This window comes from Ananas comosus, linkage group 6, assembly GCF_001540865.1.
Source record: "Ananas comosus cultivar F153 linkage group 6, ASM154086v1, whole genome shotgun sequence".
In the NCBI taxonomy this organism is placed as follows: Eukaryota; Viridiplantae; Streptophyta; class Magnoliopsida; order Poales; family Bromeliaceae; genus Ananas; species Ananas comosus.
This window is the reverse complement of record NC_033626.1, coordinates 1,089,844-1,230,969: the sequence shown is the minus strand read 5'-3', so window position 1 is coordinate 1,230,969 and position 141,126 is coordinate 1,089,844. Positions and strand designations below refer to the sequence as shown.

Below are 141,126 nucleotides of genomic sequence, written 5' to 3'. Positions count from 1 at the left end.
CGATGTGGTGTGTATTACAAGACCTTTGAGAGCTATATTTATTAAGGATCGAAGACCTAGTTGATTTAAGTAAGCTTTCATAAGCCAGTTGTAACAAAAGCTTGACAAGAGGGACAGTTAATGAGAAACGTTTAGTAGTTTTAGAAATTTACAGTGTTTTACGTATAGTCCATTTACATTAACATTACTGAAATGCCCTCCTATGTAAAGTAAATTCAACTTAACTATTTAAGAGGTGTATCGGAGGCCGCCTCTATGGGTTGCTTGTAGAGCTTTATTTACTTGGAGTAATTAAAGTTACAATGAGCTACTAGGGAGCTGTAAGTGACGAGGGGACAGTACTGGAAACATATACATGAACTTATCTATGAATTGCCGAAATTATGAACTCGTATAAAGTTGTAATTATACTGTTAACATAGCGTAATCATTTATACCTAACATGCCATTCTGGGTAGACAATAGTTCTTACCGTGGAGAATGAAAATGAGATGCTGGTAAAAAAGAGGAAGCCATATATCCTATACTTAGGAAAGGAACTTATCATAAGAGTCACTTAACAAATCCCATGACTTTAGACGTAAAAGGAAGAGAGTACGTACGCAATACACCGAAGTTACGAGGTGTTCCAGGTACCTAGTACACGAACTGTTGATTAACCACCTCGTTTCCTATAAACTAAACTAGCCCATAAAGTCGACTGTGTTAAAATAGTATGACTAGACCACAACAATAAAACAATACTCTCCGATTATATTAGTTTTTTACACGTACCCCGTTAGGTGCGAAAACTTTAAGATAATGTACGTGTACACGTCGTTGGACTGGCTTACATAAAGAAAACTTATTAACCAGAAAATTCAGAAGTTCAAATCGAGATTTTTAAGAACTTCAGTCAGTTTAGACCTGCTAGAACACGATCGAGAGGTCCGGAGTCAAGACGAAATTAAAGTAGGGTTAGGCCTAACGTACAGTAACATTCTTTATATAGTCCAAACGGTATTGCAACTTGATTACGGTATCGTAGATCTATCGCGGCTGCCTATAGGGCTCCTGGTGGATATTTTCTACTCCCTTCATGTTAAGCAAACGGTCGGTATGATGGTGCGTGAAGTGGTCTACGATGTCATAGTTGTTACGGAACTATGTTTAGCCGAGCTTAAGAATAAACCAGGAATTATTACTTTAGGTCAGAGCAACTGAGTTAGAATTATATGTATAGTTGATGTTTGACAACATTATTAGAAGGTCTATTATTGTTATATCTAAAGTGTCGTCCTGCTTAAACTTCGGATTTTGTTATCATGAGAGATTATCTTTAGACAAAGGACATTGCAAATGGTTGAGGACATTTTTAATCATTTAAATCAATATACAAATCAAAAAGTAAATACTTTCAAGAAATCAGATATGTTTAATAGTTCTTTTTTTTTCATGTTTCATTAATTAGTGGAAGTAATAGTAGATATTACTATACAAGTGAAACGACACTACAATCTCATCATTATGAGGACGTCAGATGTACCAAACATCTACTATAGGGAAGAGGACGTTATCCATATAGACCAACGGTAGGACCTAGAGGTAAACCTTTATTATCTCCCATGCTATTACCTAGTATTGTAGGTATTATACCAACTTACTTTACTCATATCAACCTAGATAGCATCTATTGTTACGAGGCGAACATTTTAACTCCTGTAGGTAACGGAAGGTGGGTTTATCGACGTTGAACGCTACGTCATCCACGTAATATATGAGAAACTAGATCAAGTTGTGAACACGAATTTCATTAGGATATTAATAGTTCACAAGGTTACAGAGGTTCTGAGGATTTTGAACGTTGTATACCTAAACATCTATCTTACGCGTGTTCGAACGATTGGTAAAACAGTAGTTCTATTCTACAAGAAACGTTAGATACTAACTACAGTATTAGTCATAGTATTTTCATATTAACGTACATGAAACCGGGTAGAAGGAAACCTTGATTGACTAGGTTTTTCACTATATAAACAGGAACACGTGCTTTTCACATATATGGTGGAGCGTATCTACGTGTCAGAAATAGTTCAGCTTGGGGGTAACTGCACTTCCTTTTTACTAATAATATAGAAGCCTATAACGAAGATTTAACTCAACTAAGTGACGACACTCAACACTTTTCAACCATATCAAGTAGGCCTTGACAACCTACGTGATTTAATTGGAAAGGCAAGTACGTTGTCTTACAACCTTTGAGTATAACTTTAAAAAAACGGGGTGTTATATGCGTTAAAGCAACACAGAAGTTTTATACTACGAAACACCCATTCAATACTATATGTATTATCAGTTATGGTAATAGGAGCGTCGGTGGTCTCTCTAAAACAAGTGAAAGTTGTGACAACCTTAACTGTAGTTACTGCCGATACAGCCCTATAAGTTTTGGGTTAGGATAGTTTTAGTAAATTTTATTAATCAACAATATGCGTTTATATCAACCTAAAAAATAAATATAATATAATGGAAGTCAACGTGACAGTAAACATAGTTGATTTATCAATTAAGGAAGCAGTGTTAGTAGAAGTTTAAGTACTCGTGATAGACACCTTATATTTTTTAATTAAGATTTAATAATTATTTTAATTTATTAATATACAATATTTAAATATATAACGTACTTTTTTCAATGTTATGGAAGTTCCCGTTCCGAACCAAAAAGATTTACTGACGATAAACTATGAAGTTCACTGTGCGGTCTAAGGGGTTAAACTAAGAGGTTTCCGTGTGAATATTTTCATACTGTCGAAAATATTCAAAGCGCGGAAAACAATGCGGAGTAAAGAGAAAGAAGTAAACAGTATGAACATATAGAGAGCGCTAATATATATGCAAAGAAGAGTCGTTTTGACTGACGTAGTTTAATTATAATATTATTTAGTAACTTACGATCACTATATAAACCTTACATTATAAGTATTAAAGAGAAGAGATAATGGAAGACAGGACCAAAGTAAACATGATAAAAGACTAAGTGGATACTATTGACTAAGTCGTAATAAGGAAAGTCGTGCATCTAATGCAGAGGAAGAATCAGATAGAAGAAAAAGAAGTTGACAGTACGCTCGTATAGAAACTGCTAATATATCTGCAAAAGAAAGTCGTCCGCGATGATGTTATTTATATTAAAACATATTAATTATTTATATATATGGTATGATTTCTAGTAATATAATATTTCTCGAGATTAGTAATTTATAGGTTATTATCCATGGAACAAAGGGAAATAACAATAGAACGGATGAGGGAAGGTAAACAAACTACTAGGATATTTATTAAGTAGTCAACCCTAACTTAATATTCTATTACTATTGAAAATAAATACAATTATTAAATCTTAAATACGCAAACAGTATATACAACGGGATCCTACCTAATTACTAGCCACTTTTGGATTATACTTGTTTAACACCCCAGACCCCTGATTCTACGATTTCGAATTTTCTACCCTAGTCTTATCTTTGCTGTCAGTTTTCGGCTAAAAAGCGACTGTACCATACAAGGATATGTGCAATACTAGTAGCCTATCGCTACTAGTACTTATATTTTATACAATATTCATAATCCCCTCTTCCTGAAGGGCAACGAAACAATAAACCTATTTAGGTACGTACTAACTACAACGTAGCACTTCTTGGTAAGTAGTACTAGTTCCTTAATTTTTTTTAGTTCTTTTTTTTTGTATCTGGTAGGTATTACGAGTTGCCCATTTTTTTCTTATTGAAGTTTTAATTTTTTTATTGAATGAACCTAGCATAAAGGTTAATGAACTTCTTATTAAGTTAGCAACTAGGATACGGGTCAGTGAACTTCTACTTTTCTAGAACTAATATTAAGGGAAAGGACGTTAATGAACTTCTGTTTATTTTATACGAAGGACAAGGGTTAATGAACTTTTTACTAAGTTAGCAACTAGGGTACAGGTCAAAGAATTTTTGCTTATTTAGAACTAATATAAGAGTAAAGGACATTATTGAACTTCTGTTTATCTTATACGAGGTTCAACGAACTTCTACTTATTTAGAACTAATAGGTATAAATAAACACTACTCTCTCTCCTCTCCTTGTTTTTTACCTTTTTTACTCGCCTTTATTTTCACGCCCTTCCTTTACACTACTCTCTCGCCTCTAGTGTCTTTTACTTTTTATACTCACCCTTATTTACCTTTTTTTGAATATAAAACCTTTATTTATCTTTTTAAATTATACAATATAATTTTTCTTTTCTATATAACTTTAAGCCTTTAATTGTATATTTTCTTTTTAATAAATGTTTAATATCTTTTTATTTTATGGAAAAAGTTTTATTAAAAATTTAATTTGTCTTTTTATTTTAGGCATTATAAATTTTAAATAAAAACTTCAATTTATCTATTATATATTTTTTCTATAATAATTTAATTTATCTTTTTATTGAAAATCTCCTTAAAGTGTGGGCATTAGACAATATCTTTTAATTGAAAATTTATCCTTTCAAATAAATACTTTTAAATGTGTGGTATAAAACTTTAATTTCTTTTTTATTTTTAGCAATCTTTTAAAAAAAAAACTTTTATTTATATTTTATTTTAGTTGGAAAAAATTTTCTTTTATATAAAACTTTAATTTATCTATTATAGGCTTTATTCTATAAAATTTTTAATTGTCTTTTTACATAGAAAATAAAAAAAGTGTGTGCATTACACCATATCTTTTAAATGTAAACATTAAATTATCTTTTAAAATTAAAAATGCTAAAATTGTGGTATAAAAATTTAATTTCTTTTTCTTTTAGCCAATCTTTTATTATAAAACTTTAATTTATAATTTTATTTTACACAAAAGAATTTTTCTATTATATTAAACTTTAATTTATCTATTATAGACTTTCTAAAAATTTTCAATTTATCCTTTTAAATAAAAAATGCAAAAATTGTGGTATAAAACTTTAATTTCTTTTTATTTTAGGCAATCTTTAATTATAAAAATTTAATTTATCATTTTATTTTAGATAAAATTATCTTTCTTTTATATTAAATTTTGATTTATCTATTATAGACCTTTTTAGTAAAAATTTTAATTTAATTTTTTACATAAAATATCTTAAAAGTGTGTGCATTAGATAATATCTTTTGAATTAAAACTTTTATTTGTCCTTTTAAATTAAAAATGCTAAAATTGTGGTATAAATCTTTTATATCTTTATATTTTATGCAATCTTTTTTTATAAAACTTTTATTTATCTTTTTATTTTAGACTATATAATTTTTAATCTATATAAAACTTGAATTTATCTATTAAAAACAATTTAAAAAAAAAATTTATATTATCTTTATAAAAAAAAATATCTAAAAGTGTATACATTAGACAATATCTTTTGAATGAAAACTTTTATTTATCCTTTTAAATAAAAAATGCTAAAATTGTCGTATAAAACTTTAATTTCTTTTAACTTTATGAAATCTTTTATTTAAAAAACTTTAATTTATCTTTTTAATTTAGATAAAACAATTTTTCTTTTATATAAAACTTTAATTTATCTATTATATATTTGTTAAAATTGTGGTATAAAACTTTAATTTCTTTTAACTTTAGGAAATCTTTTATTATAAAAGTTTAATTTATCTTTTTAATTTAGATAAAACAATTTTTCTTTTATATAAAACCTTAATTTATCTATTATATATTTTTTCTATAAAATTTAATTCATCCTTTTATATAAAATATCCTAAAAGTGTATGCATTAGACTATACTTTTAGAATTAAAACTTTAACTTATCTTTTTAAATTAACAATCCTAAAAGTGTTATTATAAGACAATGTCTCTTGAACGCATAAGTTACGCCAAAAATAAATATAAAAATAAGCCAATTTCTCCTCTTATCCGCGATCAAAAGTAAAGCTTTTAATCCAGAAACCTGTTTGGGTTTAAACAATATCTTTTGAATAAAATCTATAAATTATCTTTTTATTTTATTAAAAAAATTTTTTCTTTCATATAAAACTTATTTTTTTTTCATCTAAAACTTTAATTTATCTATTATAGATTTTTAGATACATACTAACTACAACGTCACACTTCTTCGTAAGTAGTACGAGTAGCCTTTTTTTCTTAGTCGCGGTTTTTTTTTCTCTTCTTTTTTCGTATCTGGTAGATAGTACGAGAGGCCTTTTTTTTTCTTGTTGAAGTTTTAAGCTTTTTATTGAATGAACCGAGCATAAGGGTTAATGAACTTCTTACTAAGTTAGCAACTAGAATACGGACCAATGAACTTCTACTTATCTAGAACTAATATTAAGGGAAAGGACATTAATGAACTTCTGTTTATCTTATACGAAGGAGAAAGCTTAATGAACTTCTTACTTAGCTAGCAACTAGGGTACAGGTCAATGAATTTTTGCTTATTTAGAACTAATTTGAGAGGAAAAGACGTTATTGAACTTCTGTTTATCTTATATGAGGTTCTACTAACTTCTACTTATTTAGAACTAATAAGTATAAATAAACACTACTCTCTCGCCCCTCCTTTCCTTTTTTTTTTTTTTTTTTTCTCGTCCTTGTTTTTTCGCCCTTCCTTTACACTACTCTCTCACCTCTCCGACTTTTTACTTTTTATACTCGCCCTTATTTCACTACTCTCTCACCCCTCCTTGCTTTTTACTTTTTATACTCGCCCTTAAGTACATATTTTCATTTTTTATAAAACTTTAATTTTCTTTACTTTAAAACTTTAAGCCATTAATTCTACTTTTTATATGTTATACAACAAACATAATTAAGTGTAAGCTTAGTCTAGGCCTATATTATTTATTTATATAAATAAATATTACCAGCACGCTTTCTAAGGTTGCACAATTGATATTTACGATTATTTTATATAAAAAATTATACTAATAATAAATCTATCATGACCTAATTTATTTTAGGGATAAAGCCTTTGCCAACTTACAAAAAGAATTACTCTTGAAATAAAAAATTATTATAGATTTTTTTTATAGAAAATATCTTAAAAGTGTAGGCATTAGACAATATTTATTGTATTAAAATTTTAATTAATATTTTAAAATAAAATATCTTAAAAGTGTAGGCATTAGACAATATTTATTGTATTAAAACTTTTATTTGTCTTTTTGAATAAAACATCCTTTCTCCTTTTACCCGCTATCAAAAGGGCGGCTTTTATTTCTCCTTTTACCCACTATCAAAAGGGCGGCTTTTCACCCAGACAGCTGTCTGGGTATAAACTTATATGTACGAAAATATATATCATATCTATATATATATATATATATAAGATGGGTATATTGAAACATAGTCCAAGCCCAGACCTATGAATTCAATCATTATACGGGTAGCCCAACTCGCCCACACCTATCACTGATGGACATATGATGGGTAAGTCCTGGTCCATGCCCAGTCCCGATCTAACCCATGCCCATGGGCTAGCCCAGCCCAGCCCAGCCCAGATAACCTCTTCCCTAAACTTTTTTTTGAGTGAACATGGTGCGAACATCTCCTAACAGTAACTACTACTACTACTACTACTACTACTTTTATAATAAAGTATTTTTTGAGATTCCGCCTTTACTTTACTTTTATATTCCTCATTTTTTGTTTCTCATTTTTCTAATCTTTTTCTGTTCTCACTTTCTCACCGATCCCAAAGTGATCCTATTTTTATGCATCTCTGGGGAGTAGATATTCAGAATAATTTAACTAGGGAGTTGAAGTTTTCAAGTTTAGTAAAAATAAATGATAGCTTATAAAGTGACCAGGTCCAGGCTCAGGCCCATGCTTAAACTTTTGATAAGGCTTGGGATGGATAATTTTCAACCTAACTCCAGCTCAGGTTTAGCCCATACTCATATTTTATAGGCCTGGGTATGGATTTTGAAATTACCTATTAAAAAAAATGGGCATACGATAGATAAAAAATAGCCCTGGCCCATCCCAAGACCATCCCAAGCCCATACCAGATCCAGCCCATACTTTATAGCTTATAAAACCTGTCCAAATTACGCTAGACTGACGTGACTCCTAAGTATACAAGATATCAACATTAACTACAAAAAGACTATTATTTACAACCGAATTTACCCGGTCGTAAGACGAGACACCACCCTCCGGTACAACCCGGCTCAGTATAAGCTTTAACGCACTCCGGTCCACCCGGCTCAGTACAAGCTTCATCGCACTCCGATCCACCTGGCTCAGTGTTAACTCTGGGTAACCGCGTCATAGACATGCAAAATTCACTTAACTAACACATAAAGATTATCGAACTCGAAAACCCTAATAACCAATCGCGGTAGTTAGACTGTTCATCATAGTCTCTGTCTCCAGTGTCCAAGCTAAGGGCGTACGGGGTTTACACCCTAACAACTGAATTTACCCGGTCGTAGGACGAGACATTGCCCTCCGGTACAACCCAGCTCAGTACAAGCTATACCGCACTCCGATCTATCCTGGGCATCCGCGACATAGACATGCGAAATTCACTTAACCAACGCATAAAGATTATCGAGTTTGAAAACCTTAATTATCAATCGTGGTTGCTAGGTTGTTATTTACTATTAACGAGTCAATAACACTGTACGAGTTGGGTTTTAATTCCTCCACAAACCTATTGATTTCGTGTACTTATTCATGATATAAGGTTTTATTTTATTAGAACGAGTACGAGTCAAATACGTTATTACTTTTAAATACTTTACTGTCTTCAATAATAAATAGGTGATTAAAGTAATAGGATTGGTATACAATGAGCTGAGGACAGCACCCAGTTAAGTATCGTCTTAACAGTGAAAAGTAGAACCGTAACCCATCGCCTTAACGGTGAAAGCACACTCTGGGGCAAAGACAGTCACCCCTGAACAGCTGTCAAGACCTCTCACAGTTCTGTTCGGGCTCAACGCAACCGCAGTTTATCTGCGCTTTGCCTGAGGCAAACTGCGCTCCAGTAGAAAGACACACTTTTAGACGCTTTAACGTCTTAAAAATGAGACGACATGGCCATGTTCCCAACCAGACATGGCCATGTTGGTGGCACCCTTCAGCGAACGACATGGCCATGTTCCCAGGCAGACATGGCCATGTCCTACGCGCTGTCCTCCAACCACGGGTGCCCAAACCGGAACATGGCCATGTCGTTCGGCACATGGCCATGTTCCCTCAACCACCTCCCTATTTTGTCATTAAAAAAAAAAGGAGCAAGAACAGTGGTAGAGAGAGAGATAAATCGAGATGGCAATCGTCCAAAAAGAGAGATTATAATTATGAATAAATCGTATGTTATTCTTTAACTTTTTAGAAGATATTTGAGAAAAAAAAAGTATTATATTTCAAAATATTATTTACTAAAAAATATTTTATTTTTATTTAATTATGCAGCCGTTGGTTCGTTAGATTAACATTGTGGGATAGTCTTGTCACAACCCGAATAGGCATGTGGAAAGATGCAATACAAAAAAAACTTATAATAGTTGCAACTGCACTGCACGTAGATTTTCGTAAAGGTACATTTCTATATATATTTAAATAATACATTATAATATATTTATTATTTGATTATAACTCAATATTTTTTTTATTCAGGGGTTTGTTTGTCAACAAGTTTCGCAACGAAGATACTTATCAATCCACAAATTGCTGAAGTTGAGGAGATCAAAAGGAGGTACGTAAAAATTATTTAGCAATAACAATTTTCATACCAATTTTTATAAGTCCAAATAATTTATGATTTTCTTGGCATTTACTGCAGCCTTCTTTAACATCAAGATACATAATGCAGCGAGAATATTGACATCAATTATGCACAGAAGATGGCTATTGGATCAATGATGCAGAGAAGATGTCATTTCTAATTTTCTGCTTGATGTTATTTAAAAGAATATTAATTATACTTTTTAGCTATTCAAACTTTATATTTCATTTATTATGTCAATATATTTTTTGTAATTTTCGCATTATATATTATTTTTCATAAATAATCATTCAAAGCATATCTTTCTTAATAGCGTGAATTATTATTTTAAATTTTTAAGATATATATTTAGCAATCATATAAAATATGGCCAAAAATTAAATATTTATTAAAAAAAATTTTACCCTCGCGTAATAATTATTACGTGCATTTGCACGTACATTTTACTAGTATATATATATATATGTAGGCTAATGCTACTATCCTATTAATAGGATAGGAGCACTTGTCCTATCAAGTTGTTCTTGATGATCGAGATTCCGAATCGATGATTGGAGCTGTTGAAGTTGATCTAGAGTATTTGAAATATCTAGAAACTAAATTTCATAAATTTTGATAATGGTTTACATGGTGATCAAAGTGTCGTAAAATCGACAATTTTTGACGGTCTATATGAGTCGTTTGCTTGTTTAACGGTGTAAAACAATCCAAATTGCTTGAATTTTTGATAGAAAATTCTTTATACTATTTAGATAATGTTTGATAACTCTGATTACGAGCTGAGAAAGTCTATCCTCTATTTTAAGAAAGTTATTCATTTATGATCGTTCATTTTTCAACTCTTAAGATGAACTTGATAATGATTTTTAAATAATACAAAATTTGGTTTCTAAACATTTCTAATTGTGTAGATCAACTTCAACGGTGCCGATTATAAATTTGAAGTTCCGATCATTCAAATCGACTTGATAGGACAAGGGTCCCAATCCTATTAATAGGATAGTAGCCGGACCCTATATATATATATAGAGTAGGGCTAGAATACTTGTAAAAGTATCATGGGGGTGATACTTGTGTGTTTTTAGCCCTTGGATGGAGGGATGTGAGGTTGAGATGATTGTGGTAGGTGGTGGTAGGTGGTGGTAGGTGGAATAGTGTTTAATCCAATGGCTATTAATAATCAAAAAGTAGATCCAATGGCTTAAAACCTAATAGCACCATGATGGTGATACTTGTAAAAGTATCATAGCTCAACTCTATATATATATATATATATATAGTAGGGCTGCTGTGCTCTTAGAAATACGGAGGTCTCTGTACTCCTGAGCCATTTTCGATGATGAAGTTTCCGAATCAACGATCGGCTCCGTTAAACTTGATCTAGCGTATTTGAAGTTTCTAGAAAATAATTTTTGCGATTTTTCAATATCATTTACCTAGCAATCGAAATGATTCAAAATAAATAATTTTTAACGGCTGAAAATAAAATTTCTATAAAAAGTGGTGATATAGCATTAAAATTTTCGATCAGAAATATTGATCTTGTTGTAGATAGTATAAAGAATTTTGTATCAAAATTTCATCTGATTTGAATACTTCTACACTGTTAAATTTGAAAACAGCAGATATCAACCATTAAAAATTATGGATTTTGAATCCTTTCGATCACTAGGTAAATGATATCAAAAAATCACAAAAATTATTTTCTAGAAACTTCAAATGTGCTAGATCAAATTTAACGGAGCCAATCGTCGATTCGGAAACTCCATCATCGAAAACAGCTCAGGAGCACGAAGGCCTCCGTGCTCCTAAAAGCACAGCAGCCCTGCTCTATATATATATATATATAGAGTTGAGCTAGAATACTCTCGGTAGTAAACGAACCGTTTTACTATCGAGTTGTTTTCGATGATAGAGCTTCCAAATTGACGATCGGTTCCGTTGAACATGATCTATACCACTTGAAGTATTTAGAAATTAAATTTCAAATCTTTTCGACATCATTTGCCTAATGATCAAAGGGTTTCAAAATTTGTAATTTTAATGGTGGATAAAAGACGTTTTCTTGTTTAACGGTGTAAAGATATCCAAATCAATTGAATTTTTGTTAGAAAATTCTTTAAACTATTAAAAACAAGATCTATACTCTTGATCTTGATTACAAAACTCCTTATCATCATTTTTTAAAGAATATTTATTTTCAGCCATTATTTTTCTGTTCACTAGATGGATAAAAAATAATATCGAAAGTGCGGTAAATTTGATTTCTAGATAGTTTAAATGGTTTAGATCATATTTAACGGAGCCGATCGTCAATTTGGAAGCTCTATTATCGAAAACAACTCGATAGTAAAACGGCTAGTTTACTATCAGAGTATTCTAGCTCAACTCTATATATATATATATATTATATATATATTATATATATATATATATATTATATATTATATATAGTGGGCTAGTGTGCTTCTGGAAGTACGGAGCCTTCCGTGCTTCTAAATTATTTTTGATGTTGGGGCTTTCGAATCGACGATCAGCTCCGTTAGACTTGATCTAGAGTATTTGAAGTACCTAGAAAATAAATTTTGTGATTTTTCGATATCATTTGCCTAGTGATCAAAAGGCTCAAAATCAATAATTTAAATGGCCGTAGTGAGCCGTTTGTAAGTTTAACAGTGTAGAAATATCCAAATCACATAAAATTTTTATAGAAAATTCTTTATACCATATAAAACAAGATCAATAACTTTGATCTAAAATTTTAATATCATATCATCATATTTGTAAGATTTTTATTTTCAGCCTTGTTATTTTGAGCCACTTCGATCACTAGGCAAATGATATCGAAAAATCGCAAAATTTATTTTCTAGATATTTCAAATACTCTAGATCAAGTCTAACGGAGCCGATCGTCGATCGAAAGCCCCAACATCGAAAATGACTTGGAAGCACGAAGCGCTTCGTGCTTTCAGAAGCATACCAGACACACACACACACACACTCTCTCTCTCTCTCTCTCTCTCTCTCTCTCTCTCTCTATATAATATTATATTATTATATATAGAGAGAGAGAGAGAGAATTCAGCTATTATATTCTTATGAGTATGATCGCCTTCGTACTCATAAGTCGTTTTCGATGATAGAACTTTCTAATCGACGATCCATACCGTTAAACGTTATCTAGAGCATTTAAAAGTTTTAGAAATCAAATTTTATAACTTTTTGACATTATTTACCTTACGATCAAAAGATCTCAAAATTAATAATTTTTAACTGCCGGTATGTAATACTTGCTAGTTTAACGGTGTAAAATTAAGAATTGAAATATGTTGAATTTTTGATAGGAAATTCTATTCACTCTAAATAAAAATTAATAACTCCGATCTTAAATTGAAAAATTCTATTATTCATTTTTAGAACGTCATTCAATTTTGACCATTCATTTTATACCCGCTTGATGGACTTTATTATGATTTCGAAAAATTACTAAATTTATTTTTTAGAAGTTTCAAATACTCTAGATTATATTTAACATAATAGATTATCAATTCAGAAGCTCCATTATCGAAACAACTTATGAGTACGAAGGGCTCTATACTCATAAGAATATAGTAGCCCTACCATATATATATATATATATATATAGAGAGAGAGAGAGAGAGAGAGAGAGAGAGTTGAGCTAGAATACTATTAGTAGCAAACAGGCTCCATTACTGCCCATTTATTTTCGATGATGGAGCCCCCAAATCGACGATCGGCTCCGTTGTGTATAGGGCTACTATACTCTTACGAGTATAGATCCCTTTGTACTCATAAGTTTTTAGTGGGCTTTGTAATAAAATGACCCTCCAGAAATTCGATTTTGGCAAAATAACTCTACCAAAATTTTATTTGTAAAACTAACCCTCCTTTCGCCACGTAGGCGCTACGTCAGGGATTTCTCAAAAAGACGGTGAATCGTTCACCGTTTTTGTTATATTTATTGTGAAGGCGGTGAATGGTTCACCGCCTTCATAAGGCGGTGAATCATTCACCGTTTTTAATGCAAATTCCTACTCTGATGCGCAAATCTTTCTAAGTCCAGAATATGGTGTCCTTAATAAAACGGTGAATATATCGTTCTCCGTCTTCTTGAGGGCACAGAAACGGCGGACTTGAAAGGGCGGAAAGGAGGAAAGGGCGGAAAGAAAATTTTGCACTAAAGGCGGTGAATGGTTCACCGTCTTCTGAAGGCGGTGAACCATTCACCGTTTTTACAACAAATATTATAAAGACAGTAAACGATTCACCTTCTTTGTGAGAAATTCTGACGTGGCGCCCACGTGGCGAAAGGATGGTTAGTTTTACAAATAAAATTTTGGCAGGGTCATTTTACCAATTTTGAGTTTCTGGAGGGTCATATTATAAAAAAGCCCTTTTTAGTCGTTGGATAAAAAAATGTGCCATTATAATGATAGTAGTCCCAGTTAGGATAATAATGGTCCCTAAGGTTAAATGGATAGTTAACTAAATAGTATGATCTAACAGATAGAAATAATTAATGGGTGGATCTAACGACGAAAAATTTATGAATATAAACGAGACTTATTCTTATAAAAACATAGTAACCGAACTCTAATATATATTTGTTAGAACTAAAACCGAGAAGATCTAGTTCGTCGGATACAAAAATACCAAAAGAGATCAGAGAAAGAGAGAAGAAAAATAAAGCACACAATATTTACGTGGTTCGGCCAACGGCCTACGTCCACGAGTGAAGACGAAGCGAAAATCTTCATTAGAATCAAAGTGGTGTACAAAATATGCCTCTCTCACAAAATCCTAATCCCAAAAAATACACCCATATTCCCTCTCTCATCTTCCGCACTAAATCAATAGCAGAAAGGGTATATTTATAATAGTGACTAAATTCTAATACGATTAGGAATACAAACCTACTAAGATTAGAAATATCTCGATAAATTAGGCATAATCTAAATTTAACTTAATGAAATAATTAAAACAGAATAAGATTAGAAGACCTTGCGGTACTAGAATTCGAGACATATCTAACAATATTATTGTAATTACTCTCGGCGAAACGTCCAAACCCCATTATTGCTCTCGATCCTTTCTGTCCTGTGAAAAGTCCACATGCCGGCGCAGCATACACCGAAAAATTCGTGCGAATCCAAGCACCATCCCCTCTCTCTTTGTAGTATTTTTTTATATTTTATATTTTTATTTTTTATAGCCTTATATTCCTCGTCACTAACCCCTTTACTAAATTCCATTAAGATAAGATAATAACGCTACTACTCATCATCACTAGCATCAAAACAACCCCCTTAATTTATTATTTTTTATTATTATTATTTAACAATGGTACACATATGTAGAGGACCCCTTCAATTGTATTTCTCTCGGAACCAAGCCCCTTTTTAAATATAAAAACTCTTTGTCGTATGCCATTTATAAAGTTAAAAAATATGTAATAAGATAGTATATTTCGAAAACCACAGAATAATAACTAGTAAATTACACTTAATCATGTGATTTGTATAATGTGTTATCTTATTACATTATCTTATGCCAGGTTCTTGAGTGAAACGGAAATTAAATCACTGCAGCGTACAGAACGAACGTTTTCAGATCAAAATTGTGCTAATTAAAATATACTCATATCAAAAATATCAAAACACCGTTCTAATTAAATTACTTTAATCATCTAAAATTAATAATTGATTGCACAAGTTTCAAAGTTCAGATTCTACAGGACTTCTAATTTTATTTGATATCATCGCATTTAATTCAAGTTCACATGTTTAAAGCTATATATCAGAAAATTGAGAACACGAATGTCAGAAGTGCTGAATATAAAATCATAAATTCTCTGTTAATTTGTTGTACCTACTTTTTCATATTATTATAGATGTTAATTTTTTTCCCAAAAAAAGGAATGAAAAAGTTTGATTGAGGGGTGTGTTTGAAAATAGACAATAGTTGAGGGGTCTCCGTGCAATTTTCGCCTTAAAGATAAGACACGAGTAGCTTTTGATGTCATTCTCTCCGCCCACTTCCGGGACACGTCACCGCCCGCACTGTCCCCTCTTCCCACCACCGACTTCCATCATCCATCACATCTCACCCCCACCCCTCCTCAAAATCAATCCTGGCCGTCCGTTTGGCCCCACAATTAAAAACATTATTTTGTGCTCCTCTAATTGTGTGGATATGGTCCCTGTGCTATCCATATATCCCACCCTAGTACTTTGACACTTTTAACTTTATATATTTTTGAGGACAGGAATGTCAACCGGTCGCATGCGGAGCAAATTTTTAAAACTTTGAATCCGTATCTGGCAACCAAAATCAAAATCTGAATTCATATCTGGAATCGAATCCGATGAGTTTTAGAACCTTTTATTGAAAACCAAATTCGAACCTGAATTTTTGAACCCATAACAATCATTTCTCTTTATCATATTTCAAATATACTGTGGCATCATAAAATTTAGTTTTATATATGAGATATAATAGGGCTAAGTCTCTTAATTAATCAGACTATAATATATTTAACAATAGTTAGGCATAAGCGGTTAAAAGGGTTAAGTGTATTAAGGCCTAGAATAATTCTAGGATGAGTAATCCCCTGAGAAGCACGGTGCCATAGTTGGTATCAGAGTCAATCGCCACTCGAAGGTGTGAGATGAATCTCAGCTGAGTCAGAGTCATACATCGGGCAGAGTGCGGCTGCACGGGTGAGAATAGTTGTGGGTGGAGCGCAGCTCTCCACAAAATCGACTAAGACTCACCTTAGGATTTAGAATATTCATAGATATGAAATATAATAAGACTAAACCTCTTAAGCTGGCTATAGTATTTTAGATGATGGTTAGGCCAAAGAGATTAAGTGTGCTAAGGTTAGATTAATCAGTGACCCCTTGGAAAGCAAAGCGGCATACATATTTTGCTAAAATTTAAAATTTTAAATTAATATAAAATCTATTTGGGTTCATATTAGATGTAGACAAAATTCATACTTGAATTCGAATCGATCTAGGTTTTACTGAAACTACATTTGTTTAGCATCAAATAAATTCATCATGTTCAAATTTGAATTTAGATAAAATTTTGAGTATTCGTATGTGTTGACATTCCTAGCTAAAGATCGCATATATATTATACATTAGTCTCTAATTGTTAAAAAAAAATAAACTTAATAATAAAAAATTTATTATTGTAATATATTGCTGATGTGTTGATGTGTATAATATAAAAAGTTTTTAATTTATTTATCAACGTACCAAAATTTTATAGAGAAAAAAAAAAAGTACTTTTCGTAATAAAGGTGTTGTTTTTCTCGTCTAAACTGTATTTAAGTGAGTTATTTGTGTACAGCATATGTAAATAGGAGAACTGCTATAAATTTTTTAAAATGCATTTGTTTTATATTATTAACATACTCAACAAGTTCCGGTGTGTATTTTATCTTAAACACAGTAAATCATTCACCCGTGTTCAATTTATGCCACCCAGCCACTGACGTGGCGCTTACGCGATAGAAATATGACCAGTTTTGCAATTATAAATTTCGTGAGATTATTTATGAAAAAAAATTTGTGCGAAGACTAAATGCAAAAAAACTCTAATAATAATAAGAAAAAACTTCAAATACCACTCCTATCGTTTTATAATTTCTCACTTAGTACCATGTCATTTTATTTTTCTCTTTTTGTTATCACTTTCACTAATTTTTTTATTAAATTAATAACAAAGTTAAAACTAAGGAATAATAAAGTAAATATTCGATAAACTATAGGTTGAGTATCTGAAATTTTTTATATATAATTTAATAAAAAATTAAAGAGTTGACAAAAAAAAAAAAGAAAAATAAAATTATATACTACTAAATTGATGCACTTTAGGAAATAATAATAATAATAATAATAATAATAATAATAATAATATAAAATATAATAAAGGATAATTAGTGGGCGTCGCGATCCGCGGACCCGCCTTGTCCGGATCCGACGGTCGGGCGCTTCGTAGGCGAAGCGGAAACCTCCACGTCGGCAGCCGTCGCGTCCCGCAGCCCGCCACGTGGCCGCCGCTTCTCGCTTATGTCGTGCGAGCGGTTTTGTTTTTGCCGCCTGCCCGCCCACCCCCCGCTACGTGGCCGTCTCTCCGACCGACATCCGCTAAAATAAAATAACCCCCCACAACTCCCATATTTCTCACACATAACAACCCCCCACCCTTTCCAATTTTACAATTACAACCCCGCTGCTGCTGCTGCTACTGGTACACTCCAAAATAGGAATGTCACCAACCTGGATCGATATTCTTTTCGAATTCGGATCCGAACAGAATGGATTTACTTTGATTCTAAATGGATATAAAAAAAAAAAAATCTGAAAATTTGGATTCGAGTATAAATTTTATCTATATTTGGTCCGAATCCAAATTAATTTTGTATTATATAATATATGTAGAACTAGATTTGAATATTATCAATAGTACCAAATTATTAGTGCTATTGGTTTTTTAGCTTTTGGATTGAAAAATATGTGGTTAGGATGATGTGGGCCCTCTACAGTTGAGTGGATGGTTGGTTAAATAGTATAATCTAACGGATAAAAATAATCAAAGGATTAAATCTAACGGTGGAAAACTCGATAGCACCATATTCTTGGTGCTATCGATAATATCCCTGCCGGACTCATATATGTATATAAATATTTGATGTTATATTTAAATCTGTATTTTAAAAATTTAGATTTAATGTAATATATTTTGAAATATGATAAAGAGAAATAACCGTTACCCGTTCGGATTTTCGGTTCGGGTTTGGATTTCAATTTCGGATTTTTGGTTGTATTTGGATTTGGATATAGATTTTTAAAATCTGTCGGATTTTAATTAGTTCAGGTTCGGATTTCAGGTTTCAGGTTCGGATTCGAATTTTTAAGAGCCCGTCCCGAATCCGATCTATCGACATCCCTACTCCAAAATTATATATAAATCTTAGGGAAAACTTCAAAAACTACCCCTATCGTTTCATAGTTTCTCACTTTGCCCCCCTGTGGTTCAAAATGTATCAATTTGCCTCCCTGTGGTTTCTTTTTTCTCTTTTTCTTATTCATTTTTTTTTCTTAAACTAGTGATAAAGTTAAAATTAAAGAATACTAAAGTGAATATTTGATAAATCTATATGGGTATTTAAAGTTTTTTGTATATAATTTAATAAAATATTAACGAAAAAGTTACGGAAAAGATAAAAACGAAACCACAGAGGAGCAAATTGATATATTTTAAACTACAGGGGGTCAAAGTAAGAAACTACGAAACCACATGAAGAGTTTTTGAAGTTTTCCCTAAATTCTTATTATACATCTTTGGTACGAATATCTTGTTAAGCTTCTTTTCCTTTTCAGAAGCAATTATTTATGTACTCTTCGAAATTTTCTAACTTTCTTGTTTACTTCTTTTATAAGATTAATATTAAAAATATCTTTTTAATATACTGTTAAATTCTTTTAGTAAATTATTAGAATTAGCTATTATCTTTGTAAAATTATTATTTTATCCTTTCAGATATATTCTAGTTCAAATATATCATTCTATCGTCATCAAATTTTTCTATTTACCATTAAGTTAGGGGCAAAAGAGGTATTTTAATTTTTTTTTAAATCGGGTAGAAATTTAATTCGGATTTAATCCAAGATTACTTAATGGGTATTAATAGAAAGATTATTATTATGAATAACGGAGAAATATATGAGAGGTATAACTGCAACGAAAAAATAGAAGTATATAAGATATTTCAAAAATTTTGTATGGTATATTAGATATTATCCCTTCTTTTTAATACTAAGAAATCTCAAAATAGGTGTACAAGTGGTATTTCTCTTTAGAATTTTTTATAGGTGTATAATGTTATAATATTTTAAAAGTAGACCATTGTACGAACATATTTTGAGTCAGATATCCAACCATTAAAATTTTGATTTTACTATCTGACCTTTCAATTGATTTGATTTAAATTCATCAATAATATTTTAACTTTAATAGTTAAATTAATTATTTATTTTAATGAATTTATAGTTGCGAGAGCTGAATGAAGTATGCGCATTAAATATGTAAAGATAAACGACGCATTTAAATTTTAAAGTCAAGATGTCATTGATTGATTTGAATCAAACATATTGAACAGTAAAATCAATATTTTGAAAGATTTGATAGCCGACTGAAAATGATTCATAGTTCATCATTTTTATTGTATTCTTGTTTATCAGTTAATTTTGTACGTGCTCTTCCTTTAATCCGTAATTATACAAATATTACTATCGAAGATAACCCTCTAGCTAATTAGGACAAGTCATCTCTCTCTCTCTCTCTCTCTCTCTCTCTCTCTCTCTCTCTCTCTCTCTCTCTCTCTATATATATATATATATATATAGGCTAATGCTACTATTCTATTATAGGATAGGAGCACTTGTCCTATCAAGTTGTTCTTGATGATCGAGATTCCGAATCGATGATCGGAGCCGTTAAAGTTGATCTAGAGTATTTGAAATATCTAGAAACTAAATTTCCTAAATTTTGATAATAGTTTACATGGTGATCAAAGTGTCGTAAAATCGACAATTTTGACGGCCTATATGAGCCATTTACTTGTTTAACGGTGTAGAGCAATCCAAATTGTTTTGATTTTGATAGAAAATTCTTATATACTATTTAGATAATGTTTGATATTCTGATTATGAACTGAGAAATCTAACCTCTATTTTAAGAAGGTTATTCATTTATACCGTTCATTTTTCATCTTAAAATGAATTGATAATGATTTTAAATATTATAAAATTTGGTTTCTAAACATTTCTAATTGTGTGAGATCAACTTCAACGGTGCCGATTATCAATTTGAAGTTTCGATCATTCAAATCGACTTGATAGAGATAAGGTCCCAATCTATTAATAGGATAGTAGCCGGACCCAATATCATATATATATATATATATAATGTATATATAATATATATATATAATATATATATATATATTTATATATATATATATATATATGTCGGCAATAACTCGCCTAAAATTTACACATAATTCTTATTTTTCCGGATATTATTTTTGCTTGAAAAACAAAGTAAATAAAATTCTGAGGGAGTAATCTCAGAATAGTGGATACGAAAGGGACCATCCTGCATTTCCCTCTCTCTATTCTCGGCGCAGCGAGCGAGCGCAGCCTATGTGTCAACAAATCCTGGGGAGGAGGGTTAGATTTTGGGTTTCATATATTAGTCCTCCCAAACTCTCTCCCTCTCTCTCTCTCTCCCTCTAGGCTCTAGCTAAACAACAACACTAAATCCCTTCACCCAAAAAAAAAAAAAAAAAATTCCATGTATAAATAGAAACATAGAGGAAGGGAAAGGGGAAACAGAGAGTGAGAGAGAGGAGAGAGGGGGGGAGGGGGTTATCGGTTATGGAGAGGGAGTGCTCGTCGACGAGCGAGGCGCGGAGACGGCGACGAGACGGCGCGGGCGGAGGAGGGAGGCGGGGCGGCGGCGGCGGCGGCGGCGGGGAGGGGGAGGGGGAAGGGAGGCGTACAGAGGGGTGCGGATGCGGAAGTGGGGGGAAGTGGGTGGCGGAGATTCGGGAGCCGAACAAGCGGTCGCGCGATATGGCTGGGGTGCTACTCGACCCGATCGCGCGCCGCCGCGCCTACGACACCGCCGTTACTACCGCGGCCGTCCGCCCGCCTCAACTTCCCGACGAGCTGGCGGTCGAGCAGCCGCCGAGCAGGACAGCAGCAACAACAACAAACAACAACAACAACAACAAACCTCAGACAGCAGTCTTCTCCTCCGCCGACGGCCTCCCTTGTCGGCCGCCTCCATCCGCAAGAAGGCACCGAAGTCGGCGCCCGCGTCGACACGCCCCAGACTGCCGCCACCACCACCACCACCACCAGAAAGACAGCGGCAGACTGCCATCACCACACACCAGCACGACGACCAGCAGAACGGCGCGGATTCCGAAGAATCCGGATCTCAATCAGGAGCCGAGCCCGGAAAACTCCGACGACGATTGAGAAGTCGACGGCCGTTTTTATGTAATTTCTTCTTTCTCCTCCTCTTTTTTTTTCTTTTAATTTTAATTTTAATTTTTTTTTTTTTGGGTTGTTGTTGTTGTTGTTGTTGTTGTTGTTGTTGTTGTTGTTAATTTTGGGTCTGTAAATTAGGAGGAGAGGAAAGGTAAAGGAGGTGGGTGGCCAAATTTGATGCGCGTGTCGTGCGCGAGTGTGGGGATGAGGATGTCGCACGTGCGGCGGAAGAGATAAGGCAGGGGAAAAAAAATTCCTGTTCGAGGAGTCGCCATCGCCATCGAAGAAGAAGAAGAGAAGAGAAATCTAAGAAGGAAAAAAAAAAAAAAAAAGGAAAGGAAATTTTAGTGAGGAGCTCTCCAACGACGTCTCGATGTTGTAATTATTAGATAAAATAAAATAATACGTGACAGTAGATCGGAAGCTTTCTAAATTTTCGAAATCGGAGAAGAGGAGGAAGAAGGGGGAAAGGGGAGCTAAGCCAAAAGTGGCGGCCACCCTAACCATGATGAGTTTGATGTAAAAGTGAGATTAAAAAAAAAAAAAAAAAAAAGAGGAAAGGAATCCTTTTTCTATAGATTTGAAATTATTATTGTTGTTGTTTTTTTATCTCTTTTTATTTTTGGATAAGAATCTATTTGGATGCTTTGATGTTAAATTGTTGGATTAATTATTAGTAGTGGTAGAGTCTATTAGTTTTTGTTAGTAACAAAATGAGAATTTTAGACAATACATTTTGAGTCCTAACTCCTAAGAAGAAAAATGTTTAATTAGTTTGGTAGTGTTCTTATTTATAGCTGGGAAAAGGGGTAGTGGTGCTCTAAAATGGTATTTAATTTCTCAATTATATAATCCAAATAATATTTATGTAAATAATACAATATTATATAGTAAGTTTGGTTGTCCAAGGCTCATAATCAAATCCAATCAAACTCAGCTGATTTGATGGAGTTTCTTGGAATTCAGAACTGGCTCATACTTACCCTACTTTGACTTAAGAGTTCGTTTGGGATTGAGGTCAATCTAACGCTAATTATATGTAAATAGGGCTGGCAAATGAGCGGGCCGGCTCGTGTTTGACTCGCATTCGGCTCGATATTTGGCTCGCTCGAGCTCGACTCGAAATTAAATGAGACAAGCTTGAACAAAAGAAAAAGCTTGAAATATATTTCAAGTCAAACTTAAGTATTACTCGGCTCGCTCGAATTAGACCGGAAAATCTCAAATATATATANCAATGGCCCCCCATGAAATAGTGCCCTCTTATATAGCTCACAGACTACAGTGTGTGTGTGTATATATATATATATATATATATATATATATATATATATATATATATTAAAAAATATATAAATATAATATATTATGATTATATATAGACTGAGTGAGTAATCCGACTTTAGTTAAAATTGGATCAATATTGTTGGTCAATAAAAACAAACTCAATAGACAAACAAAAAGGCAAAATTTTACTAAACTTATACTTTCTTCTTTTCTTTCTTTATTTCTTTCTTTCATAGAGTTTTAAATTTCTAATCTCTTTCTCTCTCTTTCTTTTTCTCTGTCTCTCACCCCAAGTGGCTAAGCCTGAAGCCCTCCAAGTTACCGAATAACAGCACGCGCCCACTGTTGCCTATCTTGTCATTAATTGTGTGCCTATCTTGTCATTAATTGTGTGCTTGAGAAAATTTGCAGAATATCTTTAAAGTAAAAAATTATTGTTTATATAAAATTTTGATTTTAGTTATACATGATTGGATAGTTTAATCCAATATTTACCTATATAATTTATTTTTTTTTTGGCCGTATAAATAAAAAGGAATAATATTGAGATTGAAGGCGGAGGAGAAGACATGTGAGGCCGAAAAGATAAGATATTCAACTCATATGTTATTTTTCTTCATATTATAAAACCATATTTCATATAATTATTTTGTATTTTAAACTATTAGACATATTTTTGTATCAAATTGTAGATAATATTCTATACAAATTAAACTATTGATCGTATGATGTTGAGAATTTTAAGCTGCTCGTTTAGGGCTCGAGCTCGCTCGACTCGAAATTAGGCTCGCTCGAGCTCGGCTCAAATTAATTTCAAACCAAGCTTGATCTTAAATTTAGGCTCGAAATTAATTTCAAGCCAAATTTGAGCCGAGGTAGGCTCGCTCGAGCTCGGCTCGTTTCCACCCCTAATGTAAAATGAAGTTAGAACAAAGTTATACGGAAATATACTTCGGTGAATCGATTTAGTGTAGTAGAAAGAATCCAATATTTCTTACCGAAACAAAAACATGATATATTTTTCTTCGTGTGCTTTCTTACTGCATGTTATGTAATCTTTCTGTAATCCTAAACTGAGTTTTACTATCGAGTTTAATCGAATTTTCGAGTTTTTGAGTATTGAACTTCATAAAATTGTGGCGATAAGCAGCTCGATGTGGAGAAGCACTAGCCAAATAACTGTTGGTTATTTATTAATAACTAAAATAGGTAAAAAATTTTACCTTGTAATAATAAGAACATGAGACTTATTCTAAATAATAAGAACATGAGACTAATAAGTTGAGTAGAATTGCGGTCCAAAATAAACCTAGAATAAACTTTAAATACTATCTCTATAATTTCGCATGTTCTTACTTTAGTATCCTATGGTTTAAAATGTATCAATTTAGTAATTTTATAGTTTTTTTTTTTTTCTTTTCGTTACCCTATCCGTTTAACTTTTTAATAAATCATATACAAAAAAGTTTTAGATACCCCATCTATAGTTTATCAAATATCTATTTTAATACATTTTAATTTTAACTTTGCCACTGATTTAACGAAAAAAATAGCGAAAGAGATAATAAAAATAAATGAAATCACAGAATACGAAAATAATATATTTTAAACCATATAATACTAAAATGATAAAGTACAAAACTATAAAAATAATATTCAAAATTTTCTCATAAACTTAACAGTAAAAAAAAAAATCTAACAATAGACCTGACGTACAGATGAGTTGAGGTAATGTGGGTGATTGTAGTGAATGTGCATGGCCAAGTTGGGGGTAAGGGACACCGACATGGTACTATGGTAGTAGATGAGGAGAGAGAGAGAGAGAGAGAGAGAGAGAGAGAGAGAGAGAGAGAGAGAGAGAGAGGTTGGGTCCTGACATAGTTGTTGTGAAAAGATAATAAGAATAAATTAAAATAAAAAGAAAATTAAATGTTGAGAACACTCCGTATATGGAAGGTACGATATATAAGAGTACTGTTTGTTCTCTCAGTTGTGGGGAAACTGACGAGTCCATTTCTCCTTACACATTTTAGGTGCACAGATATTATTGTTGGATTTTTTTTTTTTTGGGGGTTAAAATATAAAAAATCTCACTGTAAAAATCTATTGTTTTAGAAAAAACTTTCAATACTCTCTTTGTGGTTTCATTCTTTCTCAGTTTAGTACCCTGTGATTTAAAGTGTATCAAGTTAGTATTCTGTGTTTTCACACTTTCTCACTTTAGTATCCTGTTGTTTAAACTGTATCAAGTTAGTACCCTGTGGTTTCACACTTTCTCACTTTAATACCATGTGATTTAATATTTCATTAAGAGAAAAATAAAATGACAGAGTACCAACTTGATATAAAAATAAAATCACAGAGTACTAACTTGATACAAAAATAAAACACCATGGTACTAACTTGATACACTTTAAACCACAGGATACTAAAATAAGAAAGTGCGAAACCACAGGGTATTTAACTTGATACACTTTAAACCACAGGGTACTAAAATAAAAAAGTGCGAAACCACAGGGGAGTTTGAAGTTTTTTTCCTTTTTTTTTACTTGTCATTACTGACTTTTAAAAATTTATATTTTACCTTTTTAAAATTTTTAGTTGATACATTTAAGGGCTGTTCGGTTTGGTGTAGATGGAGGAGTGGAACTCAAATTCAATCACTTTTTACGCTTGTTTTGTTATAAATAAAAAAGATAATATAATGCAAGTTATCTTAGATTTTTATTTGACCTACTCTTTACTTTTTCGTGTAGAGTACCGAACTCGAATTCCACCACACATAACTTTTTCTAAAAAATTTATTAAATATTAAAATCTAAACTCTACTATTTTTAGAATGGGTTAGAGTTATTTTTTTTTTTTAATAATGGGGGATAAGATTACTTCTAAATAATAATGGAAATTTTAATTATTTAATAGGTTAGGTTTTATAGGGGTAAGTTTACTATTATATTTCAGAGATAACAGATTTATTTATTTATATGAAAACAAACCATGAAACTTAAAAAATTAATTTTGCTAGTATCAAATTATAACAAAATAAAGAGAAATAGTGATTGAATTCAACTTTCAGATAGTACGAGTTACATCAAAACAAACAACAAAAAAACAACTACATTTCAGAAAAACTTAAATACCACTGCACTTGAGTTTTGTTGGATCAAGAGATTCGTCAATCCAAATGCCTCCTTAGCTCTCTCCGTTAGGGTTCCGTCGTTATTCCATTTATTTCTTATAATTTATACTGAAAATATTATTAAAAATAACAAAAATATACTAAAAAATTAATTTTTTTATTTCAAAGTAAGTAAGGACAATTTAGTTATTCTGTGCTCTCTATTAATGATGTAACATTCTGAAAATATTTCTGAAACTTCAAGGAGGCAAAATATAAATTTTTGAAATTACGGAGGAAAAGTGATAAAGCAGATATTTATTATGTAATTTTTTCTATTTTAGCTTCTTCTTTTTTCTTTTTTCTTTTTTTTTTTGCTAACATGCACTTTAGGTATTGTACTTAACCTCTTGGACACAAAAAATATGTCTTCAACCTTCCTAGAAGCTTACATCTTTAGCACTTAAATCAGATTAAATTAAAAAATGCACTTCAACCTTTTGAGGATAAAAAAAAAAAAAAGGTAAAAAATAAAGCCATATTCAACCATTTCATTATTTTTTAACACTATAATATGTTAGATATTTTATATTTTTTTTAAAAAATTAAGTACATATTTCTTATATCTAGAGAGTAAAGTGCAATGTGCCATATATTGAGAGAGGTTACCTGTATTTTAGCCCCTCTTTTTTTTTTAAAGGGATACTATCTGTATATCTTAGTCTTTAAAATGTTAAGATATAGATTTCGTTTAGGATTGCGAGGAAATTGCGTTATGTACGATGAAAAAGTATAATGACCAAATTTCATATCTGTTCTCCTACGTAATATCACATTTCGCATATCACAATAATTAAATGGCTCAAAATTAAATAGAATGAGCATAAACATACAAAATTTACTAAAAGCTAAACCTAAATATTATTTCGCTCAATCGAGCTTGGTTTGAATACGCTTAAGATTACAATATAGAATTACTCGATAACAAAGCATAAAAAGTAAGTCCGTCGATATACCCAAATTAAAATACGTGTTTTTATATACAGTACGAATATATATTTGAGCTACATTGAAGTGAATACAAGCGATTTGATCTCAACTCAAAAAACCCATTTTGAGTCGAACATCTTGTCTAATAAATGAGCTAATTCGCGAATAATGATTGTTAGCTCTATTTTAATTTTATTTAGAAATAAATTTAGCCGGAAATGTGAATCAATTAGAATTCGAACTTAAAACTTCGAATATCAATCGCCAAATTTTTTACCACTTATGCTAATGACGGTCGGTTGTTTTTTTTTTTTTTATTTTTAAATAACCGAAGTTGCGGGCACGCAAGGAGGAGAAGCGCGTGAATCATATCCCAAATAATTTTTTTTTTGGTTTTTGTTTTTGACTTTTTCTGAGACGACAAAACGAACCGTTACAGCTGCTGCTGCAGCAGCAGCTTTTTTTTTTTTTTTATAACTTTCCAAATTCCCCTCTCTTTTCTGAGAAAAGCACTTTTCCCAGAAGCCCCTCTCTTTTTCTCCTTCCATTTCAATTTCAAATCTACATTAACAAGAACAAACACTTAAAAAAAAAACAAATAAATAAAACAAATAAAAAAAAGAAAAAAAAAAAAGTGGCATTTGGATTTTGCTGTTATGCATCTGAGGCTCTGCCAGATGAAGTTCTGCTCCTTCTTCTTCTGCTGCGGAAGGCCCTCTGATTGGTATCTTCTTCAACTCCGTGTTTTTTTCTTCTTTCATTTCTGTATTACTTAATTCAAAATCTTTTCTTCTTCGAGTAAAATATTTTATGTAGGAGCGAGAAAGGAAGCGGTTCGTCGAGGTGGGTTTTCTCGTTACGAGAGCTTCTCTCCGCGACGAACAATTTTAATTATGATAATAAGCTCGGCGAAGGAGAATCTGGAAGTGTGTATTGGGGCCAATTGTGGGATGGGTCTCAGGTATTTCATTACTTATATTTTTAGGGGGGGGGGAAATTGTTATTTAGTTTTCGTCTCAATTACTGTCCTGCATTACAAATTACGTCAATTTGTCATTGTCTCAAAAAAGTCAAAAAAATTAAGGATGATTGTTGAATTCGACCGTAAAACTTATTTGTCATTTGTAAAATGTTCGATAAACTATCAATTCTGATAGTGCGAGCAAAATAGGAGATCTTTTTTATCTGTTTCTTAAATCTATTTTTTGAGTTGTAAATTTAACAGATGTTAAGATATGAAAGAATGTGATATACTAACTTGTTTTCGTAAAGTTTTACAACCGAACTCTTTGAAATATTATAAAGTATAGGTCGATAATTGACACAATTTTTAATGCAGGAGGAGGGTGATTGAAAACAGGGAGTAAAGTGCAAGGTTGTTTTTTATAACTTAGCCTAAAATTTAACAAAACTACTTTGTGGCATCATGCATTTTCATATTGGTGCTGTGTCATTTCGTTCATACAATTGAGGTGTTTTTAGTTTTTAACACTACAAATAGTTAAGATGCAGTTGATCAAAAGGTGGTCAAATGTGATCTGAAAAGAGAAGACAAAAAGATCAAAATAAGCCGCGCGGAGACACAATCAAAACCTGATTCAGTAAACAAATTCTTGTAGATTCTTACGGAACACTTAAACAGTCACCTCAGAATAGTTCAGTGATATAACTGAAACAATCACTTCAGGAAGAAACAAAACTATGCCGAATTTGAATCTAATTTACACTGACACAAACATTGTCAGAATCCGACCCAGAAACCAAAATTTTTGCGGGACTGACGAAATGATTCTTACAGTAACAAAAAACTGAGAATCTGCATTACCAAAACTTTGCGTCTTACATCTCTCTTTGGCGTAGATCGCCGTCAAAAGGCTGAGAATGCTGAGCGAAAAGGCCGAACAGGACTTCGCCGCCGAAGTCGAGACTATGGGAAGAGTGAGGCACAATAACCTCCTAAGCTTGCGTGGATATTGCTCCGAGGGACCGGAACACCTCCTCGTGTACGACTACATGCCCAACTTCAGCTTGTACTCGTACCTCCACGGGCCGCACTCCGCAGATCGCCTTCTTCACTGGGGGAGGCGAATGTCCGTCGCCATCGGATCAGCCGAGGGGATTGCGTAGGTTACGAAACCTTAGATGCGGTTCTTCGGGTTCTACGAATAGTAGTACCTGAATTTTCATTAGCTGTTCAATACATGTGAGAATTCATTCAGATCATGTTTTGCGGAATCTTGCTGACTTATTTCATTTCACGTCAGTTATCTTCACCACCACGCGACGCCTCGGATAATCCACAAAAAGATCAAGGCGAGCAATGTTCTGCTCGATTCGGAGTTTCGAGCTCGAGTTGCTGACTTCGGGCTCGCGGATCTCGCTCCGGAATCTGCTGCTCAAGTGGCTACAACTGTGAAAGGAACTCAAGGCTATCTTGCTCCAGAATTGGCCATTTCAGCGAAAGCCACGGAGAGCTGCGACGTATACAGCTTCGGTGTACTACTCCTCGAGCTCGTAAGCGGTAAAAGATCGATTGAAAAGTCGAGCACTAATCAGAGGCTAGCGATCGCAGATTGGGCTTTTCCGTTGGCTCGAGAGAAGAGGTTCGATGAAATTGCGGACCCGAAACTGGATGGCAGTTATGTGAAGGAAGAACTAAAGAGACTGGTGCTTGTCGGGCTGTTTTGCGCGCAGAGCCAGCCTCAGAGGAGACCCACAATGCTCGAGGTGGCGGAACTGCTTAAAGGAGGGGCTAAGGAGAACCTACTATTCATACAAAATGATGAGATGTTTAGGATACAAACGACGGCAAGTTCGCTGTAAATGGTCAGAAATAGATGGAACATGTATAACAATGCAGAATTTTGTAGTTTGGGTTGTGAAGTGTGTTTGCGGGATGATGTTGTGATTGGAGGTCACTGATTACATGATGTTTGATGTTGCCATGTAATAATTACACAAACATTTCGAAGATTGTTTGATTTGTACAAAATTTGTTGCTTATGGATTGTAATTGTTGCTGTTTAATACTTTTGGTGGAAAACTTACTTCCATGTTCTTTTTCGTTGTATTCCTGAATCAAAAATCAATTCAATTCCATCCTGAGCAGTGTCGGAAAAAAAAATCGAGAAATTTAAATGGTTCACTTGGGATTATCTTTTTTTCTTTCGTTTTTTTAAGAAGCACAAAATACGGCAGCTGGGGCACAGTCACACAGCTCAGTTTAAGCGAGTTCTACCATGATGTTGCAATTTATTCCCCAACCCTTTTCAAATAAATATTCTAGTACCTGTTTCTTCCTATTATTGCAATGCAAACACCCTGACGCCGCCACAAAAATTTTTAAAAAAAAGTAAAAAAATAATCATGTTTTTGTGTAAAATAATTTTTTTTTCTTCTTTTTAGAAAATGGGCTTAGAACATTGGCCTGTATATAACGTCTCACTCCCATCAGATATAAACCATGAACATAATAACATTACTGCAGACGAAAAAACAGAGGCGCCAAAGGAGAAAGAGATCAAAAAAAGAATTGAATATTACCAGCTAATTTTGTTCATTTTCTAGACCAAACAAAAATAGATAAATTTTACCTAACATATTAGGTAGTCCAGTAGATCCTCACTAAAATGGAGTTTGATCAGCTAAATTATTATGACAAAACAAACTAAATTTGCAAACAAACTGCAGATCATAGGTTAGTTGATAAACATACTGTGTTCTATATTAAGATTCAGTACAAACATGCTACTTGACATAAATCAACATGGCAACGCGATCATCGAATACAAAACGTTGCACAGCCGATACTAAATATACAACTCTGTTTTCAACTACCGAAGCGGAAACAATTTACAGGATCCCTTCAATCTCTACTAGTAACAAAGCATCCATTAGGTCGAGCCGTTTACCCATGGATGAGACATGGATGAGGAATTGTGTCGTCATATAATTCCTAACACAGTAAATATGTTTCTACGTAAAGGTGTCCTCCCGGTCTCCCTCGGCCGTCTCTCCCTCCTCGAGATTGCTGAACTCGAGGTAATGCGTCGGCCTGTGGTCCTCGTGGTAGTAGTCGCGCGGCGCGCCGAGCTTCATGCCATACTTCATACTTGCAGTATGCTTTACTCCCATGAAGTTGTAATTCCATGGGCCATTATCCGGAACCTGAGACAGTAAGTTTTGACATCATCGGTAACAGAAAAGGAAATTAAACCAAATGTACGCAGAACCACTCAACTATGCACCATTTTGAAATAGGCTCCCAAACTTTATCTTTTGGGCCTCAAAACTTTTCCTTTGGTTAACTTAGTTACTCTCAAATTTGACAATTCCGTTAACTATCATCTGCTAACTGGTAAAGAAACCCACAGTTTTGTCAACTGAAACTGTGAAATATATTTGGCCGAAATAAAAGTCAAAACAAGTTATATTTGAGAGGAATGTCAATCCAAAAAACCCAAAAGTTCAGGGGCTTATTCCACTGTAAACTACAGTGAGAGATCTCCATGCAATTTCACTCAATGTACAGAACTTCAAGCTAGAACGAGGTAGCAGAGAAAAGACATATTACCATGTAGAATCCCAGGAAGCGGTCGCTGAGAAGCATCTGAACCTTCTCATAATGGGTCGGGAGGTATCCGTGTGGATTGCTTCCTGTGTCCTTGTTAAGACGACCCCACTCATAGCCGCTTGGTGTCAGCTTATAAGCAGTTAGCGAACAGGATCCTGGAGTAAAACTGCACGTTAGAATGATACACTTCTCACCATCCCATTGTTTGCTGTTCTCTAGAATCCGAGCATGGCTTGTCAGATCCTGCAGTAGCACAGGAAACAGCTTAGTAGAGGTGAACCAACAAATAAAGGAAACACCCACATTTTTTTTTTATCATCAATAAAAGCACTAAACGTAAAAAATTAGAGGATTCTAAATATATTCTCTGCAAAACCAACTTATTACCTATATGCCTCTTTATAATCTGAATTTCACACCTCAAAATCTCATAAAAATACTTGTAAGTTGCTAATTCAACAAATTAATGGGAAGAAGTTAATGTATTAGAAGAAAATTTTGAAGAGATACATAATTTTGCACAAAAGTTGTGTTAAAATTTAATTTCGGGAACGCAACATATTAAAGTTCAGATAATGTTGGGACAGGCTGCGACTAGATAAATTTGCAAGCATAAATGAATAAAGATTAACCTGTGGGGATAACTGAGGAAGCTCATTAGGTTGTGTATGCATCCAACCCAGCGGTTCCAAATCATTCAGGAATTCGTGCTCAGGAAGAGCAGATGGGAGATGGACTTGCTGATGAGTTCCCCATTGTGGCGGCATAGCAATACACCGAATCTCCTTCACCTGGGGGTTATCTGGGGGACTTAACCCATACAAATACCCAGCAATCTGAGTCCGAAGATCAGCTATGCATATAAACTTCTTCAATATGTTCTTTGGCATGATGTAAGTGTATCCAGTCTCCTGTTAATTACAAATATTTTTGAGATTAGTGATACTTGACATCTATGAATAAGAAAACTTGATGATTGAAGGTTATTGCACGTACCTTTATGTCATCCGAGTTGACATAAATATGATTGACTCGAAGATACAGATTTGTAGCAGAGATGGCCCTAACACGCCAATCAGTCTTCGACCCAAATGCTTGTTGCTCATAGGGACTGGTCGTAGTCACAATAAGCTCATCTCCATGAACGTTTGTTGTCTTTGTTGTAACTGCAGTTAACTGGCTTGCTTCCTTTGCCTGAGAATTCATAAAAAAAAAAGAACACGTAAGCTATGAACACTAGACAAGTTTTAAGTCCTAAAAGAATATATGCTGTCCAAAGTCCAACCTGTTTCTCGATTTCTGCTATTTGTTGCCTCTGTTGTGAGGGCGGAGTAATCTCAGCACCAAGTATTATATCGCGGATTTCAGACTGTGTGAGTGCCGATGTGTTCACATTATTCTTCTTCGCATAATCCGACAATATAAGATCCCTAAGTGCAACTTCCACCTTCATCCACTGATCGTCAGTGAGAGAAGGCCAGATATGGTGTGGCTCAGTAATGATAGTTTTGTCGGGCTTCAGCAACATCTTTGCCTTCTCATTATTCACGTGGAGCGCCCGTAATATCAGTATGAGACGAGAGAAGGCGGTGTACGATGAAATGCTTTTCAGCCAATCATCATAGATATTGAATAAAACCATTTGAGGCTCCGTAGCTTTAAGAATCAAATCGCCGAACTTCTCGATTTTCAAACAAGCCTGGAATGGCAACTGCAGCTCACTACCCTTTATAACTATATTAGGAAAGTCGAGCAAATGAACCTCCAAAGGATCCAACATGCCCTTCCGAGTCACGATAATTTGCTTTGGCTGCTCTTCGACAGGCAGGGATCGGACTAGGGCAGCAACCTCTTCTGCTGTTTTCCACTTGGCCAACTGTCCGAGACGCTTTTGCCCTGCCCACACACTGGTGTGGATAACCTGCATAAAATAATAAATCCATGTAAGTTGTTCTTATTTAGATTTTAATGTGATTAAATCTTAAAAGGATGTACAAAAGAGCAGAACCTTTAAGAACAATTGCCCTGTTCTTGGGTTAAAGATAAAGATGGCACCGTTGATAGGTTTAGTGGTAAGATTTCCCTCGAATGTTTTGTGGATTGTAACTCGGTACACATTCGTATCATCCACAAACCATATGATTTGGTTGCTGAATATCTCTCCATAGTTCTGAGATGACAGATATGGTTCTGTAGGTTCGGATGAATACAACTGCAGACCCTTCCTTATTCTCTCCCTCAAGACGTATAAAGCTGGATTGGACTGTCAAATAGAAAAATCAAATAAACTAGCTTAGATTTACCAAAATAATAACCAATGCAAAGGTAGTGGATCGGCAAGGCAAGCTTTACTGGAAAATGATGATATCAAATAGTACCTTCATGATTTTGTTCATGGCTTGGGCCAGAAGAGGTTTTGACCCAGGAAACCAGTTGCCAAAAGCAGAGTGCAAGTTATACGCTAAATCAAGTCCAATCATCACTCCTACAATGAGAAAGTAAGAGAATAATTCAGCAGATAGTTTTACTTGAAAAACATGGATATAATGTATTAAGGTAATGATGTTTACCAGTAGGAGATGGATAAATAGACATGTTATCAGTTGTATAATCCATGAACTTAGCCCTCGTATACCGTTCTATATCATGGGAATCATAATCTCCCCATCGAAGCTGCACATCGATCCAATACTTGTTGCTTGCTTTCTGATCGAAAACATCCTTCGACTCAGCAACTAGGCTGGGCTTGGACATCGGCCATCTATGCGCAGCAAATAGAAGAACATCTGCGCAAGAACTGTTCATCTTGTAACTCTTTCTGGGATGTATCGTCTCTTTTTGCACGGTCTCAATTTCCAGAGCATCAAGTTCCTGATCTAAAACTTGGCAAAGGTCCATAACAACACTTTCGTGGATCTTTTGCCAAAGATGAGCACGGAATATCTGAATTAGAGATATCTTCAAGGTTGGAATTTTCCCATGCATGAATATTCCTGTGAGATCAAGCTGCACTTGGAAACCCACATAAACATTTGCACGGTTTATGGTTGGCGACCACCATAAGGTGAACCTACGATTTGGGATTTGATTAAGCCCAGATCGCTGAGCATTAGTCAGCTTCTTATATTTCATGGATTCCTCGAAGCCAGATGCCTTCTCCCAAAAGAGACCTTCCCAGGTCGGGAAACTGGTTAAGAGAAAAGAAAAGGGACAAATTAGTCAAAAAAATATCTAATAAAGAAAAAGAAAAATGAAGTTGCTTATGGTAGTAAGATTATCTTACTATGTTCCTTTAAATAATGTGTGCTCCAATATTCCCTCTACACCTCCAAGTGCTTGAATAACATCAGTTCGATAATTATTCAAGTTCCACAGTTTTCCATCATGCCGCTGGTGGGTCCACCAGAATGGATTCTGTTTCAGCACTTGATACTGCTTAAAGTCAGTCCGTACCCTCCAGCCTTTGTCGTATGCTAATGTGTGACGATCTTTCTGGAAAAGAGTATTGATTCGAGGTATACCTCTATCCCAGGAATCCTGAAAAAGGTTAGCAATTTATGTTAAGCATTGGGAAAAGAACACTTCATCTGTAATTAAAAGCCGACTTTGGGAGAAAACTCTGTCGAAAAACTAAATCACAGGCAATATGACAGTATTGAATGAAATATAACCAATGCATTTTCTCAATGATTTGAAACTTACCTCAAGATCCTCAAGAGTTAAGCGTCTATTCTGGGATTGTGCTTCCTGCCTCTTCAATGCATATTCAGCCCAAACACGCTGTGAGTCAATAAATTCGCTCTCCCATGGCTATAGGAATAAAAATGAAGAGTAAGTCCACCAAATTATTAATGACAAAATGAAGCAAAAAGAAAAAGGTCTGTCTAAGAACCTGAATGTAGCGATAAAGATTTGGGATGAGCTGATCCTCCTCATGGCTCATACCGCTTCGAAAGTGCGTTACCCCAACATCTGTCTGCTTGCTATACCTTAGATCACTCTGTGGTATTAATATGTGGCCCATCGATAACATTCCAAGACCTCCAATTTCCTTCGGTGTGTAAAAAATAACAGGCGGAAACCTGACAAGAATAATATCTTTATTAGAATTACCTAGTTCAAATAAGTAGTAAGCCAGGTGGAAGTTATGTTAATGTATTCCAGTGGAAATACAATACCTGCTAGGCATCTTCGAGTTCAGACCAATCTTAATACGAGTCTGGATCTTGTTTTCACATTTAACGAGTAAATCTAACAGCTCTTGGGTGTGAACAGTTGCTTCTCGGAAATATGTCATAAGACCTAAAAATAAGTCAAATTAAAAGATGAGCATGATATTAACGCAGTCACATTGCTTAACTAAACTTATATGCAAGAAAGTGATAAATATGTCCAAAACTTGCTATCGTACCGATAAGAGCTGTATTCCACTTGTTGACAATCTTCGTAAATGTTGTCGATCCTGATGACATAAGAATTTGCCTCACACGATTTTCGAAGACTTTCATGTGCTCATCATCAACACGTAGAAAGGCTATAGCCGTTCTTTCTTTTGTCTGCTCATTCTGCAGATTCCAGACTCCATCCTTTGTGTTGCTGAATGCCTCTTGGGTCATCCTTATCTTTGGCAATATCCGAACTTCAAACCCACACCTAGAAGGATAATAAAACTATTAACTTGATGAAAAGGAGCAAATGACAAGATAATTACCCAAAGGTAAAATATTATGTACCATTAAAATGCTCATCTCAGAAATTACACCTAGGTCATGATGATAAACTTTATACCAAAAACGGCATATCCATATGGAAAACCCTTGATCTATCTAGACTTTACCTCGTCATTTGGAAATATTAACGACTCAACTAGATGGGTACATGAAGAGAGCACTCACAAGAATCAAACTGTTTGAAGAAATATTAATCAAAACGTGCCAAAAAAACGTACGGAGGAAAAACATGCAACAGTAAAAACATGATAAGAGTACATTAGGCGACGAAGAAAAAGAAAACGCCTAAATAAAGATATTATCAAAACTCAAGCAGGAAGCCTTCTTAGGTGAATATACATGTTATCGAGGGTTAAAAACAAAGTGACACAGACAGACAGAGATATCCAGTAAGAAATATAACTATCTAGTCTAAGAAGATAAATTCGATCCGAACAGTTGTATTCAATCCGAACAGTTGAGAATTGAGATCAAACTTGAAGTATGAATTACCTAAAATTCAAAATGGCAAAGAGACAAAGGAAGCACCAGAAAAGGAGAAACTTCAAATGTAGCACGTAAATGATAGATGTTAAGTTTGAAAAGAATATATACGTACATGCTGAAAAGCAGGTTGGGGTTGTCCTTGCTGTACACAGAGACAAAGCTATTTTCCCACTCCAATGTTGTGATACTCCTAGGAAGGCGGTTCTTCATATCCCAAAATACACTTCTCCCAAGGTTAACTGGAAAGATAAAGAGGAGATAAGATTAAAAAAGGTTTACTATAATAAAAAACATAGTAAGACAATAGCTAATAGAATTACCATCATGTTTCATTAGCCTCATTCTGGCATCCCTTGGCCAGCACTTTTTGTTATTGTAACCCACCATATTTTCGTTGTTCGGGTCAGGATGTTCAGTCAAGTAACGCTGAATGAGATCACGTGCTTCTTCATGGGTGAAGCGGAACAAGATATGCACCTTATCGATATATCGAGAGTACAACCTAATTGGATGCCTCGTCTCAACTTTAGTGTCAGCATACGTAATAAATTCATTGGGCATCTGAGGTGGCCCCGCAATTTCACTGGCTCGAGTTAGACCGAGAAGCAAGAGATCGAGCATAAGACCATAGTACTGCACTACAAAGGAGGCAAACTGAAGACCGCGAATGAGACCGTAAGAGTTTGTGTGACTCATGTCCTTGTAAGATAAGACCACATTATTTTTTGCTGTAACGTAGTCCGCAATATTGTGATCCAAGACAAGCCTTAAAAGCCTGCAAAAGGGCAACGTCTTAGAAATGCAGCAACACGCATGTTAAATCACTTGTCATTGTAAAGGTGATAAAATTTACCTGTTTAACATAGTCAGATCTATTTTCTCAAAGAACTTCTCAAATTTTGTTTGAAGCATTACAACACATTGCCCATCACCAGTATCCCATATACCCTGTAAATTGTTTATGCCCTGACACCATTTGTAGACAAGGAGAGGAGGTGGCTCTGAATCTGCAGGTTTGACCCAATTTGGGAAAAGATGCCGCTTGTCACCTTCATACCACAAGTACTGATCAAGATACGCATCTGTGATTTTCTCAAGGGGTTCAATCTCATACACAGGAATCAGGTAACTGTACAGATCCATAAATTCAATGCCAACCTGAAGATAACATGTTAAATTCAGTTAGTAACATGATTAAGAAGAGTCAGATGATCTCTAAGGAGAAAGACTTACTTCTTTAAAGGCACGCTGAGTAAGCAAGTGACGTTTTATCCTTGATAACGCCTCATGCGGGTTGTCATAGGCTTGTTCTATCAGACCAAGTTCTTCTCGCTGCAATTGGTTTAGTCTGACTGCTACACTATATGACTCCTTTAGCCTCTCCAGTGCCAGGATAAGAAGTTTCGTATCATGTTTATAGGATAATGGAGGAAATGGAATTGGTGAGAACTTTCTTGATTCCAGCCAATGAACAGTCGTAGTGTAAATAGCAACTGCCTCTTCAGGGGTAACATATGGACCATCTTTCAAGTAATTATGTTGCCTTTCCTGTAAGTATAATAAAAAATGAGTATGTCAGACTCCTAAGTTCCAATGAAATGGAAAAGCTTCCAATGAAATGGAGAAGGTAATCTTAAAGAACAGAGACAGTAGTATGAGAAGTATAACAAAAATTATGTTCCAATTATAGGACCATATAAATAGAACATCTTCAAAGCACAGTGGAGAACCTGTTCAGCCTTCAGCCACAAGCGCGTCAACCTTCCAAGATTCTTTCGACAAACAGTCTTATCAACTGTCGCACCTCTTCTAATACGCTCACGATTGTAGTGAGCAACATTAGTCCACCAATCAGCCTTGGACTTCACATAACGAAGAATCATGTTTTCAATAGGAACTGGGAGGCCAGGGACCTGCAACAGTTTAAGATGTTAACAATAAACAAATCCATAAACAAGTTCAGCAATCAAGATAAACTGGAGAATGCAAAGAAGTTTGGGTTCAGGGAAAAAAAAAAAAGAAGAAACCAGTGGGTTCAGATAAAATGGGGAACTAGTTTGGTTAGTAAACTATATATATAACAAGAAAATGCATAAAGTAGAATATTGTGGATAAATAAGTAAAATGTTTCGCCAATCAAGTTTTGCTGAATTTTTCACGAATTTTTACAACTAAAATGTCGAATATTATGACCATGACAACAACTACATACATGGGTTCCTGAACAACATACCTTCCAGGGAATGTTGGCTTTCCAACAACGCCATGCTTCGCTAAGATGTTGCAAGATGGTTCTGGCCTTGTTTTGCTTGATGCCCTCTGCATAAATCCAAAATCAAATTCACTTCCATATTGAAAAAAATAGACAAAGATACTACCAATATTGATTATTTGACAGATTGCGTAATGCAAACTACAGAGATAAAAATTGGGACAAACCTGGCATTGCATCAAGAACATCATGCATGACAGCAGCTCGGAGTTCCAAATCAAAATGACTCTCCACCCGTTGCTTTGTAACAGTTTTAGCAACTCCTTTTGAATGCCGGCCCTCAAACTGCCGAGCAAGCAGATTACCCAGCCATCTCTCCAGCAAAGGAACAATGCCCCGAAGGAAAAATAGCCAGACCCTCCACATCGGAGCCCAAAACCCACAGCCCGGCCCTTTCCCAACAGGGCCAGTATTAAAGCGGTAATATATCAAGTGCTTCAGATCTTTACACATCCGGATCTGCCGCATTAGTCGATACTTGTAACGATACATACCAGTCAACTGGCCGACATGCGAAAATGTGTATTGCAGACCATCAGCTAACTGGAAGGCATCCACATTACCCAAGCGGAACTGAACATTTGCATCAACGACCAACTTGGTCAGTCGCAAAATCTCACGACATAGATGGAATGCATTACCGAATCGTGATTTTTTCCTCTCCTTTGTTGTTAGAGTCTTTACAGGTTTCAAATTAAAATTGTAGTCCAGGTGAAGATAGTTCAAATTTTTCCTATGGATCAGCAAATTAAGCATGTTGTAGCCCTGCTTACAAACTTGCAGACCAGCTTCAACCCAATCCAGTTCTGTAGTTTGAAAGAACTTTGTCGCTTGGAGAGACCGAAACAGATGTTTCTTTTTCTGTGCCTTTGGAGGTTTATGATGCAGCTCATTGAGGACATAACACTTCAACAGTTTCTGGTAGCTCACTCGAACTTTAACTGGATATGACGGAGGGCTGCAAAATACATTCAGAACCATCTCGATCAGAAACTTCATAAGAACTTGAGATGCTTATTTAAAAAGGAGTTAATACATGCCAGCATCTCATCTATTTACAATTTAAAACTTTCCCCACATATCTGGAATTTCATATACCCCTCTTAGGCCAAGTTAGGAAATCATCCAACTATGGTCATGCATTAAGGGGGGGGGGGGGGGGGGGGGGGGGGGGGGGGGTGGGGGGTTCAAAAAGTCAGATGAAGTACAAGAGAATATAGGTAGGAAACCAAGATTAATGAAGGGTGTATATCAAAATTCAGATTATGCAGGTATATACTGTAAACACATAAGTTTGCAAACAAATATCTCTTTAAATATGCGTAATAAGAATCTATCAGCATGTATCGAAAGAAAACTCACCAGTGTTCTTTGTACCACTCAGACACAAGAGGAATGTCTTCAGCTCGGCGCATCCTACCAGATCTCATGTTGAAAGGGCGTGGAGCAAATAGTAATGCAATACCAGCAGCTGTTGTGTCAGTATAAAGCTGCGTATCTGCCAGCAGAGGCTCCACATCATCTGGGAGGTAGAAATCTTCCTCATCTTCCTCTTCATTCACTTTCTTCTCCCGGCGGTCAACCTTGTTAACTGAAGTTATGGGATTTATCAAAGGATCATAATAGAATGCAGGCAAATCAGGATCCTCGGTTTTTATATACATTATCATTGGAGTATGATATACACCAAGCCTTACTTTCCTGGGCCTATTATTGTACAGATGAGGAAAAGCAATTCTGTACTCTGTCCTAAGTGGCTGACGAATGATGAGTTTATTGATGTCATTAAATTCATTCCAGTCCTCATCTCCTTTCTCCATGTCACGGTACAAAGGCTCAAACTTCGGACCTCCTGCAAGGAATTTAAGAAGATGTGGCCCCTAATAAGCAAAATTCTCCAAGAAAAGTTATTAATTGATAGCAGTGTTTCCTACTGCCTATGCCTAAGGAATAGAAAAAGAAAATATGATTTTCTTAATATAACTGACTAGGATATTTCCACACTGTTACAAGTGACCTGAAGGCAAAATAGATAAAATAAATTAATAACTAGGATACCATGCCCATAAAATGCTAGGGGGAAAAAAAATAAAGAACTGAATTCATACCAGGTATACACATGTTCAATGCTTTAGCAGTGAAGAATGACTCCATGTCAAACAAGTAAAAATAATTGTGGTCAATCAAATCAGACAACAGCTGTCCAGCCAATCGGTAAAGTGTTGCCATAATAGGAAGAGAGAGATGCCATTTCCTGTAGCTAGGGCCATTGATAAGCTTCGTCTTTACAAGAGGCTTATGATCGTAAAACCATGTATATACAGCTGAATCTTCTTCTTCATCCAACTCTAGTTGTATAGCTTCCAATGGCTCAACATCTAGCAGATTATCAGCATAGTCCAGTGGAGGCTCCTCGTCATCAAAGGGAGGAAAACGCATTCTTTTGAAGTGCCGCCTGTCTCTCTTCTCTCTTCGCATCATAATCCACATTGTACCCCACTGTAAAGGCAAGATTGAACGAAGATATCAGTAAGACATAGTGAAAAGAACACAAAAATCACAGCCAAATTAACAGCCTCATAGCTTTCATCATGTCTTGCACTCAGAAAAAGATTCTAAAATTGGTATCACTTTTGAAAAGGATGCAAGTGATTAAATTTCAAGGCCTTCGCAATCATCTAAAGGAAGATAACGCTTGCAAAATGTAGTCAGTATCAGCTGCCTCACACACACACACACACACATACAGTTTGTGAAAGAGAAAGCCTGAGAGAAGTTGCTTCACTCACCTGTGCTAAATAGATGGGCTCAACTACCCAAGGAATCTCATTGACAAATGTTATTGCACCAGTGATATGATATAAAATTTTCACGTTTCGAACCTGCAAGTTTATCAAAGAAAATGTATGAAAAGACAATGAAGACAGTAGAATTTTGATTAATCTACAGTGTAACTGTAAAGAAAAATGAACAAACTGGATAAAAGGTGATACCTGTTCCCACGGCATTGGCATGTTCTCAAGGAGCTTGTAAACTGCATGAGGCACAAATTTCAATGCTCCGAGATATACACGTTTATCATGACGGTACTTCTTTGATGACATGTCACCATGATCTCTGCACAAAAACAAATACGGCGAGCATTACTTTAACTGCATGGAATTGAGGGAAAAGTTCTCTAATAAAATGCTTATTTCAAAGAAGTCAAAAAATTGCAATGATTCTATCACAGGTTGCAAACCAGTAGTAGATTCTTATAAAAATAAAAATATCCAACTTTAGTATACTCCAATTACAAGCCCAGCTCCATGCGCCTACCTCTCACACCACCAGCACCCCAACCCAACCCCCAAAAGAACAAGCGAAAAAGGAAAATACAGAGTCTAATAATACCCAAAGTATGTAAGATATCAACGGAAGAATTGAATGTCAAGGGAAGAGTTGTTTGGCAATGAAAACACCAATATGGAAGCAACTTATCTTGTGTTTTTCTAAAAAAAGGTGAGTTTGTAAGCTGACCAGCAATAAAAGAACAAAGTGTTTATCTACATGCTTACACAAATAGAAGCGAGCCTTGCAGCTTACACAAATCGTGCTATTCAAACATAAAAGTTAGAAGAATCTTTACAATTTCTAATCTAACTTTTGCAACCAACTAAAAGTAGGTAAAACCAAATGGAGGAATCACGTTTTATATGTACATCAAACGCGATGTGTGGATTTCGCATGATGAAGAGCTCTGTCGTAGCCTGAATATTCAATTGTTCATTAAACAAATGCACCCCCCTACACGGGACCGGTAGACATTTTATCTTAATGGTCTCAATTTCTTTACAACACCAAAACCTACAATCAGACACCTTTACTCCAATCAATCTGAGGTCCTTTCAACATGAGCCAAATCAAGGGGTTTTCATCTCTTCATGCTTCTTAGGTTAAAAGTACATAAACCTACTAGTACCATCTACGTTTTTTATGCGCTCAATCACAGAAAGCAAAAATCTCTTCAACAACAAGCTTAAACTTACTTTACAGTTTATAATAAAAAAGCAAATGATAATACATGATATATAGAGATCCAACCAAGTGATCCTTACCATCTCCACACTTAGTACCCCAAACTCACGTATCTCACTATACAAACAACACAAAAATTATTATTATTTTTAAACATTACTTCTCCCTTTCACTTCCACCCCAATGGCGATCTAGTATCCTCGGTTATAAAACATAGTTCTACCCCAAAAAAAAAGAGAGACAAGGAAATAGGTTGAAGAAGAAGAGGAAGGATCACGCACCTGATGATCTTGCGGACGTGCTCGGGGGGCATGTCCTCCTTCTGTGCCTCCACGAACCCGAACTTGCGCTTGTCGCCGTACCTCTTGGAGTTGAGCTGGTGCCACTTCCTTGCCTTCTCCACCAGCTGCGCCTCCAGCTCCGCGGCCGATGGCGGTATGCTGTACGACGGCTGCACCGCCGGAGGCGGCGGCGGCGGCGGCGGCTGCGTCCCCGGGGCTCCGGTTGTTCCCGGCGGTGGCGGCGCCCCCGACGACGACGGCGGAGGAGGCGGCGCCATCGACGACGACGGCGGAGGCGGCGGCGGCGGTGTCGCCCCGTTCCACATAGCTTCTCTACTCTTCCGCCCCTCCCAACAAAGCCCTAGAAAGGTCCCCTCCTCCTCCTCCGCGGGATCGTTTCGTCTAGGGTTTTAGGGTGGTGGTGATGGAACCAGTTAGGGTTCCTGGGGGTGGCGAAATAGGTAGAGTGTTCGAGCGAGTGGATGGAATATAGAGGAGAAACGGGAGGCGGAAACGAGAAAACGAGAAATGGTAAGGGGTTAAGTGCATATTTGTAGGGTTCAGTCTCTTCACATGGCGGTGAAGCTCGAAGTCGGTTACGGTCTTTGGGTTTGGTTGCGACTTGAACCCGGCCGACCTAAACCCGCAGGGCGTCAAATCGGTTGATCCGGTTCGGGTTTAGTGCATTTTTAAAACCGAACCGAACCGGAAATCATTTTTTTATTATTAAATCTATTATTTTCTCTTATTTCATCAATTTTTTTAATATTAATATTTATTTTGAATTTTAATTTTTTTTTTAAACCCAGAGAGGAGTAGGGATGTCAATAGGTATGCATACCTAAAATTTTATCCGAACCCGAATGAAACAAGTATATCCGATGCTAAATGAATATGGAAATCAAAAATAGAAACCTGACGGATATGAATTCGGATATGGATTTTGACTGTACCCAACCCAAACCCGAATTTATTTTGTATTATATATATATATATATATTTGATGTTATATTTGAATGTATTTTAAAAATTTCGATTTAATATAATATATTTTGAAATATTAAAAAAAGAAATAATTATTTCGGGTTCAAATTTTCAGGTTCGGATTCGGGTTTCGGATTTTTGGTCGGGTTCGGATTTAGATATGAATTTTTAAAATACGTCGGATTCAGATTCGGGTCTCAGGTTTAGAGTCGGGTTTGGATTTTTGAAAATCCGTTCCAAATCCGACCCATATCTCTAGAAAGGAGGAATTACAATCCTTAGATGCAGGTTGTAATTCCTATAATAATCTGTCTTAGATTGTAGATGGACTATTTGGTTTCTTGAAAAAGTGCGAGAAATTTTTTTCTAAAAGTTAAGGTTTTACAAAAAAAAAAAAAAAAAAAAAATTCAGTTTTTTGTCCGTTTGGTTCAGAAAAAAGTTAGCTTTTCTTAAAAAAAAATAAAAAAAAAAATTTTATAAACAACCGATATTTTTATTTTTTGATTTTTTAAGAACATGAAAAGATATTTTTTATAAACTTTTTAAAACTTTTTTTGCACCACGGCTAGTTTTCTTTGGAATCAAAAGATGAAAAATTGAAAAGAAGTTTTTCCTAAAAAAACCTTTTTTTTTTTTTAAATTCTTCACACCTTTTTTGAGAAATTAAACATAGCATCTCTCTCAAAGGGAAATTCCAACATTCCAAATTTGAAAGGATATATTTTCAAATTTCAATTGCCTCAAATTACAATCCAAATTGTAGATTTTTTTTTCCTTAGATAAAAATGTATGGAAATCGCCTCACAACATCATTTTGAATTAATTATCTACCCTTTCAAAATTTTAATTTTGTATACATTCTTTCAAAAAAGTTTTGATTTGAATCGGTCAATAATATTTTAACTTTAAAATTTGAATACGTTGTTTATTTTTACAACTTAATAAATTTTATATAATTTTGACAACTATAAATTTATTAAAATAAATAACCAGTTTAAATTTGTATTGACTTAATTAAATAAAATAAATTGAAAAATTCAATAGTAAAATAAAACTTTTGAAAAATTAAAATAATATTAGTCAAAAAATCAAATTTAATGAGGTTATTGTTCAATTTAAAATTTTAATTATTTTTAATCAAATCGAATATAACCGAGAAAACTTACGCTTAAGAACTGATAATATATAAAGTTTTTTTATTTCTTTATTTTTTAACTAATAAAGTTATTAAATTAAATAATATTAAATAATTTAAATAATTATTTATTAAAGTAGGAAATTTAAATAAAAAAAAAATTAGAACTTAGGGCCTACTTGGGAACTTCTTTTAGTTGGGGGTCTCCTTCTCTCTCTCTATCTCTTCACACCCCTACCGTCTCCTGGAGAAATCTAGGGTTCGCGTTTCTGTGCGCGGAGTGAAAAAAAAAAAAAAAACTAGGGTTTGATCTCTTCCGCGTTCTCTCCTTCGTATTCGATTCTCCTCGACCGCGAAATCTAGGGTTTGATTCCCCCCTTTCACGCCTCAGCTTCTCGATGTCGAATCGTGCGATCGTCTCCGACGACGAAGGTGATGATCTTGCCATAGATTTGCTGTCTCCGACTTCCAGTTCATGCAAAATTTTCCTTTACTTTGCGAGCTTTTGCAGATGAGTATGAAGAGGAGGATGATTCGAGGGCCGTGGAGAAAGAAGACAATCTTCATGGGAGGGACGAGGACGAGGACGAGGAAGAGGAAGAAGAAGAAGGTTGGTTTTTGTCCTAGTAAATTAGCGCGCCCACTTGGTTTTTAGGGTTTCTAATGGTGATGTCTTTTTCCGTGGTCAGAAGAAGGCCAAGATGAGTATGAGAAAGATGGTTTCATAGTGGATGATGTCGAAGAAGAGGAAGAGGAGGAAGAGGAGGAGAAAGAAGAAAGTGATGATGAGAGGCACAAAAAGAAGAGGAAAAAGCGGAGGTATTGACCCAAAATTTATTCTTGTATAGTTAAATTTCCTTTATAGTTGTTATAAAATGTCTTACTGAGGCTCATTAATTTAAATCGACATCTCAGAGAATCGGAGAAGAATTTTGTACTTGACGAGGATGATTATGAGTTGCTCCAGGACAACAATATCACTGGCATTCATCGGCCCAAACCGGTATGTTTTTGTAGATTGTTCGGTGTAATATAAGTGGAGGTAATACTTTTGGAAAGCATGGAATAAGTTCGTAGATTGTTCGGTGTAATATAAGCCGAGGTAATTCTTTTGGAAAGCATAGAATAAGTTTCACATTCACACGCCATTGTTTTGTGGTTAGGGTAGCAAATTTAAGCGCTTGAAGAAGGCGGGGCGGGATTCTGAGGTGGAGCGATCTGGGTTTTCTGATGAGGAAGAATCGGAAAAGAACAGGGCTGGCGGCCGTACTGCTGAGGAAAAGCTGAAGCGCAGTTTATTTGGTGACGACGAAGGTAGTTGTCTCACCGTATGTCTCTATTTCTGAATATCTGATGGACTGGTTTGATATGTTGTTTGATGGGCTGTTGAAACATGCCCTACCCAGCTGCTCCTTTGGAGGATATTGCTGAAGAAGATGAGCAACAGGAGGAGGAAGAAGAAGAAGAGGGAGATATGATTGGTGAGGAGGATGAAATGGCGGACTTCATTGTTGACGAGGAAGATGTTGATGAAACTGGGGCTGTTGTTAAGTACGATATTGTGCTCCCTTTTTCTACAATCTTGCATTCTTGGTTCTCCCCTCCCGTCCCTTGAATTCTCATGCCATGTTTGTTCATGTTCATTGTCCTACTTCTGCATGACTTTTAACAGAAAGAAGAAACTGAAGAAGAAGAAAACTAGACAAGCGCCAGGCGTATCATCTTCTGCTTTGCAAGAGGCTCATGAGATATTTGGGGATGTTGATGAGCTGTTAATGCTTCGGAAGCAAGGCCTGGAGAAGGACGTTGATACTGGCGCAGTGAAGAGGCTTGAAGATGAGTTTGAACCGTTTATTGTTTCGGAGAAGTATATGACACCAAAGGATGACATGATACGGGAAGCTGATGTACCTGAAAGGATTCAGGTAACAATTGAAGGCCTGCCAGTTGTTCTCACACTTCCAAATTTTAGTGCTGAGTTTTATGACCAAGTTAAATGGATAAATTCTTGATGTCCTTTTTTTCATTGCAGCTGTCTGAGGATGTTACTGGGCCGCCGCCGATAGATGACCAGAGCATAGAGGAGGAGAGTACATGGATATATAACCAGCTTACCAGTGATAGTCTGCCACTCTTCCATGGCGGTGATCACGCAGTAAGGGAAATTAGCAAGGAAGACATTGGAAACGTCTTGACAATGCTACATGTCCAAAAACTAGATGTAAGATAGTTGTAGCAAATTACAGAAATTTTTCTGTTGAAAAATTTATGGCATCCCTTATGTAAAGATGTGATAACTAATTGTTCTGCCACTGCTGCTTCAGATACCTTTCATCGCCATGTACAGGAAGGAGTTGTGCAGTAGTCTTTTGAAAGATCCTGGTTTAGCTAGTCAAGATGGTGCAGATAGAATGAGGTGGCATAAGGTACTTAGGGAATCTTTATGAAAATTAATTTGCTAAGAGAATTCTTCATTGAGTTTATCAGTTGAAGTGGGACATCATAAAAAATCTAATTACTAATGGAGCAAATTCATATATCTATATTTTTTTTGTTCAGGTGCTTTGGACTGTTCAGTCCTTGGACAGAAAATGGTTGCTTCTTCAGAAGCGAAAGAATGCTCTCCAGTTGTACTATAACAAACGTTTTGAAGAGGAAGCTAGGAGAATTGATGATGAGACAAGACTCGCATTGAACAGGCAACTATTCAAATCTGTTACTGAAGCACTTAAGGAAGCTAAATCTGAAAAGGAGATAGATGATGTTGATGCTAAATTCAATTTGCATTTCCCTCCTGGTGAAGTTGAAATCGAGGAAGGACAATTTAAAAGGCCTAAGAGGAAATCACTTTACAGTATTTGTTACAAGGCGGGGTTATGGGAGGTCGCCAGCAAGTTTGGTTTTAGTTCGGAGCACTTTGGTTTGCTTCTAACACTAGCAAAGATATCGGTATGTTTCCTATGATGCTTCATTTTAGTGATTAATGTCCTAACAAGGATGTTGTTCCTTTTCTTTTTATTTTCTTTATAGCATTGGCACAGAGATGAACATCTATACTCTGGTTGCCAAGGGATCAACTTTAGGCCTAGTTATTTGCAGCATGCACTTTTAGCAATATGCAGCAGCTTATCTCTTTGATATCTCTTATGTTGTCAATTCTGTTAGGATGTGGATGAGCTTGAAGATCCTAAGGAGACTCCTGAAGAAGTGGCAGCAAATTTTACATGTGCAATGTTTGAAACCCCGCAAGATGTGCTTAAAGGTGCTAGGCACATGGTATGCCTATATGTCTCGTTTCTTGGAGTCAATTCTTAGTGCAACCTCAAGGCGATGTGTTCGAGTATTTTGTAGTGTGGCAATAACCTGACCCTTTACGTTTTTATTTTTGTATCCAGGCGGCAGTGGAGATTGGCTATGAGCCTATTGTGAGAAAACATGTACGAAGTATTTACATGGAAAAAGCTGTTGTTTCAACAAGCCCAACTCCGGAGGGAAATTCAACCATAGATCTTTATCATTCTCTTTCGGGCGTAAAGTGGCTGCGTGACAAGCCGTTGAATAAGTTTGATGACGCTCAGTGGCTTCTTATTCAGAAAGCAGAAGAAGAGAAACTCCTTCAAGTAACAATAAAATTGCCTGAAGATGCACAGAAGAAATTACTTTCCGATGCTAGTGAGTTCTATTTGAGCGAATGTGTTAGCAAGTGCGCTCAGCTGTGGAACGAGCAGCGCAAGATGATCTTGGAAGACTCGTTCTTCACTTTAATTCTCCCTTCGATGGAGAAGGAAGCTCGATTACTATTGACGGCAAGAGCCAAAAACTGGCTCTCGATGGAGTATGGGAGGCAGTTATGGAGTAAGGTTTCTATTGCTCCTTTCAAGCAGAAGGATGCTGAGCACGATTCTGAGGATGATTCTGAATTGAGAGTCATGGCTTGCTGTTGGGGGCCTGGGAAGCCTGCGACAACGTTTGTGATGTTGGATTCAGCAGGTGAAATGGTCGATGTTTTGTATGCTGGCTCTATCAGTGTGAGGTCACAGGGTGTTGCCGAGCAACAACGCAAGAAAAATGACCAGCAGCGAGTACTCAAGTTCATGACTGACCATCAGCCCCATGTTGTCTGTGTAGGGGGGGCCAACTTGTCCTGCAGGCAGCTGAAGGATGATATATATGAGGTTAATCTCAATTCCGAAGAGCTTTTCACAAAAACAATACATGATTTCAATTGATGTTTTGCAATGATATTTTTGAGTGCTATTGCTTCAATATTTACATGTGTTACTACTTCCTGCATCAGGTTATTTTCAAGATAGTAGAAGACCACCCAAAAGATGTTAGCCGAGATATAGAAAATATCAGTATTGTTTATGGTGATGAGTCGTTGCCTCGCCTTTATGAAAACTCACGAGTGTCATCAGATCAACTTCCTGGGCAGCCTGGTATAGTTAATCATACTGAAAAGTTTGAAATTTTGATAGTTCTAGTTTTGAGTTTAATTTGTTGATTGTTCTTTCATCTATTTCCCATTTAGGTATTGTAAAGCGTGCTGTGGCTCTTGGTCGGTATTTGCAAAACCCTTTGGCAATGGTTGCGACACTATGTGGACCAGGGAAAGAGATATTGTCTTGGAAGCTTTGTCCTCTAGAGCATTTTCTTACTCCTGACGAGAAATATGAGATGGTTGAACAGATAATGATTGATGCGACAAACCAAATAGGCGTTGATGTCAATTTAGCTGCAAGTCATGAGTGGCTTTTTGCTCCACTACAATTTGTCTCTGGTCTTGGACCAAGGAAAGCTTCGGCTTTGCAGAGAGCGTTTGTGAGGGCAGGTTCTGTCTTCAATCGCAAGGAAATTACAATGGGAAAACTGATTAGAAAGAAGGTTTTCATCAATGCTGTCGGTTTTTTGCGTGTTCGTCGAAGCGGGGCAGCTGCAGCTAGTGCTCACATCATGGACTTGTTGGATGACACGAGGATCCACCCAGAGTCCTATGATCTTGCAAAGAACTTGGCCAAGGATGTGTATGCTGAGGATGCTCCACATGAGCCTAATGAGATGGATGATGATGAACAGGAGATGGCGATTGAACATGTTAGGGAAAGACCTCACATGCTCAAAGCCCTTGATATTGATGAGTATCTCAAGAGTTTTCCTGATGGGGCCAGGAAAAGAGAAACCCTGTATGATATAAAGATGGAACTGCTTCATGGTTTTTGGGATTGGCGCAGCGCTTTCCGAGAACCGAATGCCGATGAGGAGTTTGCTATGCTAACTGGTGAAACGGAGGACACCATTTCAGATGGCAGGATTGTTCAAGTAACGGTTCGCAACATACAAGATAACAGAATCGTCTGTACCTTTGATTCTGGTCTAAAGGCCCATGTTTTTGCGGAGGATTACTCAGACGATGGATATGATCCTGAAACCCTTCAAATACGTGAAGGTGATATACTTACAGCCAGGATAAAGAGTATCAACAAACCTAGATTTGTGGTTTACTTGACCTGCAAGGCCAACGAACTGAGGAAAGGACCATACCTGCACAAAATCAAACGCGATCCTTATTATCAGGAAGAGGATGCTAGCTTACGAAATGAGCAAGAGAAGGCTCGCAAGGAAAAGGAACTTGCTAAGAAGCATTTTAAGCCAAGAATGATTGTTCATCCTCGTTTCCAGAACCTGACAGCCGATGAAGCTATGGAGGTATGCCATCTTATCTAATGCAATTCTCTCTCTCTCTCTCTCTCTCTCTCTCTCTCTCTCTCTTTCTATATATATATATATATATAATGCTTTGTACCACATGTTATGTTATGTGACAAATGCAATTGTTGGAACAGTACCTTTCTGACAAGGATGCTGGTGAGAGCATTATACGTCCAAGCTCTAAAGGGCCTCTTTACCTGACTTTAACCCTGAAAATTTCTGATGGAATTTATGCTCACAAAGAGATAGTTGAGGGTGGAAAAGATCACAAGGATATCACTAGCATGCTTCGTTTGGGGAAAACTCTGACCATTGATCAGGACACTTTTGAAGATCTTGATGAGGTTAGCGTGCATCTATTATATTTAGTGTAGACCGGTACCTTGTTCTACTGTATCAAGTTGTTGACGTTGATCATAGATCTTCTGTCTTGAAGGATACTACTTTTCTCCATTATGTTATTAGGTTCTTAAAATATCATTTTTTTTGCTTTATTTCATAATCCTGTTTTAACTTGATTGACCGGAGCATGCTATGAGATTCAATCTCAAATGCTTATTAGAAGCATAAGCTAACTACATTTATTTGTCTAATGTGGTGTGCTCAAGTACTGTGTGATGCTGGAGATATGCAAGAAAGATGCATCCTTAGTTAGTTGGTTAGTATTTAAGCGTTTAGTTTCTTAGTGAAGTGTGTCTGCTTTGCTTTTTAGAAAGAGTAATTATATAAATAGTAAAGTATCTGAATTTTAGTCTTTTGGTTAGAGAATCCTTAGTTCCATCTACGAAAGTTTCACAAGAGGGTAATGAACATTTCTAAGAGTGACCTTTTGCTGTTTATTATCACATTATCTGGAATGATAATAAATTGTATCATTGGTAAATTTGTTCCTTGTTAGTTACTGACTAGGTCCTGTTGTAAACTAAGATCATTGTAAGTTAAGATTGTCTTCTCCTAGTGATTTTACAATGTCTTTTCCTAATGTTTTCATGATTCCGTTTTTCTAATGTCTGATTGTGGCTTCCAGGTTATGGACCGATATGTTGATCCGTTGGTTGGCCACCTAAAAAGTATGCTCTCCTATCGTAAATTCAGAAGAGGAACAAAAGCAGAAAACGACGACATGTTACGGGCGGAGAAATTGGAGAACCCCATGAGAATTGTGTATTGCTTTGGCATCTCTCAAGAACACCCAGGAACTTTTATTTTATCCTACATCAGGAGTACCAATCCACATCATGAATACATTGGGCTGTATCCAAAAGGATTTAGGTTTCGGAAAAAGGATTTTGATGACATTGACCGTCTTGTGTCCTATTTCCAGAGAAATATCGATAAACCACCTCCAAGTGCCGGCCCATCACTAAGGACAGTTGCTGCAATGGTACCGATGAGAAGCCCTGCAAACTGGGGCTCCTCTGGTGGAGGGTCTGTCAGCGGTGGTTCGGCAGGCTTCAATGATAGCTGGAGGGGTTCGGATAGGGAAAGGTCTTCCACTCCAGCTTCAAGAACAGGTTAGTAATACAGAACTTGACGCGCTGTCTGATTGCTCATCATATTTTTTTCTCTACTTTTGCTTACACGATATGTGGTCTAGCTATTGCTATAAGCACTTTTTAAGTGAAAATTGGCTAGGCAAATAATTTGGTGCTGAATCTTTGAACCTTGACAAAAAATGGGAAAATATGCACTATTCTTTGGGACTGAGGAGCTCTCATCTATAATTGAGCCATGAGAATTTGCACGAGTCTTGATGAATAGTGATCTATTCTTTGAAAGGTTTTGTTAGCAACAGGTGAATGCTGTTATTCTAATCTAGGGCATCTATGTGTTTTTAGATCAGATCAAGAGAATCAATTTTGAGTTGTCCTTGACTTTTGCTGTATATCTTCATGTTTTCCTTTTTGGTTTATCCGTCTTTAGAAACAACCGATGCGGGACACTAACACTAGCAAGAAAGCGCAGCCACCTTCCAATCAAACTATTTTTGATCTGCAATTCATTTGCTGACTGTGATGTGAATACTGTAGATATGTCAGTATCTGATAGACTGATACATTATCAGATACATTATTGGTATAAAATACTTTCTAGATGCTTCGTTGTTTTGTCTCTGATGCTTCTCGAAGGATTCAACTTTCAAAAATGAAACTTGGAAAGCACATATAGCGGGGTAGGGTTACTTGGATACTTTCAAGAGTGGATATACTTTTATTAGAGAGAATACTTGAAATTTCTGGATAGTATTGAACCCTCTCTTGCATCTTATTAGATTCTATGGAATATATTTCACACTGGTTGGTTGGTGAATGGTGTATGATGCCACACGAGGCCAAATTCCTTTAGAAATAGAAGATAAGCATATATCTTATTTTTATATTCTATAGGATTATATTTTTTAAAATTAACTACTATATCAACCGCTAGTCGTATTAGCATGTTCTGCTACGTTTGTTAATGCTTCCTCTATAGACTGCTTTATTATTGGTCTCGACCCTAGATTCCATGTATGATTAATATTAGTGTTTCACCAGATTACAGTTGATGGACAAGTGTATTGCAAGATACTCAATTTTTTTTTTCCTTTTTGTTAACTTAATAAAAACAGGAGGGAGATACGAATCGCGAAGTGGTAGTGCAAGCAGAGAAGGCCATCCAAGCGGAATTCCTTCAAGCCGCGGGCGTGGAAGGGGAAGTGCAAGGGGAAGGGAAAACAGCTACAGCGGCAACGACCGCGACTCCGAGTACGGGGGATCGGCGAGATGGAGCTCGAAAGACGTCGACGACGACGGCATGAGCAGCTTCCCTGGTGCCAAAGTTCAGAACTCTCCAGGCAGGGAGAGATTCCCAGGCGGATGGGGTGGTGACGGGGGCAGGAGTGGCAGCGGCGGTCGAAATGTAGGCGGTGGCGGTGGCGGTGGCGGTGGCGGTGGCGGTGGCGGAGGCTGGGGTGGGGATATTGGTTCGAGCTCCGGATACAGTGCTGGTAATAGCAATTCGAGGTTGGTGCCACCGACACAAGCGGATTCTGGAAGCGGATGGCCGACCCGTTGGTGACAGCGGCTCGCACCCGAATCTCGCAGTTAGCATCCAGCCAGCCCCCCTCCATGCTATATTCCAGTTCAGGATATGGCTTCGGATGAATTCTTTTAGGAAATGGAGCAAATACTCCTCTTTTCTTGTTTTTGTTTTTGTTTTTGTTTTTGTTTTTGTTTTTTCCTCCCTTTTTTTTTGGCTTTTATAATTTAAGACTCTCATCAAGGTCCCAAATTTTTGGGCTGTATGGAAGTGCGGTACATGTAAAGCTGTAATATCTTTTGATGTTGTCTATGCCCTCAACTATTTTGATATATGCGGTAATCATGTTAGTGTCATTTATGTGAAGTAATATAATATTAATTAAGCATACTTCTAAGTTTTATGTGAAAATAATTTTTGGTTCAACTTTTTTTTTTTTTATGTTTGGTCAAATTTTTTTGGCTCAACTGAAGTGATGTGAAAGTTAGTGGTTTCAGATTTGCCGTTCTCTCGTCTTCTTAAGTTTTGTTTTACCGAAAATTCCTGTCCTGGCATAGAAGATGGCATCTGAAAAGTTAAATTGTTACTGAACTTGTATTTTCGGCGAATCAAACAATGGACTAGGCATTTTCTGGTTCAAAATAATTTACCATTCTTTCTGGGTGAAACAAAACCCTGAGTTTTTGTAAGGGGCTCATTAACAATGAAAATAAAATAGTTTTATTTGGATTTTTGAAATAATTTTCAAATTTTTGTTTGTTTGATATTTGGAATTGAAAGATTTAGTGCCACATTCAGAACCCTCTTTCAAATTTTATTTTATTTTTTATTTTATATTATTCCCGTCATTAAGTTATAAGCTAAACTCAATGATGCTTTTGTTAATTTACTGTTTGAATATTTTTAACTGATACTAGCTGACGACTAATTTTAGTGAATGAGTTTAATTTAGAATAAAAAATTCAAATTAAAACAAAAGGATATCAATCTAAAAGACAATATAAAGCTCAGGAGTTTGTTTCAAAGCGACCATTGTTTAAGGGGTCTCCATACAATTTTACCTAGATTTTTTTTCTTTTTCTTTTTCTTTTTTTTTTACTTTTTTGGGGGCGGTGGGTACTCGAGTCATGAACAGCACCAAGAACAACATTAATTCGAGACGCGAAAGTTTAGGTTTTTTTTTTTTTTTTTTTTTTCTCTTTGCTCAACTCTTCTCCGATCGGCGCTACAAAGCCCCTCTTTTGGTAGGTACAGTTAATGCCCTAACCCTCTTTTTCTCGATCTCCTTTTTGTATTATTATTTCCTTCTTTTTTGCCTAATCTCGCCCGAATTTAGTGCCAAATTTGTCCAAATTTTGATTTATTTTTATCATATTTTATATTCTCGAATCAATAATTGGACTCCCAGTGATTGTGATCTGTTTTACAGTAGTGATTTTGTGATGTAAATTTTTAGTATCTTTAGCTTTTTTTAAGGGGAATGATGGTGTCTATCTCTCTTGATGTAGAGCTTGAACAAGTTATTTTTACACATATTTATTTAGATTATCCATGCTAGGGGAAGTTGATTAGATACAGCTTTTTTTTCTTTTTTTTTTTGGTGTCAATTTTTGTAAACCCTAGTGATGCTGAGCATGAATGAATTACTAGAGCAAGGTGCTTGTTTCTGTTGCTCATTTCATAATCAATTTTCATTGGCTAAAATGTACAGTGATGTGCAAACTGATCCTTGAATTATTTATCTTTTTGGATTTCCAACCCTCTGATGAATTTCTGATTCGAATTTATGGATATTTCGTTAGATTTAGCCGTCTTTGTCTCTGTCGGAAACAATCAAGTAGTGCGAAAGGTGGGGGTTTATGATTGCTGAGACATTTCAACACGCAACTTAACCAGAAAAGCAATTAAATTTAGCATTCTCCACTTTCGAAAAGTTTCCATCTCGACTACAATGATAATTGTTTTTCTTTTTCTCTTTCTTTTATCTTTTATCGTTTTGGTTCCTCTTAAACTATTGAAAACAGTCTCTAAAGAAAACAAATTTTCCATGGAAAAAGAAGTTTTGTGTTTTGTTTGCAATTGGTTTGGTGTAAAATGAAAATATTTTTGCGTTTTCCGCTAATAGATATGTAGAAACCAAATATGGGTGTTTTTTTTTCCTAAATGCATAGAACTGTTTTTGACTGAAAGATGTTTTACGTAAAACCAGACATTTGGAAAACTCGTTCTCAGCTTAAACAAATGTCTTCGGGCCTCTCTTTTATGTCTAACGAAACACTGCATTGAAAGTTTTTCCATTGTTGTTTCATTTCCGCGTCTTATACAATCTCACTCATATATGACATGCTAGGATCTTTATTGTGCATGGAGAAGCAAGGCGGAATCGTCACATCCAACCTACTTGGTAGCGCATCACGCCTCCTCCGCAAATGCCTTTTCTCGATACTCTCATTTGGCCCCATGCCTACCCACATAGCATTCATCATGGATGGAAACCGCAGATACGCTAAGAAAAGGAGCATCAAACAAGGCGTGGGTCACCGTGACGGCTTTACGACTCTCACTTCCAATCTCAAGTATTGCTACGAAATGGGCGTAAAGTATGTAACAGTATACGCTTTCAGCATCGACAACTTCAAAAGAGACTCTTCTGAAGTCCGGTTCTTGATGGACTTAATGAAGGAGAAAATTGACGAGCTGTTAAAACAAGATAGCGTAATCAACAGATACGGTGCTAGGGTTAATTTTTGGGGAAATTTAGACCTCTTGAGCGAGCCAGTAAGATCAGCAGCTAAGGAATTAATGGCAAGCACCGCGAGCAACAAAGGCCCGGTGCTCTCGGTGTGCGTGGCCTACACATCCGCGGATGAGATTATGCATGCTGTTCAAGAAGTTTGTAGAGAAAGGAGGGAGAGATTACAACGAGAACACGGTCGAGTTAATGGTATGGGAAATGAAACGGACAGTGATGTTTCGGTGGCTGATTTGGAGCAGCATTTTTATACCGCGGGTTGCCCGGATCCGGATATTGTGATTAGAACTTCGGGGGAGACTCGATTGAGTAATTTTTTACTGTGGCAGAGCACGAATAGCCACTTGCAGAATCCAGTCCGACTTTGGCCTGAGTTTTCTCTTCGGCATCTTATCTGGGCCATATTGGAGTATCAGAGAGTTTACTCTTACTTAGAAGACACAAGAAATTTGAGTAAGAAGAACGAATGAAGCCCATTGTTTGATGATTTATAAATGAAATTGCACCACGATTTATTTGATCGGTGCGTTGTCGAAATTGCACTATGAGTTTACTCTTACTGCCTGTAATGTGTTGCATATTTATCCATGTAGTTCTTCCTAGCAGTATATCTGCAAATCAGAAAAAATGGAAAATTGGGGAGATTGATGTGACTTTTATACCTGAAATAAGAAATAAATGAAGTGGTTTCTAATGATTTGGATCTTGCATTGTATGTGGCATCCTTGATAGATTGAAGCAGAAATATTTGAAAGCATTTTCAGAATCTGTCGAAGAGGAGTAATATTTATTCAGAACAGGGAACTTGGTGAATTTGATTAGTTCTCTCGCTTGTCGAATGTAATTAAGCATAAATTGATCTTTTTAGAGGGTAAATTATATAAAACCCCTGTCAAAATCCGATTTTTTATTTTCTCCCTTGTCATTTAAAAATATACACTTTGTCCCCTTGTAAAATAAAAAATGTTCACAGGAAAGGTACGGTGTGTAAAATGATCATTTTGCCCCTCATCATTTTCGTCTTCTCCCTCATCTTCTTCAACCGCCGCCTCAATTGGCTCCGATTTCTCTCCATTTTCTTCTCCACCTGCTCCCCTTCTCCTCCTGCACTCTTGCACTCTCGCCGTCCCTTGATTTCAGCGATACAAGGGAGAAAATCAAGGTGGGCGTTGATGGAGAGATAGGCAAGGGCAACGAAAGCGAAGGCGAGGTAGCAGAGGGCGAAAAGGATGTGGGCGAGGGCGAGGGCGAGGGCGAGGGCGAGACAGTGGAGGAGAGCGAGGCAGCGGGGAGGCGGAGATGCGGAGGGAGGCGAAGCAACAGGGAAGAGGGTGGAGGGGTATTTTTGGCATAAAAAATATTTTATAACGGAACCCTAATGAATTACTAACAGACTAACAGTAGGGAGTGAAGTGCATATTTTTTATTTTACAAGGGGGTAAAGTGTAGGTTTTTAAATGACAGGAGGAAAAGTGAAAAATCGAATTTTAATAAGGGAGGTTTTTTTGTAATTTAGCCCTTTTTTTATGTAGTTCTTAAATTTGTGTAAGCCCATTAAAGAATTACTGCATTGAACTGTTTTTTTTCTTTCTTGGGAAACCCCATAATCTAGTGGCATGTCTTTATCTAGACCATTCTATTAACATTATTTAAGCTAAATTATGTTTTAAATTTTAGAAATGGCTCTTTCCAAAGACTAGTTCTTCCACTTATTCTATTGCTTGAGTGGTCTTGTTGTTACATTTACAAATGAAAGGAATCATTTATAGGTAAATTTCATTTTTGCTCTCATAAATTTTCAGCCCCATAATTTTTTTTTTTTAAAAAAGGCAAACTTCAAATTGACCCCCTATGTTATAGCATATTTTCACCTTGCCACTCCATGGTTTACAAAATTGCGCTTTGCTCCTCTGCGGTTTAATTTTTATTTTACCAAAAAATTCTATATCAAATGGGATGGTAAAGTAAAAATTTTTGAAAAATCATATGGTGACATTTATAGGATAATTAAGTATAACTTTTTAAACCACTGGAAAGCAAAGAAAAAATATGTTGAACTGTAGGGGGGGGGGGCATATAGTTTACAATCTTATAATTCTATTTTTGTTTCATTATAAACACCTACAGCTAAACATTGTAATAAATTAGTTTATTTTACGATTCACAAAAGAAAAAAAATATTTTGCATTTTACTATTCCATAATCTGCACCCACTTGTAAGTGGGAATTGAGTACTTTTAGTCAAACAAATTAAAAATTTTACTGATAATTTCATGAAATTTAATAGTTTAAGCTATTTTGTCGCAAATAAAATTAGATTAATTAACTACTAATAGTGAATTGAGTCAAAAAATTCAAAAAAAAGTTTTAACTTAATTAACCATAAATATTTAAATTGAAAAATAAAAAGCTTTTTCTAAGGGAATTAAAAAGGCCTATATATATAACAAGTAAATAAAAAAACCCATAAATTTTATGTATTTATTTCTTATAAATCTACAATGCCTCTTTCAAAATCATTACTTTTTGGTACTAATTTAATACTTAGCTGATAATTTTTCTTTTTTTCATTTTTTTTTTTTTTGTCTCCAAACAGAATTATATTTTAGTTTTAAGACATTTATTAATCGTAAAAATATTGGATGTGGTGTATGATATGTACGGATACACCCGGTTCACCAAAAAATTTCCCGAGTTGTGCCGGCCCCGTCAAACAATTCAAAATGCCAAGTCAACGGTTCGTTTTTAAGGGTAAATTGCACGTTTGGTCCTCAAACTATGATGTTGTGATGTTCTGATCCTTAAAATTTAATTGTTTATAATATTTAGTTTGAATTTTTAAGACTATTACAATCAAGTGCTATAATTCAGTTTAGTTAACTAAATATAAATGTATCACTAACATAAAAGTGATATAATAACGTTGTGATTAATAATACATTAATAATTAATATGCTGCTATATTAGCGATGTGTATTTAGTAAATTAAATTAGGAAACTTTAATTATAATAATTTTGAAAGTTCGAATAAATAATCTTAATAAATTAAAGTTTGAGGACCAAAATGTCGGAACTCCTATAGTTGAGGACCAAACTTGCAATTTACTTTTTATATGTATGTATAACTTTCACCTTCATCGTCACCACTACCATTCTCCTCCTCCATTTTCTCACCACCGAATCCAACAATGGCACCTCTCATCCTCCTCTTCCTCACCTCCACCCTCTCCCTCCTTCCCCTCGGCGCTTCCCAAACCAATACCACCACCACTACCGACACCATCGAAGGTCCCTTCTCCTTTCTCTATCTATCCAAATTTTTACGTTCCAAATCAAATTTTACGTTGTAGTCGAATCCTTAAACTTCATATGATGGTTCTTCCAGTATCAGCGCTAATAGCGGTGTTCGATTCGTGGAACATATTGGGGATGTTGAACCGGCCGCATGACCCGTGCGCGCCAACTGCTTGGTTGAATGCCCCAAAGGAGAATCTTGTGGTCAATTGCAATTGTTCGAGCCCAGTTGACAATACCTGCCACATTGTCGAATTGTGGGTTCAAAATCGCTTTTTGATCATTTGTTTCATTTACTTGCTCTTTGTTTTCGATGTTTTTTCGAACTCTGAATTCGGATGCCGGGGGAGTATTTTTCAGGAAGGTGAGTGGCCTCAACATTGTTGGCGAGATCCCGAATGAGCTCTTCGACTTGAAAGAATTGGTCCAGTTGTGAGTTCTCTCAACTCATCAATGTTCTTGTACATGAAAATTTAAGAAATTCTAGTGGATTTCATTTTATCTGGGTTATATAAAGGAGCTAATCATATCAAGTATGACAGTGTTATCGACGTATCACTGCAACATCCTTGTAATACATCTTATGTGTGGTTGGAAATTAGAGAGGGATGTTAACTAGCTAATTCTTCTTTGTTCCTATAAGTTAATTTGTTTTACTGGGTTTGTGGATGTAGGGATTTGAGTCAAAACTTGTTGAGCGGCCAAGTACCGCCTGCAATCGGCAGCCTCTCCAATATGAGCTTCTTGTGATTCTCATCCTATAATTCTATCTTCCTTTGTTATTTGAGGTAGTAAATATGATCAATATCCTGCATCCTATAATTTAATATCTAAGTTAATTATTTTCTTATGTAGGGACTTGAGCATGAACAAATTATCTGGGAATGTGCCATCAGAGCTTGGGAATCTTACTAAACTGTATTCACTGTAAGACAACTCACTTGTTTTTGGTCTAATTCGAATTCACATTTTTGACTTGAATAGGTAACCGGTAAATATTCTATTGGTGATTTAGCCTTTGCTCATTTATGTGTTTCCAGAAGCTTTCGTTCAAACAGATTCAATGGTGTCCTCCCAGAGGAACTTGGAAACTTGACCAGCCTTCAATATTTGTAAGTACAACTGCCTTTTTCTTTTTAGCTATAGATATTATATATTTTCTTTCTGTTAGATAATGACTATGTAGGCTTGAGTCCAACTCTATTTCCAGCTTATGAACTTGATAGTTCACGTATATTGTAACTTTTGTTCACATTTTTGAATGTGTTTGTGATGCTTACCCTTTATAATCAACTTTCTTATGCTAAGCATGTACTCTCCACATAGTTAGGTACTTTGACAGTAGTGGAGTTACTGGAGATCTTCCTCATGAGCTAGCAAAGTTAAGGAAGCTTAAAGCCTTGTAAGTGGTTTTGACCTCCTCATTATCTGTTTACTTCTATTTTCAGTAAGTTAACTGGTGTTCAATTTTATAGAGGGTTAAAATTTGAAATTACTCTTGTGAGTATGTTGAATTCTGTTGCAGATGGGTATTTGATAATGACATCACAGGGACTGTACCGTCTTTCATTGGAAGCTTAAAAGATCTGACGGATTTGTATAACTCACACTGTCACACAACTAAATACTTGTAAATAATTATGTGATGTTTTCTCTTCTTTCACTATCATCTGAAAGCAGTTTTGTGTTGTTTGCTAGACGGATCTATGGGACATCGCTTAAAGGACCTATTCCAACAATCTTCTCCGCCCTGGAAAAACTAGAAGTCTTGTAAGTATTACAAGTTGTGTATCTTTTTACGTTCATAATGGTGTCTAAATTTATACGTTAGTGATTTATGGCTTTTTATTAGTAAAAGTAGGACTTCTCAAAAAAAAAAGTAGGACTTCTGCTTTTTATCATTAAAAAGTAAAACTGTGCTGTTATAGTTCATATAACTGATCTAGAATAGCAAGAAAAAAGTCCATTCATGCTGGTTATGTGTTAGATGCATTTTGAAAGTATGTAGGGCTTCACATCAAGCTTGTCAAAGAGATTTGAGCCCTTTCTTGTAAATACAGGTAAGTAGATGATGCTGACTAATGTTTGTCTTTCTTATTTTTTCTTTTTAAGTAATTTTGACCATGGCTATTCTCTAACACCCAGTTTGGTTGGGGAACAAGGGTCGGGATAAGGGGTTTTCCCTCATTGTTCCCCAAATACTAAATGCTAAGGGTGGGAACAGCTGTTCCCACTGGAATAACCTGCTAAGGGTGGAAAGGTGGGAATAGGATGGGAACAGTTGTCCCTAATCCTATTTTAATTTTTTAAATTTAAAATTTAAAAAATTTAAATTTAAATTTTAAATTTTTAAATTTTATATCTGTAATCTCAAAATTAAAGTTATAATTTTAAATTCTAAGTTTTAAATTTAAAATTTAAAATTTGATATTTTAAAATTTTAAATTTTAAAATTTAAAATTTTATATTTTTCAAATTTAAATTTGATCTTAAATTTGAAATTTGAAATTTAAAATTTAAAAATTTAAAAATTTAAAGTTTATAATTTGAGATTTCAAATTTTAAATTTTAATTTTGGATTTTGAAATTTAAAAGTTAAAATTTTAAATTTGAAAATATAAAAATTTAAAATTTAAAAATTGAAATTCAAATATAATAAGAGGGGTAATATCATTATTTTCTATTTATAACTACCCACTATTCTTCTTATTCTATCTTATCTATCCAAACGTTATTTTTCTTATTTTCGAGAACAACTTAATTTTAATCCAAATGCAAAATTGGTCTAGTTCTTAATTATACCTGAACTTGTACCTATCCCTGAAACAAGCAGTTCTTACTTATACCCGAACCAAACAAAGCCAAGAAGACTTTGAAATATGAAAGATCCGAGTGATTAGGTGTGCAAACTCCAATGTTCAATCAGGTCATTTTTTGCCGTAGAGTTTGTTGAGAAGTTACAATATTTAAATCTCTATCCGTATCTGCCTTTGCTGCCACTATTTCCACTGGCAAAACTATACCAATTGTCTGAATTAGGTTATAACGGTGGTATATATTTATGGGGAGTTGGATTGGCGAAATAGCATTTCAAGCATAAATTCATTTACTAATGCTTAGTGAGACTATAACCGGTAGTTCTGTTTTCATGTACAAAGAAGCCAAGGAGATCCATCACCTAGCCATGAGTTATATTTTGATCTTTCCATGAACACGACTTCAAACCTTTCTGAGATGAAACTATTTTCAAGAAAATGAACCCGCAACTAAGCAGTAGATCTTCTCAGTGTCGTTTGATTGACAGTGGAAATTATGTTCTTACACCCACTAAGTATGATGTACAGATAAAATTGTAATTACATCAATCCAACTGCTCTCTTAGTGGCCAACCTCTGCAGATTGTTTTACCCTTTTATGCTTTCAAGTCTCTTTCTGAAGTTCTAAGTTTTTACAATTTTGGGATATTTGTTTCGTATGATTGATTAGTCAATAGGATAAAAATTCATAATTTTGAACATGTTATGAACTCCTTTACAAGAAATAAATGTTGCACATGTTGAGAATTTTGAGACTGTTTTCCTTCCAACATAGAATGATCTTTTCAGAATTCTCTAGAAGCCCAGTTTAGATTATATGAACATTATGTTTGTCTAATGATTTGATCTAGTATTATCTTCTAAAACTGAATATTGTTGAAGTTTTAAATTTTAAAGAGCATTTCATACAGGATACTCGGTGATCTTATACCTCCAGATTCTTCTCTTTCTTTCTTGGAGAACTTGACAAGTTTGTCAATTTTGTAAGTTAAAATAACTTTCAGGCCTAAAGATAATTTAAACATTCTCTTGAGTCTTGATTATATCAATAATTTACAATTCTCATTTTATCATGTGATAGGTCCTTGAGAAATAGCCAAATCACTGGTCAGATCCCTGATTATCTTGGAGAATTCGTCAACCTCACGTACCTGTAAGGTCCTCTGTCTGATTTCGCCCCTTCTCTTCCCAACTCTCCAACACATATTAAAGATAAAATTTCAGCCACTTGCAATAGCCCCTTAACAAAGCTAGAATTCCGTAGACCTGGCTACCAGAAACAAACAGCCATGCATTTCTAATAATGTAAACTACCACAAACTATATAATTTTTCAATATCAAATGATATCTGAATAATTTGATATCCTCCTATTTGATGCTGACAGAGATTTAAGCTTCAACAATTTAAGCGGTCAGATACCAAGGTCATTTCAAAATTTTAGCTCCTTGCAACATCTGTAAGTTCAATTCAATTCTTCTCTAAATAGGTTGTTGATTTTGTTAGTATATTCTAGTTGCCTTTTCTTTTCATAAGATTAAGAACCAAACCTGCCTGTATGATTTTAAGTCCAATGAGAAGGCAATTAATTTAAATTGCAGTAGTAGAATTATTCTTATTATGCTGTTTATGCTTTACAGCTTTCAATCGCTATAAAATGTTTAATGGTGTGAAGTTAGAAGTGTCAAAAAAAATGAAAGAAATGCTTAAACTGACCAAGTCACTAGGGAGGAAAGTAACAACATCCCTCAGATTATGCCAACTCTACTCTTTCTTTCCTTTTCCATCTCTTTCTTTGCTGACTTGCTAGTTCTCTTATATTTATATATAGAGAGATCAATTAACTTGTTAGTAAATCATATAGAGATCTGTTGACTTGTTAATTAAATCATTGGCTTATAGAAGCATGTGCAGCTTTAGTCCTCTATTGCTTGGAATTCCTTCTGCCAGTGCTTTGCTTGGACTTCAATGTACACATTTATATCAAAATAAAATCCTTTTTCCATGGTTGTTCAAAGCGGCCTGTATCATCCACTATATTAGTTGTCGTGGAGGGTCAAGGGCTTGCCATATTTCCCGCCAGTTATGTAAGTGTTATGTTAATGGGACTGGATTTCCTCCACAGGAGCCGCATTTTAAAACAATGGTGTTTAGATTTAGACTGGATGAGTCTGCAGAACAAATTATTATATGCAATCAACATTCATTATCTAGTTAAAGAAAATTTGGTAGCCAATTTCAGTGGCCACTCTTACTAGAACGTCTTTCCACATATATATGAACAAGATAAAATCAACCATTGGGCTGTTTTTGAAGAGACAAAGTGTGTGCAAAACAATGAGTTGCAAATAGTTGCAATGTATCTGTTATTTTCACGTGTTTCTTTCCTCATTGTCCCGATATCTTGGTTTTTCTAATTGGAACATGGGTTTTCATTATTTTCCCCTGTTATATTATACTTTTCTTTTCATATAAAAGTACGGCATATTGTGTCATATTGCTTTTCCATTCCGTTGCATAAAGTATTTCCTTCTGTGCAGTTATCTAGGTACAAATAACTTGACTGGCGACCTCCCTACTGGTATAATTACTCCAAACCTCACAGCTTTGTAAGTTGATTAACATACTTTTCTCGCAATATGTTCTGAATTAGTTTCCTATCTTAGTTCATTGTAACAATAGCTAGGACGAATCACTTAAAGTCAATTTTTTGCTGCCAATTCCTTCATTCTTTTAGGTTTTAAGTTCTATTCTGATTCTGCATGTTTCTGATGGTTGTAGGAAGCAGGATCTCCTCATTTTATTAAGATCTGCTAGCTCAAATAGTTTTTGGAAAACTTGTTACATAAAATGGTGAAATGTTTCAAATATACTGATTGTAAATTTAACTTGTGCATTATATACCGAAATTTGATGAAAATAGAGATTTAACTTTTGGGAATACTTGATTTTGTAGTAAATAGTAAATTAGTACCTGTCAATTTTGCTGAATACAAAAAACTAAGAACATTGATAAAGCTGGTAACGTAGTATATATAGATTATCTAGGACTACTTGGTTTTGCCAAAGTTTTATTTCTCATTTTCATTAATTCAGAAACTAACAAATATTGTTAAATAATGAAAAATAATTGGGTAATTTTGTAATCTCTACTTGTGAAGCTTTGTTCATTTGCGTGACTCTAGAATCTAGATGATCGATTGTTTAAATTTCTTTCCATCCTTGAATTCTCATTTTTGTCACAATCAGTTGCATCTTGCCTGTCTTAGCCGGTAGATCCTTTCTCAGTACTTTATTCCATGTCTTCTTTCACGCATTTGCTGATCCAACACTGTTCTTGTGCATTTTCTTACAATCATTGCAGAGATGTGTCTTTCAATCCTATCTCTGGCAGTCTTCCTTATGATCATAATAAAGAAGGTTTCTCGATGTATGTCTACTTTTCCCTTAACCCACTGTATTAAGGTACATAATTATACTAAAATATAATCACCATCTTATGAAACTAGTTATTTGGATACTTTCAGTTTACTCGATTTAATTTTCTGCAGGAACTTCATTGGAACTTTAATTGATTCAAGAAGAATATATGACAGGTAAGCCTTAGTTGACGGAAAAGGATATAAATGAAATGATCTGACAGTATGTATCGATATTAATGTACAGCAAGGTTGAATTTATGGTTTACTACATTACTTACTGTAAATTTGACCCTACGGTCCATTATGCCCACTTAGTTTTGACTTTAACAATTTAGTCCCTGAAGTTTGTCCTATGCAATGATTTAAATTTCAGGGACTAAATTGTTAGAACTAAAGCTTTGCAGACATAATGGATCATAGGGTCAAACTTAGAGAACTATGGTAATAAAGTAATGGTTCAGCTGGCAAAGTGTTTGTAACTTTTGAACCATGCAATAGATACGAAGACATGATTCAAAAGTCAAGAACACTGTATGACCCTGAGGGGTCGATCATAACTATGTTTGGCCCATGATCGTGTAAAAAATAACAGCAGCATTTTCCCTAACGAGGTAAGAACTAAGAACCTAATCACTGATGATGCAAAAATAGCAATACTATAGTATGTATTGCAAAAAAACAAAAAGCATCAAAGGCAAGCTTATTTATACCTTCCATAGCTACATGTTTTAGTTCCATGCACAAAGCAAATGAGCAAATTGTCTGTCAGTGTCCATGCACCAAGTTTAATTAGCTCATAGAATTATAAAAAATCTGTGAATTGTGATCATCTTTTCAGCAATCTCCATGAAAATTCGAGAACGTCCAAAATAAATAAATAAATTCTCGAGCATAATTTGTCAAAACTGGAGAAGTCCCACACTAGATGGTGAGAGACTGCTTGAGAGATCTAGTATGAATAATTTGGATTTAGTTGCTAGGTTTAGAGTTTAGACCCAAGAACTTGCTAATACTAGTGGGTTAGATGCAGCATATAACTTCGCTGGACATAGAATCACATGAATTTTGAAGGTGTAATTTTCCTCGATTAGGTGCAGCATATGACTTCGCTGGACATAGAATCACATGAATTTTGAAGGTGTAATTTTCCTCGATTAGCGCAAGGTACTCTTAAGGCCTAGCTGTCCTGTCAACAATTCTCATAATATCAATGCGACAAATTTTAGAAATATATTGCGCTAACTTTAGCCAAGTAAAATTGAAGATAACTTAGCAAATTAAGTTTTGTTTCTGTGGTTCAGCACAACTCATAGATGATGAAAAATTTTCATTTTTTTCTCCCTTAAACTGTAGAAACATTTCTGTGCTTTTTATTATATCTTATCTGTCGTGGTAAGGAGTGCTGCAATGGAAAAGCCAATTTACTCATTATCGAAAAGATCTTTCTCACACGAACCTTCTTTTCTTTCTTTTCTCTTTTTCTTCCCCCTCGTTTGGCTAACTTTTCTTCTTTCAATTATGCAGTAGAAGTTCAGATATACTATACTGCCTCCATGAGGACACATCATGCAGTGGACAAAATTTGACTTGTAAGTTTTGTATTCTTCACTTCTCCATGTTCAGACACAATCAGTAGAATTAATGTCCCAAGAGTTGCTCTCACGTCAGTTCATACTTATTCAAATGTGCAACCAGTTGGACAACTTCTGCGGTGCCCGACAAACTATTCAATTAATGAGTAATCTTTACAAGCAGATAACTCCGTTTACTTAATGGTTACATCTGAATATTCCTCTTCCAGTTTGGAATAAAAAAGGGCGAATTTTTAACTATTACACATAGGCTATGTTAATCAGTGTATTATTATTCTTGCATTTGTTGAATTGATTACCAGAATTAAATTTACTTTTGTATGCATGATATTTGTCATCATTGCATTCTTTTTACAGCTTCAAGTTCCTCATTTTCTGTGAAATGTGGTGGAAAGAAAATATTTGCCTCTGGTACTGAATTCTATGAGGATTCTGATGTTCTGGGAGCAGCAGATTTTCGCTTGAACACCACACATCAATGGGTTGTGAGTAATGTAGGCTCTCACCCTTCAAACCCTAATAGCTCTCACTATATTGTGACCACAAATGCTGAAATACTGGGAACATCAGAACCCGAGCTTTATAAAACAGCGAGGGTGTCACCAAGCTCATTACGATATTATGCCGTTGGTTTAGTTAATGGCAAGTATACAGTCAACCTCCACTTTGCAGAGATAGTAATATCTGATAACTCGAGCTCATGGAAAGGACTCGGAAAGCGCTTATTCGACATTTACATACAGGTACCACTTTCTTCTCCATCTTTATAATAAGTGCACGTTTGGCCTGTCTTAGGAAACAACTTCTCTACTTTAAGAAGCAACAAGCTTCTATTTTGGCTGACAAATAGTTTGAAACTTTTGCTGCGGCAGGAAACTAAATAAGTTTCTAGGCCTCAAAAGCGGAGAACCAGCGCCATTTGAGAATATAGCTCTTCAAACAGCTATTTTAAAGAAACTCTGGCCTAGCCAAATAGGCCCTAAAACATAAGATGGAAATTTCTAGAGGTATCAAAATTTCCAGCGCTTAATTTCTTTTCTTTTTTTAATTTTTCAACTGTAGGGAAATAGAGTCTTGCAAGATTTCAACATTATTGATGAAGCAAAGGGATCGAAAAGGGCTATGAACAAGACCTTTGAAGCAAATGTTACTAATTCTGTTATGGACATACATTTCTTCTGGGCTGGGAAAGGTACCTGTTGCATTCCATATGAAGGAACTTACGGGCCGTTGGTGTCGGCAATACATGTTTATCCAGGTCATTTTTTCTTTCTCATTTGTCCTTCCCCAAATTTTCCTGACTCAACATTCTGACAATGAATTCTTCGTTCGTTTAAATTTGCGTTTTCAAGACTTCAATAGGACAAATTTGCCCTCCACACACAAAGAGGGAATGGCAGGGAGGCTTGTGGGTTTTGCATCTCTTTGCATTGCTGGTGCTGCGATACTTTCGTCCATCGTTTACCTACGGTGGAAATGGACCGCAATAGGCCGAACACAAACTCATAGTGCTCCTGAAGAAAAAAGTTGATTCTATTATTATTATTTTTTCTGTTTCTTTCATTGTGCATGTTTGTGTGTATTTTTCTGTGTGGATTTGCCCTATAAATCTAGTCTTTGTTCATGTATCTTTTTACATAGTTGTGAGCTGTTGGACAGATAAAGGCTTGTATAGCAAAATAGGAATTTACAACCAAGGAAAAAAAGAAAAAGAAAACACAAGAACCAAAGTTTGATTTGTTGGAGAATTTTTTTGTGATATTACTAATTTTGTCAGTCCAGACATACTTGAAGGTCATTCTAGAAGAATTAATTTTTATTTTTGAGGTAACATGAGAATTTAGAAACATGATCAATTTACTCGACACGTAAATGAAAGAGGATCCGCATCAACACACCAAATTGCAAGATAATGGTTAGTTATCTTTTTGACAATCTAAGAGGAATGATGAGTTGATAGCTAATCACAACTCACTTCAAAATATTATTAATAAGTCAGCATTTATCATGATACCTTGTAACTGATTTGGCTTCTTAGAACTATGTGGTGTTTGGTGTGGCAGATAAGTTGTGACTCCACACATTTTAACCTAAAAATATGGGTAGTAAATATGGATCAGATCTTTAGCATTCAGCAATAAACTGTATTACTCATCAAAACCAGAGCAAATGTGTGAAAGAGACCAACAAACAAAACCAAAACTAGACTACATCAATCATCTCAGCGAATAACGGCATCCCGCATTGCGTGTCATTCTGTTAAAAGATCGAAGCTTCCGAATACGCAATAGATCAACAAACATGCAACATTGGTATGATATATACTCTGTCCATTTGATTTGATATTGTTGGAGAGCGAAAAAGGGTTAGCAACACAAATTTTATCATTAGCTCATCGAACCAAGCGGAAATGAACATCGAATTACCCTGCTCTGTAAATCGCTTAGAAGAGACTATGCTCTGTAACTTTGAAATGATCACCCTGAAGTATTAAAACTTACGCAAGTGGTATCTAAATCATACATGAAATATTGCACATCAAGAAACCCTAACTGCAGGACAGTTCATGTCCTAATATCACAATATTTTGGGGCTTAAATGCGTGAATTTGACAATCAGTTGCAGCCTACTTTACACACTTTAGTTAAAGATACAACAATCATGAGAATCTCAGCACCGCAGCATTTGCTAAAATTTAAACATCATCAATGTCGGAGTTTGCCTGTAAGAGGAGAAAAAAAGTTAGCCTCGTTAGCAACGCACAAAGAAGTGCCTATTATGAAAATTTGACATTAAATTTAGAGTAAAATGCATAGATGATCCCCGTACTATCGTTATATTGCAACATAATTCCTGAAATTAGGTAATTTAGTTCCTTAAATTTGCTAATGCAACTCTGACAACCATTCAGTAATAAAATGGTCATTCTACAAAAACAGGATCACACTGGGAGCATGTGATTGAATTGGTGTTAAATAAGGTAATTAGAGATCATGAATGAAATGGTAAAATAATAGAAAGATCATTGACTAGAATGTTTAAATAAGAGTTCATGGACTAAGTCACATTGTTGTGCAAGTACAGGGACTATCAACATTTTTTACCCTATCATTTTACCAACCTCGTTGAGATGAGCGAGAGCGAAAAGATAATGCAGCCAAGTCATTTAGATCTTGAAGTGGAGTCAGACACTTAACAATATCATCCATCGAAGGGCGAGATTTTGGGTCCCGACTTAGGCAATAATATGCGACCTGAGCGACCTTGTAAACTCCTCTTATTGAATAGTTGAGCTCCAGCCGAGGGTCTACGAGCTGGTAGAGCCTTCGCCTCTCGCTCAGATACGGTCTAGCCCATGCGACCAGATTCTGTTCGCCGCTTGGCCGCTTTTTGTCCACAGACCTTCTACCAGTTAAAATCTCAAGAATCACTACACCAAAACTGTACACATCGCTCTTAGATGTCAAGTGTCCTGGATAGCATTTTACAGACTTGATGGTCTTAGTAGCCTTGAGATAATCGAATCATAAAAGAACATTAAGACAATCAGGAAGTCATTGGCAGTAAATAACGCAAAGCAGCTTACCAAAGCATTCATGAAATTCAAAATCATTATCTATTCGTGCCAGATGAAATATTTTGCATGCTTGAGAGATCAGAAATACTCAAAACCATCGAAAATCATGCAGTTTCTGTGATGCATTCAATGCCCTCGCTTCTGGTGTAGCACTGTTTTGATTAGGACTGACGGAGTTCTTACATCGTTGGATGACACTGTATACCTAAGCAACCATCTTGGCAGTTACTATTTTTGCCAGATACGAGTGGATTAAGCATGCAAAATAGATCACCAGATTGCTAGACACGCATCTGCTCAGAACTCAATTCTTTTTGTACTTATATTTAACTCGGTACTTTACTCAACACTTCAACACCATTTTCAGCATGTTATTCGACGCATCGACACTTCAGCACCTTTTAATCAATTCAAACATCACTAATGGCATGATAGTGTGAACATAGATCCTTGAAGAACTCCTAGATATTTCCTTGTACTTCACGTCCTTAAAATTACTGTTTACTGACAAATATTTCAAATTTCAAATTTACTAATAATATTTACATAAAAACTGGTGCAAAGTTCTTACTGGCTTTTGCTTAACAAAGCCATCTACCACAGCACTATAATCACATATATCTCGTAAATCAATGCTAAGAAACATGCAGGAAATATCAAACTCGATAGTCTCGATCTTAAATCTCAGAGGAAGAGTCACATAGTAAGTTCTCTTCTAACTATAACTAATTTATACTTTTTGACTGCATACCTGTCATCACATACTCAGGAGCAGCATAACCATATGTGCCGACAACTCGAGTTGAAACATGAGTGTTATCTCCTTGTGGGCCAGCTTTTGCCAACCCAAAATCCGAAAGCTTGGCGTTATACTCCTGCAAGAACAGTTCAACTTTATGAATACAGAAGCACAGTCATAGTAGATATCGACTGCTGATATTATTTGCTAGATATCAACAAAGTTAGTACCAAATCAAGAAGAATGTTTGATGTCTTGAAGTCCCTATAGATAACCGGTTCAGGTCCTCCATGGAGGAAGGCAAGTCCTTTTGCCGCTCCAAGTGCAATTTTTATCCTGCTGGACCAGGGTAGAGGAAGAGCCCCTTCAGCCATTAACAAAAACTAGTAAGAGTGCATGGGGCAAAGTAGGAAATCCAGATAAAGAAAAAGCAGTGAAAACAATAAGACTACCAAGATTCACAAGAAAATATCAAACAGAAGGAAGACACTCGAGCTAAATTTGAACCTCCAAAGTTTCAATACTTGACAGAATCTACAAAACACTACAGATATTTCAAGACAGTTTTTAGTACTTCCAAAGTGAATCACGAATCGCTACTAAATTTCATTAGATAGAGGATCATAAAAGGATCCAAATGTACAAAAGAATAGATAGAAGTAAATAACATTAGAAGCTCACGTCGAAAAAGATGGTTTTCAAGACTTCCTCGGGCCATAAATTCGTAGACTAGCAGCCTTTGGTCATCTTCAATGCAGTATCCTATGAGCTTGACAAGGTTAGGATGATGCAGTTGTCCAAGGAAGTCGACTTCTGCCTGCAACCACACATAAACTATCATTCGCCAACCGCCCGCAAAAACAAATGAGGCTTTAACGTGCATATCCTGTTCTTACATATACACCCCCTAAAATCAGAACTTTCATACATGGTTGGTTCTTGAAAGTGGTGTTTTTTTAACAAATATGACCTACATAAGCTGGGTGCATCTAGTTCAGGCGGAAAATTGGTTTTGTATTGAAAATTTTTTCAAAGATGACATATTTGCAAGTATTCTGATTTCCACGAGAATATACATATGTGTGCGTGAAAATTTTTGTAGGGGAATATATATGTAATCATCTCAATATATAATGAAATATGGTCAGAAATACTTACAACCCACTCTCTGTGGCCTTGAAGAGCATCTGGCTTCAGGCTTTTGACTGCAACAGTGAGACCAGTGCCTGGTTTCGCAGGAGCCGTGCCATTCTCCTCAATCCATCCCTTGAAAACGTATCCAAATCCACCTTCTCCGAGAATACTGTCGGGTCTGAAGTTACCAGTGGCAGATTTTAGCTCTTGGAAAGTAAATTGAAGTAACTGGCAAGTCGCTTTCTTTTCAGTGGTTGGATCAGCAATCCTTTCGACATCCAAATTGGCCTCGCAACGAGCAGCAAGCTCGCGATTACTAGCGTTTAGGTATCTCGTCTCTGTCGCTGCGTTCAGAGAAAAATGTGTTTAACATCCAACTGAGACAGCAGTAGCAACTTATAACAAGTTCCAAGTAATAAGCCTCAGCCTGAAATGTTGGAAAAAAATTGTCCAAAAAGAAGTGTAGCAGCAATTCTAAACCAACTAGCATGTGCTAAAAATCAGAAGATCTACTATAGGCCAACTACTTATCTTAACACTCCTGTTCTTAAATTCATATCTTTTACAGGGTTTCTAAAGCAGTTATCTTTAATTTACAAAATTTCACGTCGAGAACAAAATACCTCCTTTTTTATTCAGCACACCTCTTTGAACTTCTTAAGAAGCTTCCTGTATTTGGTAGCCGAAAAGTGTGATTAAATGTCTATAATGGCACACCATATTCGGCCTTGTAAGCTAATTTTTTGCAATAAGATAAATCTAGATAAAGTATACTATTCTAAGAAGCAAAAATCGAATTCCTAGCTTTCAACTACACAAAAAAATTTTCATACTGAATAAATTATCATTAAATATTTAATTTCCAACATCCAAGACAGGGCCGTAAGCTCGATTATGACTAAGTGCATTTTGAACTTTGTGACTATTCAATCATTAATGAACAAGTTGTTCTAGGATCAGCATTACACCAGCAGCCACAAATTTATAACATGTGACCAGAAAAACCCAACCCCCAAGCCATTGACATGTTTCCTCCAATTTAGAGAGCCAGACAGACCTCTCCTTACAAAGCTGTCCCTCCACCCCCTAGCAAATATCAAAACAGTACAAATCAAATGATTACTCTCTCTCTCTCTCTCTCCTCTCTCATGCTTTCCTCTAGGAGAAGAATCTTTACTTCCCCTAAATTATGCGCGAAATATAGTATAGTGTTATTCGAAGAAAAACTATATTAAACTTCTCTTTTCTTTAACTGCAAATCTAAGCGCCGGCGATCATCAGAACTTCTACTTTCGAATCTCAGAATTATATTTTTCTTTTTTGTGTAGAGCCAAAATTCTTTTTTTTTTTTTTTTTCAATTGTCAAGCACTTTGTTGTTATATGCATAAGCAAGGCCAAATGACCACCAACCACTCTGACCTCAACTTCCCAAAAGTGGGCAAATCAATCAATCAATCAATCAGAAAACCAAAACAAAGCAACAGGGCTCAGCAGGTTTCCTCCTAATCAATCAATACTTGGAGACAACTCAACACAAACAAGCAAGAAAACAATTAATGAAAAGAATAAATAAAAAAATAATAGTAAAAAAAACAAGCCACCTGCATCATGAACAAGACTGTCCTTTGGGAGGGTGTTGGGAGAGCCGCCGGCAGCTGCGGAGGACCTGCACGCGCCTCGAAGTCCGCGCGCCACCGCCGACCAGCACCCACAACTCCCCAATTCCATCTACCACAGTCCCTTCCAAAAACCAACAACAACCACAACTAAAAAAAAAAAAAAAAGAGAACCCAAAAAAGGAAAAAAAAAAAGAAAGAACAAAAAAAGGTGCTACTTGATAACAGTGGGCAAGAAGAATAAAACCAAGAAACCCAAGTACATGGTCTCCATGGAAAGAATAAAAAGAAGAAGAAGAAGAAGAAGAAGAAAAGGAGGAGGAGGAGAGGGAGGAGGAGGAGGAAAAGGGAGAAGTAAAGGGTATAATTGGGTTGGGGGGGGGAGTGAGTTTGTGGGGAGTCACCACCACCATCATAGAAGTATATGTTGTGAAAAAGAGGCTTTGCTTTTCTTTTTTTTTTCTTTTTTCTTTTTTTCTTTGTTGGTTATTTTGTTATTGGGTGCATCAGAATGTGTGAGAGTTTGGCCAGCAATGTAATGCTGTAGGGCTCTCTGCTGCCTTTGCCTTCTTTCTATTGGATGGGTGGGATGGATGGCCACTCTCTCTCTCTCTCTCTCTCTCTCTCTCTTCTAACTTTTGCCTCCCCATTTGCTGCTGTTGCAGCATCTCTCTGTCTCTCTCTCTCTCTAAAAAGTATGCTTTCTTAGCTTTTAACCAACCATTCTATGATTCTGTCCTAAGGCCTTTTGGCAATTGAGAGAGAGAATATTTTATTACCACAATCCTCAGTGGTATTCAATTTTTGGCAACAATATATGGAATTGAGTCTGATTTGTTTCACCGAAAGTGGAGCGGGAGGAAGTGATTTTAAATTATATATATTTAGGCTATATTATATATTTTTTTTTTTGTCATTTAAAAATCTATAATTTATCTTCTTGTAAAATAAAAAATATTCACTTCACCCCTCTACCGTTAGTAATCTGTTAGAATTCCATTTATAAAATATTATAATATATTTTTTATGTCAAAAATGCTCTCAGTCTTTTCTTCTGTGAACATGGTGAGGGGCAAAATAATCATTTTGTCATCATAGTTCACACCGTACCCCTATGAACATTTTTTATTTTACAAGAAGGTAAAGTGTAGATTTTTAAATAACGGAGAGGAAAAGTGAAAAATTATATTTTGACAGGAAGGTTTTCTGTAATTTAGCTATATATTTATCTTCGGTTGCTGTAACTCCATCTTTCTAAGCGATTATTAATTTTACTTTGAACGATAAAATCAATTATAGAAAAAATAATAGAAGATGAACTGCTATAATTTTTTACCGGCTTGTATGTTGCCGTGAAATTTTTTTTGTAAAACAAATACAAAAGTGTGAGAACTTTATTTTAGAATCCATTAACTTTCCATCAAGCAAACAATAGTGAAATAATATTTTTCACCGGAACGTTAGTTCAACTAAAAATCATTTTCAATTTGAAAATCAGTTTACGGACAAACAAACAAGTTTAGTTAATTTGAACTTTTCTTTCATATTTTAAATGAATATTAGTATGTAATAAATAGTTTTACAATAATTTACAAATTATGAAATTTACCTTGGTCTTGTAAATTATGCTCTATCTAAAATAGATATTTGAAATTTTAATATTACTATATGATAGTAGTCAGAATTTTAATTATATTTTTGACTGCTCTGGAAGAATATAATTAATGTAAACATCGCAGAATATTTAGTTATGAAAATCATCCAATTCTAGCAGGATTGGACTTCATTTTCTCGTGAAATTATTTATAAATCGAGAGAAACATAAGATCAGGTTTTAAATTAAAATCTTTTTAATATCGTCCACCTATTTCAAAATATACTAAAGTTCAAATTACATCTTTATATTTTATCCTTTTTAGTATACCAAGTGTGGAAGAATCAATTACCTTTGTCCTTGGGTTGATGGATTATTAATGTGAGAAATTTGGTTTCATTATTTCTACAAAAAGAAATGTTTTGAGCAGTCCATTTTTGGATACCTTACAATATTGTTGATGTGATGACATACACATACAGAGAGATTAGGATTTATTTAGAGTTTAATTGTTATGCTTAAGGATTAATAAAAGTGTTTGGGATATAATAATAATAATATTGTTATATGAGTTCAGCTACTATACTCTGTTAAGTGCGATCGCCTTTGTATTCATAAATCGTTTTCGATGATAGAGCTTTCGAATTGACGATTTATATCGTTAAATATTATCTAGAGCATTCGAAACTTTTAAAAATTAAATTTTATAATTTTTTGACATTAATTACCTTATGATCAAAAGATTTCAGAATTGATAATTTTTAAAAGCCATTATGGAATATTTGCTCGCTTAATAGTGTAAAAGAATTAGAATCGGTTGAATTTTTTATAGAAAATTCTATTCATTATCTAAATAAAGATCAATAACTCCAATCTTAAATTGAAGTATATGATTATCAATTTTTAGAAAGTCATTCGATTTTGACCGTTTATTTTATGTCTGCTTGATAAACTTTCTTATAATTTCAATAAATTACGAAATTTATTTTCTACAAGTTTCAAATATTCTAGATTATATTTAACAGTTTGGATCATCAATTCGGAAGCTCCATTATCGAAAACAACTTATAAGTACGAAAGATTCTATACTCATATAGTTATGGAGGATACTGGGAGGTATGTTTAGCAGCTCGCTTTCTAAATAAAGAAGAGCAGTTAGCTAGTACTCCAATATTGAAACCACTAAATAAGGGGACCATGGCTAAAAATGGTCCCATAACTAGTGGATGGAGACATCATTTATTTGCATGAATCTCCCAAGTTGGAGAAGCTGCTTGTAACATTGAGCATGGCCATGTTATCATTTGCAGAGTATGTAAGAACCTTTGTTCAGAAAACCTATAACTTGCGTAAAGCTCGGCCTATTCGAGTCGATTTGGTGATTTTTTTAAGCCATCTTAGCTACTGGCTTCGCAAGACAACTCGAGGCTCAAAAAACTCAACTGCTCAATCAAGTTACTTGAAACTTGGATCAAGTGATTTTGCAAGTCGATATACAGCGATTTTCCTTAGGTCAAAACGTGTCTTATACTTTAACGATTCGACCCACTAGAAATAATAATTTTTTGGGTCGGTCCAAAATACTTAGGTTTAGTTATTATTACTAGTGTCCATGATTTTTTATATTCCTAATTAGAATTCTTTTTCTCGTCAGATTCAAATCCGATCATCGATATATAAACTAGAACTATCAGGCGATGTGAAATTCAACCTGATTACAAACATATAGACCGAAATTAGCAGGCGATGTAAGATTTTAAAGGATTCTGCAGGTTCAACTGGTGTCTCCCACCAAACGCGTGGTGTAGCACCTTGCATTACATATCACCTACCTCTCACACTTCTGGATTCTAGAGGCGGCTCTTATAAAACGCGTGGCGTAGCATTTTTTTCCACATAGCACTTAACTCTCATACTTTTGACTTGTATTCAGTTTTGATACCAATTGTAATGATTCGACCCACTAATAATAATAATAACTCGTTAGGCCTAAACCACCAGCCCTAAGTACTTAAACTCAATTATTATTACTAGTACTTATAGTCCTTTTGTCGAATTATTGGCGCTAACTATTAATGTCAAAAGTTCGAGCGGTTAGAAATATATAACCAAGTCACCTAAAGCGTACAGACACAGTGTCCATAAATCTCAATTGCGACTTGGTCCAGCCAACCTTCAGCCATTTCGAACATGACTAGGCAGAAAATTTAGTTCAGAAATTTTGGACCAATTTCTTATCAATTGACGAGAAATTTTAAGTAGTTTGTTATTATAAGAAAGGTGTACATATATTATGATTCTTGTCATTTGTATTTTAGACTTTACTATGATTGGCAAATGGCTCAATTTCTAATAAAATATTCAATTAAGAAACTGTTTAGTCAAAGAAGATATATTTTGTTTCAAATACTTACAAATTGAATATAAGATACTTTTGTTTATTCGTGCTTCAACTTTTTCTTTGAATTTTTACACTATCTATAAAACTCCAAATATAAATATTATAGAGGAATTTCCCTTTATACATATTTTCATTTATGACTAAAAGTTCTTGCAAAATTTGTGCTTCTTTGGTAGGTTTTGTCGTAATTTATAACAATTCTTATTTTCCATCGATGTTCCTCCTCTTTTGCGTCTATTGCTCTCCTGCAAAACTTGCTCCCTATGTTTCTCTTATCTTATGCATCTTAGTGTGCTTGTAAATAAATTTTACAATAGTTTATGAGATGGGTTCTCAACGTCTCGTAGAATTTTCATATATTTTTAATAGCTAATATGTTAGAATGGTGGTACAATGCCTCAGATGTGATTAATAAAATATATATAATAAAATTTGGTGATAAGATTAAAACTAGACTTACAGATAAATGCTAGGAAAAAATAGAAATAAAAGTAGGAAATAGGCTCTTAACATTTTTTTTAAGAAGAGTAGGAAGAACGTGTTCAAACTATGGAATTTTTCTCAACGGTTGAGTTTATGTACATATATGACAAGATATTATGAATAGTAAATTTACTTGTATTGTTAATATTATTGAAAAATATGTGAAACCTCTCTACATAATGTTTCTCTTGATTGGTTTTTAGGGTATACAACTAACAAAACAAAAGATTGTTCACAAAGGAATGGAGCACTAAACATTTGTAAATTATTTTGTTACTTAATTTTTGCAAGGCCTAAAAGATGAATTTGATTTAGTTTAGAGAAAAGTAATAATGTAAGACACTTATTCTTACAAAAATTGCATGTAGAGTTGGCACTATATTCATTTTTAATTTTGTGCATCGCTAATAGAAATGAATGACACCTGCTCATGCCAGAGAATTTTATTAAATACCAATTGATGTTCTGATATCAAGTTTCGAATCTTTTGATATCCTTTCATCTTGCAATTTTTTACTTTTGATGATTTTTATCATAAGATTAAAATGTGCTGGCTTGATAATTGGAGTTTGATTTTATAGACATTGTTACTCGACTCAATATGATCTTTGTCACTTGCTCTCTTGATGTCAGTGGGCCTTTGGATCTATTCATGATTGTTGACTGAGTTAACCGTGTCTATCAATTTGTCGTAGCCCCTCTATGTTTTGATGCTTGATTTGGATAGACACTAGTGAAGTCAGATTGAAGTTAATTCCAATAGATCAAATCTTTAGTCAATCTCTTGACATTTATGCAAGCTTCAACAATAAAGAATTTTGAGTAAAGCTTTTTTACTTGTTATTATTCTATGTCATTCATTCATTTCTATTTTATGACTCAGATTTAATTTAAAGAGAGATATTTTTGTTATTTAATACATAAGTAATTAAGTAATTTTATCTCCACTATATTAATTTCTTTGTTTTTATATGAAAAAACTTTCAAATTATTTGGCAACATAGTCTTGAAATTATATTTTAAAAATTTAGATTTAATATAACATATTTTGAAATATGGTAAAGAGAAATAATTATTCATGTTTGGATCTTCGAGTTTGGATTTGGTGTTGGATTTTGAATTTTTGGCCAGTTTCGAATTTAGATAAAAATTTTGAAATTTGTCTAGTTCGGAAATGGATTTTGCAATTGATAGCCGGCTTCGGATTCAAGGTTCCTAACTATTTTTTTTTCTTGACCAGTAATCTTAATCTTTTTATTTTTTACATTTAAAATTATGTTTAAAACATTTATTATCTCTAACAGTTAAAATATTATTATGTTTAAAACGTTATTATCTCTAATATTATTATGTTTAATTTTTGTTTTTTTGATTCATAGACACTTCTTAACTTTCATCTATTCTGATTTGAGTTAACAACAAAGTTGAATTTGATGTATCTAAATATTATTTAATTTAGAGATAATTGCCTATATACCCCTCAAAACTTTGAAAATATTTGATCCACCTATTATTTTTTTTCTTTCGTCATATATTCCTCCATTATTTCAAAATACCCTTGCAATTACCATCCATTAAGTTAACTTACCTTCAACAGGAGTTAAATATCTACTAGAGTTAAAAAAAATTTTAAAATATCTCTTTTGCTCTTAACTTAAGGGCCCGTTTGGTTCGAGTTATGTAATATTACAAAGTATCTCGACATATCCAGGTATCTTGGATTTCGGCGTGAGATTACTACTGATGCTACATTAGCGCGTTTGGTTTAATGCAGTAATGTAATACTAGATTACAGTATTTATAGCATTAATACGTTTGGTTCAGTCTATAAAATTTAGTAATCCTGACATAAAAGTATAGTTTTTTCCAAAATTGCCCTTGTTGTGGTTATTTGAATATTATTTTTTGCGAAAATGACGAATGGAGGGAAGGAGATTGTGATGATTACCTGGGAGGACGACGCAATAGAAGATGATACGTGTTCGTGCGAGAGAGAGAGAGAGACGTCGAGAGAGAGAGAGAGAGCAAGAGAAAGCGGTGTGCGAGAGAGAGGGCGGAAGGCGAGAGAGAGATGAAAATAATACTGTTAATTAGATTAGGGTTGTTGGAGGGTAAAATTGTCATTTTACATAATATGTAGTATTAACGGATTTCAGTAATGCAAGATACACGACCCCCCTCCCATTAATATTTTCGATGTAATCCTGCTCGATTTGTAATGCTACATTAACGACTAGATTATATAGCGGATTAACCAAACACAGTTATCCTGACAGGATTGCCTGTAATCCTGACAGGATAACTCGAACCAAACGCACCCTAAGGGTAAATAAGAAATATTTGTGATGGTAGGAGGGTATATTTGAGAAGACCAAAAATTATTATTTTTTTTTTGTGCCCCTAACTTAAGGGCAAATAAAAAAAGTCAGTTATGGTAGAAGGGCATATTTGAAAGAAAAAATTAGTAATTTTATAGCGATAACAGCTATTACTAATAGTTCATTAACAGAATTTAACTCTAGGGAATAGGTTGGAACGTAAAAAAAGTATTTTTAATATTAACCTTCTAACAGGGGTAAATCAAAAAGTCGAAAAATTTTCAGGGGTGTATAAGCAATTGTCCCTTTAATTTAATTTTGCTCATAGGGAAGAACTGAAAGATCTTGAACCGCCTCAGTTACCCGATCTTCTTGCAGTGTCCGTAGATATTGAAATTTTAGGTTTTTTTTTCTTCTGGCTATTCTGTTCTATTTATATAGTTCTTATTAGTAGTTGGTATAAGTGGTATTAACACAAGAATTCTGATCCTACTATCCCCACAACATTCTGCACCCCCACTGCTGTTACAGTACGTTCTTGATTATATTTGACTGCAATAAATAATCTTTACAGTGCTTATTTGTCTTGGCTACATGTTTCAGTAATTTTTAAACTTTTCTTTTGTTCTTGGCCTCCTTGTAATCCACTTAGAATATCACCATTTTTTAGCCTCTCTCAAATAGAATAGGAATGAATATAGGTGAGTAATACTGTTATTTTTGTAGTGTTTGTTATGTATTTTGAGAAGTGGAGAAGCTCTTTCTATATATATGCTTTTCAAGCCTATAGATTACAATATGTTTAAATACAGTAAGTATACTATATTTAAATATGTTTCTCACCAGGGCATCTTCCTCTGCTTTCTCCTCTTCTGCATTGTTCTTATTAAATATATTTCTCACCATGAGCATCCTCCCCTGCTTTCTCCTCTTCTACATTGTTCTCATCTAGCTTCAATTAGGCGCATCCTCTTTGCCAATAATGTTGAAGGATTCTCCTTCCGGTAAGCGTGAAATCCTCCACCACTATGTTGTTAGGACCATAGTCGGATAAGAGATAATAAATTTTTAACCTTATATTCTTCATTTTGAGATATTTATATAAGATTTTTATTCTTTTTTGTTATGTAGGACTAAACTTGTCACAGAAGTTTTTGTGAAATGTTTACTGATCACATATAGCTACAAAAATGCACGTTGCAACTCCTTTACTTGCAAGTTCAAAAGCCGAAAAAAAATATAGATTATAGGAACTTCACTATAATTGTAAGAATAAAGAAATTATAACTCCATAACATTTAGTAGAGTATTACAAAAAATATTTATTTTAATAATAAAATGTCATAACAGTAAGCATACTATATTTAAATATATTTCTCACCAGGGCATCCTCCTCTGCTTTCTCTTCTTTTGCATTGTCCTCATCTAGCTTCAATCAGGTGCATCCTCTTTCCCAATAATGTTGAAGGATTCTCCTCCCGGTAAGCGTAAAATCCTCCGCCACCATGTTATTAGGACGATGGTCAGATAAGAGGTAATAAATTTTTTAATCTTATATTCTTCATTTTGAGATATTTATATAAGATTTTATTCTTTTTTCTTATGCAGGACTAAACTTGTCACAGAAGTTTTTGTGGAACGTTTACTGATCACATATAGCTGCAAAAATGCACATTGCAACTTCTTTATTTGCAAGTTCAAAAGCCAAAAAAAAATATAGATTATAGGAACTTCACTATAATTGTAACAATAAAGAAATTATAACTCCATAACATTTAGTAGAGTATTACAAAAAATATTTATTTTAATAATAAAATGTCATAATAGTAAGCATACTATATTTAAATATATTTCTCATCAAGACATCCTCCTCTGCTTTCTCTTCTTCTGCATTGTCCTCATCTAGCTTCAATCAGGCGCATCCTCTTTCCCAATAATGTTAAAGGATTCTCCTCCCGCCGACTATGGTCGGATAAGAGGTAATAAATTTTTTAATCTTATATTCTTCATTTTGAGATATTTATAGAAGATTTTTTTTTTTTTTTTGGTTATGCAGGACTAAACTTGTCACAGAAGTTTTTGTGAAACGTTTACTGATCACATGTAGCTGCAAAAATGCACGTTGCAACTCCTTTACTTGCAAGTTCAAAAGCCGAAAAAAATTATAGATTATAGGAACTTCATTATAATTGTAAGAATAAAGAAATTATAACTCAATAACATTTAGTAGAGTATTACAAAAAATATTTATTTTAGTAATAAAATGTCATAACAGTAAGCATAATATATATTTAAATATGTTTCTCACCAGGGCATCCTCCTCTGCTTTCTCCTCTTCTGCATCCTCTTTCCTAATAATTAAATTTAAATTTAATTAAATTAAAAAAATTTAATTAAATTTCACTTATCAATTTTAATTTTTAAAGTTTAAATTTTAACACTTATCTTGTAGATTGTAAATATTTAAATTATAAATTTAACTTTTAAATTTTAAATCTAAATTAAAATTTAAGTTGAAATTTAAAATACAAATTTTAAAATTTTAAATTATAGCATTTTGAGTTTTAATTTAAAAGTTTTCATTTTCAAATTACAAATTTAAAGTTTTATATTAAATCTTTAATCTGAATTAAAGTTGGACTAAAAAGGAAAATTTTGAATTAAATATAAAATTAAAAATTTTAATTAAATTTCACTTATCAATTTTAGTTTTTAAAGTTTAAATTTTAACATTTATCTTGAAGATTGTAAATATTTAAATTATAAATTTAACTTTTAAATTTTAAATCTAAATTAAAATTTAAGTTTGATATTTAAAATAATAATTTTAAAATTTTAAATTATAATATTTTGAGTTTTAATTTAAAAGTTTTCATTTTCAAATTACAAATTTTAAGTTTTATATTAAAGCTTTAATCTGAATTAAATTTGGATTAAAATGGAAATTTTGAATTAAATTTAAAATTTAAAATTTTAATTTAGAATTTTAAATTTTAAAAGTTTAAATATTAACAATTTTCTTTTAGATTGTAAATATTTAAATTATACAGTAAACCTTTAAATTTTAAAAATTGAATTTAGACATTAAATTTAAATTTTAAAAATTAAAAATTTAATTTTAAATTTTAAATTCTTCATTTTACATTTTAAATTTTAAATTTTAAATTAATAAATTTGGATTTTAAATTTTAATTTGGAATTAAAATTCAATCTTTTAAAATTTGATATTTTAAATATTTATTTTAACTTAAAATATCAAATTCTAAACTTTGATTTTAAATTTGAAATTTTAATTTTAATTTATATTTATAATTCAACATTTAAATTTTGAATTTTGATATTTGAAATATTTGTTTTATATTAAAATAACGAACTCTAAATTTTTGTGCAAATTTATATTAAAATTTTAAATTTAAATTCATATTTCAACTTATTTTTTTGAAAAATAGTAAAAACATATATTTTGCCACCAACAAAATAGTTTTACAAAACTGCTTTATAAAATCAATTCAGAAAATTCATTTTTTATTTATATTTAGCCGACCAAAAATCAAAATCATTATACAAAGGTCACATTTTGAGAATTTAGATCGAACAAGCCATATTTCTCGTAATCAAAATATTAGTAGTAGGAGCTAATTGCTTAGAATTTGATATTTTAATTTATATTTAAAATTCAACATTTAAATTTTAAATTTTGATATTTTATATATTTATTTTATATTAAAAAAACAAATTCTAAAATTTTGTGCAAATTTAAATTTGAAATTGAAATTGAATTTCAACTTATTTATTAAAAAAATACTAAAAACATATATTTTACCACGAACAAAAGTTTTTACGAAACAACATTATAAAATCAATTCAGAAAAATTATTTCTTATTTATATTTAACCAAATGCTCTACAGTTGCTAACAAAAATTATTGGACAAAGATCACTTTGTCAGAATGTAAATGGAACAAGCCATATTTATCACAATCAAAATATTAGTAGTGGGAGCTAATTGCATCATTAGACCGTAATTATTACCAAATTTTTGCCTTCGATGTCCACCCTATTTATAATTTTTGTGCTAATTTTTGTTTTGCTATGAACACAATCACTTTTTCAAGCTATATTTTTCACGGATGACATTATAATATCTCAACTGAAAATTTAATCAAGTTATTGGCTATGAAATAGTTGATTAGTTAATAAACAATAGAAAAATAATCTAAAGGTGTTATTAATTGAAGAATAAAGCACAATGACAATATTTAAATTATCAAAAACAAAACTGAAATAAAAAATTTATGCCCGATTTACAATTTTGTTCCTATTGATTTTTGCAAATTAGCTCAAATTTAAAATTTCTGCAGATCAATGAATCCCCATGGCAGCAAAAAGAATTTCATAAAGAATTCAATGATACTTAAATCGTCTGAAATGGTTTTGATATCTCACAGTAATGTAATTAGTTGGGTTTCTGAGCACTTTTCCTAAGCGAAAATAATCTTCACATGAGCTTAAAGGAATATAAAGCAAAAAAAAAATGTCAGCAAAGGTAATAAATACAAGGAAAAAAGGAAAAAGTGAATAAAAGAAAGACAATTAGTTATAATACACAATTCACAAGAAAAACCCACAAATACCCATCTCTTTGTCTTGGTACTATCCATAAGAAACACTGAAAAGAGTATCAAATAGCTAAACTAAACGCACACTACAAAAGCATCCTACAATAATATAAACAGTTGCTCATAAGCTGATGCTAAATTACAAAGCACAAAAAGCTGGGAACTCTTAACCAGATTTTTCAGATTTGTATGAAATTTCATTTTAAACAAATTGCATAATTTTAAAGAGGGTAGCATCTGGGTATGCTTATGTGCGTGAACAGTACTATGGTATATTATCAACCTTGTGTCTTTTGGAATAGTTGTAATCAGATGTTAGAAAGTATAGTATGTAAAGTGTACTTCTAAAATGAGAGTTAACTTCTAAGAATGGGCTCATATTAATAAAGTGAATATGCTAAAATTTTTGTTTCAGTAACTTAAGTTTGCAGAATATGATAGTCCTATTATTATAAACACCATATCTTATAGCTGTTGCAGACTCGCACAGAATAGTAAATGAACTACGTATACCAAATATAAGTGCAGTTGAATAGATATATATTAATAAATCCACCACCTTCCAGCAATGTTAATTGATTGTTCTCCTTCACCAAATCCAATTTGTGCCTTCTGTTGGTAATAAAACTGTGATGCTATGTTGGTAATAAAACTGTGATGCTGCGTAATTTCACGCTTGTGGAAATGGATAATGCTAAATAATTAATTGCAGAAAAAATAATATTAAAATACTTTGGTGCACAGAGTCTCTAGAAGCATCAAAAAGAGCTAGAGCCAGTAAACTGAGCATGTCGAGGGTGAAAGCGATGGCTATTTGGAGATGGAATCAAAGCTTAGAGAGGACACATAGGAAGAGGGAGGAGAGAGGGGAGGTGAAGGAGAAGGGGAGAGGTCGAGCTCGGGATGGGGGAGAGGCATGGGGAAGGGAGAGAAGGTGCAGGATACTCCTATGAGAATGGTTCAAGTTAGGGTTAGGGTTAGAGTAGTAATGGATTCAAAATAGATGTATTTAGTATAACTATTAGTCGGTAAAAAAATATATATAGTTTAAAGTAATTGCCGCTAAAATATAAATTGGTAATCGATAATAACGGCTATTTAATAATTGAAGTTATTAAATTGCCGCTAAAAGATAATTTTGTTGTAGTAACTTTTCTTATCTTATAACAACTGTAATTGCAATTAAAAAATTTTTTTTTTCTGAATATTATTTAATTTAATTTTGTTCACAGGTAGCTGCAGGCACCACTACCTCAGTTACCACCCTCACGATATTCCGCACCCCGATGGTATGTTCTTAATTATTAGATGAAATTATATAGGTTATAAGATTAAAATTGAATGTACATATGTACGTTGCAACTCCTTTAGCTGCAAGTTTAAATGCAAAAAAAGAAAAAAAAAAAGGTTATACGAACTTCACCATAATTACAAGAAAAAGGTTGTAACTCTATAACTTTTAGTAGAGCACTTCAAAAAAATTATTTTAATAATAAAATGTAATAATCTTGCTATGTTTACACATGTTTCTCACCAGGACATTCTTCTCCTCCGCTCCTTCGTCTTCTGCATCGCCCCCTCATGTCGACACATCCTCCTTTTCTGACACACCCCCCATCCCTTGGCCGTCTGATTCTGATGAGAGGTAATAATTTTTTTAATTTTATATTCTTCTATTTAAGATATTTATATAGGATTTTTATTCTTTCTATATGCAGTGCCGAGAGTGCCCCAGTTCCCCGAGTTTTTTCTGTATAGGGATTGCTCGCTACCTGCATCTGCGGGGAATCCGTCAACTTGCCGTATACAGATAAATTTTTTGTCTGCAATTGCGGCTACGATACCAAGATGTAGTGGGACTGATAGATACACCAAGCGGCGGCACATTTATAGGATACTTACTTTTAGTGGATACAGTTTTTTCTTTTATTGATTGTTTAGTATACATTTTTTTCGCGTAGATAATTTCATATATTTTTTTTCTGTATAGATGATTTTGTATACTTTTTCCTTCACATTTTTTACTTTTTTTGTATACTTTTTTAAACTTTTTTGTATACTTTCTATGCTGGGATAGGATTTTTTTTTTTTCTATACTTGTATGAGTGAATGACATGTCTAGTCTTATTTTTCTGTAAAAAAATAAAAATATATTTCAATGTAGCGTTTTCAATATTATCATTTTTAATCTAATTATATTTATCCTGATTAGAATAAAATATTAAAAAATTTATTGGTGATCATGAAAAAAGCTTTGTCTCCTCCATCTCTCTCTGTTAGGGGTGAAACTGGGCCCGAGCCTAAACAATGCCCGACCCGATGACTTGTAGTGTCATGTAAGAAAGTATAAAGTGATCAGTTGTATACATACCATAATTAATGAAAAAAAGAAGTCGACCTTTAGAAAAATCCCACATAGCAAGCTTTGAGTCGAGATCACCAGTAACAACTGCCAAAATGCAGCAAATCAAAATCGACTGGTAAAGGGGAAAACATCACAATAATAAAGGACAAACGTAAAGGGTGACTGTAAACAAGGTTGCCACACTGAAAAACACCATTAACGGAATAACGAATACTGCAATTCCAAGTAAATCAGCAAATAGGACGACTAGACAATATATATTATATGTTTGTAATATATATTAATACCTATTTACAATATATATTATATGTTTGTAATATATATTGATTTATATTTGTGCTAATATATATTTGTAATATATTTGTTTTACTATTATCAACTATTAGGTAAAATTTACTATTTTATGGTAAAGTTGGTAGTAAAAAATATTCATCTAATATTGCTAGTATATTAACTAAACTTATATACTAAACTTATATGTATTTGAAGAGAAAAAATATTATAAAAGATTTTTATTATTTTTGTGTTATGCAAGACTAAGATTATTTTAAAAGTTTTTGTGGCAGACTTATTGATTACATGCAATTGTGAGATTTCTGTCACTTTAGCATACAAGGTTCGATTTTTTTTCTGCTCTTGTGGTGTCGATATCATGCTGCTCTGTGAATTATAGATACTTCCAGCGGCGACACATATATAGAATAGTTATTCGTTACTTTTTTCGTACTTTTTATTTTTGCTAATGGTTTAATATACTTTTTTCTGTGTAGATAATTTAGTAAACATTTTTTTCCATACAGGCTTCTTTTTCGTATATTTTTTTGTATATTATTTTGTATGTTTATTCGTAAACTTTTTGTATTGCTATAGTATATTTTTTCTTTATTGGTATAAGTAAACGAACATGTCTAGCCTTATTTTCAAAAAAAAAAAATCAGTCTAGCCTTTTGTTAAATATAATTTTTAATCTAGTTTTATTTATCCTGATTAGAATAAAGTTTTAGAAAAAATATTTATGGGTGATTAGGAAAGAGAATGAGCTCCGAGTTCTATCTCTTCTCTTATCATCCTTCTCTAAATCTTATATTAATATATATTAATATATATTTTATAAATATATTACAAAAATATAATATATTTAACAAATTTATATTAATATCTATTTATAATTTATATTATATGTTTTATATTACATGTTTGTAATATCTATATTAATTTGTGCTATTATATATTTGTTTTACTATTAACAACTATTAGTTATGGTTGAAACTATTATAAATCCAAAATTTAGAAAGTTATAATTAATATTATTCATCTACTATTGCTAGTATAGTAGTTAAACTTAATATATACTATTCTGGAAGTAAGGGTGACTTATAATAATAAAAGCCTCTTCTCGTATACCAAATTATAGATAATTAATAATTTAAAGAAATAAACTAAGCGGGTAGCGTGCTACCTATCCTCAAAAAAAAAAAAATTAAAGAAATAAAAATATAATAATAATATGAAATGAGGCCATTCCAAATATTTTTCGTAATATACATAAAAACAGTATTTTAGGTGGAATGAAACATTTCGAAAAGTCTCTTTCGACTTGAAATCTACTTATGTGACTTATTTCTAAACTCAAAATATTAAATACTCAATAAATTAAATTGACATAATCTTAATTACTGAATATATATACTCAAAACAAAATTAGGTTATATGAAAAAATATTAGCGTTTCATATTTTGTCATACAAATATGAACTTTTTTTAAAAATAAATAAAGACATAGTTTAAGAATTTTGGCCAAATGTGTGAAAACTAAAATTTTCGATTCTAATATAGAGCCAAACAAATGTGGTAGTTTTAAGTTATAAGAACACACTTTAGAAGGTAACTAATACTTTGGTTTAAATTTGATAGTAAAGACAAAAAAAAAATTCGGCAACAATTAATGGAATTATAGTAATAATAAGATGGTGCATTGAACTTCTTAACTCTCTGTCATACTCTGTCATACTCTCCTAACTAATACCAGAATACAACTAGTAATGATAGAGACAATAGCAAGTTTGCATTATATTTGAGCCTTATTATATTAATCGAAAATTCTCTAATTACGGCTAACTTTTCCTATAAGTCATCCTGTTTCTACCATGAAAAGATTAGTTTCCTAAATCAAATGCCAAAAGGTGCTACTGAAAAATAGAATAGAGAGAGAGTTTTTTGAAAAAGTAATAATGCACAAGAATAGGTAGGGCAAGAAGCAATATATAACAATATATAACACCAAAATATTTTTACTTGTTTATAACTTAAAAATAAATTAAAATTTTATTTATTACTATTTATAAAAATTATAATACGTAAACTATAATATTAAAAAAGCTAAATTACAGAAAACCCTCTGTAAAAACCCGCTTTTTTACTTCCCCCTGATATTTAAAAGTCTACACTTTGCCCCCTCCTAATTACAGAATTGTGCACAGGGAGCTACGCCGTTGACAGAAAGCGTGAAATGACAATAATGCCCTTGCTTTTAACATGACGAAGGAAGAGAGAGAAAGCTAATTGTCATTCCTTTCTTTGTTGGAGAAATCTAGGGTTCGGTTCGATCCAAGGAGAAAGGCGAATCGAAACCTAGGCGAAGGAAAAAGGCGAGCGCTATCATTGCGAACCAAGGAGAAAGGCGAAGAATCGGCCTTGAGAGAGTGATCGCGCTTGCCTGAGGTGATCGCGCTTGCCTGAGGGACCCCCCTCACTCTTCTGAGGTATAGTTATATTTTTGAGTTGAAGTGTTATTTTAATTCATGTGGTCCCTAATGTTACTGTGGTTCAGATTTTTTTCTTTTAGGTTTTTAGTTTTGCAATATTTTATCAGTTTTAGTTGTTCCTGTGGTTCAGACTTTTCCTTTGTGGTCCCAAATTTTGTATTAACTTGTGTCTGTAATGTAATCCATGTGGTCCCTAATGTTCCTTTGGTTCAGACTTTGTCTTTTGGGGTTTTGCAATATTTTATCAAGTTTTAGTTGTTTTGAAGGTTGGTTTGATATTTTGTAATACAAAACGCTTGTGATCCCAAATATGTATGTTATATCTCTGTGATGCATTTGTATTTTGTTATATAGGATCCCACAGCTTTTTACTTAATTAATCTTTTTTATTCTAATTTATTGTACCATACAGATGGAGTTGAGGACTCTCGAAATTCATTATGGTGGATTTTTTAAAGGAGATCCTATAACAGAATACTATGGGGGATCAATATCATATGCTGATAATGTCGATCCAGACTTGATGTCCATTATTGAATTATGAGATATTCTTCAGAGTCTTGGATTAACGAAAGAATCGATGGTATACTACACTATGCCTATTGGAGATATATCTAATGGCCTAAAGCTTGTGGATAGTGATAAAGCAGTTCTAGAGATGCTTAAGTGCCATGATGAATTTGGTGTCAGCAACAACTCAGGAATCTACTAGTAAGCCAACTTAGGCCAGGGGCAACATGAAATTGCTTTTTTTTTGTATACTCTTTGGTCTGTTTATAAAGCAAGTTATAAGATACTTACATTACTATCTATAACTCTTAGATCCGTTTGTATTTGTATTTGGATCTAACTATTAGTGTATGGATCTAACTGTTAATATACTGGGATCCTGCTGTCACAGGGATGTTTTTGATGTGAACTTGTTGATACTCTTGTTAATATATGAATTGTGCTGAATGTTTGTTGGTTCTCTTGTTAATGTATGGATTGTGCTAAATATTTGTTGGTTCTCTTGTTCATGTATGGATTGTGCTGAATATTTGTTGGTTCTCTTCTGAGCTGCTTGTATTCACTGGTATCTGCTGGTCTGGTATGGTATCTGTTGCATTGCTGGCTGCTGGTACGAGCAAATTGTTAACAATCTGCTGTACTCTGTTGCATTACTGGTATTGTTGGTACCAGGAGATTGTTAACAATCTGCTGAATTGCTAACAATCAGCAGATTGCTGAATTGCTAGTACCTGCAGATTGTTAACAATCAGCAGATTTTTAACAATCTGCTGGCATCTGCTGAATTGCCGAACATGTAGTTTTTTGTGCTTTCTGTATATATTGTGTTTATTGTGATTAGTTCATTGGAATAGTGCATTAGTTCATTAGAATGCATATTGGTAAGCACATCTCACATGTAGACAACTACAAAGCACATACAAATATCATGAAGATCCATGTAGAGACTTAATAACTTAAATAGTTGTATGATATATTACATAATATACCACTCACTTAGATTGGAACAAAATGAAGTGGCATGCATAACAACAGTCCAAAATACCAAACAAATATAATATAAGTACATTCATATCAATAGATACCACATCAAAGTAATTAGAAGTATACAGATAAGAAGCAAATAGTATTTGCGACTTTTCTGATTGTCTTCCTCTTTTATCTTTATCTGGACCAAAGTAATTTTTGCAATTAGCCTATCCATTTCCTCTCGAAGTGCCATCCTTGAATTTTCAATATTTGTCAACTTCTTTCTAAGAGTATAGTTGTCTTCAGGAGTTGTTGATATCTCATTTTCCAATGCTATTACTTTCTTCTTCAAATGTCCAATTTGTTCGAGGAGTTCGATGATGTATTCCTTTCCTCGCTCACATATCTCTGGATCACGCCAACGAAAAAAATCACAACTATTTCTCTTGTAGTTTATGCAGCCATAAAATCGTCTTCCTGGATTATCGAATGTTAGTGATGTTCTCTGAGAAGCCTTTAATCCACAGAAGCAAACAGGATTGTCTACGTTGAGTTGGCCACTGGTACAACTACTAGATGATGAAGAAGACATTTTGCTGTAGCCAAAGGTAAAAAAAAATTATAAAATGAGGATACAAAACTTAATATATTAAGAAAAACAATTTTTCATTAATCTATAAAATTTTTGAGGAAAATAAAAAAATTGGTTGATCTGGGGTTGATCTGGAGAGAAGATTTCTATATATGCATACACTTGTGCGACTAGGGAAGGAAAATCATACCTTTTTGATGTATTTGGAGACTACTGGGGAATGCTCAAGCCCTAAAGACTACAGTGATGACATTGCTCGGAGGAGGAGAAGAAAGATAAGATGGATTAGCAGTTGACAGGGTGAAAAAATAGGGAAAATGGTGGAGAAATAGTGGAGAGAAAAGTCTGGGAGGGAAATGAGTGGGTATTTAATGGATTCCCGCCATTTTGAAGGGCAGTTTTAGTATATCCACAAATAAATTTTAATTAGTAGAATACTCACGGAACTGTGACGACAGGGGGTAAGTGCACAATTCTGTAATTAGGAGGGGGCAAAGTGTATGTTTTTAAATATCAGGGGATGAAAAAGCAGGTTTTTACAGGAGAGTTTTCTGTAAATTAGCCTATTAAAAATAAATAATATTAATTTAAAAATATTACTATAATATTGTGTAATGCGCAAATTAGTTACTAGTAATAATAATATAAGTCTAAGCCCGTAAGCATTCTCCATAGTTCTTCATCTTCTCTACAATCAAACTATATCTCTCTTTTCAACCTTCGTTAGCTATTATAGAATGTCCGAGTTTGAAGTATTTTGATAGATTCAAATTGTGGACTTAAAATAAAAAAAATTAATTATAGTGAGAGAAAATTAATAGCACGGCCGGATTAGTCTACCCTGGTTGTGACTCTTCACTTTTTAAGAGGTCCTTCATTTTAAGGCTATTTTAGTTTTAGCACGCTTACTTCTTTTAATTCTTTAAATTTAGTCAGAATTTAAAATACTATAGTCAGATTAAAAATTTTAGTTTTCATTCCAACTCATTCCAAGGAGAGAGACCAAGTCTAAAAAAAAAAATATGCTCAATCCCCAAAAGTCTTTATTTATGTATATTTTTAAATTTTTTAAACATTTTTATTTTACTTTCAATTTAGGGTTAATTTTATACAAGTCCCTACAAACATAGTAAATAGCAAATATGCCCCTATAAAGTTCAATTTTCATATGTTGTTCTTACAAAAATCTTGATATTTTTAAATATATTCCTGCCGTTAAAATCTGTTAAAATAGTTTAGTTAACAATAAGTTAAATGCTTAAGACTAGTTAATTTTTAACATTTTTATTCTTCTTATATCATACTGTTATGACTTTTGGATGAACATATTTGTGATGGCAAAATTGAAAATATGAATAGTTTTTTAACGGTTCTCTAATCGTAACAAATCATAGAGATATATTTGAAAATATTAAAATTTTTGTAGAAAAAATATATAAAAGTTTAACTTTGTAAGAATATATTTGTCATTCATTATGTTTGTAGGAATCTTTATGAAATTAATCCATTAATTTATCTAATATTAATCGTATAAAATATACACAGTTATTTATTATTTAAAACTTTTTAGACAAATATTTTGGAATAATTTGAATTACATTATAAAGAAATATAATGTGAAAAAAGAAAAAAAAAAAAAGAAAAGAAAAGAAAAGTGTATCCTAGTACTACTAGATTAGCGAAGAATCCGAATAGCATTCGGAGGGGATCCGACTAGTAGTAGTCGGAGTCCAATACGAGTAGTTTACATGCAATGTGATTGCTATAAATAAGAGAATAGGGTAAGACCCTGCGCCTTCAACCCAACCTGTCTTTCTTTCACGTCCTTGGTCATCATGCTGTTATATCCGAGCGAGTCCGACTTCCCCTACGAGGAGGAGGTGCTACGCGAGCCCCTCAAGCTGCAGGCATGGCGGCGCTACCTCGCCGCCCTCGCCGGCGCCCCGCCCCAGAAGCGCTTCTCAATCTACGAGCGCGCCCTTAGAGCGCTGCCGGGATCGTACAAATTATGGCGCGGCTACCTCGCCGAGCTTCTAGACGCCGCGCGGCCCCTCCCCATCTCCGACCCCTCCTACGCCGCGCTCAACGGCGCCTTCGAGCGCGCCCTCGCCACGATGCACCGGATGCCCCGCATCTGGCAAATGTACCTCGCCTCCCTCACCGCGCAGCGCCGCGTCACCCGCGCGCGCCGCACCTTCGACCGCGCCCTCCGCTCCCTCCCCGTCTCCCAGCACGCCCGCCTCTGGCCCCTCTACCTCCGCCTCGTCTCCCTCCCCGGCGTCCCCCTCGAGACCGCCGTCCGCGTCCACTGCCGCTACCTCGTCTTCGACCCCTCCCACCTCGAGGATTTCATCAAACTGCTCCTCCGCTCCTCCCGCTGGCAGGAGGCCGTAACTCGCCTCGCCGCCGCCCTCAACGACGACGACAAGCCCTTCTGCTCCGTCAAGGGCAAGACCCGCCGCCAGCTCTGGCTCGACCTCTGCGACATTGTCGCCAGCCATGCCGCCGAAATCTCAACTACAGGCCTGAACGTCGAAGCCGTCATCCGCAACGGCATCCGCCAATTCCCCGATGAGAAAGGCCTGCTCTGGACCTCCCTCGCCGACTACTACGCCCGCAGAGGACTCTTCGCGAAGGCGCGGGACGTCTTCGAGGACGGCCTCAATGCTGTTTCGACCGCCCGAGATTTCGGCCTCATCTTTGAGGCGTATGCGCAGTTCGAGCAGCTGTTGCTCGCCGCCAAGCTCGATGCCTCTGATGGTGAGGTGGACAACGGCAACCTAAATGACGGCGAGTTCTGGTTAAAAGGTGGCGACGACACAGATTTTCTGATAGCGAGGATCGAGCTGCTGTTCGATCGGAGGCCGAAGCTGCTCAATTGTGTGCTGCTGCGGCAAAATCCGCACAATGTGGAACAGTGGCGCAGGTTGAAACTTAAAATTTCTTTAAAAGAGTTGCTTCAACACTTTCTTGAGGATTTCTTATATATTGGGAACAATCTAACCAAAGGTTTCAATTGCAGGAGGGCGAAGCTTTTTGATGGTGAACCCTCGACGCAGGTGTCGACGTACGTCCAAGCATTGAAGACCGTGGATCCGATGAAGGCGGTGGGGAAGCCCTACACTCTGTGGGTCGATTTTGCGCGGATGTATGAGAGCCGTAATCTTCTCGACAGTGCTGAAGAGGTCTTCGAAAGGGCTACGCAAGTGAACTTCAAGTCGGTCGACCACCTCGCTACCGTTTGGTGCGAATGGGCGGAAATGGAACTACGGCACAATAATTTCGAAAAGGCTCTTCAACTTATGAGGCAAGCCACTGCAGAGCCCTCTGTCGAGGTCAAGAAGAGAGGTAAAATCAGAATTTCCTTCTAATGCCGTTTCGTTTAATACCTGCGATGCCATATCATGCCTAATTCTGGTTAAAAAAGATTAACTGTAGGATCTGTGCAAAAAGATTAGCTGTTTTTTCCCTACTGGATTAAAATCTGTGTTTTCATACTTGCGTCTAATAGCAATCGATGAAAGTTAGGAAATGAGTCGTGACCAAGTACAAGTTTCAGAATGATGTAGCGACCAACTACAAATAAAGAGCAGGCGAATTCAAGTCTCAGAACAGCCCACAGGTGAATAACTTGTGGTCCTATTTAGCAGAGCTCTAGAAGATAAATGTTGACATGTTGTAATATGCCTTACGCTGCTCGCAACTTATTAGGCGACACTAGGAAGCACAATTTTTTTTTTTTCTCGCATGGCTCGTTACATGCCGTTGCTTGAGGAACAGTACTTTACACTTTTTGCTGGTAATTCTTATCCGATAATTACGAGTCATTCAAGGGTGTGAGAGTGAATTTTGATGTTTCTAAATGAATGGACACTTAAGTTCTAACCATATATAATGACTACATTAGAACTGCATTTTCTTCGCCACTTTTTATCGTTAGGGTGAGGAAATTGGTGATTTTTAACTATTACTAATGGTCATATATATGGTTTCTGCAGCTGCTGCTGATGGGAACGAACCTGTTCAGATGAAGTTGCACAAATCTTTGAGGGTATGGAGTGCGTACGTCGATTTGGAGGAGAGCCTTGGTTCGGTGGAATCTACTCGTGATGTCTATGACAGAATGCTCGATTTAAAAATTGCCACTCCACAAATAATACTTAACTATGCATCTTTCCTTGAGGTAGATAATTGCATTTCTCCCATCAAGCTATTTTCTATGCTCTGGACAATTCTTTTACTAATGCTTCTAACCTTTCTTCTTTGGTTTTTTCACAGGAGCACAAATATTTTGAAGATGCATTTAAGATCTATGAAAGAGGGGTGAAATTATTCAAGTACCCGCATGTTAGAGAAATCTGGGCCATGTACCTTACAAAGTTTGTCAAAAGATATGGAAACACTAAGTTAGATCGGGCTCGAGATTTATTTGAATGCGCGATTGAGCAGGTAAGAATTTTGCATTGAATGGTTGTTTTCTCATATGTGTATCTATTCAATGGTTTGATCGCACTCTCCTTTAGCATGCAATTGGATATGTATTTGGGACAGGAATTAGTGGAGTTTTTTCTATTGAAGATTTGAAATCTGGATCAAGATCAAAAATAGTCTCATGGAAAACAGGAAACTAGTTGAGTTTTTTGCTTTTTTAATGGATAGTATTTGAAATCATGATTAAGATCTAGAATATTTGAAATTACTTCCTCAATTTTTATTTTTTTTTCTGTGTATGTGTTTTTCTTTTACAGTAACTGCTCTATAGTTAAGTATGTCAGCTTTGCTCATCTTTGTGCTAGGTGCATGTTGTTTTTCTTTTTTCTTTTTTTTTCTTTTTTTTTTTTGCACGTTAATGCATCTGTTGTAATCGTTATTCTGTTGTTTGTCATGATCTAACGACTTCTCACATGTAATTTGTCTTCTACTTTTCATCAGACACCTTCACAAGAAGTCAAGCCACTTTACTTGCAGTATGCGAAGATGGAGGAGGATTACGGCCTCCTAAGGCGTGCCTTGCATGTTTATGAACGCGCCGTGAAGGCTGTTCCTGATTGCGAAAAATCGAGCATATATGAAAGCTATATTAATCGGGCTGAATCTCTTGGCTTCAAAGAAGTTCGAAAGATATACGAGGTTAGCATTCTTCCCCTTTCCCACCCTTTTTTTCGATTATAAGTCTTTCCTACCTATCGCAGTTCTTTGTAGGTCACTTGATTATCTTAGTATTGAAAGATAGATGTGACAACCCCTTTTCTCTAACTGAAATTTTCTAGCAAAATTTTTCATGTTACATGTAGTATGAATACTACCATGAGTTTGCAAGCTGAATTCATAAGAGATTCCATCGAAGTTAGTAGGTTTGATAACCTTTCAGCAATTGAAGCTAAAACTTTTTTGGTTCGATGTGAAAAACTAAAATAATTATTGGTTAATACCTAATGAGTGTTCGATTTAACAAAATTCTCAATTTAGTCATCAAAAGATTTATGCCTTGATCTTTTCTATATCTTCCTGCATATTTTTGTTCTTCTTGATAGTTACATATTGCCATCCATCTATGCAAACTATGTGACCATCTTTATCATATGACCTTTCTTTCATGTTAAATTACCACTTCAGTTGTAAATTCACGAATTCATCGTGTTTATTTATTCTATTCACGTCGCTTATGTGCCTTAACCGATGTCAATGATTTGGGGTGAGTGGATATCTTATATTCGCCATAAGCCATCATTTGTTGAAACATCAGGACAGTGACAATAATTGGAGAAATTGATTAAATCGACCTCCACCTTGCTTTTGAAATGGAAGCTTGTTACTTGCCTTTATTGATTTTTTTATTTTTTTTATTTGTGTTCACGATACGTAATAAGAATATATTTCTAATTCGCAATTTCTTGGTGCTTTTACAGCAAGCAATTGAAGCTGGCCTCCCGGACAGCGACTTGAAAAGCTTGTGCATGAGACTGGCCGACAGAGAAGCAAGCTTAGGAGAAATCGCTCGTGCTCGCAGGTTATACACGTACACATCAGAATATGCAGATCTGCAATCCGATTCCAACTTCTGGAAAATGTGGAGCGAATTTGAGATTATGCACGGTAACGACGATACCTTTAGGGAGATGCTTCGTATTAAACGCACCGTCTCGCTTCCTGCTCAGACCTTCGAGAGAATCAAAAGGCAAAGACTGCAGTAGAGCAATAGATACAGATTTGTTATTAGCAGGCCACATTCGGCTGGGCCGGATCTCAAATTTACAGCAGATTTTACAACTTCATTTAGTTGTCATAAGATCCTTAATGTAAGTACAAAATAAATTCATAATTTCGGCAAAAAAAGTGAGAGTGCATCGCATACTGAGATGCATTTGTGTTTTTATATTCTTCTCTCAATTTTGTATTATTAGACCTCTTGCAATGTATATATGTTTTTACAGATTGTCCAATAGATTTTGTATTATTGGACACCTCTGTTGCAATGTGAACAGTATTGCTGAGTAGTAAACAAAATCATAGCAGGAAGAGAGCAATCAGTAATTCTCAAATTGAGCTGTAAAAATTTGAAACTGGTTTTCAGTATCAAAATCAAAATTTCTTTCAAGATATGAGAAGATAAGAGTAGAGCTTGAACACTTTTAGAAGTAAATGGTGCTGTTTACATCCATGCTGTTTCGATGATGCTATATCTGAGTCGACAATCGGCCCTCTTAAATATAGATTTAGGCTATTTAAGCTTGTTAAAAACCAAATATCGCAATTTAACTATGCCTTTTGCTTGGTGATCGAGTGGTTTTAAATTCATCTTTTCACTTGAATTATAGGTAAATGATGTCAAAAAAAATAAGAAATTTGAAATCTAGAAAGTTCAAATATTCTTAGATCATATTTACTGTAACCAATCATCATCCATTTAAATATCTTATTGCCTAAAACCATATGGAAGCAACTACACCAATTTACTTCTGAAAATATTCTACTCTAATTTTTAAAAACACTATTCCAAATTGCTTGTTCCATTAATTTATCGTTCAATTTCAATGTATTCTCTACCCCGAAACACATCAAAGCATGCGTCTGGTTATTTAGAGAAGCATGAAATACTGTCCCCCTTCCCCAACCAGAAAAAAATAAAAAAAAAAATTAACCATGGACGGTCTTCTTTTCTACAGTTTTTACTCTTTAGATAAAAAAAAAATGCCCAAAAATTGAAAAAGCTACTTTTTAGGGAGCAAATTCTCTAGACCCTGATTGTAGAGAATTCCAACGGACCATACAAATGGCCTCAATTAGAAATGCGGCATTATTCGCAAGTGGGTGGGTCTCCCTGTATGTTGTGACAAGCTATTCTGGAGTAGTATGCTTGGCGTATGGAAGTGAAAAATACGGATTTGGAGATGATATCGAAGGTATTGTGTGAGGTATTGATGTAAAATCAGCTGATTTGTTTATCTGGATCATGCAGTTAGTGTTGGTGGCACCGGAGGTGACGAGGTATTACGTTGAGCATAACGTATAGCCTGAATTATTGTGAGTATATTTCTGAGCATCCTGACATACGCATTTCATTACATGCGTATTGCCGGTTGTTAACTCCTTCAAAGTATCCTATTCATCCAAAACTTTGTCCTAATGTTTTGCTGATAGGATGTAATAGTATCTTCTAACCCTTCTGTTCTCCTTCTTCTCTGCTAATCTCTTCCACTTCTTCCATGGCTTCTAGGCTGTTCAAGGATTTACTGTTGTGTTGGTGTCCAGGAGTTACTCATCAGCACACATCTGTAACACAATCCCTGTACTCTCTTTTGCTCTGCTCTAGTATAAGAGTTTTTTGGAACATTGGTTGAGGTAGTAATTGTTGGCTATGTATTATTGGACTAAATAGGTCCATCTTCCTGCCCTGTGATAATAGACACAGGAGACTAATAAGTTGAGTGAAGCTGCGGTCTACAAGAGACCTAACGACAAGAGGCCCAACAATAAACCTAATATCCAGGTAGGTTGAGTTGTGTCCCGTGAGCGCCATAGTTGAGTCCTTAGTGTGATGGCTGTGCCATTCCTATCAGCACGTGCTTTTGTAATAGTTGGCTAGTATTTACGACATACAGTAATGCCTCTGCCGTTTCCAGACTTGTTAGAGGATTCAAGGCCGGAGTAGTTCTACTGGTAATTGTTGCTATAGGTGTGTTCGTAATGGCCCCAATTGTCTGCTCTTGAAGCTTTGCCTGCTCAAAAGCCACAAATAGGGTTGTTAGTTTAACTATTTTGACGATAGGCTTAAACTCATCCTTAAGGCCACTTATATCTCCAATTACAACTCCTCCATCCGATGTGGGGTTATTCGGGCGTTACAACTGCAATTCGAGACATTCCGATATCATTTGTAACCAAGGATTTAAGTGCCGTGGCATAGGGTCGTGCCGGAAACTTGTCAGCCACGGTACGACATGGAGTATGCCGATTTGTGCCGATATGTGCCGGTCAAAAAATTCTTCTGGGCCGACAAATAATAGCTTGAAATATTTATTTTCTTTAGCAACAAAATATTCTAACTATTTATTATGTCTTTTTATTACATCTTTTGAACTTTATTGAGAAAATTATTTAAAATTTGATTAACCCTACACGAATATTTGTTTACTTATTTAATTTTGTTACTTACCAAATTAGAAACTGCTAATTTGATAAGTAATAAATCGTTATTTAAACTTTATAATTATGTACATTAAATTCAATTTTAATTTTAATTTTAATTTATTGAACGAAAAAATTTATGTTTAAATGAATAGCATATTTCAACTAATTTGATATTAAAACGACACAAAATTTCAAATATATTAACTTATTTAAATTGTAAATTATGTTGTATTTATAAACATAATTTTTATTATTTATTTAAATTAAAGGCTTCTATTTTTAAAATTAATTTTAAATTGTTCATAAGATAGTAAAAACAATATTAAATTTTAAAAGTATTGATTATAATTAAATTTCTCTCTCAACCAAAAATGGACATGAATTTCTCTCTCAACAAAAAGAAAAAGACGTGGTTTGGAGGAAGATGAGATGCTGTGGATGAGAAATTTAAAAGATGGAAGAGGAAGATGGAAAAAAAAAATGATCTATGACTTAAAAATTTTAAATGTAAATTGGACATGAATTTCTCTCTCAACAAAGAAAAAAAAAGAAAAAATAGTTTTGAGGAAAATATCTGTGGTAGAAAGTTTCTAAAAATAAAATGGGAGATCATACCAAATTAATAGATGGGCATTATGGAAATAAAAATAAAAATTTACAAAAAAGTTCTTCATGCTAATTTTATATATAAGGAAATAATTTATCTTTGGTAGGAAGGTGACTGGTACCTATAGCAATAAAAATCAGTCATCCTCTTAACTAAAAGACATCTCCATCATTCATTTAAAAAAATTTAAGGGCCGAAATTTTTTTTGGTGCATAGGAACATTGCTCTTATATTAAAAATTAAAATAAAATTGGATTATGGTTTGGTACAGATACAGGCAAAATTTATATACATTAAATTTTTATTTTTAGTATTCATATTAGAAATCATTGTCATTCATAAGGTAAAATAAATCCAGTACGTTCGGATTCGGATTTGACATCCCCCCACGCAGTATAAATCGCAACCCCAGCCGTCAATTCTGCACTTATTACTAGGGTCGGGCAGGGTAAATAAGTAGGAAATTCGCCGTCTGCCGTCGCCCTTCCTGCTCGCTCTGCACTCCCGCGGCCTCCAACCAGATTCGGGTGCTGCTGCCAGCCTCGTTCCGTGTAAGCAAACTTGTCTTCTCTGATTCTCCCCTCTTCTACCGCACACTGTCTCCTTGCATCTTTCCGAGCAATCATTACTGTCGTGCTCTATTTTTTAGGGTTAAGATTATGTATATTTTGTTAATTTTATTTTTATAATTGTATTCTGCAATGGATTTAGAAGGTGGGGCACCAATTGTTGTCCTCTAATTCACGTAACTTAAATTTTTACTGTAAACCTAATTGTCGGTTCGGTTTTTCTTTGCTAACTATTCGCGTCTGCAACTCTGTTTGTTCGCTCGCGACAAGAAAAATTTCAATATAAGAACGCTTTATAGACGGCGCTTGGGAAAGTGTGCCCCAACAATCTTATAATATAACAAATACCCCCGACGACACTTTAAAACGTTGTTATGCGAACCATCTATTTTAATATTACAAATACCAATGCTTCAAAGAGTCGTTATATATATGAACCATCTATTATGATTTTCAATATCAAAATATACGAAATAACTGTCACCATTACTATCCCTAACTAAAAAACGTGTTATCAAACTCCAAATATTCCTGATACCAAATAAACAATCAACATTACTGAAACTATAACTAACACTATCGCTCTAATTTTTCTCCATATTATTTAGAAGGGTTCATCACTTCCCCTGGTATGGCTAATAGCATCCATAGTTAGTTAATTCGCGAATTATTCGCGAATTTTCGAAAAAACGAATTTAACAGCCGTATACATATTATTCCCAAAAATTCAAAAAAAATCGCGTTTTTTTCGTCAAAAGTACTTGTTCGCGAATAATTCGCGATTCGCGAATTATTCGCTCGAAAAAATCGGCCCTGTGGGCTTGCAGGTAGCGGGCTCGCGGACGGGTCGCGGGCCTCATGGGTGGCCCAAAACAGAAAAAAAAAAAGAAAAAAAAAAAGAAGAAGAGCCGAAAAAGGGTTTTGCCCTAACCCTTCACCCCTCTTCCCTTCCCTTCCTCCTCTTCCCTCCGAGTGGCCACATCGAAGATCGGGTTCTTCATTCTTCAGAAATCAGAACCCTCCTCGTCGCCTCGTCCTCTTCCGCTTCCGCTTCCGCTTCCGCTCTCCAAACGATGGATCAGTAATCGGGTTGTTGTTCTTTACAAGAATTTTTATGCTTTAGTTTCTCTCTCTCTTTCTTTCCTTTATTTCATCTTCTCTTAATTACTAACTGTATGGTTTTGATCAGTAACAAGACCATGACTACAACATGTAGCATCATTGTAAACATGCATTTGTTAAGATTCATTACTTCCTTTTTATCTTTAATCTCTACAGTATACATGAATATGCCCAGCATACAAGAATAATCAGCAAATAAGGTTTTAAGAATTAAGTCCTCAAAAGGTTTGATATGCTCAGCAGGTTTGAAAGTCACAAGCATATGCATTGATTAAAAACCAAGGGAGATCTAGCAAACTTAACAAAGGTACATGGGTGTTAATTGGCAATACTGGGAATTTCCGATAAATTTGGAGAAATAGCAATATGGAGATACAGATTTGAGTTTGCTATTTGCTTAATTATATATTTATTTTGGAACATAATACAGTTTGCTAATTTTTTACTTAATTAACTTAATTTTGTAGCTCTTTATTCTTATATTCTTAAGAATTATGAGTATTTATACTAATTGCATAAAACTTGAGAAAAAAAAAAATTTAATTTAATAGCCGAATTTTTGATCCCGAATTTTTAATTAGTGAACGTATAATATCCGTATAAATCACGTATCCGAATAATTGGCGAATCCGTTTTTTAACCGTATTTTTCAACGAATTTAAAAATTAATAGACGAATTCTATCCGAATTATACCCGTACCGAATTTTTGCCGAATCCGAATTAACTAACTATGATAGCATCAAAACTTTTCATATCAAATCAATTTATTAAATTCATAAAGTCTACTATTATTTTTAATTTTTTGACGCTTTAAAGCATCAGAATTTCAAAAAATTCTGACAAATCCGGACACTTTAAAAAGTCAGAATATATTTTACCGATGCTTGTTATATGCGTCGGTATATACATGGCCACTTTTCATTTGTAAATGCTTTAACCGACGCTTTCAAATATAATGCCAAACTATAGTATGATACTTTTAAGCATCATTAAACATTTAAAAAGAGCGTCCTTATATGTTACTTCTTTTTTTTTTTTTTTTGTAGTGTTTCCATAATTTATAATAATAGATGGACGCTGCCGCCGACGGATCGCTTCCCTACTATCACTATGAATGCCCATGTCTTACAATGTCGGATCCGATAGTGAAGTATGAGATGGCTAGCTGCGACAGCATCGTCATCAACCTGACATTCATGAAGCAGGTTCAGTATATAACACGACAAATGGAGACATCAGTTTTTGATCGCGTGGACCCGCCAGAGATATTTAAGCAAGCGTGTTACCATAAAGATGTCACTGAATTTGCCTCCGAGGAGGCTGCCAAACGCGCTTGTCTTGACATCCTCAGGGAGGTCGATGGTTTTTCTAGTTCGCCTCATATGTTCGACGGTCTATCACGAGAAATCGGATCGTCGGTCCGCGCAGCAGCGGAGGCAAAGAAGGCCTACAAGGATCCCGTGGTTGTGAGATTCAGCGCGCGTATTACTCTCTACAACAGAATGATTCATGACGACAAGGTGGCTCGGGTTCAGCTGCTGCTGAGAGCGGCTGCTGTACCGAAACGATTGAGCGGCGAGTCGTGCCCGATTTGCTTGCACAAGTTCGACGAAGAGGTGGATTTTCTGGAGCTCCGATGCTCCCATGCCTTTCACCATTCCTGCATTTTAAGATGGTTAAGGAGGTCTACAACTTGTCCCACGTGTTACCATGATATCACCAAAGACCTACCTTGATCGTCGCAGGTTTCTTTGTCTCTCTTTTTATCCATAAGTTTTCTTTAAAACTTCTTGTTGCTAGCTTAGCTATGTTCGTAGAAAGGGGTGAGGACTAATTTCTGGTGATTTTGTAGTGGTCATGGAAGGTTAGAATGCTTGAATTTCTTCTATCTTATAATTATTAACTCTTCTTTTCGCTCAATTAGAATTTTTTACCGAATAACAACAGCAGGAGAAGCCTGTAACAAGGCTCGCAAACTCTCCTTTTGCTTTATTGTGTGTTCCCTTCCTCATCTAACCTATCTAGGCACTCTTATTATGATTTGAAGCTCAATAACAGCTCCTTCTGCAATTTGCAGTAGACTCTGCCTACGAGCGCGTCCTTCTGTTCGAAGCGAAGCTGGACAAGCAAGAAGAGACGATGACGCGCCGAAGTCGTCATCCCTTCTGTCGGGATTGTTTCGCTGCCATTTTGTTCTAATCTTTTGTTTGCTTGTTTTTCGATTTTTACGTGTTTCTGCAATGCTTACCATAAAGAATTGAACTATGACTAGTATGGCCTGTTTCATGCTTCTCTGATTGGCGGATCCAATTTATGAGTTTCTGCAATGCTCACTTCTTTTTTTCTGTATGAATGTAATTGACATTATTCCAAAATATTTATCTAAAAAGTTTTAAATAATAAATAACTGTGTATATTTTGTACGATTAATATTAGATGAATTAAAAAGAAAAATAGAAATGTTTAAAAATTTAAAAAGTATGTATAAATAAAAGCTTTTGAGCGTTGAGTTCTTTTCTTTCGGAACTGGGCCTCTCTCCTTGAAGTGAGTAGGAATGCAGGCTAAACATTTTAATCTAAATATAATATTTTAAATTCTGACTAAATTTAACAGATTAAAAAAATTAAGATGTTAAAATTAAAATAATTTTAAAATAAATGACCTCTTAAAAAATGACCTAGGTGTCTAATCTTGTCGTGCTATTAATTTTCTCCTAGCATTATTATTATTATTTTTATTTAACTTAAAGTCCATAATTTGAACCTACCAAAATACTTCAAACTCAGAGATAATACTTCCAACTCGGAATGCACAATACTTCCAACTCTAGCTAAGCATTTGGAGAATAATAATTGTTTCATACAATCTAACACCTCATCCATTTCTCTCAACTTATTTCAATCCAATTCTTGGCTACAACCACTTCTAGGGTAGCCATTCCCATAGAGAAGCAGCAAAAGCTACAAGCTATTCCGCAGGATACAAGAAATAGCCCGCTGAATACAATCAAAGCTTCACCTGAAGTTGTAATGGCATTTAAGAAGGTTATGTGGAGGAGCTACACACAAATCAATTCATCATCAACAGTTCACAAACAAAATAGATATCAGCCGACATTGTCGCAGAAACTCAGACGTTGCATACGAAAATATCCATCACACAGTTTACAAGGTCCCAATAGCAGGAATTGCCGGAAACAAATTTCGAAACAAAATATGCTTCCTTGGTACTTCCAACATTGAATCAGATGTACCCTCAGCCCAAAAAATGAGAAAAATTAATCTCGCAGTACGCAACGGCGTAAACTTCATGTCTTCATATTCTTTCTCCGTCTCAGAAGAAGTATGTATTGATGTTTCCTAACTTAACAATCAGCCTACTAGAGATGATGGCGAAACAAGCAATACAGATGAGACTAAAAGATTCTGGCTTTAACACATAGCAAACCTCTCATGATCGTGTAAAATTTCATAGGTTTACAGCCGCATTGTTAAGGGAATAACCAACACAGCTCTACTACCCTTGCGAAGTGTTCGCCCCATTTTCAGCAGCATCATATCTCCCCATTACTCTCTTCCTTGAGGTTCCACACAAATTACACAATTGGATCTGCCAGAATAAGCACGATAGACGGAAAAATGTGCATAAGTTAATCCTATGCCAAAACAGGACATCTTATTACCTTCACAGGGAAAAAAGAACTCATTGAAGCTGTCTGCACTACTGAACATAACGGTATCTGGAAACAAATAATGGTCAGATTCTCATCATGGTAAAGGAAGCCACTATCCATCTCAATAAACAGAAATTTCAGATAGAGAATTACCATTTAAACTGCTCGTAGAAAAACAAAAATTGTTCGAACTCTAGTCACTCGGTTCCCTTTCTCAACTTGAGTGATCGACTGAAATTCTGCGACCGATCACCGTTATCAAGCATCTCGGAGTCTCGGTCTCTATATCTCTTAAGACTTCTGTCAAGCATCAAATTACTTTTTAATATGAGAGCTGAGTAAAACAGTAGCATTCCCAAAATTTGTTTCACCCAAAAAATTGTTTCAGCATTGGTCAACTTATCGGAAATTTTGTTCGAGTAGGAAACATTAAAAAGTTCCTGAACATAGCATGGGTCTACATAAATTTAGCTAGGCCAACCAGGTGTATAAAGGTTTGTACAACTCTTATCAAAATAAAAGTCTGAATGTCAGTTAAAGAGATTGCCAAAAAACAGAGTTAGAGATGAACCTGTTGGTTTGTGATACAGCATCTGCACTATGTTTATGGTTTGATAACCAACGAATGCATCCAGTTTGAGGCGGAATCAAAGATCCGGAAATATGGACAATTTCTTCATCCACACTACATAGCAACATCACACAAATATAAGAAAAATTAAACAGGATTTCTTACCATAGCCGTTACATCAAATGCCACATATATATGTGTACATAATGGTGGGAGGACGGAATATCAAATGATCTAAAATGATGTGAACAATACTTAATGAATCCCTGCATGAGAATCTGAGGAAATAAAAGAACCAAGGTGAAACAAAAGGCTTTCCAAAATGAACAATCGATGATAGATGAGGTAGTTTGACTTTTCAAAATGCAAGTGCCCCTTTATATTTAAGTATCCATGACCCTATATTCAAGAACACATTATACACAAAAGTTAGTTTTGCACTGATGAACTTGCGAATATTTCTCAACTTCATAACAAGGTACTCTGGAAACCTCAAGTTGAAGACTAACACACTTCCGAGTTTCCTGCTTATATGGAAGTACAGCACGAATAAAAAGTTGCATAGAACAAGAACTTTTGAAGCTACCTTTTGACTGCGAACCGTATCATGCTTCCGACTTTGATCCGGTGGCGTTTGTGAGATGAACTCGCAAAACATTCAGCACCATGTTTCTGTATCCAAAATTGCGTGAAAAGAAAAAAAGGAAAGTAAATTGAATTAGTGTATTTTGCACCACTTCCATTTTTACCTTTGGAAGAAACATATTCACGGTTACACATCCACAAAAATTCCGAGAAACAGAAACATGCAATTACATAACCTAAGCCTAGCCCAAGTATGTGTCATAAGTACAGGTAATGAAGTTGGGGGCGCAGAGGCAGCATGCTAAGCCATATTCCATAAATAAAAGAACTAGATATTTCTTAACATTTTGCGAGTTAAAGGAAATCATATCCGAAAAATTTGTTATAGAACTCAAAACACGAAAACTAGAATCCAAAGTGATGCAGCATAAGGCCTAAAGACGTAACTTACAGAAATTTCCATTTTGATAGTTAACAAAAAGCTCCTCAAAATTTCTTACAGGACAGAGAAACATATAGAGGTACTAGAAACTAAGAAAGAGTCAATATTAAAAACTGTTACAGAGCTGGAAACCACAAAAAATAATTCACATTGAAATAGAACACAGCCTATGCTAGCATGTATTTATAAAGAAATTTATAAATCTTACGATTTTGTACTTGAACTCTTCTCGAATATCTTCCAACATAATGGCTGCTGAAGAAAAGCCGAGTACGATGACATGAATGGATTCCTTGCTCAGCTTGACGACCTTTCCTTCTAAAGTTGTAATGCATCATTTAAGCAGGTTAAATTAGATAAAACGAAAGTAAATTTTTATAGTAACTCAATATAGCAATCCAAATTAAATCTCTTGGTACATATAACTTATTAAGAAGCTATGACAATATTATATAGAAAGAGCTTCTTCTTTTTTTCTTTTTTTTTTGCTTACTTGTCACAAAGTGAATATCCAATTATCCGAAAATCTCTATAATGCTAGTTCAAGTTTTAATAGGAAATCATATTGACTAGCTTGAGAGCGACATAATGAACGACCACCGAAGAAGACTCACCTAAAAGCATGTTTGGTTTTGGAGAAAAGATTAGCAGTTTCGCTCGCACTCTCACTCCGAAGTAGGGGATTAAACCCGGCAGGATCTTTGCATGCTTACTTCGGAAACTTATCTTATGAGCTAGTAGTACGCCATCGAAGAGTTCATCGTAGCTATAAGAGAACATTAAATATCAATAGATAAAGAGGATATAAAGTTTTTACCTCATTTAATCCAAATTATTCTAGCTTACACTATTAACATGGTCTAGGACGAACAGTTTAAACAATCAATCATGTAAAGAGTTCTAAGGGGAATGCGGGGACTAACGTGAAGAGGAGAGAGCTGAGCTGTTTACGAACGGCCTCGGCAATCTTGTTCGACTTTGACGGGTGCACGTACACTGTTAGATCGGCCTCCGCCGTCGTTAACCCTTCCATGTATTTCTGAGTAGATCAAATGCGACATGTTGCAATTAATTCCGGTGATTAAGTAAGAATTCATAAACATTGGTAACATTAGGGCTGTCAACGAGCCAGAGCGAGCTCGAGATCGGCTCGCAATTTACTCGAGCTAGCTCGTTTTCGGCCCGTTGGCTCGATTATTGCTACCTTACTCAGAAAAATATTTTGCTCGACGGGGAGGAAGTTGACCGGTATACGATCTACCTAAATTAATTCTGTAGGAAAAATCACATCAAACTCTAATTAGAAGATCAAGAAAGAAAATCCCTTACATTCTGCTCAAAAAAAAAAAAACATAAGAAAAAGAGAAGAAGAAAAGATGAAGAATTGAAGATCATGGAAGACGAAGAACGAACCTGCTGAAAGCGCCGCTGCCGGAGTTCCATCGAGATATGCGAACGGCAAAGAATGCGCTGCCGGGAGTGCGCGAACGGTGAAGACGGAAAAGCGCTGCCGGCTGCCGGGGGGTCTTCGGGCGTAGAGAGAGAGAGAGAGAGAGAGAGAGAGAGAGAGAGGCGGCTTTGTGTGTATAATAATAATAACTAGTGTAGACCCGCGCTTCGCTGCGGTGTTTATAGGTATATTGCGGTAAATAGTTTAAATAAACTAATAGTAAGACAAAATTTATGTTAATTATAACATTAATAAATTGATAGTAGAAAGTTCTAATACAACTTCAGTACACATAATATAATGGAGGAGTACTACAATATTAAAAATAGTCTTTCAGCATAATGCAAGAGTAAAATGCAATATTAAATGTAATCCTTCACATCTTGTCTTCATCTGTAGNGGGTTAGGAAAAAAAAAAAAAAAAAAAGAGTTAGAAGTTGATGTAATATTATTCTTTAGATTTTTATCTAATTGTTTAAATTTTAAATATAAGTGGGTTTGAGTCGGACACGAGCTAACTCGTGAACGATAAGCTGGACTGCCAACCCTGCATTGGTTAACGTGAGACAATAATAACATGCTCGTGTATACGAAGATCTTTCACTAATTAGTACACTAGGCCCCGTTTGGTTCGGAGGATAAGCAGGGATAACGAAAGTTATCCCTGCTATTCCGCCAAATATGATGAAATTTGGCCGGAATATATTATTCCGATCAAATCTTGCTATTTTCGGTTATTCCGGAATAGCAAGAGATTTGTTATTCCACTATTTCGGTGGAATAGTACTATTTCAATACTTAATTTCAAACTTAATTAAAAGTATAAATTGAATTAAAACTAAATTATATAAATATAATATTTATATATTATAATACATTATTTTTATTATAAAATTATTAATCGTACTATATTAATACATATTATTTATATTTAAATATTATAATAAATTATATTTAAATATTATAATAATTTTTTTACTAAATTTAAGTTTAAGTAGAATTTTAAAAAATTTATAAATTTATTATAATAAATTATTTTTATTAATTATTCCCACCCCTATTCTTATTTTAAAATTTTAAAAATTAAAAATTTAAATTTTTAAAATTTATAATTTATAATTTATAATTTGTTCCCACGCCTATTCTTATTTTAAAAATTTAAAAATTAAAATTTAAAATTTATAATTTATAATTTCAAAATTAAAGTTTATAATTTTAAATTATAAATTATAAATTATTTAAATTTTAATTTTAATATTTTAAATTTTTGAAATTTAAAATATGATATTTTATATTTTTTAAATTTAAATTTGATCTTAAATTTAAAGTTTGAAATTTAAAATTTAAAATTTTGAATTTAAAATTTAGAGATTTTAAATTTCAAATTTTGAAATTTTAAAGTTAAAATTTTAAATTTAAAAATTTAAAATTCAAATTCAAATATGATAAGAGAGTAATATTATTATTTTTTATTTATAAAAACTTACTATCTTTCTTATTCCATCTTACTTAACCAAATGCTATTTTTCTTATTTTCAGGAATAATCAAATTTTTATCCAAACGCAAAATTGATCCAATCCCCGCTTATACCTCAATTTATACCTATCCCCGAAATACCCACTTTTTGTTTATCCTCGAACCAAACGCTGCCCACGTCTCCCCAATATATATTAACATTCCCCTCGTCTCCCCACAAAAAGCAATCACCCTTTTCTCCACAAAAAATAATTAAGCCCTCCTTATCAAGCAATCTAAAACTTTATCCATTACTCTGGTTATGAGTTTATTGATTTTTTTTTATAATTAAGCTCTCCTTATCAAGATTCTAATTTTTCAAAGATTATGCATAACTAATTCTATTCGTAGAAGGGTTTACTACGCTGTCTTATTAATTTTTATAAATATTAGTAACTCAAAAGAAATTTTAAATTCTATGATCACGAACTTCATAGTAAGCTTACCATCCATAATATTACACAAAAAAAATATTTTTTTAGGATTAAATAAGTAAATAGAATATGTCACTAGATGCTAGGGTGTGTTTGGTTCATCCTTTTTTATCCTAGAATCAGAATCATAATAAACGAATTCGTTTGTCCGTATTTGATATGCTGGATTTTCATTTCGATTTCGATTTCCTGGTAAATGGGTATTCCCTAAGTATCTTTTTTTCCAATCCGGCTTATTGAATCCGGATGAAATTGATTTGTTCGAATTAATTTATTTTTTTAAGCTTATTTTTTAATTAAAATATAAGTTTAAGTTTAAAAATTATATTTATAAAGTTAAATTTTAATTTGAACTTAAATTAAAAATTAAAATTCAATCAAGCATTTCAAATCTAATTTATAAATATAAATATAAATTTAAATTTAATTTAAAATCTAAAGTTTTAAATATTTAAAATTTAAATTAAATTTATTGATTTAAAGTAAAATTCAAATTATAATTTTAAGTTTAAATTTGAATAAATTGAAATTTAGTTATATATTTTAAATTATCCTTTCAATTTCAAATTTTAATTTTTTAAAATTATATTTAAAATTTTGACATCATTTTAAAATTTTAACATAAATATTTAATATTTAATTTTAAATTTAAATTTAAACTAATATATTATGAAGATAAAATTTATATATTAATTTAATTATATTTTTTTGATATTTATTTGAATCAAACATCGATAATAAAAATAGTTTATTCCGATTTCGATTTAAGTCGCTGTGCCAAACAAAATACTGTGTTTTTGAAACAAACACACCCTTATTAGTAGTGTTCACTCCCCTGGGACACACTTTGAATTGTAAAGGTAATATTTGCTCAAGTGAGATTTTCTCCTCAATCTCAAATCTCTCTTCGTCCACGACGTCCACAAGAATCCACCCAGTGGCGAAACGAGGGAGTAATGGCGCTCGCTCTCTCCCCCATCTCCATCGCTCCCTCTAAACCCTACTCCTCTCTCGGACGAACCCTAACCACCACCACCACCACCACCACCACCACCACCGATCATCTCCCCTTCGCACATGGCGTTCGCCTCCGCCCCTCCGTGCACTCCCTCCCCCTCCGCTACTCGAAGCGGCGGCGCACCCGAGGGAGAGGAGGCGGCGGCGGAGGAGAAGGACGCGGCCTCGTCGGCGTCGTCTCCGCCTCCGCCGACTACTACTCCACTCTCGGCATCTCCCGCTCCGCAACGAACAAGGAGATCAAGGCCGCGTATCGGCGATTGGCGCGCCAGGTAACTTTCGCCTCGTCATCTTAAGATGAATTCGTCGATTGTTGCTATGAATTTGTTGAGATTACGATGTTGGATTTGTTGTTGCAATTGTGTACTGTGAACAATTGTAAATTACTGTACAGTTAACAATATCGAGGAAATTGTGTATTTTAGGATTGATATGGTCTTAGAATGAGTTTGTTGATTAATGCTACGTATTTGCTATGATTACGAGGATTGATTGTGATTGTAATTGCTTGAAAGTAAACATTTGTAAACTACTGTACAGTAGTCAAATAGTTGTGCATTCTATGGATTTGGTGCTGGAGGAGGGGACTACTATGTATGTAGTGGGTTCTATATTTGCTTATTGGAGTAGAAGCTCTAATGCCCTCTTTACCTGTTTCATATCTGAAAGTATCTGTTTTATGGCCGGCAATAGGGAATTAACATTTTTTTTGACTTCAATGAATCCTGCCTATTTCTAGCCTTGCTTAATGAGCTTTCAAAGTAATCTGTTTTCTCGCAGGCTCCCCGTTCACGTGTAGGCCATATGAGTTATTCATTCATCTTCATCCTTTACTACTCTCTTGTGGATCTACTTTTTTTGTACTGGATATGTATTAATTTAGTTGATTTCTGTTGTTTGTGGAAGTGCTTCTTTGTTCAGTAATTTAATGTGCATGAAAGTATGAAACAAAGACAAGTGTTATCGATACGGCAGTACATTTCGTGAAATATGAACTGTCAGGTACTTCAAAAGGGAGCATTTAATTTTCTCTATCAAAATGCCAGTCCTTATCCATGGAGTGTTGTCAAACGTCTGTGGTACTTTTAATATGTGTTGGTCATTCTTTGGGTCAATTTAGGTCACTATTGTACTTTCCTGAGAATTGAAAAAGAGTTCATGTTGCTTCTTAAAATAATGAGCCTATCAAGTAACATATCGAAGTTGCAAAATTTTCACATCAGGAAAGGTTATAAGTTTGGGTGCAGATTGGTTTATTACTTGAATTTATTCAACATAACTCGTCCTAGAGAGTAAGTCCGAACCAGGACAGAAGTCGACAAATCTATAAATATTCATCAGCAAGATTTGATAGTAGTATGCAATCCTATTGTCATTGTGTATTCTTTCTTGTTAAGAATGTCCTCCCAATTAATTAAGTGCTTATCATATCTAGTCGGTTATGGGGTCTGCTGGGTAAAATCCTTGTGTATTATCTTCTACTAGATTTAGCTAATCTGGAATCTCTGCTTTTACCCACCAATAGAATGCTTTACCATGTTAAGCAATATAAATCTGCACCATTTTTCCTTGTTGGCTATGCACGATTTTATTGATTTTCTGTTGTAAATTTGTCTAGTATCATCCTGACGTGAACAAGCAACCTGGTGCAACTGAAAAGTTCAAGGAGATAAGTGCTGCTTATGAGGTACTTACCTTTCCTATATATATTATTCTATGTTTTAGTTTTGTATGAGATATCCTAAAAGTGAATTGTGCATCTTTTTAAAGGTATTTGGGGGTCTACAGCAAAAAAATTGCTGAAAGCTAGACAACATGTTTATATTTTTGCATTTTGTTTAAACATTGAATTTCTTTGTGATCAGGTACTGTCAGATGATAAAAAGAGAGCTTTATATGATCAGTATGGTGAAGCTGGTGTTAAGAGCACAGTAGGGGGTGCATCTGGAGCGTATACGGTAATAAATCATCAGCTATGATGCTTTATCTCTCTTTTTCATTGTTTAGCACGCTTACAACAGATCTGTGATGCATGGATTAACATAATGTTCACCTCCCAAAAATTACTTTGAGAAAGTCTTCCCTTGTTACTGAAGTAGCAATAGAAACACTGTTAAGACTACAGTATGATTTTTATTAGCTACTGTTTATGACACGTATGATTATAGCCAAGATAATCTCTTTTTTGTAGACCAATCCATTTGATCTATTTGAGACTTTCTTTGGTGCAAGCATGGGCAACTTTTCTGGCATGGATCCAAGTGCATTTGGAACACGAAGGCGTGGAGCTACTATAAAGGGTGAAGATATAAGGTTAGTTGCTTTCAACCCACTAAACTGTATCAAATACCGGTAATAAATTGCTTCCTTCAATTTCCTAATGATCAGGCTCTATTTGAAAAAAAAAAAAAAGAAAAAAAAAAGTTTTCCAGTTTTTCTACTGTAGAGTCAATAAAGATTGCAAATTTCTGAAGGAAACTTGACTTACTTTATGCTTCTTCCTTCCTAGAAACACTTGCTCAGGATTGTGGAAGCAGATAAGTGTTTATATTAAAGGAAAGGACCTTGTTTTAGTTTTTGGTGCCATGACCTGGCACTTACTTTTGGATCAAATACTCGACTACTTAGCTTGATCCCAGAAATAACATTCAGTAAACCTGTCCTCTTTACATGAAAATCTTTACAATTGTGAAACAGATTAAATACTACTATTACTGCATCGTCTTTTGCAGTATAAGATTTTTTTTTTGTTTCCAAATTATCAACATTTGTAATGATACAGAAATTTTGATTTATTCTTCATTTGGATGAATTGTCATAAACCCATGTACTTGACAACATTTGCACTGGCCTGTATTGAGAAGGCATCAAGCAACTAGAACTTAATTGAAATATAAGTATATCAAACTCTGATTCTGATATGTCTGATGTGTAGCCTTCTCACTGATAGGCAAACAAATAAATCGATGTTGGCACTCAAGCAAGCATTGAGATTTGAGAGTGCTACAAGTGTCCTAATACCCGAAAGTGTCATACCTTGATGATCTTTTTGGGTGGGTGACTAGAGAATGTATTCCTGCTGTTCGAAGCTCATGTGCTTCTCACCTGATCGACTATCACATCAGATTTTCTTTCCCACACACAAACACAAACTAGAGAGAGGAAGACGATTATGTTTTTAGTAGGGGAGGAAGGGTCATCGTTAGCACTCATTTATATCCTGCACGAGTAAAAGCCCATGTTGTTTGCTAACTTGCATACTGATCCCTTCCAGATATTAAGTTTTTGTTTTTCTGAGTTATGAATAGCTACTCATCTCTTAATGATGGCAAAAACTTGGTTGTTGGTAAGGACTATGTTGCCAATGATGCCTAAATTCTGTTGCTCTTCCTGGCTTTCTTTATTCACTGGCAAGTTGAGGGGATCTCAAGCTATTGTGAAGCACTGGGAGAATAAAATTCGACATGTTATCTCTAATATTATACAATTTGTTTTAGTCTGTGAAGACATAATGTTTGTACTCACAATCATCCTTATAAAGTTTGTCATGCGGGCTATTGACTCTTTGATGTGATATTGTACTCTTTGAACTTTGTACTGCCATTTTCTATGTCTCCCTACATTGTTTCTCTCTTGAACTCGTCAACTGATTTTAATGTATATCCTCAGATATGATGTCATGTTGGAGTTTTCAGAGGCTATTTTTGGAGCAGAAAAGGAAATAGTACTATCTCATTTGGAAACATGTGATGCATGCTTAGGCACTGGATCGAAGGTTGGATCTAGGATGAGAGTATGTTCAACTTGTGGTGGACGAGGTCAAGTAATGCGAACTGAGCAAACACCTTTTGGTTTATTTTCCCAGGTACCTGAGAAATAGTATTCCTCTTTATCGCAAGTTATGATTTTGCAGTAGTGTTTTGCGGCTTAGAGTGTGGATAGTTAGAAATGTTCCCGTTATCTTGCGAAACATGCTTTTTGCTAGTTTAGTTCCCATCTTGAAATGGCTGTCGGAATGTCTTGATGACGCCCCTACTTTGAAGGATGGTAATTCCTTCGGTGGCATTTCGTTATCCGAATGGGCAGCTCAGTGTTGTCAGTAATACCCACTATCTGTATGCAAACCTAATAGGCATGTCACTTTGAACTAGAGTTCCCCTAAGAACATCTATTCTATTCTGCGACGGAAATCATCTTACAAAATGCAGCATAGATAACATTTCAAAGAAAATTATGTTTGGAAATGTTCTGGATAAATTTGTAATCTAGTGCTGTTGAGAAAGAGTTACAGAACATATTGAGGTAGAGAACAAGATATTTGGGACGAATTATTGAAAATCATGCAATTTTTAATGCTTTTCATCAGGTTGAGTGTCATATCATGAAGAGTTTTTTTTTAATAGCAAAATATTAGTGAAGAACTTTTGAAAGAAAATACTGCATTCATTTGGATTTTAACATGATGTTGTGACTCTTCTTTGCCTCTGAAATTTGACAAGTGCAATAAATGATGCTTATTTAAGCTTCTTTGAATATTGTATCTTTCCCTTGTCTGTGTCCATCTGTTAGATGCATCTTATCTGGCAATTTTATTGTTACATTCAATATATGTTGAACCTACTGTACAATGTAGTGTTAGGAGCTGAGCTTCATGGTTAGTTTGTACCATTATTTTGCATATACACAATTAGAATAGATTCTTTGTAATTTGTACACTCAATTTTTCATTATGAATAGGTTTCCATTTGTCCAACTTGCGGAGGTGAAGGTGAAATCATTTCAGAGTATTGCCGAAAGTGTGCTGGGGAAGGGCGTGTTCGCGTTAGAAAGGATATTAAAGTGAAAATTCCTCCTGGAGTTAGCAAAGGCAGCACTCTTCGTGTACGTGGTGAAGGTGATGCAGGACCTAAAGGGTATGCAAACTATGTTCTACAATATTGCTATGGATATCTTTGTGTGCTTAATAAAATTCTAGTATTTCGTCTAGTTCATAGTAATAGCTATAAGAATTGGTGCTTTGTGGCCAAAGGTGTGGGTTTAAATGGCTTCATTTGGCACCAAGTAGATATATGGATTGTAGGCTTTCACCATTTTTGTTTCCGAGGGAGTTCTATCAATTGCAATGCTCTAGTTCCTTGTAAATAGAAATAAATGAACATGTATGTATGCATGAATGATATATCTGAAATTGAAGAAACCTATTCTGAATTTATTGATGTAAAGGTGTGGCACCTTGGACTTGAGGACAAATTCACTTCATTTAGATTTTAAACTCCCACATTTTTGTGGCATACATTAAGTTGATAGTTACATGTTTAAGCTTCCCTTTTATGAACTTCTAACACTAACTTTCATAATATTGTATCTGTCAGTCATGACTATTTAATCAGATCTATGTTCACTTATTATTCAATTTCCCTTCTATCTATTTTGGCAACTATGTATAAGTACTTGTATCAGTGTAAGGCATTAGATGCTACCCTATGATTGTTTTGTACATTTCTACATTTCTAAATTTGACAACTTATGAGATCTTACTTGACATCCTTTGATAGCTATACATTACATGTGAATGAGACTTCAAAATACATGACTGTTCAAAAGAGAAGACAAACGGGGTACTTATAGAGCCCCAACACAACTGCTAGGAACCATAAATATGCCCATATCTCAGGTCTAGCAAAGCCAGGTAATAAATACTAAAGTTTGGAAACAAATTTTACATTTAACTTGGTTCTGCAGCAAAACTGGGTTTGGTCCATAATGAAACTGAGCTACTCCAAAATCCAATTGTACCTTTCAGAACTGTTTGCACCCAATCGAAGACAGAAGATAATAACATTATATGCCGTTGTTTCAGTCGATGGTCAACCTGAAATGTGACAATGGCAGAATCTGTTGAGTGCTTGACGGAAACAAAAAATTATAACTATTAGGGCCTTGCCAGGAAATGTGGGAGTAGCCTAAGTTCGCAGGTAGTCTTCTTTATATGTAGCAGTTTCAACGTATATAACCTTTATGTCAATTAGAAGGTAGAGCTCTACCTTATTGGCAACAGTTTAACAGGTAGAACTTCCCACGGTAGTAAGTTTGCTTGGATGAAGAATACAAAGAATGATAATGTTGATTCTAGGAATTGGGTTCATCTCTGTGGGTCAAACTAATTATAGAGGCATCTGTAGAAGCTTATTATGAACTATATATTTGGTAATGCATATAAAGTTTATATTGGAGTGTTTCATTCAGATGAAGAATACAAAGAATGATATTGCTGATTCTGGGAACTGTGTTCATCTCTGTGGGTCAAACTAATCGTAGAGCCATCTGCAGAACTTATTACGCACTATATATTTGGTAATGCATATAAAGTTTATATTGGAGCGTTTCATTCTCTGGTCATTAAAGTTCTTCACTGGTGAGAAAGTTGAATTTTAACCAAAACCTAAGAGCCTGATAGCCTGGTGCACAATTTAGTTGCAGAGGCTATACATTATCATCTACAAGCCTTGAGAAATAGTGTTAACAATATTGTCTAGGTTCCATGTAGTAAACTGTATAAATGATGACTGACGGCTTGCTTGTATTGTGGCCTAAAAATCCACAAAAAGAATTAGCTGACCTGTATTTGCACATACAAATAACACAATTTATAGGATATTTCTTATCTCACCTTGTTTCTGAAGTGTAATTACTAACAGCTATAGTGCTTAATAAACTGTACAACGATTACATCGAATGTCAAGCACTCTACTCTGCATGTTGGTGGAATGTGTTAGTTTGCAGTACACTGGCGAGATAAACCGATTCTTTTTTTCCCCATCTGCTCTTAAGGTTTCTTAATCGTTGATTTATGCACTAAGACTCTAGTGTTGTCGGACACTTAAATACTCTGCGTATTTTTCTTTTGCCAGTGCCTCTTCCCTAACCCGTCCTGTATCCATTTTCTCATTTTGTTGCATAAATTAGAGTCATTAATGAACATATGTTGCCTCTTAAGCTACTTATTGTGTATTACTTTCATTCTGGGCACTAGGGGGCCTCCTGGAGATCTGTATGTATGCCTCGATGTGGAGGAAATACCAGAGATAAAGAGAGATGGCATCAACTTGCGTTCAACTGTTTCGATAAATTACATAGAAGCCATTTTGGGCACTACTGTAGAGGTAAATCTAGAACTTCATCACACATTTTTTTTTTATCAATAGTCTATTGAGTTGTGCAAATAATTCGTATGTCTACAATTGATAAATATTGTAGACTACTACATTTAAAAGGAAGAAAAGAAACTTACTATGAAGATGTGTTTTTGCGAGCATAATTTTCTCTATAGGGACCTAGTCATGCATCACAACTACTTTGATTATGTGCTGTTAGGGTATAATTTGTGCAAACAGGTTTTACCATTATCATATAACTTCATTTGAAAATAAAACTTTACTCATGCCCCACACTTTCTAGGTGTTAACCTGTATTGATAGCATTGCCGAAGTTGCATAGAGCTACATGTATTTTTAACTATTGATTTTCCTGTAGTGTAAGGATGTGCACTCTTATGGATGATGTCACATCCTTAGGACTTGTATATTCCTGTATTCATGCACATGCATATATATACACGTTGGTATAGAGACACTCAAGTGCGAATAGGAACATTTTCATTAAGCAGCTGCTGCAAAGGGCCATCTTACATAGATGGTTCAATTACAGTAACATACATTGAATATATATGTACACATGATTATAAAGGATTATCTTCATGACAATGCTTGCAGCATTGCTAGAAGTGCCATCTTGTAAACTGTTGACAGTGACTTTTGTTGTAATGCGAAATAAATAAGCCATAGACCCAGCTGAGTGTCGGATCAGTGGGTAAGCACTTCAATCATTTGGCTAACTGGTTTGATTGCTGCGTTGATAATATGATTACAAGAACAAATAATTATAAAAATGCTACTACAACCCTGAAAGTGTATTGAAAAGAAAAAAAAAAAAAAAAACTAGAAGCAGAACCCTGAGACACTTCTTCTGCTTTTAAGCAATTGCCTGTCACACTCTTTTAGCCCACCTGGTTTTACTGGTTTAAACAAAACTCGGCAGTTCAGGTTGTTTATTCTGGGTTAAGTGTATTTCCATCTTTTAACAGAACCAAACTTGCTAGAGAAATAGTTCGGCATACTAAGTCAATCCGGCTGGTGCTTGTTAGTTTTGGCAATGAGGCAAATAACTATTATTTTGTTATCTTGCAGTTTGAATTGCTGCCACTCATTGTGATTTGTACGATTTGCAAAGTTGGTTAACCAAACTATTCGATGTATTTAATATACCACTCCACCTGATTATGGTAGTTATCAAGAATAACAATATGTGCAATTGCTAACCATACCACATATCGATGCATGTAGATATATAGAATGACTCCCTACATCTGTGCTGACCATATTGCTAGCATTTTGCTTAAGGACAAGTGGCATAGGGGCGTACAGCGGAAGTAAAATCATGCTCTTTCCAAAATTGAGACATCGAACCCTGTCCATTTATTTAATCTGTCAGGTTTCTGCGATGAATAGTTGCTGAGTAGAAGATTGGCATTCTTGGGTAACACCTACAAATGTTGATGAGGATATGAGAGCTGAGTTGGCTTAAAAGCTATATGTGATTGACACATCATAATTGTCTGAACCAGCTTGACTTGGCATATCCAACCAAATGCTTATCATGTGTGTGAGGGATGATGTGATTGAGCCCATCATGCCTATTTTCTCTAGTATTTAGTGTTCGAACTTGACCTATTGCTGCTTCTATTACTACTCATATTTAAAAGAAGAATTACTTGGTCTTGTTACACAATGTTTCTCCCATCTGCTATCTGCGTACTGCTATTGATTTTAATATCTTTTTTACCATATCTTCATTGCAAAATCTTCTACAGGTGAAGACAGTTGATGGGATGACTGAACTTCAAATACCTCCAGGGACCCAACCTGGTGATGTGGCGGTTCTTGCGAAGAGAGGTGTCCCTAAGTTGAATAAGCCATCAATACGTGGCGATCATTTGTTCACTATCAAGGTCACAATACCGAGTCGTATCAGGTGAATATCTAATTTTCTCGCATTGATCTTCTAGGAGGAAAAATGCACTTGTAGCAAATATTAATACAAGTTTTCCTTGTTCCGACAGCAATGAACTATTATACTCTATTTTCTATGGATTAGTTAATATTTAAGAACTAAATTTCTGTCAATGCCATGGCTAAACTCAAGAATAGCTATCTAGTCAGCTGGTGTATTGGATATTATTGCTTTTAGTTTGAAGTTAGTCCCTAAAGTCGCTAGAATCAGTTACTTAAGCAATGCTTGATTAAACACAATTATGACTTCCTTTCATGAAACAGGAAAGTTTGGTTTAAGATAATGAAGTTTTTTTTTTTTTTTTTTTTTTTTTTTTTTTTTTTTTTTACTCCTTGAAAACACCATCTGAGAAAACCAGTACCTTTAATTTGTGAAAATTGAGACTCTCAGACTTTAACTTAAAGTTGCATTTTCCATCATGCTTTAATCTAAACTTGTATTTTCTATCACGCTTTTAACTACTTGATCATTCCATTTTATTGATATCTATGCTCTTTCAAGTAGTAAATATTGTCATGCTGATACTATTATTATTTCCTATTACTGCATGTAATATTTAAATTCTTACAGTGGCCGTGAGCGTGAGTTGCTTGAAGAACTTGCATCACTGAGTAACAAAAACGCTGGCCGATCTCGTCCTCGTATTAATGCCAACCCACAAAGTAAGCTTACAACTTCTGAATTGCATTAAATCGCTTTTTCTGGAATGTACTTTATATATATGTTATATGGATGTTTTGAATCTTGATTGGATTTGTTTGGATATCTTGCGTCGGCATCTAAAATTTTACATCTTATGAAATTGTCTTAGTTGATGGATAAAGTTTATAATTAATTATTATTATTACTAAACGCTAGGAAAATTCATTTGTAAATGCAGTCAAAAGAACTGAAAGTGAAAAGAGTCTTGAACCTGAAGAGTCAGATCAACAACAGAATGACTTATGGCAGAAGCTAAAAGATTTTGCTGGGTAAGTTTTTACTATCTATGCATCCATGTATAGTCATGTATCCATGTATAGTCATCTATAAAGGGGGTCCGTGGGATAACAGATTCATATGGTGAGTAGAGACGGTGAGAATTTTAGAAGATAGCGAACCCAAGCGGTACCTAATTGTGTTTGTGGAAATTCTAAATTCATCAAACTATCTTCTTGGCCCTATGAACAGTCTCTAATAGTTCTTGGTGGACCAGATTTGTTCAAAGCTCCGACATCCTTTCCATTAAAGTCCTTCCGGCAGCGTCTTGCTGCCTGAGGAGTAGAACCTTCAACTTGGAGCTGATGCTTTTGTGATCTAGAAGTTCATTTCATCTTCCTAATAGAACAAAAGCTTCAAAATTTTCATTTGTTAAATGCCTTACAGCTGCTTTTTGGAGTCCAAAAAAGCTCTAGAAGCTTGGGTCTAGGGCTCATTTAGTGCAATGAACAATCATTTTATTGAGTTAGCCTTTTGAACTGATATATCGATAGTTGCAATGCATCATACTCATTTTTATTTTCATCTTTTGTTCCTTTTTTTTTCGGACTTGCTTAACCTGTGTTATATTGATCAACTCACTGCTCTAACAACAAATATCAGGTCGATTGCCAGTGGAGCTGTCAAGTGGTTGAAAGATAATCTTTAGATTCATATTTTTTCCACAACTGTATAAGGTATGCCTGATCTTACATAGTTTTGCACTCCATTATATCATCATGGCATTCGCATTGACATTCTGAGGGACTTTGCACGCCGGAAGGATTTGAAATTTGAACGGATTAAAGGACTCTTATTCTTTTTATCGGTTAATCATTTTTTTGATGATCCCTGTAAAGATAGGTTCTAGTAGCTAATGCTGCAGTTCAATAGAAATTATGTGATAAAGGAGGTAGATGGTCAGGGCAATGTAATTTCCTCTTTTCCCTGCCAAACCCTTCAGTTTGTTATAAAGAATAATTAAGAGTAGTTTTTTTTTGGGTAATTTTCCTTTAGCTTTGATATAATGCGTGAGTGCTATGAAACTCATTGAGTTCAATCTAAACCAGATTCAATGAAACTATTGGCATTTATTATGTTTTCTCCAGATGATACAAGGAATGCAATGAAATATTTTTGATGATTTTGATAATAGTAAGCAGCTCATGTAAGAACTTAGAAAGGGTGGGTTGATGCACCTGGAAGTAAAATTATGTCTTATTTTATATATAAGGAGCTATGTGGTTGCCCTTGCTTAATTATAACAGCAGCAATTTGTAGTGAGTCTATTGAGTTTTTGTATTCCCAAATTAGAAGCTTTAATTTGGAGATTCTACTCTTGCCCCTTTTCCCTGCTCATTTGTGGAGAGAGATTATTCCTCTTTATTTCCAACAGAGCCATCATTGCATTAGTCTCCAGACTTGGTGTCAAACTAGTCAACACCCACATTTTTTTTTTCTTTTTTTTTTTCCCATTATTCTCTTTTGTATTCTAGAACATGATTGGGCCCAGGAGGCATCATAATTTTTTCTTTCTTATAAAGCAAAGCAAATGCAAACAAGTTACTCTTGCATTATTCCTGTGCTTTGCTTCAACACCAGCCACTCAATTAATATTCCTATAAGCATGAGTTTCAGGCCATAATCTGCAGGCCAATCCCCCTTTTTTTTTGGTTCCAATCTTGACTGGCAAGATACAATCAGACCACAAAACCAGGTAGGTTTGGTTTCACTAAAAAGAAGACCAGATTTCAGGCCCCACTTCAAAACCCTTTCTTAATTGGTGTAGTGCTTAAGCTGCTTGATAACTGTATTTTAGTTGTATTTTGTAATAATCTATACTCTTGATCTGAATCATGGTTTTTCGACCTTGATATTATTTGTGCGACAATAATTTGTGTATGAACATCTAACCTATTTAAGAAGAAAACATGTTGCTCAACATGGTATATTGGTATCAGATAGTCTTGCCTGATTTTCTTTTATTTAATTGGATTCCAGATTTTTTTGTCTCTCAAAATATCTTGAGCCTGAATGGCTGAACAAAGGAAGTGTCCGATACGGCAGAATATGGAGTCAATTTGTGTTAGAGATGTACGCACACAACAGTGCAAAACTCTCTCTCACAGTCTCACTCTCACTCTCTCTCTCTCTCTCTCTCTCTCTCTCTCATGACCTTTCCGTGTAGGGTTAAATGCGTACAGGTGCATACAGGTCCTTACAAATATAGCGAATTGTAAATGTCTCTACAAAGTTCAACTGTTATATATTGTGTCTGCAAAAGATCTAATATTATTATTAAATATGTCCTTTCGGTTTGTTACCATTAGAGTATCGTTAGAGAACTGTTTATATTTTCAATTTTGCCATCACAAATATGTTCTTTTAAAAGCCACAACAGTATAATATAAAAGGAGTAAAAATATCAAAAATTAATTAGAGTTAAGTATATATTTAGCGTATGGCTAACTAAATTTTTCTAACGGATTCTAACGGCAGGAATATATTTGAAAACATTAGAATTTTTATAGAAACAATATATAAAAATTAAATTTTGTAGAAATATATTTATAATTTATCATATTTGTAGGAATCTGTATGCAATAAATCCTTCTGTAATAGATATTTTGTACAGGAACACTAACATCCATTTACACATCTCTATCTTGCATAAAAGTATTGCGAACAAAAATGGTTCTTTGTTGTCATTTCAATATGAAGTAACATATCGCTCACAATTAAGGCGGTAACCATCTCAGATGGTGACATATTGTTTATAATTACGACCGTAACCATCTCTGATGGCTCATTAAAATTGATCAGATACAAATCCACACATAAAAACAGCATACACGCCCCACACATAAAAACAGCATATAGAAGCTTAAAAAAAAAAAAAAGACCCTCACATTAGTTCACAATTGCATCATACAAAACTTATACATGATAATTGTGGATCTCAAGCAGAAGAAACCCTAGGAAATCTTAGCAATAGAGGAAAAAGTATTTTACATGCTCAGAGATCAGGTCATATACAGCAAACCAACAATAAAGAGAAAAGTTCTTAATATTAGTGTAGTCAAGCATTTTCATATATGTCAGTACCTTCTCTTCTACTTTCGTCAGGAGGAGCAGATCAAATTTATTGAATCCGATGAAACTCGGTCAGTAATTAAATAGTGATCAAATTCAATAAATTTATCTGTCGATATCTACCTCGTAGAATTATTTGGTTTAGAACACACTTCTACATATCATTGCCCTTCACCACCATCATCTTCTTGAATTCCTCAAAGTTCACCATCCCATCCCCATCCTCATCCACCTTCCTTATCATGTCATGGCAATCCTCCACCCTCCCCCCTTGCCTTAACCCAAGTGAGCTCAACACCAACCCTAACTCCTCTGCGCTTATCACCCCATCCCCATTCCCATCAAACACATCAAAAGCCTCCTTCAAATCCATCTCTCCCTCCTCCTCCTCCTCCCCCCCTCCTTTCTCACCGCTGCTCGATTTCGCGTCGCCCTCGGCCGCCACCACCGACTCGTAGATCTCGCGGAACTCCTCCAAGTCGATGAGACCGTCGCGGTTCGCGTCCACCTTCGACACCATGTGCATAACTTCTCTGCTTGAAGCGAAGAGGCCCAGCCTCCTGAACGACTCTTCGAGCTCCGTCGACGTGACGAAGCCGTCGCAGTCGTGGTCGAAGGTCGCGAAGACCGACTTGAGGTCGACTTTGTTGACGGCCACCTTCCTCACTCTCTCCTCCTCCTCCGTTTCCTCCTTTTCCTCCTTTTTGCTAGCTTTGTATGTAGCTTTTGTTTGTGTTGTGGTTGGAGTGGGGGGGAGGAGAGAGCAAATCCATGCAAAGAGCTTTGATGGTGAGAACAAGAATAGGTAGGAGTTGAGGAGGCCACAAATGAAGAGGATTGCAAACAAGAGGAGGGTTGTCATGGTGTGAAGAGAGAGAGAGAGAGAGAGAGAGAGAGAGAGGGACTTTACTCTTAACAGCTATGAGAAAGAGAGAAGGTGTATATATTTGTGTTTTAAAGAAAGAAGAGTAAGGGTCTAATGCAAGGCTAGTCCCTGCACTCTCTTGATATTGATATTGCAACTTTGGTACTCTTTTTGGATATTGATGTTGCAACTATGGTCCTGTGGGCGCCCTAGCTGAACTTTTACATCTCACGTCTAAACTCGAAACTTTTTAATAGATCTATGACATAAATTTAAGTTAAATAGGAAAAAATTACTTACGCTATTAACATGGCGTCGCTCAAACTCGAAACTTCTAGCTCTGATACTATATTAAATTATACGAAACAATTATTTTTTTTCGTCAACAACAACTCGACCCTATTTTAGCAGTCCAGCTCAAGATCCTAATATCTTCGTGGAAAGATATGCTTTGAACGTTTTTTTTTTTTTTTTTAACCTCTGCTGATGTTGTTTTTTCTTAAGGCCTTCGTTGCCTCGCCTCTGTAGCCAAATTCATCCATTCAATGGATGAAGCAGGTAGCGTGCTATTTATTCTCAAAAAAAAATAATTTTTTTCAAAAGTTTAAACTACTAAAGAACGGTGTTTTTTATGATTTTGTATTAAACAATTCCACAGATGAAGGGATATAGAATGGTTAGTGTATAAAATGAATTGGATATTCTTTGGACAATTTTAGACTAATATGTATCCCGCTATGTCATGAAAACTCGGAGACTTAAAGGATTTGATTTCAAATACTCTGTTTTGATACACGAATATCATGTTTAGTATATCTTTTTTAATTTACTGAAGAAAAATTATACTATTGAGTAAATATAGTATTAGCCGTTGAATTTATTTCTTCAAAATAAAATTTATTATATAGTAAGTAAGGCACGCCATTCTTTCACAAATTACAACTGTTAAGATCTTACAAGCAACTAAAGTTGAACTTTTTTAGCTTCCAATCAAGAAATGAAATCTTCATAGCAAATAAATATTATTAATAGTTGAGCTAGAAAACTATCAGTAGCAAACGGGCTCTGTTGCCGCCCATTTGTTTTCGATGATGGAACCTCCAAATCGACGATCGGCACCGTTGAACATAATCTATACCACTTAAAGTGTTTAGAAATCAAATTTTATACATTTTCGATATTATTCTCTTATCCATCTAGTGGACACAAAAATGAACGGCTGAAAATAAATATTCTTTAAAAAATGATGATAGGAGTCTTGTAGTCAAGATCAAGAGTATAGATCTTGTTTTAAATAGTTTAAAAAATTTTCTAACAAAATTCAATTGATTTGGATATTTTTACGCCGTTAAACGAAAAAATGCCTCGTATCGACCATTAAAGTTACAAATTTTAAAACCCTTTGATCATTAGGCAAATGATGTCGAAAAGATTTGAAAATTGATTTCTAAACACTTTAAGTGGTATAGATCATGTTCAACAGTGCCGATCGTCGATTTGGAGACTTTATCATCGAAAATAAATGAGTGGCAACGAAACTCGTTTACTATCAATAGTATTCTAGCTCAACTCATATTATTAAATATCATATTCTAATATTTAAAAAGATGCCGACTCTCTCTAGCACGAGTAGCAAAGCTAGAATTTGGCAGTTGGTATTTAAGGTACCAAGTTCGAAATCTAATTACTTTTTATATTTCTAGTTAAATTTATTTCTTAAAAAAAAAAAAAACGAAGCGGTAGCATACTATTTTTTCCTCAAAAAAGCGTAAAAGAATTTGGACTAGTTACAAAATTGGGATAATTTTCTGGGGCTAACCACACATTTCACCCCTTTCATTAAAGAATACGAATTTTGAAAAGGGTGTAAGCGCGTGGGGACGACGCGCCACCGAAAACCGCGTGAACCAAACTATAATAACTGTCCATTCGATGGCGCCTGCACACCGTAAATAATAATAATAATAATAATAATAATAATAATAAAAGAGCGGAAATGCATTGCATACAATTTCGTGCGTAAATTTTTTTATAATATTAGTATTTTTTTTTAGGATAAACACTCATTCTATAGTTCCGTATTTTTTTTATTTTAATAATTTAAAATATATTAATTTAATATCATATAATTTTATTTTTTTCTTTTCATCGTTTTTTTTATTAAATTTTTGTTAAATTATATATAAAAAATTTCAGATACTCATCTATAGTTTATTAAATATTCACTTTAATATTTTTTAATTTTAATTTTATTTTAATAAAAAAGTACAAAATTATAGAAAAGGTATTCGAAGTATCCCTATTTTTATATATATTAATTGGACGGTGAAGGTTAACTTGTAGTTGATGCGTAGAATCCTCTACACATCCTGCTATAATTTCTCGTACACTGGACGAAGAGAATTAGTTTTACTGCTGGTGATGAGCGGGGAGATTATTTTTTAAGGACAAGTAATTTTTTACCTCTGGATAGTTTTTGATTTTTTTATTTATCCTGCCTATAAGATTAATACTAAAAATATTTTTTTAATATTTCAAGTTTTTTCAAATATATTTCTAGAATTATATTTTGTTAGTAAAATGGTTAGCAACAATCATTGTTTTTATAAAATGTGTAGAGCTACTATGCTATCGGAAGCATAAAGTAGTTGGTGCTTCCGATTTTTTAGTCCTTTGATTAAAAATTCTACTGTTGAGATGATAACGGTCCGCTTAGGGTTGAGTGGTCCCCATTGGTTAATAATATTAATCCAATGGCTAGAAATGATCAATGGGGTTGATCTAAGAATTAAAAAATCGAAAGTACCAATCACTTTATACTTCCGATAGCATAATAGCTCCACTCTTATAAAATTACTATTTTATTATTTTAAATATACTCTTCTATCATCATCATTTTTTTTTTTAAGTTATCCTTAATTCTTTCCTTCAAATCTATCCATTTACTGGCACCAATTTTTTTACTTGCTCTTAAATTAGGAACAAAAAAGATATTTTAATTTTCTTTTAACTCTCTTATAAATTTAACTTGGATTTAATCTGAGACGACTTAACGAATACTAACCGCAGCAGGTATATTTTTGAGTAACGAACAAAAATATACAAATATATTTAAAACAAAAAAATAGAAATAAATAAAATATTTCAATAGTATTGACTATTAAAGAGTACATACATAGGCAATTATACCTTATTTTTTGTTTGTCCAAAATATTTCTACATAAGAAGCTGCAAAAAAAAAAAAAACAAAACAAAACAAAACACGCGTCCCAAGAAAAGAAGAAGAGTGGAGCATGGAGTATAGGGGGGGATAAAAATTGTATGGACATCGTTTCCAAACTAGTAATAATGTGGATGGGCGCCAGATGGTCCATCGGTCGAGCATGAACGAAAAAAAAGAAAACAAACTTATGCGCTCTGAATTTTTAGAGAGAGAAAGAAAAAAAAAAAAAAAGCCCTAAAAAATTACAGAAAAAAAAAGAGGACCTTTCCGGAGATGATGAGCCAACAATCTTTGGTTGCGTTGTGCTTTGCGACCTCCTCGAAGCCGTAGATCTTGTGATCGGTGGCCATCGCCTGATGCACAAAATTCCCCCAATCTCAGATCTCAAAATCGATCGGATCAAAAAGGATATGAAATAAANATTGAAGTGACTTGTTCCCTGTTGAATGTGGAACGAATTCAAAGCGAATTAATTTTTTATTTTATTTTTGATCCCTATTTAAATTGCTTTATTCATAATAAATAGGAGGAACAATTTAAAAAAAACTTCTTATGATTTCGTACTTTCTCACTTTAATATCCTGTGATTTAAAGTACATTAATTTGCCCCATGTGATTTCATTTTTTTTATTTTAGTATCAATTTTATTATTTTCTTTTCTTAAATCAGTGACAAAGTTAAAATTAAAGAATACTAAAGTAAATATTTGATAAATCTAGATGGGTATCTGAAATTTTTCTGTATATAATTTAACGAAATATTAAGAAAAAAACTGCCAAAAAGATAAAAATAAAACCACATGGGGACAAATTAATACACTTTAAACCACATGGTACTAAAGTGAGAAAGTACGAAACCACAAGAAAAATTTTTGAAAATTTTCCTAAATAGGAACAAAAGTGACTATTTAAAAGATCGGGACGAATTAAAGAAAGAAAGAAGTATTCCGCCTCCCAATAAATTGAAGTGGTTCAGAAATATTTTCGCTCCATTCGGTGCAGAAAGCTCTACCACTTGGATTCATTTAGGCTTCGTTTGGGATTGTGGGGAGATTGCGTTACGTGTACGTTAGAAAAATGCTCTGTTTGTTTTCGTACGTAATATTGCGTTCTGCATATCGCGATTAGTCAATTACGATATATTTTCTGTGGTCCCACCGGAGAACGTAGAAACATATCCCTATATGCTTTTTTCTTAACTCTATTTTATCTAATAGCGTTAGATAGACCTCAATACAAAACTAAGCCTTACATCCATAGTGTAAGACCATTATTTTTATGTTATAAAAAATTAAAATAATTTAAATTTTTTTAGACTATAAAATTACAGTTGCTCTCGCTTGCTTACAACTACAATTTTAAATTTGCCAAAAACACCTTTTTTTTTTATATTTAAAAGCGCTTCTAATCTTTTCCCATCCAATTCTATTAAATTACCGTAAAAGCTTTCACCAGAGAAGCAAGTATAAAAATAAATATTTTTAGCCACCACATTACCGAACTGAGGCTGAGTACATGTTTAAAACTAGGAGCCATAGTTCAAGTACAACAAAAGTAGGGGTCTAATAATGCAATTTATACCTCTTGTTTCTACATTTTTTTTTTAGAAAAAAAACAAAAATACTAAAATTAAAAGCATCACAAATTGCTGTGATATTTTACATTTATTGCAGTTTATTCCCTAACCGTTGTAAAAAATAATCAACTAGTTTATAAGAAAACCATTCCACCTCTATATAAAACTGACTAACTGAGAACGTTTGGTTCGCACTATAAATAATTACTAAAGATAAAATAATGCCTAAGAATCTTATTCTTACTCACTCTATTATTAAGAATGCGATATTCCGATATTTAATTCGCATGGTTATATTATTTAGTTCTATTATTTAAAATTATAAAAAATATACAATTAATATATTTATTTTGTTAATTAATTTCAGATAATACTATAAAAAATTTCCATATTTTCTTAGAAAAAATCAGATATTATGATTATCTCAATCTATTAATATATAGATACCAACCCTCCCTTAAAAGAATAAGATTAGTATTTTAGAATGAAATTCATTCCGAAATAAATCGAACATTACCGATTATATTACTTAGTACGTTTAGCCAAATACCGCCATAATTTTTTTAGTCCAATTGGACTATTGGAAATCTTAACAAGAAAATGCAAACCAAACACACCCTTAGGGTGCGTTTGGTTCGCATTATAAAAGATTACTAGGAATAAAAATATGTCCAAAAATCTTATTCCTATTCATCCTATTATTAAGAATGTAGCATTTCTGTATTTGGTTCGCATAATCATATTATTTAGTCACGTTATTTAAGATTACAAAAAAATATACAATTTATTTATTTATTTATTTATTTATTTTTAAATAATGCTACCAAAAATTTTAATATTTTTTATAAAAAAGGGAGAGAGAACATAGGTTAGAAAGAGAGAGAGTATAATTAAAAAAATAGGAAGAAAAATAGAGTCCATGTTAGAGAGAGTGAGAGAGTTGAGATTTTTAAAAAAAGGGGGACAAAGAGCTTAGTTTAGAGAGAGAAAAAAGAGTTGCAGTTTAGCGAGAAAAAAATAAGTTTAGAGAGAGATATAAGGTTAGAGTGTAAAAGAAAATAATACCAATTAGTCGGGTATGGAGAAAGAAAGAGATTAGACATATTATGATTACTCTAATTCATTAAAATGAGGATACCCACCCTTCCTCAAGGAAATGAGATTAGTACTTTGGGATGAATCTCATTCCCAAGTAAATCCAATATTACCAACTAAATTACTTGGTGCATTTAGTTAAACACCATCATATTTTTTTATTCTGATTGAATTACTAGGAATCTTAAAAAGATAGCGCGCACCAAACGCACCCTTAAAGGTCATTTGCAGCAAAAGTCACCGGTTTGCGTAGGCACGGCCCTATAGTCCAAAATATGCCAAAGTTTAGAGACTTAAGTTTTCAAATGAGAAGTGCAGGGACCAGCTCACAATATCAGGATAGTATAGGGACTTTTCAATACATTTAGTCTAAGCAAATCCTTACTAATAAACAATCCTAAAATAAACCAAGACAAATTAAAATGGAAGCAAAAAATTAGCTAGGCTATTTAAGTTGCAAGCATATGCATTAGAAATCAACACTTTGATTTAGGCGACGAATGAAGCAACAAAGAAATGCTACATAAAGTCGTCGTTAGGGCTTTCGCTCATACTCTCCTTAAGTAATATTAAAACAGCAACTAGTACCGGTAGCGACACCATTACTAAAGCTTGAACTATATTGGGTCTCGTTATATCGGGGAGAAGAATACTACCGTATTTGATGGCCGAAGCGCCGCCGACCGATCCAGCTGCTAATTTCCACAGGTAGTTTGAGTCATCCTGTTATTACGATGAACGAGTAAACTTTTGAAAACAAACAGTACACTTGCTAACTTGAAGGAATTTTCGAAAGAAAGAGATTATACTGCAAAGGAATAGGCAGGACAAGCAGCAGCAAAAAGATTTACAGTAATAAATAACTTGGAAGAGGACGACCGACATTTCATGAATCTGATGCTAAATTTGAAATGATGTACACCATATTACTAGTTGTTAATCATCCTGTTCAAGCATAGAATCCTACGATGGGATGCGAAGGTTCCAAAATGTTGCGCATGACTTTTATAAGGAGATTTCAAAAGTTGGAAGTTTTGTACCGGCCACCGTCCATAGAAGTGTTGTTTGAACAAAGTGACTCAAGAAGCCCTAATAGTTTTCTCATCAAAATCAACTCAACAGCTTCACACTAAAGCCAGAAGTTGAGGCGCCTATAAGGAGATTCCGCTTTGGTGCTCAAAACCCTTAGCTTCTACTTCTTCAGTAAATAAATCCGTTTCTTAAGCAAGACTAAATAACTTCTTACAAAATGAGCCCTTTGTTTGATGTCATATGAAATGCAAATAACTTCCTGTTCTCTTATATTCTCTTTTCTGGAAAATTATGACATGAACATGTTACAAAACAGGAGTACGAATTACATTAAGGAAACGAATGATATTACAGAGATGTATACAAGAGAACCCGATGCAACAATTAAACATCCTAAGTCGCTTGAGCCGAAAAGGGAACAAATTTATGCGGCCAACCAAGTACTTACGCTGAAAGAATACTAACAAATCGAATTCCATTGTAGATAGTAGATCCTCCGTAAGGATTATGCTTCTATCTGATTTCAAAGAGGCCGAGCAACCAATCCAGTATCATGCAGTGCAGTCAACCGATTAACCGAAGGAACCTATTTCAGAAATATGATACTCTAGATTTCATTTTATTTTGAGATTTTTGCAAGGTTCAAGATTATAATAGTTAGTAATACGAGTCTAGAGACTCGCATATATTACAACACCTTCTCTTCCCTTTTAAAGTTTTCAAACCATTGGATGTCTTCGACGCGAATTCATAATTAAACATACATTTTATTAGAATTTATGACTAGATACTAGAAATTCTCACCAGTTCTAGTTTAGTGAATGCTCATACCAACTAAGATGCAAAGATTCACCAATTCAGAAGGAGATGTTATCATTCTTAAAACAAAAACTATATGATTCCGCATATGCCGCCTAAAAAGGTGCCGATTTTTTCTAAGCCCTAGGGCTTTATAAAGAATTATTCATGTACATGCTATCAGAGCAATTACACTCAAGAAAAATTGGGGATTTCACTAAATCGAACCACGATTGCATCAGATATAATATCTCAAATCACTTTTTATCAACTGCATCAAATTTACTAAAAACCCTCAATAAACTTGAGGATGCCTCACTACATGTTTATCCCTTTCCACTCAAAGATCGAGTATCTCCATTAAATTAAACTCTTCAAACACATAAAAAAAAAAAAAAAAAAACAGAGAGAGGCGAGGAGAGCAAACCCTAGCGGACGAGAGGAACGCGTCGGCGACGCCATCGGCGCCGCCTAGTTCGTCTGCTTCTGCCTCTGCTTCTGCTTCTCTGCGTTGGTTCGGCTTCAGGGCGAAGCAGAAGCTTCCCCGCGGAGGCCCCTGCTTCTTCTTCTTCGCCCATCCGGGGAATCTAGGGTTTGTTCGAGGAGAAGGAGGAGGAGGAGGGAGAGAGCGGGGTAGAGAAGAGGGGAAGCGTAGGCGAGCCCCATTCCACGCAGCTACTATCGCCATTACAACGGTGGAGTGAGCGATTTTTTGTTCTAAGTATAAGCCAATTTGAAAGACCCCTCAACTCCTCTTTATTTACAAACAGACCACCCAATTTTTTAAAATTTTAATTATACCCCCCAACCTTTTAATTTTGGAGTTTTTGAGCTACTAAATCCACAAAATCTTTTAAATATAAAAATAAACATTCAAAATTTTTATTTATAAAAATAGACCGATAAAAGCGGTAAATTATTTACTGCTTTCTAAAAATTTCACAGCTTTTATTCTAATTTATATATTTTCTACATCCAAACATTAAATGGTGTATAATATTAAACATTAAAAATAATTTTAATTCTTCAAAAAAAAAAATGATAAATAATTTACAGTATTTAAAAAGCTATAATTCATTCACCGTATAAAACTAATTTTGTAAATAAATTTTTTGAAGGATTATTTTTACAATAATAGTATTTTCTATGACTATTAATAAAAAAAATTCTTTTAATTAAGTTAATTTAAATTAATCAAAAATACTACTTTAAATTTATAATTTATATTAATTAGTTACTTTAATATATTTATAGTTGCGAGAAATGAATGAAGTATACTTTACGGACAAAACCAAGCTTTTCCATATTTGAGTTGCCTTGACATGTTTACTCTCATCACATCAACCATATCCAACACTTCTAAGATGTTCTTCTTGGAGATGACATCTTGAAATAGAATTCAAATGTCAGCAAAAATGATTTAGGTTGTTACAGAGATCCTTCCAGTTTAAGCACACAACAAAGCAAAACTTGGGGAAGGAGCATAACTAAGAATAGGCACCAAAAACTCGAGTAAAAGCGCGCATGTAACAAGAGTTAGAAGTGGGCTTTTCGTTTTCGCGCCGTGTACTTCGTGTCTGGGGGTACAGCATGACCTTTTCTTCGCATCTGTTCCTTTTTCTTCAACACCCATTCCCTTCCTTTGCCCTTTTTGTTCACCCTAAACTTCTTCCTCGGCCGATTGCGCTCGAAGATGCCAACCTGCATTAAAGAGAGAGACAGAGAAATATAAAGAGATGAAGAGAACATCATAATGCGCAATCTCAATCACAGTTTTAAGTATTCCTCTGAATTGGTCATTACTAGTTCTTCGAACTTCTCCTGATACACTATACTTCAGGAAAAAGATATGGGTTGCCACAGATTTTAAACCAGCCTATGCGATCGAGGCGTAATTTCCAAGACTTACGGAATGGTACATTAGCAATAAATGAGACATGCAATAGAGTTAGTTGGCAACAAATCATAATCAATCATTAACTAGATGGAGAAAAGTAAATTTTTTATCAGGAAACCTTGGTGAAAGCTTACCGTTTGGCTTTCCTCACCATCACTCTCATCGTCATCGCTACACAGCTCACCATTTTCGCCTTTGCCCTTGGGAAGAGATGTTTGCACAGATGGCGGACCACAAGTAAGAACAAGGTAGGCTTTCCTTGCTTTTGAGCTGAAAGAAAGAAAATGCTGGAGTTAGATCACCTGTTGCAGTAACCAAAATGTAATAAAAAATTATAGGTCACATTCAGAAATTCAAGAGTTTGTCTTATTCAAGAGTTTTACCAGCATAAAATAACAAGTTAAGAAAAACTGCATGAATTGCTAAGGGACTTCCATATTTCAATCAATGAGCGTGTTTATTCTTACGAGTTTTAAAAAACGAAAACACAGTAAGTTAAAACACACATTTATCAACACATAGACAACGTGTAACACGCACATATGTTGGAAAAAGAGAAATAATGAATGATTACGGTGCATGTAGATTCCAAGCTGCATTAAGAGCAATAGATTGTGAAATCACTGCCACACCTGTGAGGCCAATCAACTACCACACCACCAGCGAATCCAGCACGCATGGCATAAGTCATGATCATCTCACTCTGGTCCATATTTTCAGCATAAAGCTGTAAAACTGCTCTTGCGCCCCTCGCTAGGCATCGATACAATGATCCAAAGAATGCCCTAAGATGGAAGCATCAATACATGTAATCAGAACAGTCCGAAAAAAAAAAACGATATCTAAGTCCAGCAACAAATGGGGAATTTTTTTTTTAAAAAAAGAAAAAAACTAGCTGCATACTTCAGTCGCATTCTTGGTTCATGAGAAGACTTGTCAGCATAGCATAACCACTGCAAAAGTTCATACACATCAACATCAATCAGGAGGAATACTTGGAATCCAGGTGCAAAGAAATCAAATGATTCAAATTAAAAGCCAAAACCCACAAGCATGATACATTAGAAAATCTACTGTAAAGTCCATTACGTTAATGAAGGAGCAAATTAATACTAAAATAGTAGACTGACAAAGTAGAGAGTTATATAGGTCAAAGGTAGAAGGCAACAGGAAAAGAGTCACTCTAACAAGACATACAGAAAAATGTTCAAGTTAGAACCAAGCATATCACTTAGTATCCAAACTTCAAAGGTAAATATCTGTAGAAGAAAGAAATCCTTAGTCAAACATATGTAGTAGTTCTAGAAGGAAGCAGCTACATCGATCACTAAGAATGGCTCTTTCAAATGTAAGCCAAACAAGGAAGAATCACAAAAATTAAGGTAATCCTCGAAAATCGAGTCTAGAGTTCACATATTTCTCAGATGTTGTCTGGCATGTTCTTCAAAAACTAGTCTAGGTTTTCAACAAGTGATATTTAATAAACCATGTTCGTACCAGGAAACTTTATTCTTCCATAGAAGTATAAACAGGAAGGACGGACTTAAAATAAGTGAAAGGGGTTAGCAAGGGAAATTGTATAACTTGTAAAAAGTAATTGCAATCATAGAATCATTTCCCATCTCCTGGAAATAATTGTTTCCACTAATAAGTGCAAAAATAGGCATGATTATGAATCATCCTGTGCAAGAAAAGAGAGGGTTGAAAGAATCAGAGCTGACCTGAACAGCTGAAATACTGATTGCGCCATCAATAACTCCTGGCCGCAAGCCTAATCCCTATATACAAGTTCTTATCAGAAACAGATTAATGATGACAAAGGCATAACTTGAAGACATAATTGTCACAAACCAACAAAGAGACAAACAAATTTTGGACTAAGCATCTAAATTTAAAATTTGCAAAATAGATATGCAACAGTTAGTGCTCATATTTGCCAATCCATGTCAGCACTTTAGAAGCAAACCAAACAATCAATGAGATCCACTTAAGAGCCACTTTCAAATTATTACAACTCACATGTCTATAATAATAAATTCAAACATGATTCAAAACCAACGGTAGTGCCAGTCCTAGCACGTGTTCTGTCCAAATTCAAATGACAAAAAATTGGATCTATTAATTATTTCCAAACCAATAAATCAATTTGAATATTCGTGAAAACCAAAAAAAGTAGAAATAGCTAATAAGATATAACATTAATAACTGATGATTCTACCTGGAACACCAATATATGTCTGGTCCAAACACTTCTATAACGACTGAACTTCTTAATGCAATATGGGAAGAACTCATTTCACACAAATAACTGGAAACTAGAAGGTTTAGATGAAGAAAATGACAAAAAAAAGAGGCTTTCAAAAACAGAGATTTCTGTTAGTACCTGGCCCATATCAGCAAGTAGGAGATCCCCCTCTGCTTCACGCTCCAATGCGACGTCTAAAAGATTAAATATTCCACTGGTGAGGCGGCATGAAAGAATGTATACAATAATAATTCAAAAGGGAATTAAATTGGTACACAAAGTTTTTTTTTTTAAAAAAAAACAAATTACGAACCTAGCATTGACTGCGAGATGTCATAACCAATCCAGTGGTGCCCATGCTCAGACAAGGTCTCACCACTAAGTCCAGACCCACACCCTATTAAAGAAAATTTAAGAGGAAAAAGATTTTTTTTAAAAAAAAGGGGATTAAAAAGTGTAAATGAAACAGAATTGCAATACAAGCAGTGGCCTTTATTAAGTGATTTCTTAATCAAAATACTAAAGAAACAAATTTATCAGAAATTATAATGCGATTGTTGATTTATCAGCAGTACAACAGTATGAAACTCTTATACGTCAACCAAACCTCAAATTTAAAGC

General features: G+C 34.5%; 15 protein-coding genes and 1 long non-coding RNA gene across 31 annotated transcripts in view; 9 read left to right on the top strand and 7 right to left on the bottom strand.

The window, feature by feature from the left end:
- Positions 9,446-9,874, top strand: LOC109711505. Its single transcript, XR_002216627.1, has 3 exons — positions 9,446-9,537; positions 9,617-9,695; positions 9,783-9,874. It is a non-coding gene; the product is annotated as an uncharacterized LOC109711505 (long non-coding RNA).
- On the top strand, positions 21,310-22,373 carry LOC109711610 (ethylene-responsive transcription factor RAP2-1-like; the record flags this gene model as incomplete). Its single annotated transcript, XM_020234749.1, is given in 3 exon segments — positions 21,310-21,348; positions 21,350-21,453; positions 21,455-22,373. Coding segments are annotated over 3 exon segments (522 nt in total), but the record flags the coding sequence as incomplete, so codon positions are not given.
- Positions 27,830-30,287, top strand: LOC109711297 (PTI1-like tyrosine-protein kinase At3g15890). The gene is made up of 4 exons (XM_020234264.1): positions 27,830-27,939; positions 28,032-28,176; positions 29,076-29,338; positions 29,480-30,287. Exons 1-4 carry the CDS (start codon positions 27,872-27,874, stop codon positions 30,036-30,038), a joined length of 1,035 nt encoding a protein of 344 aa, XP_020089853.1. The 5' UTR covers positions 27,830-27,871; the 3' UTR covers positions 30,039-30,287.
- On the bottom strand, positions 31,191-43,900 carry LOC109711754 (pre-mRNA-processing-splicing factor 8A). Its single transcript, XM_020234961.1, has 25 exons — positions 43,575-43,900; positions 42,270-42,393; positions 42,066-42,158; positions 41,385-41,775; positions 40,639-41,128; positions 39,444-40,234; positions 39,238-39,323; positions 38,735-38,917; positions 38,238-38,552; positions 37,858-38,162; positions 37,325-37,779; positions 37,117-37,243; positions 36,200-36,441; positions 35,967-36,090; positions 35,681-35,870; positions 35,491-35,598; positions 35,072-35,325; positions 34,359-34,975; positions 34,167-34,273; positions 33,797-34,051; positions 33,074-33,709; positions 32,785-32,982; positions 32,421-32,699; positions 31,789-32,031; positions 31,191-31,382 (listed from the first exon to the last, which is right to left on the bottom strand). The coding sequence occupies exons 1-25, from the start codon at positions 43,898-43,900 to the stop codon at positions 31,191-31,193; spliced, it is 7,131 nt and encodes a 2,376-aa protein (XP_020090550.1).
- On the top strand, positions 45,901-54,811 carry LOC109711252 (transcription elongation factor SPT6-like). 4 transcript variants are annotated; one of them, XM_020234202.1, is made up of 17 exons: positions 45,901-46,126; positions 46,206-46,304; positions 46,387-46,513; positions 46,610-46,697; positions 46,858-47,008; positions 47,101-47,245; positions 47,367-47,619; positions 47,727-47,915; positions 48,019-48,120; positions 48,254-48,643; positions 48,860-48,970; positions 49,090-49,869; positions 49,992-50,133; positions 50,226-51,400; positions 51,538-51,747; positions 52,431-52,917; positions 54,012-54,811. In XM_020234202.1, the coding sequence occupies exons 1-17, from the start codon at positions 46,093-46,095 to the stop codon at positions 54,458-54,460; spliced, it is 4,932 nt and encodes a 1,643-aa protein (XP_020089791.1). In that variant the 5' UTR covers positions 45,901-46,092; the 3' UTR covers positions 54,461-54,811. The 4 variants fall into 4 exon arrangements, with proteins under 4 accessions (XP_020089791.1, XP_020089790.1, XP_020089792.1 ...); XM_020234201.1 differs by having other exon boundaries at positions 46,384-46,513; XM_020234203.1 differs by lacking the exon at positions 45,901-46,126 and having other exon boundaries at positions 46,384-46,513; positions 46,863-47,008.
- On the top strand, positions 55,493-57,870 carry LOC109712232 (dehydrodolichyl diphosphate synthase 6-like). 4 transcript variants are annotated; one of them, XM_020235688.1, is made up of 2 exons: positions 55,493-55,665; positions 56,795-57,870. In XM_020235688.1, the coding sequence occupies exons 1-2, from the start codon at positions 55,549-55,551 to the stop codon at positions 57,641-57,643; spliced, it is 966 nt and encodes a 321-aa protein (XP_020091277.1). In that variant the 5' UTR covers positions 55,493-55,548; the 3' UTR covers positions 57,644-57,870. The 4 variants fall into 4 exon arrangements, with proteins under 4 accessions (XP_020091277.1, XP_020091276.1, XP_020091278.1 ...); XM_020235687.1 differs by having other exon boundaries at positions 55,503-55,669; positions 56,772-57,870; XM_020235689.1 differs by having other exon boundaries at positions 55,580-55,665; positions 56,772-57,870.
- Positions 60,306-70,041, top strand: LOC109711186 (probable LRR receptor-like serine/threonine-protein kinase At1g56140). Of its 2 annotated transcripts, XM_020234111.1 has the most exons (19): positions 60,306-60,461; positions 60,559-60,724; positions 60,828-60,899; positions 61,142-61,213; positions 61,323-61,394; positions 61,508-61,579; positions 61,798-61,869; positions 61,993-62,064; positions 62,166-62,237; positions 64,195-64,266; positions 64,365-64,436; positions 64,670-64,741; positions 65,823-65,891; positions 66,647-66,712; positions 66,834-66,878; positions 68,229-68,293; positions 68,654-69,039; positions 69,359-69,554; positions 69,649-70,041. In XM_020234111.1, exons 1-19 carry the CDS (start codon positions 60,362-60,364, stop codon positions 69,825-69,827), a joined length of 1,992 nt encoding a protein of 663 aa, XP_020089700.1. In that variant the 5' UTR covers positions 60,306-60,361; the 3' UTR covers positions 69,828-70,041. The 2 variants fall into 2 exon arrangements, with proteins under 2 accessions (XP_020089700.1, XP_020089701.1); XM_020234112.1 differs by lacking the exons at positions 64,195-64,266; positions 64,365-64,436; positions 64,670-64,741.
- Positions 70,732-76,005, bottom strand: LOC109712069 (probable serine/threonine-protein kinase PIX7). 3 transcript variants are annotated; one of them, XM_020235495.1, is made up of 7 exons: positions 75,349-75,998; positions 73,771-74,090; positions 73,294-73,429; positions 72,843-72,976; positions 72,625-72,748; positions 71,418-71,768; positions 70,732-71,018 (listed from the first exon to the last, which is right to left on the bottom strand). In XM_020235495.1, exons 1-7 carry the CDS (start codon positions 75,473-75,475, stop codon positions 71,002-71,004), a joined length of 1,209 nt encoding a protein of 402 aa, XP_020091084.1. In that variant the 5' UTR covers positions 75,476-75,998; the 3' UTR covers positions 70,732-71,001. The 3 variants fall into 3 exon arrangements, with proteins under 3 accessions (XP_020091084.1, XP_020091085.1, XP_020091086.1); XM_020235496.1 differs by lacking the exon at positions 70,732-71,018 and having other exon boundaries at positions 71,621-71,737; positions 75,349-76,005; XM_020235497.1 differs by lacking the exon at positions 70,732-71,018 and having other exon boundaries at positions 71,689-71,805; positions 75,349-76,005.
- On the bottom strand, positions 93,115-93,977 carry LOC109711608. Its single transcript, XM_020234747.1, has 2 exons — positions 93,591-93,977; positions 93,115-93,147 (listed from the first exon to the last, which is right to left on the bottom strand). Exons 1-2 carry the CDS (start codon positions 93,975-93,977, stop codon positions 93,115-93,117), a joined length of 420 nt encoding a protein of 139 aa, XP_020090336.1.
- On the top strand, positions 95,795-100,420 carry LOC109711714 (pre-mRNA-splicing factor SYF1-like). Its single transcript, XM_020234894.1, has 6 exons — positions 95,795-96,903; positions 97,000-97,325; positions 97,976-98,160; positions 98,256-98,426; positions 98,910-99,107; positions 99,887-100,420. Exons 1-6 carry the CDS (start codon positions 95,813-95,815, stop codon positions 100,169-100,171), a joined length of 2,256 nt encoding a protein of 751 aa, XP_020090483.1. The 5' UTR covers positions 95,795-95,812; the 3' UTR covers positions 100,172-100,420.
- Positions 104,723-107,252, top strand: LOC109711715. 2 transcript variants are annotated; one of them, XM_020234896.1, is made up of 3 exons: positions 104,723-104,873; positions 105,954-106,652; positions 106,988-107,252. In XM_020234896.1, exon 2 carries the CDS (start codon positions 105,978-105,980, stop codon positions 106,641-106,643), a length of 666 nt encoding a protein of 221 aa, XP_020090485.1. In that variant the 5' UTR covers positions 104,723-104,873; positions 105,954-105,977; the 3' UTR covers positions 106,644-106,652; positions 106,988-107,252. The 2 variants fall into 2 exon arrangements, with proteins under 2 accessions (XP_020090485.1, XP_020090484.1); XM_020234895.1 differs by having other exon boundaries at positions 106,985-107,252.
- LOC109712043 (probable DNA-directed RNA polymerase I subunit RPA43) lies at positions 107,959-111,745 on the bottom strand. Of its 6 annotated transcripts, none has more exons than XR_002216756.1 (9): positions 111,593-111,745; positions 111,103-111,218; positions 110,794-110,945; positions 110,388-110,497; positions 109,739-109,824; positions 109,153-109,266; positions 108,735-108,881; positions 108,591-108,647; positions 107,959-108,517 (listed from the first exon to the last, which is right to left on the bottom strand). XR_002216756.1 is itself a non-coding variant. In XM_020235466.1 (9 exons), exons 3-8 carry the CDS (start codon positions 111,210-111,212, stop codon positions 108,779-108,781), a joined length of 675 nt encoding a protein of 224 aa, XP_020091055.1. In that variant the 5' UTR covers positions 111,213-111,218; positions 111,309-111,451; positions 111,593-111,745; the 3' UTR covers positions 107,959-108,647; positions 108,735-108,778. The 6 variants fall into 6 exon arrangements, 4 of the variants coding, with proteins under 4 accessions (XP_020091055.1, XP_020091053.1, XP_020091054.1 ...); XR_002216757.1 differs by having other exon boundaries at positions 107,959-108,485; XM_020235466.1 differs by adding an exon at positions 111,309-111,451 and having other exon boundaries at positions 107,959-108,647.
- Positions 114,428-125,788, top strand: LOC109711923 (chaperone protein DnaJ-like). Its single transcript, XM_020235296.1, has 11 exons — positions 114,428-114,868; positions 116,215-116,283; positions 116,462-116,554; positions 116,788-116,909; positions 118,266-118,461; positions 119,334-119,509; positions 121,630-121,759; positions 123,526-123,686; positions 124,296-124,387; positions 124,606-124,696; positions 125,307-125,788. The coding sequence occupies exons 1-11, from the start codon at positions 114,536-114,538 to the stop codon at positions 125,350-125,352; spliced, it is 1,509 nt and encodes a 502-aa protein (XP_020090885.1). The 5' UTR covers positions 114,428-114,535; the 3' UTR covers positions 125,353-125,788.
- Positions 127,547-128,471, bottom strand: LOC109711191 (calmodulin-like protein 7; the record flags this gene model as incomplete). Its single annotated transcript, XM_020234122.1, is given in 1 exon segment — positions 127,547-128,471. A coding segment is annotated over 1 exon segment (542 nt), but the record flags the coding sequence as incomplete, so codon positions are not given.
- On the bottom strand, positions 134,951-137,089 carry LOC109711266. Its single transcript, XM_020234219.1, has 2 exons — positions 136,791-137,089; positions 134,951-135,256 (listed from the first exon to the last, which is right to left on the bottom strand). Exons 1-2 carry the CDS (start codon positions 137,049-137,051, stop codon positions 135,053-135,055), a joined length of 465 nt encoding a protein of 154 aa, XP_020089808.1. The 5' UTR covers positions 137,052-137,089; the 3' UTR covers positions 134,951-135,052.
- LOC109712230 (probable 18S rRNA (guanine-N(7))-methyltransferase) overlaps positions 137,642-141,126 on the bottom strand; it is a 4,751-nt gene continuing 1,266 nt past the window's right edge. Inside the window, exons 3-9 of the mRNA XM_020235684.1 lie at positions 140,819-140,902; positions 140,644-140,699; positions 139,982-140,038; positions 139,164-139,213; positions 138,893-139,045; positions 138,395-138,530; positions 137,642-138,064 (exon numbers count right to left, since the gene is read on the bottom strand). Coding sequence (XP_020091273.1) covers positions 137,900-138,064; positions 138,395-138,530; positions 138,893-139,045; positions 139,164-139,213; positions 139,982-140,038; positions 140,644-140,699; positions 140,819-140,902 — 701 coding nt within the window. The 3' untranslated portion in view covers positions 137,642-137,899. The remainder of the gene's footprint in view (positions 138,065-138,394; positions 138,531-138,892; positions 139,046-139,163; positions 139,214-139,981; positions 140,039-140,643; positions 140,700-140,818; positions 140,903-141,126) is intronic.

What these genes read in the sequence shown, in the direction of transcription:
- LOC109711923 (XM_020235296.1), top strand. Translation starts at nt 114,536, where the DNA reads ATGGCGCTCGCTCTCTCCCCCATCTCCATCGCTCCCTCTAAACCCTAC. An exon ending in AGATAAGTGCTGCTTATGAG is followed by an intron (nt 116,284 to 116,461) that starts GTACTTACCTTT and finishes CTTTGTGATCAG; the next exon opens with GTACTGTCAGATGATAAAAA. An exon ending in GGTGATGCAGGACCTAAAGG is followed by an intron (nt 119,510 to 121,629) that starts GTATGCAAACTA and finishes TCTGGGCACTAG; the next exon opens with GGGGCCTCCTGGAGATCTGT.
- LOC109711252 (XM_020234201.1), top strand. Translation starts at nt 46,093, where the DNA reads ATGTCGAATCGTGCGATCGTCTCCGACGACGAAG. An exon ending in GATCGTCTCCGACGACGAAG is followed by an intron (nt 46,127 to 46,205) that starts GTGATGATCTTG and finishes GAGCTTTTGCAG; the next exon opens with ATGAGTATGAAGAGGAGGAT. An exon ending in TACATGTCCAAAAACTAGAT is followed by an intron (nt 47,916 to 48,018) that starts GTAAGATAGTTG and finishes CTGCTGCTTCAG; the next exon opens with ATACCTTTCATCGCCATGTA.
- LOC109712232 (XM_020235687.1), top strand. Translation starts at nt 55,549, where the DNA reads ATGAACAGCACCAAGAACAACATTAATTCGAGACGCGAAAGTTTAGGT. An exon ending in CAAAGCCCCTCTTTTGGTAG is followed by an intron (nt 55,670 to 56,771) that starts GTACAGTTAATG and finishes ATGACATGCTAG; the next exon opens with GATCTTTATTGTGCATGGAG.
- LOC109711266 (XM_020234219.1), bottom strand. Translation starts at nt 137,051, where the DNA reads ATGGCGATAGTAGCTGCGTGGAATGGGGCTCGCCTACGCTTCCCCTCT. An exon ending in CGTTCCTCTCGTCCGCTAGG is followed by an intron (nt 135,257 to 136,790) that starts GTTTGCTCTCCT and finishes TCGTAATAACAG; the next exon opens with GATGACTCAAACTACCTGTG.
- LOC109711754 (XM_020234961.1), bottom strand. Translation starts at nt 43,900, where the DNA reads ATGTGGAACGGGGCGACACCGCCGCCGCCGCCTCCGCCGTCGTCGTCG. An exon ending in AGCCCATCTATTTAGCACAG is followed by an intron (nt 41,776 to 42,065) that starts GTGAGTGAAGCA and finishes TTGCCTTTACAG; the next exon opens with TGGGGTACAATGTGGATTAT. An exon ending in AACTCGAAGATGCCTAGCAG is followed by an intron (nt 35,871 to 35,966) that starts GTATTGTATTTC and finishes TATTCTTGTCAG; the next exon opens with GTTTCCGCCTGTTATTTTTT.
- LOC109712043 (XM_020235463.1), bottom strand. Translation starts at nt 111,622, where the DNA reads ATGGAACTCCGGCAGCGGCGCTTTCAGCAG. An exon ending in CTCAGCTCTCTCCTCTTCAC is followed by an intron (nt 110,946 to 111,102) that starts GTTAGTCCCCGC and finishes GTTCTCTTATAG; the next exon opens with CTACGATGAACTCTTCGATG. An exon ending in AAGAGTTCAAGTACAAAATC is followed by an intron (nt 109,825 to 110,387) that starts GTAAGATTTATA and finishes TTTTGGATACAG; the next exon opens with AAACATGGTGCTGAATGTTT.
- LOC109711186 (XM_020234111.1), top strand. Translation starts at nt 60,362, where the DNA reads ATGGCACCTCTCATCCTCCTCTTCCTCACCTCCACCCTCTCCCTCCTT. An exon ending in CTTACTAAACTGTATTCACT is followed by an intron (nt 61,395 to 61,507) that starts GTAAGACAACTC and finishes ATGTGTTTCCAG; the next exon opens with AAGCTTTCGTTCAAACAGAT. An exon ending in TTAAAAGATCTGACGGATTT is followed by an intron (nt 62,065 to 62,165) that starts GTATAACTCACA and finishes GTTGTTTGCTAG; the next exon opens with ACGGATCTATGGGACATCGC.
- LOC109711714 (XM_020234894.1), top strand. Translation starts at nt 95,813, where the DNA reads ATGCTGTTATATCCGAGCGAGTCCGACTTCCCCTACGAGGAGGAGGTG. An exon ending in AATGTGGAACAGTGGCGCAG is followed by an intron (nt 96,904 to 96,999) that starts GTTGAAACTTAA and finishes TTTCAATTGCAG; the next exon opens with GAGGGCGAAGCTTTTTGATG. An exon ending in TTGAATGCGCGATTGAGCAG is followed by an intron (nt 98,427 to 98,909) that starts GTAAGAATTTTG and finishes ACTTTTCATCAG; the next exon opens with ACACCTTCACAAGAAGTCAA.
- LOC109712069 (XM_020235495.1), bottom strand. Translation starts at nt 75,475, where the DNA reads ATGGAATTGGGGAGTTGTGGGTGCTGGTCGGCGGTGGCGCGCGGACTT. An exon ending in CAAACATTCTTCTTGATTTG is followed by an intron (nt 72,749 to 72,842) that starts GTACTAACTTTG and finishes CTGTTCTTGCAG; the next exon opens with GAGTATAACGCCAAGCTTTC. An exon ending in TCCTGAGTATGTGATGACAG is followed by an intron (nt 71,769 to 72,624) that starts GTATGCAGTCAA and finishes AATGCTATCCAG; the next exon opens with GACACTTGACATCTAAGAGC.
- LOC109711715 (XM_020234896.1), top strand. Translation starts at nt 105,978, where the DNA reads ATGGACGCTGCCGCCGACGGATCGCTTCCCTACTATCACTATGAATGC.
- LOC109711297 (XM_020234264.1), top strand. Translation starts at nt 27,872, where the DNA reads ATGCATCTGAGGCTCTGCCAGATGAAGTTCTGCTCCTTCTTCTTCTGC. An exon ending in TGCGGAAGGCCCTCTGATTG is followed by an intron (nt 27,940 to 28,031) that starts GTATCTTCTTCA and finishes TATTTTATGTAG; the next exon opens with GAGCGAGAAAGGAAGCGGTT. An exon ending in GGATCAGCCGAGGGGATTGC is followed by an intron (nt 29,339 to 29,479) that starts GTAGGTTACGAA and finishes ATTTCACGTCAG; the next exon opens with TTATCTTCACCACCACGCGA.
- LOC109711608 (XM_020234747.1), bottom strand. Translation starts at nt 93,977, where the DNA reads ATGTCTTCTTCATCATCTAGTAGTTGTACCAGTGGCCAACTCAACGTA. An exon ending in TAATTGCAAAAATTACTTTG is followed by an intron (nt 93,148 to 93,590) that starts GTCCAGATAAAG and finishes AACAATCTGCAG; the next exon opens with GTACTAGCAATTCAGCAATC.